General features: G+C 36.9%; 20 protein-coding genes and 1 pseudogene across 27 annotated transcripts in view; 10 read left to right on the forward strand and 11 right to left on the reverse strand.

Annotated features, from left to right (window-relative positions):
* The first annotated feature begins 6,319 nt into the window (after positions 1 to 6,319).
* On the forward strand, positions 6,320 to 7,864 carry LOC135693196 (uncharacterized). The gene has a single exon (XM_065211591.2). The coding sequence runs from the start codon at positions 6,439 to 6,441 to the stop codon at positions 7,744 to 7,746; it is 1,308 nt and encodes a 435-aa protein (XP_065067663.2). The 5' UTR covers positions 6,320 to 6,438; the 3' UTR covers positions 7,747 to 7,864.
* A 6,626-nt stretch (positions 7,865 to 14,490) lies between these two features.
* Positions 14,491 to 17,043, forward strand: LOC148957152 (H/ACA ribonucleoprotein complex subunit 3-like). Its single transcript, XM_089115895.1, has 3 exons — positions 14,491 to 14,652; positions 15,438 to 15,480; positions 16,729 to 17,043. The coding sequence occupies exons 1-3, from the start codon at positions 14,602 to 14,604 to the stop codon at positions 16,824 to 16,826; spliced, it is 192 nt and encodes a 63-aa protein (XP_088972021.1). The 5' UTR covers positions 14,491 to 14,601; the 3' UTR covers positions 16,827 to 17,043.
* Positions 17,044 to 18,630: 1,587 nt separating this feature from the next.
* LOC135684895 (uncharacterized) lies at positions 18,631 to 20,127 on the reverse strand. Its single transcript, XM_065200589.2, has one exon. The coding sequence runs from the start codon at positions 19,948 to 19,950 to the stop codon at positions 19,096 to 19,098; it is 855 nt and encodes a 284-aa protein (XP_065056661.1). The 5' UTR covers positions 19,951 to 20,127; the 3' UTR covers positions 18,631 to 19,095.
* An 878-nt stretch (positions 20,128 to 21,005) lies between these two features.
* On the reverse strand, positions 21,006 to 23,204 carry LOC148957153 (uncharacterized). Its single transcript, XM_089115890.1, has 3 exons — positions 22,327 to 23,204; positions 21,716 to 21,883; positions 21,006 to 21,403 (listed from the first exon to the last, which is right to left on the reverse strand). The coding sequence occupies exons 1-3, from the start codon at positions 22,358 to 22,360 to the stop codon at positions 21,141 to 21,143; spliced, it is 465 nt and encodes a 154-aa protein (XP_088972016.1). The 5' UTR covers positions 22,361 to 23,204; the 3' UTR covers positions 21,006 to 21,140.
* Positions 23,205 to 26,318: 3,114 nt separating this feature from the next.
* LOC135684670 (uncharacterized) lies at positions 26,319 to 43,798 on the forward strand. Its single transcript, XM_089115933.1, has 15 exons — positions 26,319 to 26,477; positions 26,948 to 27,109; positions 27,518 to 27,789; positions 28,598 to 28,661; positions 29,636 to 29,737; positions 32,067 to 32,234; positions 33,098 to 33,466; positions 36,116 to 36,217; positions 36,976 to 37,137; positions 38,042 to 38,321; positions 40,918 to 41,055; positions 41,646 to 41,683; positions 42,178 to 42,279; positions 42,996 to 43,157; positions 43,377 to 43,798. Exons 1-15 carry the CDS (start codon positions 26,444 to 26,446, stop codon positions 43,655 to 43,657), a joined length of 2,436 nt encoding a protein of 811 aa, XP_088972059.1. The 5' UTR covers positions 26,319 to 26,443; the 3' UTR covers positions 43,658 to 43,798.
* Positions 43,799 to 45,237: 1,439 nt separating this feature from the next.
* Positions 45,238 to 56,038, reverse strand: LOC135684896 (general transcription factor IIF subunit 2). Its single transcript, XM_065200590.2, has 9 exons — positions 55,878 to 56,038; positions 53,660 to 53,733; positions 53,139 to 53,154; positions 49,601 to 49,730; positions 49,164 to 49,187; positions 48,593 to 48,680; positions 47,504 to 47,606; positions 46,719 to 46,862; positions 45,238 to 45,870 (listed from the first exon to the last, which is right to left on the reverse strand). The coding sequence occupies exons 1-9, from the start codon at positions 55,938 to 55,940 to the stop codon at positions 45,748 to 45,750; spliced, it is 765 nt and encodes a 254-aa protein (XP_065056662.1). The 5' UTR covers positions 55,941 to 56,038; the 3' UTR covers positions 45,238 to 45,747.
* Positions 56,039 to 59,403: 3,365 nt separating this feature from the next.
* LOC148957154 (profilin-3-like) lies at positions 59,404 to 61,790 on the reverse strand. The gene is made up of 2 exons (XM_089115893.1): positions 61,573 to 61,790; positions 59,404 to 60,409 (listed from the first exon to the last, which is right to left on the reverse strand). The coding sequence occupies exons 1-2, from the start codon at positions 61,681 to 61,683 to the stop codon at positions 60,137 to 60,139; spliced, it is 384 nt and encodes a 127-aa protein (XP_088972019.1). The 5' UTR covers positions 61,684 to 61,790; the 3' UTR covers positions 59,404 to 60,136.
* Positions 61,791 to 61,843: 53 nt separating this feature from the next.
* Positions 61,844 to 68,683, forward strand: LOC148957155 (trafficking protein particle complex subunit 1-like). The gene is made up of 4 exons (XM_089115891.1): positions 61,844 to 61,979; positions 66,571 to 66,641; positions 67,598 to 67,733; positions 68,405 to 68,683. Exons 1-4 carry the CDS (start codon positions 61,881 to 61,883, stop codon positions 68,519 to 68,521), a joined length of 423 nt encoding a protein of 140 aa, XP_088972017.1. The 5' UTR covers positions 61,844 to 61,880; the 3' UTR covers positions 68,522 to 68,683.
* A 346-nt stretch (positions 68,684 to 69,029) lies between these two features.
* LOC135689377 (uncharacterized) lies at positions 69,030 to 73,676 on the forward strand. The gene is made up of 8 exons (XM_065206574.2): positions 69,030 to 69,449; positions 70,351 to 70,612; positions 70,933 to 71,588; positions 71,753 to 71,939; positions 72,263 to 72,505; positions 72,674 to 72,845; positions 73,143 to 73,288; positions 73,381 to 73,676. The coding sequence occupies exons 1-8, from the start codon at positions 69,030 to 69,032 to the stop codon at positions 73,674 to 73,676; spliced, it is 2,382 nt and encodes a 793-aa protein (XP_065062646.2).
* A 210-nt stretch (positions 73,677 to 73,886) lies between these two features.
* Positions 73,887 to 74,990, reverse strand: LOC135689385 (P2X purinoceptor 7). The gene is made up of 3 exons (XM_065206585.1): positions 74,800 to 74,990; positions 74,389 to 74,604; positions 73,887 to 74,049 (listed from the first exon to the last, which is right to left on the reverse strand). The coding sequence occupies exons 1-3, from the start codon at positions 74,988 to 74,990 to the stop codon at positions 73,887 to 73,889; spliced, it is 570 nt and encodes a 189-aa protein (XP_065062657.1).
* Positions 74,991 to 75,634: 644 nt separating this feature from the next.
* Positions 75,635 to 82,707, reverse strand: LOC135684899 (uncharacterized). The gene is made up of 5 exons (XM_065200594.2): positions 82,685 to 82,707; positions 81,188 to 81,506; positions 76,983 to 77,112; positions 76,515 to 76,661; positions 75,635 to 76,058 (listed from the first exon to the last, which is right to left on the reverse strand). Exons 1-5 carry the CDS (start codon positions 82,705 to 82,707, stop codon positions 75,781 to 75,783), a joined length of 897 nt encoding a protein of 298 aa, XP_065056666.2. The 3' UTR covers positions 75,635 to 75,780.
* On the reverse strand, positions 81,993 to 94,303 carry LOC135684894 (uncharacterized). Of its 3 annotated transcripts, none has more exons than XM_089115883.1 (2): positions 94,179 to 94,303; positions 81,993 to 93,531 (listed from the first exon to the last, which is right to left on the reverse strand). In XM_089115883.1, the coding sequence occupies exon 2, from the start codon at positions 87,174 to 87,176 to the stop codon at positions 85,341 to 85,343; it is 1,836 nt and encodes a 611-aa protein (XP_088972009.1). In that variant the 5' UTR covers positions 87,177 to 93,531; positions 94,179 to 94,303; the 3' UTR covers positions 81,993 to 85,340. The 3 variants fall into 3 exon arrangements, with proteins under 3 accessions (XP_088972009.1, XP_065056660.2, XP_088972010.1); XM_065200588.2 differs by lacking the exon at positions 94,179 to 94,303 and adding an exon at positions 93,804 to 93,891; XM_089115884.1 differs by lacking the exon at positions 94,179 to 94,303 and having other exon boundaries at positions 81,993 to 86,566; positions 86,618 to 89,498.
* A 3,073-nt stretch (positions 94,304 to 97,376) lies between these two features.
* On the forward strand, positions 97,377 to 99,059 carry LOC148957156 (uncharacterized). The gene has a single exon (XM_089115886.1). The coding sequence runs from the start codon at positions 97,377 to 97,379 to the stop codon at positions 99,057 to 99,059; it is 1,683 nt and encodes a 560-aa protein (XP_088972012.1).
* A 7,571-nt stretch (positions 99,060 to 106,630) lies between these two features.
* LOC148957157 (uncharacterized) lies at positions 106,631 to 112,570 on the forward strand. The gene is made up of 2 exons (XM_089115885.1): positions 106,631 to 109,508; positions 111,828 to 112,570. Exon 1 carries the CDS (start codon positions 106,631 to 106,633, stop codon positions 108,416 to 108,418), a length of 1,788 nt encoding a protein of 595 aa, XP_088972011.1. The 3' UTR covers positions 108,419 to 109,508; positions 111,828 to 112,570.
* Positions 110,095 to 111,828, reverse strand: LOC148957158 (ADP-ribosylation factor 1 pseudogene; annotated as a pseudogene).
* Positions 112,571 to 113,326: 756 nt separating the features above from the next.
* LOC148957159 (peptidyl-prolyl cis-trans isomerase NIMA-interacting 4-like) lies at positions 113,327 to 117,311 on the reverse strand. The gene is made up of 5 exons (XM_089115892.1): positions 117,181 to 117,311; positions 116,865 to 116,923; positions 115,076 to 115,195; positions 113,940 to 113,972; positions 113,327 to 113,474 (listed from the first exon to the last, which is right to left on the reverse strand). The coding sequence occupies exons 1-5, from the start codon at positions 117,239 to 117,241 to the stop codon at positions 113,349 to 113,351; spliced, it is 399 nt and encodes a 132-aa protein (XP_088972018.1). The 5' UTR covers positions 117,242 to 117,311; the 3' UTR covers positions 113,327 to 113,348.
* Positions 117,312 to 119,041, forward strand: LOC148957160 (uncharacterized). The gene has a single exon (XM_089115889.1). It carries the CDS (start codon positions 117,356 to 117,358, stop codon positions 118,145 to 118,147), a length of 792 nt encoding a protein of 263 aa, XP_088972015.1. The 5' UTR covers positions 117,312 to 117,355; the 3' UTR covers positions 118,148 to 119,041.
* On the reverse strand, positions 118,126 to 120,445 carry LOC148957161 (mediator of RNA polymerase II transcription subunit 11-like). The gene is made up of 2 exons (XM_089115894.1): positions 120,288 to 120,445; positions 118,126 to 119,422 (listed from the first exon to the last, which is right to left on the reverse strand). The coding sequence occupies exons 1-2, from the start codon at positions 120,336 to 120,338 to the stop codon at positions 119,111 to 119,113; spliced, it is 363 nt and encodes a 120-aa protein (XP_088972020.1). The 5' UTR covers positions 120,339 to 120,445; the 3' UTR covers positions 118,126 to 119,110.
* Positions 120,446 to 120,462: 17 nt separating this feature from the next.
* On the forward strand, positions 120,463 to 134,981 carry LOC135684178 (GPALPP motifs-containing protein 1). 5 transcript variants are annotated; one of them, XM_065199619.2, is made up of 9 exons: positions 120,463 to 120,770; positions 122,937 to 122,986; positions 123,266 to 123,337; positions 123,475 to 123,544; positions 123,773 to 123,873; positions 124,512 to 124,607; positions 124,982 to 125,041; positions 125,376 to 125,536; positions 133,941 to 134,082. In XM_065199619.2, the coding sequence occupies exons 1-8, from the start codon at positions 120,497 to 120,499 to the stop codon at positions 125,526 to 125,528; spliced, it is 876 nt and encodes a 291-aa protein (XP_065055691.1). In that variant the 5' UTR covers positions 120,463 to 120,496; the 3' UTR covers positions 125,529 to 125,536; positions 133,941 to 134,082. The 5 variants fall into 5 exon arrangements, with proteins under 5 accessions (XP_065055691.1, XP_065055692.1, XP_065055688.2 ...); XM_065199620.2 differs by lacking the exon at positions 133,941 to 134,082 and having other exon boundaries at positions 125,376 to 125,813; XM_065199616.2 differs by lacking the exons at positions 120,463 to 120,770; positions 122,937 to 122,986; positions 123,266 to 123,337; positions 123,475 to 123,544; positions 123,773 to 123,873 and having other exon boundaries at positions 124,508 to 124,607; positions 133,941 to 134,981.
* On the reverse strand, positions 125,957 to 128,621 carry LOC135684181 (DNA damage-regulated autophagy modulator protein 1-like). The gene is made up of 2 exons (XM_065199622.2): positions 127,708 to 128,621; positions 125,957 to 127,220 (listed from the first exon to the last, which is right to left on the reverse strand). Exons 1-2 carry the CDS (start codon positions 128,065 to 128,067, stop codon positions 126,753 to 126,755), a joined length of 828 nt encoding a protein of 275 aa, XP_065055694.1. The 5' UTR covers positions 128,068 to 128,621; the 3' UTR covers positions 125,957 to 126,752.
* A 1,317-nt stretch (positions 134,982 to 136,298) lies between the features above and the next one.
* The window catches only part of LOC135684176 (uncharacterized), a 5,504-nt gene continuing 3,205 nt past the window's right edge, over positions 136,299 to 138,597 (forward strand). For both annotated transcript variants that reach the window (XM_065199612.2, XM_065199613.2), the window contains exons 1-2: positions 136,299 to 137,166; positions 137,697 to 138,597. The exon at positions 137,697 to 138,597 is cut by the window's right edge and continues 406 nt beyond it. In XM_065199612.2, coding sequence (XP_065055684.1) covers positions 136,299 to 137,166; positions 137,697 to 138,597 — 1,769 coding nt within the window. The remainder of the gene's footprint in view (positions 137,167 to 137,696) is intronic.

Consider the following 138,597-nt stretch of genomic DNA (forward strand, 5'->3'; position numbering starts at 1 on the left):
TTCGTTGCCCCCATTCCGGCACTACGTTTAATAAGCATTTTCCTGTGTGTTTTTTCGTGCTGATTACGAATCTTCTTGTTGTCAACTGTTAAAACCTGCAATTCTCTTGAAATTCAGCTTCAAACTTCACCATTCCCGCGCTTAAGGTGTATAACATGGAATGCCGAAAGCCGATGCTGCTTAATTATTCTCGGCCCTATATCACAGTCCGGGTAATACCTAAGTACCAATTGCTTTAAAATAAACATGGCGGTCGGCTAAACAAATTTCTCCTATTACGTTGTTTGATACATTCTTGACATTCTTGCTTTCCAGTAGCGGCACCAAGGGGTAGTATGGACTGTTACCCCCCCCCTCTTGCAAAACATTGTCCAGATATTCTCCTAAAATTGATAAAAAATGCACTGGGTAGGGGCAGGTCATATTTTTCAAGATTTGTCTATGAAAATGCACCTGGCATAAAAAACAATTAAAATGAAACAGTAAAGGCGTAGTCTCCTGGGTCACGCCCATAACCCTCCCACTCTGCTACAGCTGGCGCCACCACTGTTTTATTTTTAACCCTTTTACAAAGCTTAAATAGCTGAAATGTTTTTCATAAAATTATTGATTTCAACCTGATGTAAGAGAGTAAAGTACAAAAAACCATAAAGGGATGACGTCATCAACTATTCAAAACCTGTATACGAGAACAGGGCCGCGGAGAGAATTTATGGGCCCCGGGTCAGGACAAAAATTAAATTATAAAGCATGCCTAAGGCAGACGCTTCTAGGAGGTATGGGGAATGCTCCCCAGAAAATTTTTGAAAATTATAGTTGCTTAAACTGCTAGGGTGGCTATTTTGGTTGCTAAAATTGTCATTGTGGCTAAACTGCGCCGATGGCAATGGTGTAGATAGAGGGGATCAGAAGGAGCAAAAACACCTCTGTAGAGCTAAACTGCTATTTTTTTCGGAAAACCTCTGCTCTTTTCAAAAATTTCACGTGGTTGTCTATGTTTATCTAAATGTTATGTTTTGATGGGAGAAAATTTGTATCTAAATAAACATAAGAATATTCATCAAATTATCTTTTTTCAGTTCTGATGTCGTTATGTTATGTTGAAATTTATGAGAAAGATATAGAAGCTTGTTCGATTTTTGTCGGAAAATCCATGGTTCTCACCCCTCCTGTGAATTAGAAAGAAATAGAAAATAACAGGTACAAGATGATACGTTTAAATAACTGAGAATTAAAAACAAATGGGTTAGGCGCAAGACTTAGGGATATTTAATGGAAGAGATATGATTTATCACAAGTACATTTATTACTTTAGGCAACTCTTTATTCTGTTCCCTTCCATATCGCACTGCTTTATTAAACCTTGCACTTCTTAAATACAATCGATATACAATGTACGCATCAAGTAGCATACTTACCATACCTGATAACTGATATCTGATACCTGCCAATTTGAGCTTAACTGATGTCTTAGCACCATAATGCATGAAAATGAAATTTTCTTAGAAATTCTTAAAGGCTAGAAAATGAAAAACGTTCCATTCATTAACTAAATTGGACTACAACAGACACACTGTTGCAAATAGATGCGAACGCCATAGTGTAAATCTGTATGACATACATATTGCCCTGTATGTTACCCTGCAATCACATTTCGTAACATTCAGAAGCTTTTGAACTTCTTTAGCCCTAGCCAACAAAGATGAGAAATTCTTAACAAAAATTTCTTCACGACTTCATGGACCTTTATCATTATTGTCTCTAATATTATGTTTTGTTAATGTTGATGGGGAGGCTGGATTATTACTTAGAAATTTTGTTCAATTGAGTTATTATTTATGGGCCCCCCGGTCAGTGACCCCCCTGACCCCCCTCTCCTCAGCACTGTACGAGAATAACCTGTACAGTATGAACAAGCTTACTCGCATTTGCCAACTGTAAGCTCGTTCATGCTGCTAACTACGGTGTTAACTACAAAAACAGATGGTTTTGACCATAATACATGATGATGTTGTGATGACGTCATCAACCGTTAAAAGGCATCTTCTCAGACACGAAGCGTTTTACAACGCTCTAAGTTGCACGTTTATATACTAACTTAAAGTGATCTAGCTAGCGAGGGCAGTTTCTGTGTCAAAAAATGTTTTTTAAATAATTTGACTGTATCGATGACGTCATAAAACCTAGAAATTATTGACCCCCGTATCTCACGAGTTGCATGTTTGTCAGAATGACAACAACTGATTTTATATCAAGTAACACATTATGAACAAGAAAAAACAGTCGTGAAGTTGTGCCCGGATGCGGGCAACGAAAATTGATTTTGGAGCACCTTTTTTGGACACAGCTTGTTATACAACTAGTTTTGTCTGTCGTGCATCGTGTTTGTGCTTCGTTATTGTTAATGAGAATGTCTTCCGATGTTTGCGTCAGTCATTTTGTTTGTCATCGTGCCATCTCTATTTTAGTTGTTATTAGTCCATTTGCCGTTAATTTGTGTCATTAGGGTTTTGTGTGCGTCACTCATGTTGTTAAAAGCGTATGTTCTTTGAGTGCAAGTCCAGTCGAGTCGAAGTTGTCGTTGAAAGAAGTCGTTATGTTGTAATCGTTGGTTGCTACTAATTTATACATTCATTATTGAAGAATCTTGATTTAAAAAACGTTATTGCGAACTGGAGTCTGGTTTTCGATCTTTATCTGCCCTGTAAAACTTATTAGTTTTACATTGGTGACCACGACGTGACGAATTCGCAGAAAAAAATTGAAATGATTTCAACAGAACAATTCAGAGAAATTCTGTTGGATATTATAAAGACCGTTGTATCTCACATGGCCGAAAGGATGAGGTTGGCAGAGGAGAATGGGAGAAATTTCTTCGTGAATCGAACTAATGTCTATCGTGCTGAAGATGGCCAGCCCATTTGCTATTGTTGTTTGCGCGTTGGTCACGTTGCCAAATATTGTAGGGACAGGAAATTTTCTTTAGCATCCCAGGAGAAGTGTGATCAAAATGAACCTGTGATTGTTGCCTCGGTAGCTGAAGAACGACCTCGGGTTACCTTTATTGGCAACATCAAAAGAAATGAGCCACATTTTCAAGATCTTCAAATTCGAATCAAGAAATTGGAGGAGATTGTCAATGAATTGGAGTCACATAAACTATCACGACCAATGGTGACGCGACTGCCTTCTTCAAAACCAATGGAAGTTGACGAGGGTTTATTAGCCACAACATATGAAAAAAATTTGATGGACACTAAAAGAAGAGAAGGACCTCTCCGTGTACACAATGTTATTATAGCCTCGGGTAGAGAACCGTATGGACGGAATAAACTTGGACAGGGACATTATTTCTTAGATGGTACTTGATTTACTCATTTCAGTAAAATTATTTGATTTGATTCTTCGTGCTGCCTTATAATACTTTTATGTTTCTTCCCCTTCGAGAGATCAAGCCAGGAGGCTTGCCTTTCAAAGGGGGGAGTAATGTTATACAACTAGTTTTGTCTGTCGTGCATCGTGTTTGTGCTTCGTTATTGTTAATGAGAATGTCTTCCGATGTTTGCGTCAGTCATTTTGTTTGTCATCGTGCCATCTCTATTTTAGTTGTTATTAGTCCATTTGCCGTTAATTTGTGTCATTAGGGTTTTGTGTGCGTCACTCATGTTGTTAAAAGCGTATGTTCTTTGAGTGCAAGTCCAGTCGAGTCGAAGTTGTCGTTGAAAGAAGTCGTTATGTTGTAATCGTTGGTTGCTACTAATTTATACATTCATTATTGAAGAATCTTGATTTAAAAAACGTTATTGCGAACTGGAGTCTGGTTTTCGATCTTTATCTGCCCTGTAAAACTTAGTAGTTTTACAAGCTTACGGCCTAGATCGCAATACTGACATTTTTCACTTTTTCAAAATGTGTGTTTTCTGTTCGAGAGCAAGCGACTTTTTCCTGAATCCATATCGGATTCGAAAAAAACAGGGATGTATCCAAGAACATATTCGGGCTCAAAGCGAAAATTTTCTTAAAAAAATCGAGGCTGGGCAAAATTAATTGCAATCTTATAATATAGAATGTAGTAATTGCCTCTCTCCCCATCTAATGCAAAGGTACTTCTTTATTGACGTAGTAATTTACGCAAATTAATTTTGAACAGTTTTTTGGCGGTACAGAACTTGAAAATGGCTTTGAAAAAAGTAAACATTTTACAACATATTGGCTAAAACTTTGTTGTAAAATGTTGTTGTAATATGTTGTAAAATGTTTGCTTTTTTCAAAGCCATTTTCAAATTGATTATATTTATTGCCCTCTTCGTCTTTTGGCCTTGTTCCTAGCTACAGTTAACTTTTTTGTGTCTATGCTATTTTTATGTCACTATTGTCACTAAATGTGCAGTTAAGGAGCTATTAGGGCCTAGGTTTTGAGTAAGGAATTTTATAAAAAGGCGTGAAATGAATATATGTGTAATGTGGATTTGTTGAGATTTATGACGACTTAAACGATTCTTTTCTTACATGTTTTTGAGATTCATTCAAGAGGTGACTGTTGGATAAAATATTTGGGGCTGATCCCCCATGGGCACCTTCACCGAGCACCGACTTGACACCACTCTGCAAATATAAATAACAGCCATCAACAATAGTCAACTTGCACTTGACACCATGACATACATCATAGTCATAGTGGCTGAAGTTTGTTGCAATAACACAGAAAAACTTAGTTTGGATCTGACCCAGCTAACAGGGATTCCCTTCTTTAAAAGAAAATAATGATAATTTGCAAACAAAATCGTTTTGCCCTTGGTTTGGGGGGAGGGGGTCCAGTCCCTCCCGTCCCCTCGGAATTTACGGCCCTGGAAGGAAGCTTTGTGAACAAGACTCCTTTCGAAATCACTTCTATGCCCAAAATTAACAAGGCCTTTATTAACATACTAACTAGGGGGCACTCTGCCCCTCCAGCCCCAGTTACTTTCCATTTTTTTAAACAATAAGCTATTGTCCTCCTATTGTCGCACGAAGCTCAAGTTCACCGAGTACTTTTCTTTTTGATCCTGTTGTGAAACCATATGGCCTCAAAATGCAGTGGACATACTAACAGGAATTTATTTGTACTAGCATGCACTCTTGTTGTTTTTATCATTAGACACACTTGTTTCAGAATTGGTTTTTCTATAACTATATGCTATAAACGTGTTCTAAGTCTGCTAAAAATCAGTTTGGCATGCCATTTGTAGTTGTGTGATTGACTAGCTGATAAAGTCTGCTCTACAAGAACGGATTTGCGTCACTCTCTAATCTAATAATTTTGTGTCCTTCAGTGAATTTTGCGTCGATTAGGTAGCCAGCAGTTAAAGAAAGAATGCAAAAAAATTACATTATTCATCTTCCAATCTTCTTTATCTTTTCCAATCTTCCAAGCTTACTTTTAAAAATCAGCGTTTTACATCATTTTAATGTAATCTGAAGGGATGTGGCACCAACATCCAATCCTTGCCGCTTAAATCCGTCCCTGCTGCTCTGTTTTGCTAAGATGAGAGTACATTATAAAGACACATTGCTTTCTTGCCTCTAATTTTCATCCTGAGAATGGTCATGCTGGCACGTTGCTCTTAATTCATTGGCAAATTGAATTGGTGTGCTCTAATAAAGTGTGTTCTTATAAAAAACATAGCAGAAATTGATTTGAAAATGGTTTTCTAAAAAGCAAACATTTTAAGTCACACTTAAGCTTTTCGTCTGACACTCTTCAAGTCTTCAGAGTATAAAACGTCAGAACATAGATCAAAACACTAAGCTAGGAAATATATTATATATTTATAATCAGTTGTGGATCGAAATAGGCCAATCAGAAACGCGAGCACATGACTGTTGACGAGCACGGCCAAGCTAAATGTGACGACAAGTCCGTAATTTCGTTTATAAACCTACTATACATAATAGACAGGGAATTTTGCATAACCATCTACACAAACTGCCTAACCGAAATTTTAAAGTTTAAGTCATGAAAGTAAAGGCCACTGATCATTTTAAGTCTTAGGTACATTCCGGCAAATGATTGGAGGTAACTTTTCAGAAAGCGTGAAAAATGCACGGTCAGCAAAATTTTCAAATCTGATTATTTGATCAGAAAGGTCTTGCAAAACTGGACGAAAAATGATAAAACGTCATTGTTTCCTGCCGTAATTTTGTAGTGACCATTGTCGAACGTAATCATGTTTTCCATTGTATCAACGTCATTAACACCTTCCATTGTCTCTGTATCCACAGTAACGTAATCAACAACACTTTCGTAGCGTCCCCTTGTTTTATGTATATATATATTTTATCATAGTCAATAGAAAAAACTCTGGTCTGGAAGCCTATTGTTCCGTTCTTTTGTTCTCCAAGCGAACTTGAAATCAAATTTATTTTTATCACGTGATCTAAGTAAGGGGACAAGATGAAATGTTCTGTTGCCTCACAATGGCGGATGCACAAGACAGAGAAGAAACTCCGGAAATTTTCGTTGACATGTTGGATGAAGAACTGTTGGATCAAATGTTCCAGGAAGATATTAGCGCTGTGGAAGAGGACTTGAACATTAAAGAGGTTTCAGTATATTTTACTTGCGGTAAATGCGATAAAGGTTACAAGACAAAAGGCGGCCTAAATCGACACACCAGAGCAAAACATGGTGAGAGAAGCACCAAAGAAGCTGACGGAAGCGCAACATGCGAACTTACGTCAACTGGTATATTTGATCTTGTCAAGAAAACCAAAGATGAGTTGTGTCAAAATGAATGCTACCCAAAAACCATGCGGGATACGATTGCTGATTGCCAGTTTCAACCAAGCGAACACCTGCTCGGTGAACTAAAAATCGCTTTTGCCATTCTAAAAAAATATGCTGATGGTGAGAAGTTTTATTCATTTTTCTACGGAAAAATTGTGATAAACGCTGGTACACTAATCCCAGATCTGCCTCCACCAATGTGCACACTAATGGCCAAAAAACTTGGAGACAATGTTTTGCATTATTTCAAGAAACAGAAGCAACTGCCTTGCCAAAAACCGCATTCCCCAATCAGTGCCAAAGAAATGGATGGACTACAGTATCTTGCTGGATATGTAGTGAGCAGATTTTTGAAAAGAATTAAAAACAGCCCTAATTACATGTCAGAGTCCAGCCAGTCACTCTTATCAGTATTGAACAATTTTGTTGAAGAAAATAATACATCACAGAGGTTGATTGCCAGTCAGACAAGAGGAGGGTTAATTGCTGTGAAAAATGAGGTACAGAAAATCTTCTTGTGTGCAGAAAAAACTTTCAGAGCCCACACTTCAACACCAAATATTGTTAGGAGAATAGCTTTACAGCCCATGGTAGACCATCTACTGTTTGATACTGAAGTCATTAGCATGTATAACTGCCTTATAGAAAATGCCACTTTACCAATAGACTTCGAGGTAAAAAACAATTTGTTGGAAAACATGCTGAAGTTGTACCTTCGTGTCAGGTCATTTTCTTTTGCAAGAGATGTTGCAGGAAACCATTTATATGCTTCAAGAAAGGTGAAAACAAAAGCTTTGCGGAAAGACATTAAAAAAGCAACAGATAAACCAGGCATTAATATTCTATTGACTATGATTTTATGTATTGTTTATTTGAGATTTGTCTTCCTATGTTCCCGTTGTTTTTTTGGCCGTTTCTGCAACAGGGTGGAATATATCAGCGATCATAACCACGAAACATTTAGTGTTCGAGCTGCATGAAAAGTCGAGGCACGCTATTCAAATCAACAAGCACGTATTTTGGTCGACGAGGCACATCCATGCCGGTAGGCAGATAAATTAATACCTGACAAGAACTAACGAGAGGTTCAAATGATTAGCTATGAATGTTTTCATGTCATAGACAAGGACTCTGACAAAGACAGTGACATTGACATCCTTTGACATTTTAATAACCTGAAATTATCATTTATGAACTTTGAAACATTTCACACAATCTTCATTGCATGTTTTTAGGAATGGAAAACGTTGTTTAAAGCAGGGATGAAAACAAATGGCTAATTTTGGAGGGGCGTGGAAGGATGAAAATCCCAACTTTAACTTAGAAATTTTTCATTCGACCTGTGAATCTACTTTACCTACCAAATCGATCATTGGAAAAAGCCCTAACTCCGTATATCTAGTTTCTTATAATTACCAAAATTTTACACATAATAATTAGCCTAAGGCATAAAAGCCTAAATCTCTAAATTTAGATTAACATGACCCATACTGTAAGAAGTAAAGCAACATCTAAGCAAAACCAGTACTAGATGTATTTAATGATAAAAAGTAATATTCTTTCAAGTCAATTCTTCTCTTTTTCTGATTGCCCATCTTAAAGCTATTTGCTGCAGATAAATTTTATCTAAAATATATTTTTCACGATATGGAAGCATCAAGGAATTGAGCCTTTTATCTTTGTTCTTGATCGAACGAAACTATTAACAATTTTCAGAGAGCCAGATGCTTTTTCGTTCTTTACAATTGAAATGATAATTTGAGAGCAAGTGCATATGCCCGATTCGTAAGATGAAACACTCTTCTTTGATCAAATACTTCTGCTACAGCTTTTGCAATTTTTTCTTTCTTCTCAGCAGCTTTATCATAGCAACTTATATTGAGGAGTTAAGGACATTTACAAAGAACAGGCGAAGCTCAGCATACACTAGCGTTGAGAATTTTTAGTACCGAAAGATTCTTAATTTTTTATTGAATTAACTACTCGTAGTTCTCTCAAAAAGCTGTAAAGTTTCAAACTGTAACTGTAATTATTCGAAACTGTAAAGTTTCAAGTTTTTATCCGGAAATCTACTTTGCCTGTTCGTAGTTTGATTCAACTTAACCCCCGAAAGAAAGAAAGCAAACGGCGCAATTGTGCAATTTGGATCCAAACTATTAATGGATGGGTCCGCTTAAGCCTGTGAATTTCAATAAGGTTTAAACTTTTTACATCTAAAATCCCAAAATTTATAAAATATAAAATTCAGAAGTTTGGTCTTATAAAAAAAATCCAAGTCAACCGTTAAGTTTTCCAATTGTAACCGGTATTCCCAAACTTTTGGGTGGGGGGGGGGGCGTTAGGCCACCACGCTCCCTATTATTAACGTGCCTGGTTTAACGTCTGTTCTTATCTTTTTATCGCACTTTTTTATCATTTCCCATTTGAAACACTTTTCATTTTGCATTTAAGAGGGGACCATGGAATCAAAATAAGAATTGCCAAAAACCTTCAAAAAATCAATTACTGTCTTGAAAAATCTAGAGCATGAACGAATCCTTTGTATTACAGACGAATTCCCAAGACTTATCAAATAGGACAAATTTACACAGATATCATAAAAGCCTGCGTTAATGACTAATATTAACAAATAACTAAACCAAATCAGTGTGTAAACACGTGTTTTACTCCGAGGAAACCCCTTCGCATGACTCAGATTCTGGATCCCCTGCTCCTGCACGGTGTTCAGTTGTCAAATATATCTGAAGAATAATTCCCGAGCAAATGCAACTAAAATACAAATGGGACATTTGCTAATAAGGCCTAAACTCAGAGAAAGTTAATGTTTAAGGAAAAAACCTCTTCCGAGAAGGATTACTAATACAATTTCAAAAATTGACTGTCGCATGTGCGAACGGTGCGAACATATAGAATTTTTATCCTTTGATGTCTATATCAGATAGTTTGGAAATTTGGAAAAGGGCAGTTTGGAAAAAAATTTTTTGTTCAGCTTTCAAATTTCCGTTTTTAAATCAAGAATGAAACCAACTATTGAGCCTCGAAAGGGAGCCAGTCTCATATTCGCATAATCAAAATAGACTTCCCTTCCTCCTTAATCTCAGACACGCTTCACAGACCAACAATACGGAAGCCGTCAAGTTACGTTATATGAGCCATGGGATAATTTGTATAAATTTAAATACAATATTTGAACAGAAACTGCGGTAAACCAAGGCCAATGGATTATTCCTGAAGAATCTTACACCGGAGATATTTATTCTTCTGACATTAGTATATCCTTAGATTACGCCCAACGGAAGACAATTGTTTAGAGTGACCGGCAAAATTGTCGAAACGGCTGGGAAGCTTGGAATAAACGCTCAACCGTTCAGGACAGGTAGGGCAATTTAAATGTTAAGTCAAAGTCAGATCGCCATATCATGTTTACTAGAAAGGGTAAAGGATCTACCTTTTTCAGTTTTGGTTCAAACGAGAAAATAACAAATTTGAGATACGAGACACAACAATTTTGTGTCAAATGCCTTGGAAGTGCAGTTTTACCAGACACAGCTATGGACTCGTGCGATAAAGCTATAAAGAAGCTAAAAGAAGGTGGTAACATATTCAATTCTATGTACGTGAACATCCGAATGTCAGTAGCGAATGGGATAGAAATTATAAAGAACAGGGAAGAACTTTTCTCCCAATGTGACCTTGACAAGATTCCGTTCTGTTTCGTCAGCGATGAGTATCCGAGCGTATTTGCGTTCCTTTGCAGCGCAGATGATCGGATATTGTGTAACGTTTTTCAATGCACGGACGAAATCGAGGCATCTAGCCTTTATGATGAAATGTCGAAGGTTTTCAAAAGTGCCCATCAAGTGGAGAAGTACGAGGATCAACAAAGAGAAGCAAGATTATCTGAGTATAACGATAGCGACGGAGGAGGATATGGCACCGCAGCCATAAAAAGATGCTTCAAAAGAAAAAAGGAGGGAGATTGTGATAACAGTACAGAGGCTGATGGGTTGATGGGCAAGGTGTAGACTATTTTAATATAAAAGCTTTAGTGGGCTCTGGTGGCAGTGTACAAAAACAGCTTAGAGATGAGCAACGACAGACTGTGGCCAGTAGCGTGGCCAGGGTGATAAGATTAGGGGGGCAAGGGCAAGCCTTTTTGAACGCCAGAAAACGCCCTTTTTCAAAGAGATTTTTTGCCTTTGGGGGGCATCCTCTCTTGCCTCCCCTTCGCTACGCCACTGCATGTGTCCAATCCCATCTGCATGTGTCTTGGTGGCAACGGTTTTTGACAAGGGCAAGGGAACGAAGATACTTCGCTAACATTTTGTCTATCGTGTAAACATCGATAAAGTTGATTTTCTAATTCTGAGGAGTAGTCAGTTGAAAAACTAAAATTGTCCGAGGAAGGCATCTTTATTGGAAACCATTGAAAGCGTTCAATACATAACTCCCAGTCGGACATTGGTAGCTTCTAATACTCACTAACCAGATAATTTCTTAGAAAGATATTTGCATGGTTCTGCCCCTAAAAGATCTGATAGGCTTTATTTTTATACGAAGGAGCATATTGGTTGCATCGAAAATACTTCTATACAGAGCATAGACTTGTTCTACTGATTTGAGAGCAAAAACTAGGGGGTGATAGAAAATTACAATAACGCATTGCAAGTTGGACGGAACAAAAGGGAAATAAGCAAGGATCAAAAGTTAAAGAATATTTAAAAGTTTCATCTATAGCAGACCATTAAAACATTTTGCATAGAGTACCATCATGAAATTTCTAAATTTCAATAAACGTTTACACAAAAGGGGCATATTTGGGGGCAGGGTCTGTTTTTGCATTGCCATATTACCATTTTTTTGTAGAATACATCTTCAAACATAACATTACCTATACAAACAACGTATGGAATTGTTATCAAAATTCGTCAATCTTATTTTGTTTACCTCTGTATTTAATGTGAAAAATTATAATCTTTAAGAATAAGTAATAATAGTTTCAATTATAACGTAATATAGATTTAGCTATAGTGTGCCCGTCTTATGTCGAGACATAAGTTAAGTTGGTAATAGTATAGATGTGTATTGGATCAGTTGTATGATGCATGTCTTATATATATCGATGTATAGGTTAACATACACGCCTACATATATGCATTAATAGTGTCCAGGACATTATTTAAAAATAGATAGTAGTATTTACGGTATAAAATTGCATTGTCTTTCTGAGTTACTTGCCTTTGGAAATCCCAGGTTTAGTCAGATACATAGTCTTTCACAGTGTCATGCGACTTTAAATCGTTTTCGTGATACATTGAAAATCTTTAACACAGGAAAAATGCACTAAAATTATATCTATGTGTTTAACATATCAGAAGACCAAAATGATGGGCCGTATTATAAGCTTAGGCCCGGGGTACTGCAACTGCACTGAGTCTACGTACGCAATATAGTACCCTGGGTGCCAGAGCCTCAGAGAGTCAAAGGATGAAGAACGGGGGAAGGAATTGCGAAGGAGAATGGACGCATTTTCTTTCCCCCGTTCTTCATCCTTTGACTCTCTGAGGCTCTGGCACCCAGTGTAGCAATATAGTGACTCGAATATCTGAGATGCAAATTGGCAACTTGGAATTGCACGGATGGGTCCACCTCTATCTCTGAGTCCTTTGGTCAGGCGCATTTTCAAAATCCCATGCGTAAACTTGGTCCAACGATTTGAAATTGACCTTCCTTGTCCCTTGTCTACAAGCATGCCTTTCGTGCCAATATGGGTACAATACAGTGAGATTGTTGGACTGTTCTCTACTGTAGAGTCAGCAAATTGGCATTAGTTATTCACAAAAAATGCCGTAGTTATTAGTCTTCTCGGCCCCCTCCCTACAAATCAATCGCCAAAACGCCCTTGATATAATTTTCTAATCAGAACCCTTTCTTAATCTATCAAGATATTTCTAATTTCATCAACAAAACAACCTGTGCATATGGGAAATTCGGTTGTTTGGGGATTTTTGTTTGGAAAATCATTATATTTACATGGTGACGAACTACCAACTGACCCAAAACATGTCAATCCACGCCAAACCGATCACAAGCTTACATATGATTTACTCACGAATGTAAAATCATTTGCAATATCTTGCTTCGTTCTTAGCTGCAAAATTTTTCAATAACCATTGAAAAAAACTACATCAATTTTTTATAAAAAATGCATGCAAAGTTCCTCCTCATTTCGTTCATAACCACAGTCAACGGACGGTTTGTAAATTCGACAAAAAGGCCTGCGATGCCTGGTAGACCTATTATCATTTCCTTACTCGTCTAAAATTTTCTTGCTTCATTTCCTTTGAAACAACTGTTTAGAATGCATTACCTGAAAACAAGTAGATATATTAAGCTAAAATCATTGACGCCCCCAGAAAATCAATCAAAGATATTCGATCACATTTGAAAACTGCACGCTAAATATTCCAAAAGACCGTGAGAGAATTCTTAGCTGATGACCCTAGGTGCTCTTTAACACAAATATACAACAATATACAACATATATACAACATAAATATAACAATATGATAAACATTGACGTAGGAAGCACTTCAAAAGTGGGGGACACGTGTGCAAAAAGAAGCATATCTGTAAGCTGCAAATAGGCACTTTGCCTCTGTTTCTGAAGAGTTGGGGGAGGGGGGCATGCTCCCTATCCCTCTATGTCCTCTGGTTCCTACGTCTATGATGCCAAAATGATATAACATAATAATAAAACTCGTACAGCTGCTCTGGATAATGGTAAAAATGATCTAAGATGATATATTTGATCCTTTATAAAGGCCACGGTCGGAGGCTTAGAGAGTTCCAGGCATCACACAATAAAAGCTGGAGGCGATTAAGCTATGTGCGTCCACAAATAGGACGTATTATCCAGCTCACGAAATTGAGTAGGAAGTCCAAGGATTAATGATGACTTTAGGCCAATCTTTTGATTTACAAAAGATCAGTAGATTTTAGTTAACACCAATCTCTGTGCGATAGAGTCGTTTAATGTGAAATTGTGAAATCTACTGACCAAAATGCTGCTGCAGGGAATATTGTCCCTGTTTCTTACCCTGATTTTATCGATGCACCAACAATATTATTGTCAGTTGTAAACTACGTATAAAAACGGAGACAGCGGGGGAGTTATGGTAATTGGTAATGAGCATGTTAAAAAACTTGACTAAAAAGACGATTTTTTGCATTCATATTCATTAGGCTTATTCATATACGTATATGTACCGCAGTTTTAGGTACTTGGTTCACTCAAGTTTAAAAATAGCGTGAATATGTCCTAAGTTAGACTTCAAAAATGGAGACTACGGTATGCACAGATCGGTAGAGGCTTATTCCATTAAGTTATAATCTCCAGGCCATTATAATGAGGGGGAAAGAGATACTACAGCGACGTGCTTTCGAAGTTTTTAAAGCAATTGTATACCTTTAAAGCTTGTACGATTATTGCTGAATGAAAAAGTTTGATTTGATTTGATTATTAATGGCTTTTTAAAATGGCTTTTTTGACTGTTATTTTACATACTCTATCACATATTTTTTGCTAGGGTTTCTAAGAACTGTTGTTTAAAGAAGTATATTTTCAATACGTTAATTTTTTATAAATATCAAAATGTAATTCAAACTTTCCGTAGCTTTTCGTCTGACCTCCTTTTGATGTCGAAGTCAAAATAACATTGCAGCTGAAAGCACGTCTTTTCATTTTCACCTCGGCCTATACCACGCGAAAGAAAGCAGCGTGGAAGAAAGGACACCAACTTATTTATAGGAGTGCGTAAAAATTCATTCGTAAAATGCATCTCATGTACTACATGGAAGATGGGAAGAGAGTCTACACGTTGAAGGTAATAATTTTTTTTATTTCGACGCATGCGATCTCGCTCTCTCATCAGTTCACTTACACATCAACAGCCAACAGGCTTACCAACAATCACTGTGTAACTGTAGATTATATAACAAATAAATAAACACATACCTAAACGTTATAGCTTCATATTATGCCAAATGTACAGTTTTATTCCTCGCGAAGGTCATTGAAATTTTGTCTCTTTGACATATGACAGCGACTTTGCTCCCACGGCACTATAAACCACAGCTTGACGTGGCATAGTCGCTAAAACATTTGCACATTTACACATTAATTTAATATTTATTATAATTAGTAAGAAATAGAAACAATTGAAGAATACATCAAAAGCTAGGTGCAACTTAAACAAAAAATTTGGTAATGCAAATGTTAAAGACATTACTAAGTCAAAAAACAAAATAATATTATTCTATTTCCTTGAGTCAAATGTGCCATTTTTATCTAATGATCAGCTATTTCTCTTTCTTTCACAATTTAAGCTTGCCACTCTTAGCTTTACTATACAGGGCTGCCATGGTTGCTAGACATTGTAGCCAGGGTGGAATCCATGTGAAGCTCACGCCAGACATATGCCAAGAAACAATAGAAAGACAATGGGAAATCATTAGTCTACGCTGGATATCTCTGGCGTAAGCTGCATGGATTCCACACTGGCATTAGAGGGGAAAAAGACCAATGACAAAGGGGCCATGGCAAAGAGGCCTGTGGTCCATTAAATTTTTGCATAAAAGAAGCAAATAAAGGAATTCAATTGTTTTTCAGAAAACAGATCCTAAAGGAAATCAGACAGTTTCAGCCCACCCAGGTATGATAACGGAATTTATTTATAACTTGATATGATTTTATTTGAAACATTGTTTAGATGAAAGCTTCTGGCCCCGTTTAACTGACATGAACTTAGGGCATGTAGTCTAAGTTTAGTGTCTTTATTATTGTCAATTTCTAGATGGTTTCTTTCATGGAAAGCTGAATACTGAAAATATATATTTGCATTGAAAATAACTGTTTACCAGTCAGTCATAAAGTGCACATCGCTGTATAGGCCAGCTGCACAACACATTTGGTGTAAAGAACAGGATGGCTCATGCCATGTTAAAGCTGTCCTGTTCTTTACACCAAATAGTGCATTGAAATATACAAAATAGTGAACCCATAAAATTGTCCTTTTGTGCAAGATAATTTCAAATTACAGTCTTCACATTATTCATTAAGAAATCCAAGTGAAGTTTCAAAGATCCGATAAATTATGGGATGTAATGGGATGGACCAATTGCGAGTGCATTGCCTGTCAGTGCTATTATGTTCTGTATTATAGGCAATACACAAAATAACACACATCAAAAGAACCACCAGGGTAGTAAGGTTTTTAAATTGGTAGGGGGGGGGGTGGTTTGAAATTGGTTGGGGGTGGTGCTAATCCTACATTACAAGTACCTGCCTTTCAGTAATCTAGTACTTTAAAGGTACCTTGTCTCATCAGTCAACCTTTCAAAGTTAACAAAGGCTTTGCAACGCATTTATGGTCAAGAAAGCATTGAGAATCAGCTTTACGTTGCCAATTAGTTACGTACAATAATTCTGTTATTAAGTCCAACCAATGGGAAATTTGAATTGCCAGCAAAATGTGATGGAACATACTGCCTTTAATTTAGTGTCTGTCTGCTATTTATCATTACAATTTATCAAAATATTTAACATATCTCCTGTCAGGGTTCTCAGTTTTTATATGGTAACCTTGATGTTTTTGTATACCTTGTTAGTTGAAGTGTTTAAATGAATTATATAAATTTAAAACAATGGCCAGAAATTGCAATTGATTGACAATAAGCTTTTGCTGTTCCAGGGTCATTCATGTGTGAACTGAAGATTTTATTTTGTTACACATTTACTTAAGAAATTTTTGTACCTTACTGGCCATTTTCTGAAAATGTGTTGGTTCCATGTACCATGCTGTGACTTAAATCAAAATAACAATAATTAAGGCCCTTTTAGTTCTGTGTGTATCTACATGTAGTTGTATTCTTTACAAATTGGAACTTGTTTATCTCTACAGCACGATTTTCTCCTGATGACAAGTACTCAAGTCATAGATACACCCTTAAGAAGCGTTTTGGAATTTTACTGACCCAACAGCCAAAACCAATCTACTGAACCTAGTCATATGGCACCTTGATGAATCAAAAGAAGTCACCTTGTTGTATATACTGTCATGTCACTCAATATGAAGATTGAAGATCGTGAAAACAATTATTTGATGCTTTGGAGCAAAAAAATACAAAGCCTGAAGCACTAGCATCTTCTGGTTTATTAATCTACTCTGTATTGTTTAATCATTTTTCTAATCATATACTCACAGTTGTTCCTAAAAGGCTCAGAATTTATCTGTCATATTCTGTGTGTATTCAGTAATATGAAATTAATATAAATGTGAAAGGTTCTATTATCAAGGCATCATGGGGCAGGGGGCACAGGCTGGAGGGGATGGTGGTTTTAGCTCCCCTTTTTTTTAGAAATTGACCACCAGTCAAGGTTTTTTATTTATCATGGCTATATGAACCTCTAAAAATGTAACTAATATAAGTTGACTTTTTCTTGCTTGTGCTCAACTCTTTGTGGCAGAGCTGTACATGCTTTGTTAGTATAGAACAGGGTTCTGAGTTGCAAGTAAATTGTGTAAAAAGGAAATGATGTAACTAGATATGAAATTTATTTAATTTCAAGTGTCACAGTGTCTTTCTCTCTAACAATGCAGGTCGAGGCATGTCAGCAACATCATTTGTTTTCCTATGCTGCAAAATATGCATAGTTGACCGAAGCGAAACTCAAAACCGGGTATCTTGTCACTGTTTGTACAAAAACACATTAATATAACACTTTAAAACCACAATTGTGGTAGACAGCTACATAACGATAGACATTTGGTCTGGTACAAACGTTCTTCTGGATGCATAAATGCTGTCAAAAGTCGATTCGCAACTTGTTCTAGTAACGGTTTCTTAAATCTTTCAAGAAACATTAAACCACGGTATAGTTTTGTTTTTGTTTCAAGAATACGGGACTTTCCCTCGCTGTTTGCCCTCGCGAACAAAGCATGTCACCATATAAGAGCAACATTTGCAGGATCAAGTTTCCTGACAACGTGTACTTGTTTTTTGAATTCGATATTCGTCCGAGTATAAACCTCATCTCGTCTGCGGTCAAAGCACCCGCTGGTTATTGTCTAAAAATTTGGCAACTTTTCGGAATTTTTGATAAGATGCTCCTATGCAATAGCGTTTGTGGCGGTCGCCTTCATAGGAAAACGCAAAACAGATGGCTTTCAGTGCTTTTTGAGATTCGCTGAAGTACCTCTTCACCCCCCCCCCCGTTTTCGCTGCCCCTGGAATCTATAAGTAGCGAGCACGAAACGAATTAAATTTTTAATTAGCATGTTGGACGGCAAGGCATCGGATTTAGCACTTTCTTCCCTTTTCATAATCATAATAAAACAAGTTGGAGTATTTAAAAAAAGCAACTAATAGAGCTGAAATCACGATTTCTCACTTTCTCACTTAATACCGGCCATTTTCCGCATGAGTCGTAAACAAATTCCATTGCCAAAATTCTTATTCTTATTGTCTTTTTTAATGAGAAGTGATCTTAGGGGGCTGGTTAGCGGTTTGCGTTTTATAGACTCAAACCCTAACGAGGAGATAGTCCGCCTAGACTTCAGTAGGGATTGGTGTGGTTTATTTCAGCAGTAGCTCAGACTACCCCCAAACGCAGGGGATGTGTCACAACTCACAGTTTGTTTAAAATTTGCACTAGTTAAAACTGTTGAACATCTTCTAGTATGGATTGGGGACATGGAGAAAGAGGTCTCGTAAATAGGTTCATAATAACTAGATCAGTGCTATAGCATAAAGTCAAAGATATTGTTGTCAAAACAGTAAGCAATAATAAAAATTGACTAATACTAGGTGTAAAATGATAAAATACTGAATTCTCAGAGTCAGGGTTGCAAGATGGGATTTACAAAAGACCAGACGGGTAACCAATTCAGGCCAAAAGTCGCATAAAGGGCCAAATCTAAAAAATTTCCAAAAGTACACTGTGCAAGCCAAATAAATAGCTCCACACATGCGCTTTTTAATTAATTTCAAAAACCCAAACAAGAAACTGAGAAACTTTCCTTCAAAAAAGTTCCTTTGCTAATCGTTAGATTAGCTGATTATATTTGAAAATTGGTTTTGCTCTGTAGTACTGATCTTTCAATTTTAGAATATATCTGTTACATAGCGTGTAGGCGGTTATATAAAACAGGAATTTGCTCAAAATTTCTGCTGAAAAAGGCGAAAAGTGGCCCAATTTAAGTAGCAGGTCAAAACAAATTTCTAAACAAGTCGCATTTTAAAAAACGGTTCTTCATATAATAAATTTCTTAGCATTGAGAATCATCTTCCCATTCGACGTCCTCGCCATTCAGCAGGGATAAAACCTTCTGCTTTTCCTCGAAATTAGCCCAGTTATACTCTGTTCTTATAACCGGTACTTGTGGTGTCTCATCTCCCTCCTCGACCGCAAGAAGTGTTGCGAAGGCCTCATCTGCTTGGCTGTTGAAGCTGAAAGCTGAAGCCTCACTAAGAGTACTTGGTCGTCGCCCATTTTCGAAATTTCTTTTCGGTTGCGAAGTAGAAGAAAAAGAGAAAATTTCTTCCTTCTCTGAATGCTGTTCCTTTACATCCACGTCCACAGTTTGTTTAGGACTGGAAGGTTCCTCCTTTTGTGGTTCCGTCTTTTGATTGGGGTCTAAAGGGTTTGGCGGGATCCCATTTAGACGTACCCATGCCTCGAAAGCTTTATGGAAAGCACTGGACAAACACAAGCAAATTGCTTCTGCCTGCACTTCGTCACTGCAGTAAAATGCATGACAATTGATTTCTGTATCTCTCTGCCTTGCCATAAACAAGAAAACATCTGGGCTTTCCTTGTGAACTGTGCAATTAGCGATATTGTAGATTTTGTAGCAGAGTAACTCTTTGCCCCTCTTGTCTTTAATTCGCAATCCTTTACTTGCAGATATGGTAAGAATAACATTCAAAGAGTCTCCCTTGTCCCAGATTCTAACCAACTCAGCTACTGCCGCCTTGGCATGGCTTGCTTGAACACCATCCACAGGCATCCCAGCCAATCCCATCGCCTTTATTTTGAAACACACCTCGCGCTTCTTATAATAGACTCTCTTTAAGCCTAGCTTTCGACAAGCACCTTCGAAGGCAGAATGAAGACGATCCATGTTTAAGTGCGTCCACGCCAGCAATCTTGAGCAAACTCGGCTAAGCAAGACTGGGTTGCCTTGTTTATGTCAGCCCTTGTTCACATGTCCACTGTAAACAGTCTTGAGGTTTCAAGAGTTTCAGAGACGTGTTAGATTACAAAGCTTCTGGCGAGAGTCGACAAGTGACCAAATTTCCCCTCTGAAATTCCTAGAGATTAAATTGGCAGGAACACAAAACTGGGAGGCTCATTTTTGGAAATTGTTATTGATAATAAGAAATGTTTGAGTAAATAGGCTGTTCTGCGCCAAGCGCAATTCATTTAGCTTTAAATAAAGAACGTTTAGAAATAAACCAGTGTCTGACTTGGCAAATTTTACTGCACTTGAATTTATGATCCAAAATTATCAAAAGTATGTATGCGTAAGCATCGCGTTAAACTAGTCTTTTTAAAATTAGAGAAGCAGAATACTGAAATATGAGATTTAGGCGGACGATTCACCTCAAGGTGTTTATATTCGAACCATCGATCATCAACGATAGTAACTAACAAGGCCGCCGAGAGTGGAGTAAAACTTTTCTGACGATGGCAAGAAAAAGAAAAGTACTTAAGCTAATCAAAAGGGCGTTATCAAATGAAATTTTATGCTCGCTTTGCTCGTAGGGGGCCTCCTAATTCTTGCCCCTGGGCCCCCAAACCTCTCAACGACCTTACAACTAATGCTTAAAAACAGAAAATACTGCTGATTGACGAACGCACTGGCAGACCCAGGGATCGGTGGAAAAGCTGTTTTTATTTAGAAAGAACGAGTAGGTTGTTAAGCGTATACTTGTTGTTTCACTTAATTTATGCTATGCAGATGGTACTGGAAGCCGAAGAATCATTTAATCATAAAAACGTTGATCCACCATAAATAACATTAGATTGCCACACTTGTATAGTGGCAGGGCCGATTAAACAAAAAGGTACAGTGCAAGAGCTCGAAAGATGTCCCTGTAGATATATTAATTTCAAACACGGATCTGTGGCGTTTTATAATAGACAGGATCACAAGAGAAATTAAGCAAACAAAAGTTGAAACTTGAGAAAAGTTAGAAATCATTCAAGTAATTGCTACGAAACCGTAGTTTTACTTTTGTCATAAAATTAGTGTCCTCATTTCAGGTATTAGTGTCAAAATTGTGCTTTTTTGCAAACTCTAAATAGATTCTAGTACCATGGCTTCCCATATTTCTTGCCTGGTCTGCCAGGTGGGCCAGGGTATCCCCTTGGTCCTTTAGGTCCTGGTTTGCCGTCTCTTCCTGGCTGTCCCTTTCTCCCGGGTTTTCCAGGCCTTCCTGGATAACCTCGTCTACCTGGGGGTCCTGGTCTTCCACGTTTTCCTGGGCGGCCTGGTCGTCCGTTCTTTCCTGGTCTTCCAGGTCTTCCTGGGCGTCCATTCTTGCCTGGTCTCCCTGGCGGTCCTTTTGGACCTAAAAAAGATTGGTATCAACAAGAATTGCCGTTGCCGGTGAATTATTTCAACATCTGATAAAATGTACGCTTTCATTTCAAAACACACGATTACCGACGAAGAGTTTGTGGAACGGACATGATTGCTTCGATAAGTGAACCGCAAGCAAGCAATGCAAGTAAAATTTTGTTGTGGTCAAAAAACATTTTCGGTGCGTAAGGCAGTCTTCCTTGTATATAAGAGTGAATTCCAAGAAAAGCGTTTGCTTATTTTTTGAAATCGTTTAATAAAACGAACAAGATTTAAATTAAGAAGTTTTGATGTTTCATACCTTTTCTTCCAGGTGGACCAGGTGGTCCGACTGGCCCGGGTGGTCCCGGTGGTCCGGGTGGGCCGGGAGGTCCCTTGATGACCTTCACCCTGTACCCATGTCCGTATCGGTATCCTGGATCTTTTTCTGCATCGTTTTCATTGTCAATATACATTGCAGTGGCGATGCCTAGAAGAAGAAGATTGTGGGTGAAACAAAAGTGCATTGGAAAAAACATGAAAGATATACTCTGATTGTTGGGAAAAGCTACGGTAGCAAATGATTGCAAGAAGCTTGGTTTTTCATTAAACGTGAAGGATCGAGCTGGGCACGGGAGCCTAGCCAATCACAGAAAATACGACGGTAAAATGCCTATTTTATGGAAAGAAAGACAAGTACCTGATCTTTTTAAGAAGCTTAATAAATTATGGAGACCAATTCTAAAAAAACCAACAAAAGTTAAAAATTGAGAAACCATCAATTGTTGCGTGTCGAGCATCTGCCTTCACCTCAAATTAGATTGCTTCACCCAAGATTTGTAAACGTCGAGTAAAGGATTTGATCGAATCAATGACTTTCACTCCAAATGAAGCATTAAACATGGTAAAACCTTAAAGAAAGGCGCAACATACCAAACAACAAACAGCATAGCACCAAGGCCCTCATGATTGGTTTCACTTGAATTGTCTTCTTTGCCACTACTGAAAACAACGCTGTGGTGACTGCTGAACACGGAGTTGTACCCGCTTTTTATGTAAAATCCGAACCGCAATTACCGACCTCAGTTAATTGTATAAAAGCCGATCACATTTGATATAGAGTCTTGTGGCTCATTCTCGATTATTAAGGTATATTTTATCTACATCATGATTAAGAGAAACTTCCAAATTATTAGCTAAACGAGCAAATGTTACAAAAAACAGGCAGTAAAAATAAATTTTATGTGATATACATGCTTTGGTTGAAATTTTTGTGGTTGTGAGGAATAATAAATTAAAGAAATTTTGATTCAAGATAGTCAACAATATACTTGAAACAAAAATCAATTAGTGTGTGATAAAAATTACTTTAGATTGGGTGGGGAACATTTTTAACAGCAAGGTGCAGCTAATACATTGGATACAAATGAATACGCATGTGTTATAATGGGTAATTCGAAACATAATCGCCATGCTTACATGAAAATAAAAGAAGCGGTTAAGTAGACGGACCTTTGGCAGTGACTTGACTAAATAAGGATTGATTGGGGAAATCGCCCTCTTTGCTACTCTGTCCAATTTTCTCATAACATTTTCATTTGATTAGAATAACAACCAAAAATTTACCAAATTTTCATACTGGTTTTGCATCCTTTATGGGGGATACCCCATATTAAAACCCCCTTAAAATGTTTTGCCGGACAGAGATTTTGGTTTACAGTGACGGCAAAAAGAGAACGTTAGTGCTAAAATACATATTAAAATTGGCTGCGAAATATTTTCACATACCTTAATCGTAGGCTAGCAATAGGATAAGCTAGAAGAGTTTCCTTTTTCTTTTACCTGCCTAAAGTGATTCTTTACACGACTTGAATATCAAAGAGAAATCTGGCCTTCAATCCTAGGAGTTTTTAAACTACTTTCAAATTGGTTGCTTTCGAAAAAACTGCTTCAATCGTCATTTTGTGATCTATGAAAGGTCAGAGTGTTAAAATTCTCCACTAGTCTTTTCATTCCATGTTGTGCAAAGTGTTATCCTGATTGCCTTGTACAAGGGTGGCAGTGGGTGCAAAGGCAATTCAACGAGCAAGGGTGGCATAAAACTATATGTTCAAATCTACATACAGATCTGATACCAATTTTCTGAAGCCATCATTACCATAACCTTTCCAAGGGAAATTAGCTACGAGGGAAAACCTTTGTTCATATAAAGAAAGAGACAATAGCCTACTGTTTAAAACAATGAAAAGCCACTTGGTGTGCGGGGGCAATTGCCCCCCCCCCTAGTTAATATGCTGAAAAGGCTCTGATCATTAGTGTATATCAGATGTACGAGTGCTACAAAAGGTTGTTTTCCTGAACTAGAAAGAGTGTTTATTTCCAACAAGACAGATTGTGTTACTTGTCACAAAAGGCTCCTGTTCCTTATAATTTTGTAATTCTGCTTGTGATTTTTTTCTTTAGTCCATGTAATAGCTTACTCGGGATTTGCACATATAGCTTATGCCACCCTTGCTCGTGGAATTGCCCTTGCACCCACTGCCACCCTTGTACTAAGCAAGAAGAATAACTCTTTACACAACATCGCATGACAAGACTAGTGGAGAATTTTAACACCCTAACTTTTCATAAATCACAAAATGCATGTATGTTTTTTGCGTGTATGTTTCTTTGCTTGTTAAGCCACACGTTCACAGAACAGCCTCCCAGCAATTGAAATACGGTTGAACGGCGGCGCGGCAATGTTGAATTGTTGACTGGCGGTTGGCGTGGCGGCATGGCCTGGAGGGGCACCACTCAATGTATTTGAATGCAAAAATGGTTAGTTAATTAGAACAAAAGTTCAAACCTGGATTTTAAATAATCGGATTGCTTAGGTCAACACCCGGTACTGGATACAACCCATGTTCTAAAATTTAGAAGTGAGGGTAGTATCAGTATCCATTTAGAATGTGCGGAGCTGGTGCAAAATGACGATTTAAGTAGGTTTTTTCGATGGCAATCAGTTTGAAAGTAGTTTAAAAACTCCTAGGATTGAAGGCCAGATTCCTTGTTGATATTCAAGTCGTGTAAAGAATCTCTTTCGGCAGGTAAAAGAAAAAGGAAACTCTTGCTAGCTTATCCTACTGCTAGCCTACGATTGAGGTATGGGAAAATATTTCGCAGACAGCTTTAATATACTGGCCTAGTTTTCAAAGAGAAGCAAATTGACCACGCTACTTTTATCACTTTTGAGGCTCCTAAAAGGCAATTTTCAATAAATTATTGAATATCACGTTGAACTTCACGCAAATGTAAACCTATTCTACAGAATAGCGTAGCACAAAAGGCCACATGAAAATAAAAATGAATTTTTCAGAAATTTGTATTGAATGTGGTGTGGAATGTGAATGTGGAATACCCCTGGATCTGTCCCTATATCATAATACTTGGTAACGATGTTGTAGGGTTAGGGGATTCAGGGGGCTGAGCCCACTTGTTAATGCTGAAAAGTAAAAATTTTTCACTTATGGACATTGAGGTTTTCAATATAATAGCTGTTTACAATCAATAATTCTGCTATGCCATGAGGTGAACCAACATAATTTGCTGCCCTTAAGAGTTCAAAAGTGTAATAGGGGCTTACTTTAGAGGCTTTATGTGAAGACTTTCAATGAGCTGAAGACTCTCCTTAATATAAGTGGAAGTTTGATCACGGCGGGGACGTGGGACAAAACACGTTAGCCGACGTCCAAAGCAGTTTCTAAGGCCTAGGTTTACCCTGGGTACCAGACTCACTATATAAAATAATAGATATATAGTGATTCTGGTACCCAGGGTAGCCTAGGTTAAACGTCGAACTTCTCATGCACCAAACCAATTATTGAATTAAGCGCACGAAAAGAGCGACCTTTAACTTGATAGAATTCGACTGATTTGATTCAGTGCAGCAGAATCTAGTTGGTGCGATAAGTGGGCACGACTGACCCTGTCGTATTATGCCCCTTTTGAATGATCTGATATTAAACGTTGCTCTTTTTATGCGCCGGGGGTCCGCCGAACTCAAATTCGGTTCAACGCACGAAAAGAGCGACGTTTAGCCTATCTGTTCTTAAATTTTCGATTTAATTGATATTCGAAATATGAAGCCACCTTATAGATCTTTTGCTCGAGGCCCCAAACATTTAAGGACATCAGGGGGCCCGGGGGGCATGGTTATATGCGTCACCGCTCCTGCTTTCTTAGGTCGTATCAAACGAGAGAATAATTTTACCCCCTTTTAACAAACTCTAATTGCTTTTATTTTTTTAGTTGATAAGTGATATTTCAGTAATTTTTGGTCTCAAGCAATGTCTATTTACAATATATAAGACGAAAAAGCAAAATAAGGGTATGCTAAAACAATCCCTTTCACTTCAATGGAATCCTGAGTCAGCCCCAGTTTTGAAGTTATACTTCACATTTATACTTCAAAATGATTTACTTGAGATTTGGCCGTAGATATTTTCTACAAATTTGGCAACACTAAGCTTTTTGCTTTGAAATTCTCGCAATCACTAATTCTCATTGAATTGCTCTGCATATACATAAGGATAATGAACACGATATGGAATTGTCTTTGACTAAAAATTTGTAATTGCATTACGAAACTGCAAAACCGAAGCATTTAGATGTAATTTTTTATTCATTATTTCAAGAACCGATGCTAATTATAAGCGCATAGGTGAAATATTCTTTACGTTAAGTGATAGAGGAAGGCTGTGGGTTCAATGATGATGTAGTTTCTTAAGTATCAAATACAAATATTGTAGCAAGCAAGGGCGTTGTTAGGTAGTTCATTTATAATTTTCCATGTAGTTAGCAAATTTGAATTAATGTTCCTGTCCATCAAGAAATAATTATGCAACAACCACAAAATCTACCGTAATTTTCAGCACAGGAAATCGATAATGGGATGCACAGTACAAATTGCATCACTAATGAAAGTAAAACTGTATAAAAAGGACAGAAAGGACAGGCTCTTCAATTGGTGCCAGGTTCATTTTCAAGTGGCAAGTTGACGACGATCAAAATGAAGACTCTGATTTTGTGCTGTTTGGTTTTTGGTGAGTACACTCATTTTTATATTCTTATGTACACAGAATTATTTCTGCAGCGCATATAGGAAAACTGATTGAAAAAGGGAGGATCCTAATTTCGGCGGTTTTGTTCTTAAAAGATGCACACATCTACATATATAGTAGCGTAGCTCTATGAGGATGTAGGATCTATCATAATGGACAACGTGTCAACTAACGAGAGCTACAACACAAGAAGGCTGAAGGATGAAACAAACTTTTGCACTAATGAGGGTACTTTTATTTAATTAATAAAACCTTAATCAATCAGCTTAAGTCGATAGGGAGAAGTTGTCTAGTTGTTATTTGCATGTTTGAAATAATATTGAAACACACTTTTAAAGTAAAAGGCTAAAATCAAACCAATACGGTATCAAACAGAGAATAACGTAACTGAATGTATTCAAAAAGTAGAATTTAGCTTGGAATTAACTATTCGTTGATTTGCTTCATTTAAGGCATTGCAAATGCCCTGTACCTTGAAAGTGAAGACAACAGCCAAGAGGATGCAAGTTATGGCTACGGATACAAAGTGAAAGTCATAAAAGGACCCCCTGGACCTCCAGGACCTCCAGGCCCAAGCGGACCAGAAGGACCAGCCGGTCCTCCTGGCCCAAAGGGTAAGCTGCTTCAATCCATATTTCCCATAGATCTAAATGGAAAATAACAATAATGATAATAATGATGATAATCTCTTTATTTACAGATGGTTTGGACGATAGTTAATGTACATGGACAGCTATATAAAACTCATTAGTAGCTATATCCGGGTTCTTAACGCCTGTGTATCTTATCATCTTATTTCGCTGGTCTGCTAAATCATATTATCGTGCATTTTGGCCTTCGTGTCTACGTATAACTTGGATTTTAATAAAATCTACTATGAGTTTGTTACCCTTCTCAGTTCTAAAAAAAGTGAATATATGGAATATTTCTCAAACCTCGTTTGTTACCGGTAGATGTACTGGTTTTTTGTATATAAAATTCTGTCAATCAGTAATGAACACAGTAATGTTTTCTTTATCTAGGACCAAAAGGACGACCAGGACGACCAGGCAGACCAGGGAAAACAGGACGACCAGGACGACCAGGATTAAACGGACTACCCGGTCGCCCAGGGAAGCGTGGAAGACCAGGACGCCCAGGCAGGCGAGGTTTTCCAGGAAGGCCCGGAAGACCTGGAAGAAAAGGAGAGCCAGGAAGAAATGGCAGGCCAGGACCTAGAGGACCAAGAGGACCCCGTGGACCACGCGGCAGACCAGGAAGGCCAGGCAAGAAATACTGGTACCCAAAGAAACATGTTTATTGACAACATTTGGACACATTTTCGATAACAAAACTTTGAGAATTGGTTAAGAACTTTCTAATATAATTTAGCCTCAAATAATTGAACGATTTGAATTATCTACAAATGATTCTTTTCAAAAAAGAACAAACATAAGAGTGGTATTTTTCTAGTCTGTCTTTTACCAAAACATTATTTTTTGCATAATGTGACGGGTAAAGGGAAGAGTGCAACTGTATCATCTTAAGCTAAGTAAAATCTTGTGCCAATGGTAGGGATCTTGACTAAAACATCTTTTTTCAGTTCAAAACCCGTTCCCTAGCTCCCTTTACAAATATCGGTTGTCTTACAATAAATAGAATTTTTATAGACAATTCTTTGAAACCTGATTTGCTACACATAGCACCAGCGTTCACACAGGAAAACATTTTCCTGGCTAGCTGAAGTCTCGCTAGCCGTGAAAATAAACCATGATTAAGTAAAATAAAGTAAAATAATGTGCACTGGGGTGCACGGGGCATTCGGTTTGACAACGAAACATACACTTTCGAATATCATCCTTGGTGATGACAACGAAAGTACTGACTACACTTCTTTGTACAGTATTTATGATAAAGGTCTGGAAAATTTCGAAGTTCCATATAGATAGAAACTTAGTTTAGTCAGAGCTTAACTTTAACAGATTTAGGTAGTCAAAAGGTGTCTAAATGAATCGAAATCGTCTTTTGTGTCTCGTGAAAATTTGGTTTCTCGGTTATATTCACTTTTGAAGATAAGCGGCTTACAAAAATACTTTCCGAAAATAAAAAAATTCTTCTACTAGATATTTGAAACAAGACTTGATGGAAATTCCAGTTCTCTAAATCCAGCATATAATCTACACGAAGGTTTGAAAGCTTTGAAAAAAGAAACTAAAAATATTGGCAAAAAACTCATTTCATAACAATTGTGCCCTAAAAATTACAAAAAACAAGCAAAATTTTTGATGGAGATAATTCTTTAAGGAAATCAAATTCGGAAAAAGACATGTTTTGTGGGTTTTTAAGCAGGGTACCCATCAAAGTTCTTATTACAGGCATGTTTGGTATCAATTTGCAGTTTTTACATTGCATTTTCATCAGCTTTAATTTGAGAGCCATCGTTATTTTGTCCGCTACCGCACCTTCCTTAATGTACATTAATAGGTACTGTCGATGGGTATTATGCAACATTTTTCTAGACCTCACGGTATCAATAATTGGTACTTCTTATAAACTTTGTGCTCCAGAGAAAAAACCAAAGAAGAAGCAACTTTAACTATTCGCATAGCATTTATAAACATTTCAGCTAGTTTCGCAGTTGCACGCACACCAACCATATCTTGACGTTTGGACATGAACTTTTGTCAAATTAACAACCAATGACTATTCTGCATTCAATTTACGTCAATTGGCACAAGCTTCAATGTAGACATTTTAATAGAAGCAATCAAGAATAAGGTAGACATAAAACTGTGTCAGAAAGTCACAAGATACTGTTTATGCCTAATTGCTACTCAGATGAAAATCTACCTGAAAACCTGAAAACAATTATGGCTGTACTACTTCACAAAATTAATTACAACTAAGCCAATGACGGAGGGAGGGGAGCTAATTCTCTTATCAAATGGCTCTTGTCAAAATTGCTACCATTACAAGAGTTGCCAACTATTCGACATACCACTTTGCATGTCACTGGTAAATTATATTCAGAGGCAATCTCAACCATGAAATTATCATACCAAAAATATGATTTCACTGTTAATTTCATGAGTGGAAAGGTGAGCCAGGATGTGAAGAATTCGTTTAATTATACCCCTAATGAAGGTAGAATTCTTTAAAAGGACAGAAAGAATCAGTTCATCACTTGGGGTCAGGTTCTTTTGCAAGGGGCAAGTTGACGAAGATCAAGATGAAGACCTTGATTTTGTGCTGTTTGCTTTTTGGTGAGTATCCAAGTTTTCACAAATTGAACACACAACGTTGTTCTTATAAAGCGTACATGAAAGCTTGCTTTATAAATAACTGATGTCGTAACTGAATCAGGAATATAAGGGTAAACTTTTTTAGATTCTGGTTTAGCCCAAGAGACAAATCATTTCCAAAAAAAGGTACGAAATTTTTAGATGTTCAGAGTATTGGAAGGTTTTTTTTAGTTTGAAGGTCTTTGAGATTCTCGAACATTTTTGAAATCTTTCATCTTGAATTTTTGGGTAGGATTTTGATTTACATAGGACCTGTAGATAGAATTTGGCTGGTCTGTGGATCGAAACCTCGGCCAAGATAGGCAGTGTTACTTGGGTTGCTATGTTTTTTCTTGTACTGTCTTGATCGTTAAAAAGCTTTCTCGAATCTTAGACGAAATAAATAGATATACGTTTAGCACAAAAGACAAGACGAGACGTTTTCAGTTTTGATTACTTTGTATGTTTTGATATCTTCGCGCCAGTTGTTTTCGATCTTTTACACATGAAAGCACAAAAAATATAACTTTTCTTAGAGATTTTGGGATTTTCCAAGATTTTTCAGAAATTTTTGAGCATTTTTTATATTTGTTGGTTTTTGAAGATGTTTTGAAAATTTTATAGCTTTTTGAGGATTTCTTGAAATTTTCAGATTTAAAGAAGATTTTTACAGATTTTTCAGCAAAGTGTACTAGATTTTTTCAGCGATTTGCCCTTTGGCTCAGCCAAGGTCTAGCCAAGTGTATCACCTTTGACAATATTGATCCACAGAATGACCGTTGGAATTTCATTCGACAACCCATTTTTGTTGAAAATAAACTAGTAGATGAGACAAATCGACTTTTGACATTTCCGAGTTCAAACAAAGATATTGGTTAACTCGAATGGCTCAGAAATGAATGTAGACAAAGGCCCTCCCCCCTTCATTGAAAAACCGTTGCACGAACCACCTATTTTTAGCCTATAAATATGAATTTTAGCAATGGTTTCATTAATACTGTACATATCTTTCTATATAAAAATCTTTTAATAGCGCATGCACGTTCTCGGAATCTCCTGAGAAATAGGTAGTTAAAATGGCTCGAAAGATATCTCGCCTTACAAACTATCCAAACGATGTATAAGTATCTTGTAGAGCCGTATTTCTTGGGGGTAACTTTATTAGAACGTTCTTTAAATATCACAAAAGCTGCAAAAAAGCAGCCAGAATAGTAACATAGAGCCCCTATCATGCCTCCTCACACCCACGTATTAAAAAACTTGGCTGGATTACAGCAAATGATGGACTTTGAAACAACGAGCATTGTGCACAAGTCACTGCACGGTCAGGGGCGGATCCAGAGCAAATTTGAAGGAGGGTCAGTTGGTAGTGGGGGCGCTGAAAAATTTTCACAAATTGGTGACGGAATACGCTGTATACAACAATTTCAGATCCATTTTCGAAATAAACAACATAACTTGGAGGTAGTTCTTAAAAGGAAATTAACCTATTGGTCGCAGAAACTTTTTCACCTGATTCTCAGTTTTCAAAAGGGGCGCAAAATTTTCAAATAAGGGCGCCAAACTTGCTTCAACTCGTTGAGGGAGGGGCAACTGCCCCTAGTTGCCCCCCCTTAAATCCGCCACTGTGCACGGTCGCTGATTATGTGCACGTTCTTTTTTCAAGGGTCTTTGAGAAATGCTAAAGGGAATGAGAGTATTCCTAACAGGAACCGAACCTTCCCCTGTTGAAAATATCCTTAGGACAAAAGAGCTTTTGGTTTAGGGGTGTCAAACTTTAGCCGCCAACTGAAGCCAAGACAAATAGCTTCTCTGCTTCAAGAGAACATTCACGTGAGCCACAATAAAATACTGATTTAAACCTCTTTCGTTTTCTTTTATATCACTCCAGATTTGAAATATCATTGTAAATAGGACTTTAATTCCATTTTGTTAGTTTCCAGGGCAAGCTGTAAAGCAGTATTTAATACCGACGCTTCTACCCGGTATAAATAATTAAAAACGAAATAAAAGTAATTTCAAGTTACATCCAAACAAAACGGTATTGACCCAAGGGTGGTGCTGGTGAGGAAGGTGATGGTGAGAACCCCAAAACAGACTTGAACTGGCTTTTTACTCGAAAAATTTGGAATTATTTGCTCATTTTGCAAATTTAGTAGTGGTTGGCCTTCAATTAAAAAAATTAACTTGGAACTTGAAAACACCACTAAGATATTTTTCAAGCGCCGCCTTTGTATTGAACTACGAACAAACATATTTTAATGTTTCTTTAAAAGTTAACAATTTAATTCACGTGATTTGTTTCATTTAGGTATTGCAAATGCCCTGTACCTTGAGGGTGAAGACGACAGCCTAGAGGATCGTCCATCGAGAAGTGTCCAAGTGAAATTTATTAAAGGACCCCCTGGACCTCCAGGACCTCCAGGACCTCCAGGCCCAAGCGGACCAGTGGGACACACCGGCTATCCTGGCCCAAAGGGTAAGCGGTTTTACATTAAGTACAAAAATTTTCAGGGGATAACGATTCGGACAATAAACATCGGCGAAAATATTTTCGGACGAATTTTTGAAACTTCGGACAAATAAATTTTCGGACAATATTGACCGGTCTTTTGGATGTTCAAAGCAGAACCACATTAGGTTATTAGGTTATTAGGTTATCAATTCGCACAAAATTTCTGGTTTGTTATTGAACTTTCAAGAAACTTAGAAGAATCTCCGACTACTGAAAATGTGACAATGTTAAGCTTCAAAACATTTTCATTACGGAAGTGGCTCAAATTCTTAGTTTCTTTGTTTAGTGACTTTTTGATATGCGATGAAAACGAGGAATTTGAAAGACTGTTTTCAAAAATGTGCAAACACTCATGTTCAAAGATTGTAGCTTTTGATTCAGTCAATAAAAAATGCGCATGCGTAAATCATACAAAAATATTCCGCGCGACAAACTTTTGGATAACTTTGAATTTCATACAAATAAATTTTCAAGACGCCGAAAATTTTTGTACTCATGGCCATAGCGGATGGTGGGTTGGGGGGGGGGGGGGTGTGCTAGTATTGATCTTGCCTGAATATTTTCGCTTCATTGAGATAAAACTACCCGAATGAAGCCAAAATGCTGAAAGGAGCATAGAGATAAAACCAGCCCCATATCCCCTACACATATGGTTTTATTTGGTCAAAAACTTGGCCAAGTTGATTAACTTTACCTCATTTACTTAAATGGTCAATCTGCATTTGCTGCGTTATTCAACTTCAACTTACTTTCCATTATTGTTATCCTTAGTTTCTTCCCTTTCAAGATACTAAATAAACATCCTCTCAATATACTTCTGCATTTAGGACCAAAAGGACACCCAGGCAGACCAGGCAAACCAGGAAAAAAAGGACAACCGGGACACCCAGGACACCCAGGATATGACGGACTACCCGGTCACCCAGGGAAGCCGGGAAAACCAGGTAGACCAGGTAGGCCAGGTGATAAAGGGAAACCCGGAAGACCCGGAATACCCGGAAAACCAGGAAGACCCGGAAAACCCGGTAAGAAGGGACACCCTGGAAAAGATGGAGCACCTGGACCAAAGGGACCTAAGGGACCCCCTGGACCATACGGCAGACCTGGAAGGCCAGGAAGACCAGGCAAGCCAGGAAGACCAGGCAAGCCAGGAAGACCAGGCAAGCCAGGAAGACCAGGCAAGCCAGGAAGCCCAGGCAAGCCATAACAAAACCTGAACCTGAAGCTTCAATACTGAATTTTTTGGTAACAATTCAACCAATACTGAATATTTATTTGATATTTGAACTATTGATTAATGTGAAAAAGATTTTTGTTTGAAAAATACTCTTTCAATGAAACAACATCTTTCTGGAATTGTATTTTACCGGTATACAGTATATCGCTACAGACAATCTATCGCTTCTAACAACTCGTACAATGCCTGCCAAAAACACTTTGAACCCCGGCTGGAGCCAAGTTGTCACGGTTTTCATTTTTGTCCCAAACAATAATGTATCCGCCCCTCCAACCCTATAACAACATCATTAATTCAGGAAAATGTCACACAAGTAACAGGAAATTGGACACTACCTTGTCTAATACGTCGTTTTATAGTCAACCAAATTTTATTCAAGGGGAAAGGAAGTTAGCTGAGTTTGCCCTTGAAAACAGATGCCGGTGTTCGAAAACTTGTGGCAAGGATCGAAGTAAACTACTAGCAGAAAAAAGGACCGTGAAAAGATAGCACAATCTCTCCTTGTTTCTCCATCTACCACTTAGTGCTAAGAACTAAATTTTCTCAACGATGCTCGTCAATTCAGTTACACGAGTAGTGTGGATCATGAATTTATTGTTTTCAAATGTATTGAATTGTTTTTTCAAACAATGACTGAGTTGAATTACCAAAAAGGTATCTTTTGGTTGGGGAAACCGCTACGTGACCTTGACATCACACCCCGGGGGTACAGGCACTTGTACAGTTACCTTTTCCCGGTACAAAATAAATTTTGGTGTATCGATTTTGGTAAAATCAAACATTTTCATAAATTTTTGAAGTTACGCGAAAGCATTTGTTGCAAAAAACATAAACTTCTGTTCTAAAAACCTGTCGGCTTAGGCCCTTGGCTTCAGCGAGCCGCCAATTTTAGCACCGTTTCCATACTTTTGTGACCCCAGTGTACAAGCCTTATATGCGAAGACGCAAATTATTACGTCGGGTGATGCTAGTTGCAAGCGGTAAAAGTTATAGTGCTGTTATATTCGAGAGTTTTTTTAGCTTTTGAAAATGTTAACACGAGGCTCCCAGTTGTTTTTCGCAACAAGCCAACAAAATTCATCGGTACTAGCCAAAATACGCGAGGAAAAGGCCAAAGTCATTTTACAGCCTACTGCTGAACAAATTACAATAATACAAATACAATTCAAATTAAGATCTCGTTTGGTAAAATGCCTAAAATATCTTTGAAGTGAAATTTTGACTTCAGATTTGGATTTAGGATAATAAGAACCTGTTTACAATACAGAAAAAGAAAACGGAACTCCTTGGTTCCGTGCCTGAAAAAGCGACGGTAGACCTTGCGTTTACACTAGCCAGGCATCTTGGTTCCGTGCTAGTTTGGGAACGGTTCCGTTCTTCTTTGGTTTCGCTAAAATCGGAAACTCTCTGGTTCCGTTTCCAAATCATGCTTGTTTTCGCAACGGTCAGGAACGGAACCTTTTTGTTACGATTGAAAACGGGGCTTAATCTACGGTTGGGAAGAGGCTTTCTTATAATGTCCGACGTCATTGCTGCGTCACTGCGCATGCGTCGCGTAAAAGTTACGTTATTTTTTACTACAGTGTAAACGCGAAGAAAAGAGTTATCGTGCCCAAACAAGAACGGAACCAAAGAGTTTTGTTCTTCTTTCTGTAGTGTAAACGGGGTCTAAGTTTACATCTTCGTGCTCGTGATAAAGTTAAAATTTCAGAAAGGTTTTGACAGTGATTAGCAACTGAGAAAGACAAGTTTCATCCAAAACGATTCTGAGAGTCAAATTCTACTTTCATCAATCGTTGTATCCTCACAAAATTTAAATTTCAGGTACCATCGAAAATCATAAAATGAGCTCACAGTTGTAGAATGAAGTTTTGAACTGAATAAACTGCTTCTCTTCTCTAAAAATAACAAATACTCAAAAGAGCTATCATACTCAAAGGTCATTTCGAAAGGTTTAACATTCACCTGATAAAAACATCTAACTCTTAAAGACTTCAAGGGTTGATTTAGAAAACTTTAGAAAAAACTCACTCAAAAAAAACTGTCCCCAAAACAAAACTTAAGGCATACTTCATTCAACATTTAAAGCACATTTTCCTGAAAACAGACTGAATGTGGGAACAGTTAGTCTTGTTGGCTTTTACGTAAGAAACCTATCGAAGATGCCGAAGATGGTAGGCACGTTTGATATTATTTGGCATTTCTTACACCGGATCAAATTCAATAAGAGAGTCATTTTTATCGTGGTAGTTCGCCACAATTTCCAATTTGCTCATTAATACGTACAGTACGTGGATATTAGGCAACAATCATTTATCTATTACTCTAAAATACAAAATAATTACAACTGAGAAAATCATGGCGGTAGGGTAATTAAATCTATTACCATATGGTTCTCACAAAATATAGTATCAATTACGAGGGTTGCTAACTATTTTAAATAAAACTTTGCATCATATTGGCAAATTATATTTGGAGCGCGTCAAAACGACGAAATTATCATACCGAAGCTACGATTTCTGTGGCAATTTCAAGCGTGGTAACGAGAGCCAGGATGTAAGAAACCCACTAAATTGTACCACTAATGAAAGCAGAATTGTATAAAAAGGACAGAAAGAATCAGCTCTGTACTTGGTGTCAGGTTCATTTTCAAGTGACAATTTGACGAAGATCAAGATGAAGACTCTGATTTTGTGCTGTTTGGTTTTTGGTGAGTACACAAGTTTTCTCAAATCAATATTCTGATTGAACAGGCAAGCAAGCAATGTTATGGAAAATATAAGAAAAGGGTTTATAATACATCATTGATCAGAAATGTAATGGCCCCCAACAGAAACGCATATTTGAAAATGCCCTTGCCACTATCAGGCACAATATTAGGTGTCGTGATGTTACAGTACTGAATAATCATAACAAATGGGATATCCATAAGCACATCTTCAAAAGTACTAAATTCCTCATCTTCCTCCTCCTTCAGTACAGGCTAGTATGCTTTATAGCAGAGCAAGATACTTCTGCAAGGAAAAAACCACTTCTATCCTAGGAATTTTTAGCATTTTTTTTATTAATTCTGTACATTGCTTTAAAAGAAACTTATTGTCTTACAATTTACACAACACTTGCCTCTCACCCGTTCGTGTGTACATACCTCAATGCCGACTCCAAACTTGGTTTGCAATCTCAGGGAAACACTTCCAACGAATTTTATTGGTATAGCAACACGGTGTCTGTAGGAAATTCCGAATCAGCTTCTTTCTCGGCAGTTATAGAGTGTTTTTTTTGCTTACTTGGCAAAAAGGTGGTTGGCATAAATAAAGAAATCAACCTTCGAACTACAACACGTCACAAACAAATTTTCTAGAGCCACTCCCGAATCCGACTAAGAACAAGCATAGTTCAATGTTTCTAACTGAATAAAGGTCAAAGTTAACAATTTAACTCACAAATGTACGATTTGTTTAATTTTAGGCATTGCAAATGCCCTGTACCTTGAAAGTGAAGACGACAGCCAAGAGGATGCAAGTTATGGCTATGGATACAAAGTGAAAGTCATAAAAGGACCCCCTGGACCTCCTGGACCTCCAGGCCCAAGCGGACCAGAAGGACCAGCCGGACCTCCTGGCCCAGAGGGTAAGCTGTTTCAATATAAATAGTATTTCTTTTTTAAGAATTGCATGAATAACGATTGCCGGTTTCTTTTTTCATTCTTATTTTCACTTTTAAATATTCATATAAATTGGGGCAAGACGTGCTATTTTCCAATCTGTAGCAAATTTTCCAGAGAACAAAGACATATTAAAAAGATCGCATAATGATTCAGAGATTAGAGGCAAAGCAATCTTTATAGAAAAGCTTGCGATACCATCACAACCAGAGCCATGCGATGTCTTCATTTTCGTGATAACTTTAGTTCCATCTTTCTCTGAAACAGCTTTGAAAGGAAAATTTTCCATAGCGCTACCGAGTTCATATTCTTTGGACAAAAGATGTTTGGTTTTTCTGGAATTTTGTCACTCAGTATATTTCCAATTGTACAGAAAAACTCTGATTGATGAAGCAATCATTTTATTGTCTTTAGTCGACTCACCTTAAACATTAAGGGATGGGATAAAAGTGGTCTTGCTGCTTTTGTTTATGACTTGGTTAATAATCTTCCAGGATGTTTTAAGGTCCCCATGACGTGCAGAAATTTTCTTAGAAAAATATTCTCTTTTTAGCTGGAGATTTAACTTGTTTAGGCGATTGCGAATTTGCTTGCAACAATCCATTATAACAATTCTTATCGGCTCTGTATCCATTTCCTCGTATTTCGCTTGTCTGTAAAATGGTAACCGTGTATATCGCATTCATCTTTCTGTGTAATTTGGTTTTTGATAAAATCAACTAAGAGTTCGATACTGTTCTCAGTGAATATAAAATAGTGAGTATATCGAATGTTTCTCAAACCTCGTTTGGTTCCGGTTGATGAACTGGTTGTTTGTATATAAAAAATCTGTCAAGCAGTTATGAATACAGTTATGTTTTCTTTATCTAGGACCAAAAGGACGACCAGGACGACCAGGCAGACCAGGGAAAACAGGACGACCCGGACGACCAGGATTGGACGGATTACCTGGTCGCCCAGGGAAGCGTGGAAGACCAGGACGCCCAGGCACACGAGGTTTTCCAGGAAGACCAGGAAGACCTGGGAAGAAGGGAGAGCCCGGACTAGATGGAGCACCCGGGCCAAGCGGACCAAGGGGACCCCCTGGACCACGTGGCATGCCCGGAAGGCCAGGCAAAAAGTATGGGTACTCAAAGAAACCATGGCATTAGTGAGATGTCAAAAATGAACGTTAATAAACTTTGGTAGACTCTACAAACCAAGGGTGTAGTTTATATAGGAATAACCTTAACAATTTAGAGCGGTTGCTTTCAATAGAGCAATCAGTATTAAGCAAACTTTTCGCATTGAAATATGTCTTTTCTTTATCTATTAAAGACTTCGAACTGGTTCTGTGTTAAATCATCGCATAAAATGACATTGATAAGTGAACGTTTTTTTAAACCAAAAGCCCCATAGATTTTCAAAATTCAAAATGGACCGGGTCCACCTGGATAAGGTCGCACGAAATGGGGTAGAACAAAAAAGGGCGCCTTGCAGTAAACTAGTTTTTCAATTTTTATGCTTTTAAATATCTATAAAAAGGAAAAATTATCAGGTGGGGACTTGTTTAATTGAAAAACTTCGCAAAAAAATCTAATATTTAAGCAAAAGCATGAGGAAGATGATAAAATGAGTTCAAAGTTGTAGACTGAAGTTTTGAGTTCTGTCCAAAACGATTCCATAAGTTGTATTGCAATCAAAAGGATCAAATCAAACAGACTGACTTCGAATCGTGTCATTTATTTGAATTATTCTCGACTTAACAAAGCCTATTTTATAGGATAAGGTACAGCAGTAGTAGTTGAAAGTTGCATTAAGTTGCCTTAAGTTGCCTTAAAGTGCGTATAATATTCAACCAAGCAAACAATTCACGGCGACTGAGAGCCGAATATTGTGACATAGCGGTGTCACCAAATCGATTCGTCATTGTTCCATTTTTTTTCTCGGAAATAGGCATCTAATTAGCATTACAACTTTCATAATAATTTGAAATTCGCAATGAAAACAGTTTAATCTAAATTCACCCAACAGAAATCTTATAAACCAATAAGAAAACAATTTCTCGGCTGGAGAGTACATCCAAGAAATTTCGCAAGAAAAATTGTAGAAATGACCGACGAGAATCCTCTATCTGAAACAAGGCACCATGATTTGTCATGCGATTCATGTCTTCTGAGCCGTATACAGAGTGAATTGCTTGTACATTTGTGCAGTTAAAAAGGTAGAAAAAGTAGGAAGTGTCTCCCCAAAATGCGAAGCCAAGAAGATTAGTAGTATTTTGATTTCATTTAAAGTTAGAAAGACTGATTTGTGGCGGTGAGCGGTTTTCTGTACCCAAAAAATGTTTTCATCGGGGAAGGAAAAATAAAGGGACAGCGAGGAAAGTTACACATACAAAATGATGTAACCCCAGTTTTACAACCACAGAAGGATACCCTATCACAAAAGCTGTTTTAAAGGAGCTGAGAAACTAATAGAACCAGACAGCCGTTTTATAACAACATTTTCAACACACGAAGGCCTTTTTAAATACAAAATATTGTCCTATGGTACATCTAGCAGTGCTGAATTATTTCAAAACATTCTGCAACGTAACCTTAGTGACATGAACAATTTGAAAAATATTGCTGAAGATATAATCATTTTCGGAAAGAATCGCAAAGAACATGACATAGCACTTGGAAATTGCTTGCAAAGACTATCAGATCTAACATAAAAGCAAAAGCACCAAAATACAGTTTTCTACAAGCAGAAGTGAACTTCTATGGTCTGATATTCACTGAAAAAGGTACAAGATCCGATCCTGAAATGCGCGGGCGACCTGGTGCATGTTAGTGTTCCGTTGTTAAGAAGTGTCCGTTGTAAAGAGGTTTCTTTAACAGCGCTTTGAGCAGATGGGACAAAAATATCAGTCCCTTTAATGAGATGTGTCAGTTGTATAGAGGGGTCGGTAAATGGTGTTTCAACTGTACAACTTTTCAGAATGATCAAATTAAATTTCTTTACACTTGATTTCGTGAAACATGTTGTAGAATTTGATTCTACTATGGGTTTTAATTCTAGCAGAACTCTATCATTCACGTCATGAAGATGATGAATGATGAGTGATGGTTATTATTTGTTGTTCAGGGTGCGGAGCGACTTGTGCTGATGCACCCAAGACCAAAAGAGTATCAAAGTGTTACGTCATCAAAAATTTCTTTTTGGAATTTCTTATTTTTGACCATATAATGTGAAAAAACAGGATAAAATTATTTTCAATATACAAAATAAGTTATATAATTGGGTGTAATGAAAGATTTCAGGTTTGCTAATTATTTTGTTATTCTGAGATGGTTTTAAAGTTATGAACCAAGACAAGATTACAGAAATTTGATGGGAAAGAGCCCATGCTAGTATGGCCATATCTCAGCCAATAAGTAACATATTCAACTGATTTTGCATAATAGAAGTATTAATAATGCTTTGAAGTATTTCATAATGCTTTTTTGGGTTATTTGGTCAAAACTGAAAAATCTTAAATATATCTTTGTGACATCATCACTTCGGCACTCAAGCATCGCTTCCCATGCAAGGGCATGTATCTTCAAGGCAAGATTTCACAAGGCATGTAGAAATGTCTTCTGATGAAGCTCTTTTATTTAAATTTCAAGACCTCCTTTGTCAACATTTCTTCCCTGAATTAGAAATTGATGTTTCATAATGGCCACATGACTTGCTTAAAATTGACATTATGTGTGGTTGGTCATATCATAATTCTGTAGTTATATTGCACGCAAAAAGGGCACAAAGATTGCAGCATGGGCAGTGTCTACAAAGGTGGAGCAATCCTCTTTTTTAAAAGAGAACCAAATAAGGGTCAGAGTTGTCTGCGACAACAGAGGCTTGAAAATTCTGTCAAAGTATATTTAGTCATCTACTCCGTGGGTGATTCGTTTCAAGATAGAACCATTGGATAGTACAATTCTTGTTTTCTATTTCTTTTCTTTTATTCTTTTTATTATCTTAAAAACATTTGAAAACACTTTTGAATCCCCCCAGCCCCATCCCTTGGTGCTGCCCATGTTGTTCGTGGGTAATTCGTTTCAAGATAGAATCACTGGATGGTACAGGAAAATTCAGCTGTTCCCTATCAAAGAAGAAAAGTCTAAAATCATATCTAAGATGATGGCGACGAAGTTATCGATTATATAAATTCCTTTGTATTCACAAAGCTGTTGAAAGACTTTCCAGCACTATCAGCAGAATTTTAAAAGAAATAATCTCAGAAACAGCTTCCCTTCTCGAAATTCAACAAATATTCAAAAGAGCTATCAAACTCAAGGGTCAATTCGAATGATTTTAAAATTTCATCTCCTGAAGACACCTTACTGAATGAAGGTCTGAAAAATTGAACGAGCTGATTTAAAAAAACAATGGAAAAAGCTCCCTCCATAATAATTGTCCCCAACACCTAAGACACTACTTTTAAAACACATTTTTCTGACAACAGGTTAAATGTAGAAAAAGATAGCATTTATGGGCTTTTACGTAAGATGCAAAGTTTTATGTCAAATAGTTAGCAAAGCATAGCAATCGAAGATGAGATGATATACACGTTTGATATCAATGTGCAGTTCTTAACATTGCATTAATTTCAATAAGAGAGTCATCTTTATCTTGGTAGTTCACCACGAAATCCAATTTGCTCATTAATGCGTACAGTACGTGGATATTAGGCAACAATCATTTATCTATTACTCTGAACTTCAAAATAATTACAACTGAGAAAATCATGGCGGTAGGGTAATTAAATCTATTACCATATGGTTCTCACAATAATTAGTATCAATTACGAGGGTTGCTAACTATTTTAAATAAAACTTTGCATCTTACTGGCAAATTATATTTAGAACGCGTCACAACGACGAAATTATCATACCAAAGCTACGATTTCTGTGGTTATTCCAAGCGAGGTAACGAGAGCCAGGATGTAAAAAGCCCACTTAATTGTACCACTAATGAAAGCAGAATTGTATAAAAAGGACAGAAAGAATCAGCTCTGCACTTGGTGTCAGGTTCATTTTCAAGTGGCAAGTTGACGACGATCAAGATGAAGACTCTGATTTTGTGCTGTTTGATTTTTGGTGAGTACACAAGTTTTCTCAAATTGAACACGCAACGTTGTTTTTATATAAATGCGCATATGAAAGTTTATGAATGGCCGGTGTGCACACTGAAGCTAGCAAGATGATCGAAATAAGAAGCAAAGAGTTTATAATACATCATTGAGCAGCTGAAAGTTCATCAGGAATGTAAGATCATTAGGAATGTAAGATACTCTACACCTTTCATGAAGTTCCTTTTGTCACTGATGTTACATATCTGTAAGCTCGTCTTCAAAAGTTCTAAATTCCTCATCTCCTTCATCCCTCAGTACAGACTAGTATGCTTTATAGCAGAGCAAGATACTTTTGCAAGAAAAAGCTACTTCTCTCCTAGGAATTGTTAGCATTTTCTTATTAATTCTGTACATTGCTATAAAAGAAACGTCTTAGAGCATTTGCATGTATGATCTCGGATAAACATTGTCTTTAAATTCTCACATCACTTGCTTCTCGCCCGTTCGTGTGTACATATTTTAATGCCAACTCCAAACTTGGTTTGCAATTTCAGGAAAACACTTTAAAAAAGGTGGTTGGCTAAATTAAAGAAACACACCTTCGAACTACAACACGCCCCAAAAAACTTTTCTAGAGCCACTCCCGTATCCGACTAAGAACAAGCATAGTTCAATGTTTCTAACTGAATAAAGGCCAAGTTTGCAATTTAATTCACAAATGTACGATTTGTTTAATTTTAGGCATTGCAAATGCCCTGTACCTTGAAAGTGAAGACGACCGCCAAGAGGATGCAAGTTATGGCTATGGATACAAAGTGAAAGTCATAAAAGGACCCCCTGGACCTCCTGGACCTCCAGGCCCAAGCGGACCAGAAGGACCAGCCGGCCCTCCTGGCCCAGAGGGTAAGCGCTTTTACTTGTTCAAAAAGATGGCTTAATGGATCCACTTCACCATAATTTGGTTCTCAATCTGTGAAAGATTATCAACATATTATGCGTTATTCTCCCTTAACTTTTTTCTTTTCTTGAAACTCTCAGTACAATACCTTTTCAAAATCGTGGTAATTTCTAAAACGTCCGTCTTATCAAATGTCCGTATTATCACTATCTTTCTGCACTCAGGACCAAAAGGACGACCAGGACGACCAGGCAGACCAGGAAAAATAGGACGACCAGGAAGACCAGGAGTAGACGGATTACCCGGTCGCCCAGGGAAGCGTGGAAGACCAGGACGCCCAGGCAGACGAGGTTTTCCAGGAAGACCAGGAAGACCCGGTAAGAAGGGAGAGCCCGGATTAGACGGAGCACCCGGACCAAGAGGACCAGGGGGACCCCGTGGACCACGTGGCAGGCCCGGAAGGCCAGGCAAGAAGTACGGGTACTCAAAGAAACCATGGCATTAATTAGATGTCAAAAATGAACGTTAATAAACTTTGTTAGACTCTACACACCAAGGGTGTAGTTTATATAGGAATAACCTTAACGATTTAGAGCGGTTGCTTTCAATAGAGCAATCAGTATTAAGCAAATTTTTCGCATTGAAATATGTCTTTTCTTTGCGTGTTGAGATCTGTGAACTGGTTCTGTATTGAACTGGATAAAATCGCATTGACAAGTCGAGGTATTTTTTGAAACAACTCAAAATCCCTACAGACAGAATCCAAAAAGCACAGGGTCCATCTGCAAAAGGTTATAAACGACATCTAGAGTATAATTTTTTATTTTTCATTGAATAACTCAAAAAGAAGTGGGGCCTGTAGGTTTCTATATTGATTTAGAATTTTACAAAAAATCCATAATTCAAGCACTAATAATGAGACATACAGCTGTTTAAAGAGCTGAGAAAAAATTTCGTTTCAATTTATGAATGGTGCGAGCATTCTAAGCTTAAATATGATTCAGGTCTCATATAATTCTATTTCTTGGACATATTGCTTAGGACATTGCCTCTTAGATGAAATTTTGAAGAAATTTATACATGACTTGGATTATGTTACGTGTGATTTTGATTTTAAATAAAATCAATGATTTATTATTAAATGGCACGAGCGATTGCAATTCCATTCCATTCCCGCTGTCAAACATGGCGACCCCAAAAGAAAATAAGGTAGCAACAGCTATAAAAATGAAGCAAGGGCATGGATTCACTTCAGATAACTACAAACAGACACGGAGTAGCTTTGAAATATTTCAAAACCCGAATATTGTGGTTTTCAGCCAATATTTGCCTCGGTATTTTAACCCTGTTCGACTGAATGCCTTTCAGGGAAGGATGTGCTCTCGGGGAGGGGTCTATAAAACGCAAGTTCAGATTTTCATATGCTCAACCCCAGGCATCATTTGCCCCGTGGATTAGAAAACCAAAAATTCCCTGGCTCTTCCCTAGCCAACTGGATGAGAACGGCTTGTGCGCGATTCTGAATTTGCAAAAATGAGTGGAATGAGCGTGGAACTTCATTTGCTGTTTCTTGTGCTATCGAACTCTCCGCTTTCTTCGTGTGCATCGTTTGCTCTCATTTCAGACACTTAAAAAGGATATGGGGTTACTTGTTATTTCTTATGAAGCAATCGAAATTTCCCCATCTGCGCGGTTTTCCCATGAACCGTCATGGGCTCGATTTGTGTGGTACTTGTCTTGAGAATTAGAAACATTTCAACACGACAATAGTGGAGCATATACCTACAAACACAGGGTAGACCTTAAAATAGTATTTCGCGCTTTCAAGCACCAACAAAAACAAGCGTTGAGTTAGTTTATGACTTGCCTAGCACTGAAGTGAAAGGCTTGCGTTCTCTTAAGTCAGCGTTGCCTGGACTTTAAGATAGCCTGTTTTTGTTGTTATTGCTGCTGCTGCTGTTGTTGTTGTTGTGTTGTTATTATTGTTGTTGTTGCTGTTTCTATCCTCTGATTTAAGCGCGTACTATCATGTACTCAAAAGCGTAAGTAGTGCATTATATCTCAAGCACAGAATAACATCTACGTAGCACAAACAGAGCTTGTAACTTTTGCTGACAATCAAATAATACATCACTAACGAAAAGGCATTCACTAAAAAGCTTGCTAAGACCGCACCACGAGATTCAGCATTTTTAGCGCTTGACACAGGCTGTTGGGTATAAATAACATGAATACAACGCTCTTAAGGTAACATGTTAGGTTAGCTAGCATGAAAGCCCATTTTAATAGTCTCTGAGTCACTTTGCAAATTTTTGCCGGTAATGGTCATTATCCCAAGCTGGAGAATTGTCTGTTATTAAAACAATGTATCATATCGTTAAAGAGAAGATACTGATTCCATTATACATGAATAAATAGGCTTTTGCAACTTGCGCCCGCGAATCCCTACACCCACCAGCGAATGTTTGGAATATTCTTGATTCCATTTACTTCAAATTGTTTTTTTGTGACATAAAAAAATCTTTTACCTGCCACTTCCCTGTGTTTTAGACTGAAGTCATCGTACTCCTTGCGCATGACAGAACTCTCACAGTTTCAATCCTCATTGCCAGGCTCCTCTTTGTAATGCCTATACTCTTGCTTCAGTTCCCAGGTATTTTTATGTGGATTTTTCAAATTATAATTACATATTTCCTTCAGAATACTCTTAAGGTAGCCCTGAAAAGAGATAAAATCATATGTCATCCAAATTTCTAGCTTTATAAGAAATAAATAGCACGTTCATAAATATCACAAAATATATCCAGGTCTCTACACGCTTTGAATAAGCTGGTGATAAAAACTATTTCCTCTCTCCCTTTCCTCGAAATAGGTTCCTAACATTTTTCGGTCATCTTATATCTACTAATTGTAAAATACATAAAATATAAATAACACGATTTTCTTATAGACTTTTCCCCGCAAATTGCGAATTTTTCTTATTAATTTCTCAAGGCCCAGAAACAAGACCAGAATATGGTCGAAGACAGAAGAGATCAAAGGGCCATGTCTATTGCTCTTAAATTTTTTGTAGTGGGCTTTCAAGCCTGGAAGGAATTGTCCCAAATAAGTATGAATACTTTCCTGGCCCCTAGTTTCAAACTCAGAGATCTTTCTTTGACGAAAAAGATGCTAAGTAATAATGTAACTCCTATGCCGGTTTATATAACTATCAACATTAATCACTCAACGTGAAAGTTTAGTCAAAGCGACCATTCGCAAATATTCAATAGAAAGGTGCACATTGTTAGTCTTTGGTATCCTTAAGCATTTTCAACGTTCCTTGGCAGCGTTATCCATTTCCAGGGATTCACTTACGTAATAAACGTTTGCGATCACGTGCAAAGCAGCCAGTATATTGAATAGTAAAGAAGGTATGTGATTGGCTGATCCAATATTTACAAACACATCGACTTTGAACATAGTTAGCGGCAAAAGCCTAGCCATCGAGTACTCACAAAAGCAGGCTCGATAAAATATAAAATGTCATAAACAGAAATAAAAGAAATATAAAAACTACTTCTTACAACAGGCTGTTGTGTGAGATGTACCAAATCCTTTAAAGTGTAATATTGATGTCTTTCAAATGCAGAAAACAATTTGTCCATGACTTCCTTTTTCTCTGAGCGAGCTCTTTTTCCTTCTTCTTTTCGTTTTCTATCTCTTTCAATCTACAAAATTGCATACAAATATTTATGCTCATATCTACCAATGCTAAGGAAACCAAAAAACCATTTATGCCAATTTAGCCCTGACAGGCAGCTAGCTATTGAAGTACTTTTGTTTTCAAAAAAATAAGAGAAAGGTCAGGCATGGAAGAAGTATTATGTAGGAAATGTTACATGGAGTAGTTGAAACATAGAATTCTAAATATGATGGAAATTAGTTTGATGCATCATCATCATCATCAGTCATTCAACAATTTGGCTGGTTGCTTGTGCTTTGTTTAAGGACCGCATCCCAGAGGCATCTGTCTTCGGCTTGATGGACGCACTCCACCAAAGGAGCGCCCACCAAGTTTTTGATGTTATCTGTCCACCTAAATTTCGGCCTTCCTCTATTCCTTTTCCCTTCTACGTAGCCAAGCATAACCGATTTTTCCAATGATGGAGAGTCGCACCGAACTATGTGTCCAAAGTATCCTAACTGACCCTTCTGTATCTGTGCTAGTAGGCTATCTGATGCACACTACTTATCAAAACAATTCATGGGTTTGGTGCATTTTCGCGAAACTATCTCATGGTCAGGTCAAATTATTAATCATTTGAAGCCTAGTGGAAAACATGAGTGAGAAATTTTTAAGTTGGCTTACATTCACTTTGTGATCTGCAATTGGCTTGAAACTCGTTCCATGAACTTTTTCTGTTATCTGCTGCACCTTTCTAGCAGGCTGCCCAGCTTTTTTGATGGCATTTCTACAAAAAACAATATTGGCATGCAAATAAGCTAGAAACAAGACAGAATTCAAACATTCAAGAAAATGCCAATGACAAAATCCTTTTCTCTCAGAAAACGCTCGGAACGGTCCATCAGTTGATATCACCCAGTCATCTCTCTTAAACACTATAAGCGACTATTATGATTTTAACTCTGTCTTTCAAATATTCTAATGTGGTTGAATGTATAAAAAAAATTAAACTGAAGCTAGATAAGACAGAGAAATGAATGCTGGAGGTGCTGGTTGTCTTAGAAATATAAAAAATTGGCCGTTCCATCTTTACAGTTTTTTTACCAAAACTAACGTTTACATAAGCTAATGTTTTATTAAAAAATCAAAACTTGTTCCTATTGGACACAGTTCATCTTCAGCTACAATTTCGAAAGTTCGATTTTACTTGCCAACTTTGTCTATGACATTCTTCAAACAACTTAGGACAAAGCAAACATGCATCCATAGATACAAAAAATCTTAGATGGAACATAAAGAATAACCTGTTGTAAGAGAACATTTGTTAAAACGTAATCTTCCAATATTGGATTTCGATGGCATGCTTGTCCAAGTTTATCTTTAATTAACTCCAATGGGCTTTACCTGTAGATTGGGCAGTAATCTCACCGGTAGGTTGGGTCTAAAGACTTGAGATTTACTAAAAGAAGTTTTGGTGCCACAAAATTTGAAGATGGCACGAAAAAGCTGAAAAAAGTTCAAAGGGAAGTTCAGTGAGAAAGTATCTGTTTTTATATCTGGTTTGATAGAGGGTCTGCTAAGTTTTCAACAATTGTTATTTATAAAATATGTGACTTACGAAAAAATGTACTCTATGGTACGAATTGTATCTTCACAAAAGTTTGATAATTGGTTTATAAGACTTAATTTTGGTAAATTTTGGATAAACTCTAACGAATAAGGCCTTTTGAAAATACTGCATACCAAAGAAGGACCTAAATCCTGCATACTTACTTTTTTAATAAAAGGTAATTTGGATTTTCAACAGGTCGACAGTCAGCTCTTTTCACAACCTTTCCCTCAAATGCAAACATTGGGTCACCTGCAAGGTAAAAAGCACATCAAATTCACTATGAATATCTTAGATTGTTCCAGTTGAAACTTTGATACGGGGAACGTGATTAATCGCCCATACAGCTTAAAGTAATAAAATTCCCCTTAAAAACTTTACTTCGGCGTAAATGAAAGAAAGAGCGTAAATGAACGGAAAAGTCTGCATCTTGTGAAAATTCTAATCCTTTCCAAGAAGAAGACCACAGGTCAAAGATAATTTTCTCTTCAATTCATCCTTAAACGACATTGTTTGGTTTAGGCCAAAATATCAATTCACCGTCGAAGCGTCAACAACATTCACATATCGAAATTTTAGAAAAAATTTCAGCAAGCTGTTCAGTTATTTGGCAACCCCCCATACACAATAAAAGAAAACAAGGCTAAACATTTCTCAACATTTTTCAATAGAACTTTTACTGAAAGGTTAAGTCGTTTGTCCTAGGCTTTGGTACAAAAACATTGTGAATCCTACCTTGTAAATTTTGATCTGTTGAATCTACAACAGAAATAGAGTGAGGTAAATAAAATTTAAAATGCTCTTAGCATTACGACAGTGCCATAAAAGACGTTTGGTAGGGTTGATACAATTGTGATGTTGATGTTGAAGATTGCAAAACAATGTAGAAAATCACGATAATCACGAATTATACTGTTAGATTGGATTAATTGAATAAAATCGATAATTGGCTAAAAAGGAGTTGTTCATTAAAATCAAATCTTTGATGGTAAAGCGATTAACGATGATTAACGACGATTGATTATGATTAACGACGATTGACGATGATTAACAACGATTAACGATGATTGACAACGATTGACTATGATCGATTATGTTCGATGATAGCTGTAATGATGATGATTATGATGACGAGGCATAATATGGATATTTCCTTTGTTAACGATGCTTACCACCAGCTGTCTCTGAAAACACGGCTAAGGACTGCGAAACATCTGACATTAACATTTTGTGCTCACGTGGCAGGGGAACCCCATCAACACAGCCGACTTGCGACAGCTGCTCCGAGAGCTCAAACTTCACCTAAAAATTAAGCAAGGAAAAGCATGAAAACAAAATGCTTCATCTTGCATTGAAAAGCAGGCTGTAAAAAAGTAGAAAACTAGAGATGTTGCTTTAAGGCCCTATTTACATTATGAAGCATTCATTTTGTATCGAAATATGTTCATACCATACCCGGAAGGCGTTCTGTTCACATGGGAACGATGGAGTCAGAAACGCTCCCCATCATATTGGCAAACACAAACATAAATCACTCCGCCTGGTCACATGCCGCGGGCAATCAAACTTTTTCAGGATGAGTCTTTTTCAAGATATTAACAACCCCGTTTATGAACGATCTATGCATAAAAAAATCCGATGTATGTGTGAAATCATTACTGTGAAAAAGTTCATTTTTCGTATACATTTTGTAGCTCAGTTATCTTTTAAATGAAATCGATGGCAGAAAAATGAACTTGTCAAGTCTTGCTGATCGAAACTTTTGGTTTGATAAACATTTAGATGTGAACACGTGAAGCTGGGGATGTTTTGTACGTTACTGTTCTTTTTTACCAAAGGTCCAAATCAAATATGTACCAGCCATTGTTAGTCTCTCTAGTTTTCGCTATGATCCATTTTGTAGTTGGCCTAAATTCAATCAGAATTGCATTATATGTTTCTATTGTTTTGGAGATGTCACTACGTAAGCAAACTTAGTCATAGACGTTGTTTGCAGTTAATTAGCATCTAAAGCTTCAAAAATTTGGGAAAACTTGCCCCTTAAAAATAAATAAACACATATAGCAGAACAAACAAAAACAAAAACATTATTTACTTTGAAAATGAAACTTCATTCAGCTATATTTTAACATTCATACTAATTGACCCGATTACCTATCATTTCTTAATTTTATATGAACCACGACATCTATCATGATTGTTTTTAACCGCAAGTAACCAACTTTGGCACGCTTCGTAATAAAAAACATTCGACATTTTAACAGAGATTCACCGATTATTGAAAGGCTTTCACATTTGCATAACTTCAGTGGTTGATTACATTATAACAAAAGATCTGTTTTAATTCAACAAGCCTTTCAAAGACAGGACTCACTGGTATCCAGTAGCGGTTTACCACATTAAAGGGCAGGTACTTTTGCTTAAGTGAGAATTGTGACTGGAATAACAAACACTTGGATAGCTTACAAACATTTTCATATATTTGGAAGCTCAAATACTTAAATACGCTTTGAAGGACCGAAATACCTTTGAGAGACTATCTAAATGTACATCAAAGTTACTGAAGATGAAGACTACCAGGGAATGGGAAAAGGCAGTGGGCAGTTATCGATTAAATCGACTGAATTACGCTTTCTTCGAAAAATACTTCGTTTCTTGGGATTCTGGCATAATCCGCAGGCCAATTTTGTGGAAAAAATCCTCTACCCGTCAGCTGTTAATATGCTTTTTTTTGTTATGATCATCATTAATATCTATTACACAACCTTAGACCTCACCACGAAGAATGATCGTTTTAAAAATCTAATATTAGAGACATTCATTGGCCTGTTTCGTTATATATGGTGCTGGCTCGGCCACCTTTTAATCATTAAATACTTCAAAAAACGTCATATGGAAGAAATGCTTGATGGTATCGCATTAGGGTCAGGCAATCGACAAAGTCTTGGGAAAGTCAAAAGAAGGCTGACTCTGATTTTAATATCATCTATCGTGATTGCTGTGACTACTGTGGTTCTGTCAATGGTAGCAGGCTTCCACTTACATTATCCTTCAAAATGGAAAATCGATCACCATAAACGGCTCGCAGCAAATGGAACTGTGCATGGAATCCAAATGAGCGGCTTTGTGAAAACAAACATAGTTTTGATAAGCATAAGTGACTTCTATCTGATGCTCACTGCACTTTGCTTGACATGGCTGATGTACCTGCTTTATCACACTAGTGACATTCGCCTGCTGGCCTTAAAGCATGATTATGCACGTTGGAACCAACATGCAGAGGATGCCATTTTCCGGCATTACGTTTACTATGATTTGAAAGTTAAGTCATCATGTCAAAATTTACGAGTTTTATTTATAAGCCACAATATACTGATGGTGATTATAACGCCACAGCTGTTCTTTCTTTGTGTGGAGATTGGTAAAAATCAATGTGCACTTGACGTAGTCGTGTATGTATTGTTCTTGTTATTTATGTTCATTTGTTGGCTCACACCATTGTATTATGCTGAATGCATGAAAATGAACGAAGAATCATTCTGCAACGAGATCAATAAGTACTGCCCTGGGTATCTTGCAATGTACTTTGAGGCAGAAAACCAACAAAGCCCAGAAATGCTGACATTACGTGCAAGAAGAGAAGTAAACAAACTTGTTTCCTATCTTAAAGCGAGGAACTCAGGCTTCCTAATTGGTGGATACAGCTATCACACACAGTTATCAATGCTGTCATTCTACCTTGGGTTGTTGACATTTATTGTAAAAATTATGGCTTGAGGCAACAAGCTGTTTCATGGTACCCTTGAGCTGCTTCATTATTCATAGAACATCCTGACAGTTAAGAGCAATATAACATAAAATAAACATACCAGAAATTGTCAACTGATTGAGACCATTACAAAATAACATAAACAAGCAAAGCTGGGATATAAAACTAAGAAAGGGAACTGATTATTAGAATGAAAAACAAAAGCACACACAAAATATATCATCAACATAACATAAGCATAGCACCTTATCAGTCACAAGGACCTTGCCTTTCTATAATTTCTCCAAATATGAAATGCTCATTTTAGTTCATTTGCAAAATAGGAGGTTATGCTAATGAGAGCCATAACTGAATTCTGCTGCTTCTTCTTAAATCTTCTTAAAAAAAATTGGTTGCAAAAACGAGGATTTTTTGTCATCTAGAGGTGCTTTTTCTGCAAAGTTCCCTACTTGCCAGCAAATACATGATGGCTCACCAGTTTTGTGGACAAATAGGAGCTGGAAACCCCCCTTGAGCACAATAGCTAGTGACAGCCTGAGTACAGCTAATACATTTAACAGAATTGTTAAAGTGAGCTTTGGGTGTTACAGTATGAGTGATTTAATTGCAATGCTCAATGTACTTAAATTTTTGCTTTTCATACACTCACTTTCACTGACTTTATTTATGAACTCTTTGTTGGCTGCAGAGAAGATGTACCTATATAAACTCTGGGGCAATTTCTTATCAAATTTGCTTGTAGTGGGGCTTTGGCTTGTAATATTGTAGTAATTCAGTATTTGAGATATATGTATGTAATATTGTAGTACTGTTTTGTATCTCAATATTGTATAATGGGCATTGGTTTATTGAAGAAATCCTATTTCTCCAAAAATGTATACAGTGGTTATCGTAAAGTAAATATTACTTGTTGCAGTTAGAAATAGAAAAAGCAAACACACCTGGGCTCCTTGTGTCCTAAAATGTAATGACAATAGAAGAGTTGATATTATGTGACATTAGTGTAACTGAATCAACATAGTTTATGAAAAAAAAATTAAGTTTGAATTTTTTAAGGACTCTTCAACAATTGTAAATCAGATTTCGTCTTTATTGACATTTAACACAAAAGGTAGCAAATCATATTTCATCCACTGTTCCATATAACATAAGACCAAAATAACTTTGGTTAACTCAAACCAACATTTACATTTGTTTACATTTAGAAATTTCATGCAACTTATGCTCCTTCTTCCCTGTTGAACTGTCTTTAATTTTTTAGGTACAAAGAGCAAGCCATTAAAAGTCGGCCCATAGAGCTAACACGTTTCATGAAAAAGTCATCAAAGGAGGGTTTTTGACCTAATTTTTATAGGAAACCTAAATGTCAAAGTATTCTAAAAACATAATGTAATGTGATTCAGGGTCAAATTTTAGTTACCTTTGCATAGTTACAAAAAACATCACAATATATAATACTTACTTAGTAAACTTAAGCTTTCCAACTATGCCACTAGAATCGGCTTTATTCCAAGTTTCTGATAAATATTTTGGAACCTTTAGATGAAAATCATAAAGAATGTTATTAAGGGTAGAGAAAAAGTATTAATTAGCACATTTAGCTTAGTCTATCATAAGCTAATCTAATGGGAATTGATTTATTTGCTTTTGATTTTGATGATTGAATTGAGTAACTCACAGTGGCATAGCATTAGCTGAAACCTTGGGCTTGCAGTTGTGATGAAAGTGGGCAGCACAGCGCATTATTTTTGCATAGTACCTAGATATTGTGTGTACTAAATTCCTTCACAAATAGCTTCAAATCAAGCAAACCTTATGTCGGTCTTCCTGCATAAATAAATCCCTCAAAACCCTTTCTTACATTTAATATAAATCATACTTTCCATAAACTCTAATTAGGAATCTCTGCCTTCCCCCATCCTACTTCAAAATAAGTTCCATTATCCCTGTAAAATATGACAGCTAGAACAATGCACAGTTGCAAAGTTGGTAAAGAGGGAAGAGATGCTAGAGATAAAAACTTTAATATGCAAAAGTTTTGGGAAACTGAATACTGTAATCATTAAATGTTTAGCAAAAGCTTGTGCTCCTATCCACTGTATGGACAGTTCCAAAATTCTGACTAAACTGGGTAGAATTGTCCTCTGAATTTCGGAAAGTGAAACTAAATTGAGACTGGTGAAATACAGTTTCTCTGAATATTTATTTTATTTATCAGTATTTTTTGTAAGTAGAACAAGATAGTGAAATACTTTTATGAAACTCATCATGCACTGAGTATTGAGACATAATAGCTTTTAGGGACAAAATGATTTTTAAAAATTGGCAAATACTGGAAATTCTTTTTATTCTCAGATAAGACTGCCAGTATATAATTGCAGGCTTTTCTTAACTATTTTCAAAACTTTTCTTTAAGACAGCTTTATCATGCTTCATCTGGCAAGTCTTTTACAATTTCAATAGCCCAAAATGTAACATTTTCTCATTAAAAGCTGCTCACATTTCATTGCTAGGGAACTGACAAGACAGGTTTTATCTTTCTTGATCTGTCTAATGGGAGGGGCTTGAATTTTTGCCCGTCATCATTTGAAGGGGAGTCTAATAAAAATTCAAATGGAAAACAGGGTATCAAAACTTAACAAGAATTTGCATTTTTGTCTGTTAGCCATTTCCCTGGCAGGAATTAATGACACATCCTTTAACTAAATCATATTCAAAACTTGCTTTTGAATGTCATTGGGGTAGAATATCGAAAACAATGCAAAGAGTTTTGCACTCTGGTAGGCCAGTCTGGATTTCACAACAGTTTTTGACGATATCTCAGTAGTGTACAAGCTTTGACATATAGTGCAATGTGAACTTGCGATAAGTGTTAACATTTGGGTGTTGAAAGCTTTCCTAGAACTACCACCAGTGGCTGTTATTCAAATTCCGGTTTAGCAAGCAAAGGAACAATTATAGAAAGCATTTTTATAAAGGCCTAAAACATGGTAATATAAATGGAAGATCACAAGCTGAGTCACTAAGAGGGGAAAAGGGGGCACATTAGCCCAGGACCCGGTTGTGTCATCACAGGGTGGGCTGGGGTGGACCCCGTAGAAAAACCTTTGAGGGGGGGGGGGGAGAGGAAGGTTTTGCTGATCAGATCAATTTCAATTTTGGCACTTGCAAAAGGCCTGGCCAATAAAATTTGTTTCTCCACCCCAGTATTTTAGACCTATAAGGCCTAAAAAGAGTTAAAAGTGGTAAATCGTTCAAAACAATGGCAAGAAAATGACTGCAAGAATTATTCTGAAATTTATAGTTATAGGAACTTTTGATTCATTCGCTCAAAGGGCCAGCTTGGCCTTAGAGCTTGAAAACTTCTTGGCAGCATTGATCTCAAGAGGATTACTCAATTTAGAATGACAATTTTTAATTTCTTTTGCAAACAAATTTAGAAAGTCATTTTGTGATCTTTGACAAATTCTGTAAATCTAAGCCACATCCAAAATCACGCCCAAGCCATGCTCATCAATCAGGTGTGCAATAGTGATAATTTTACAAAAAAGATTGTCCAGAGTGCAGCTGCCATTGAATTCATGCTGGCTTGGCTGGTTGTATAGTAGAAGGAAGGCACCTAGAATTGAATATACAATCTATAATATTGTATTTTGAGGTGAAAATATTACATCAATCACCTTAACCAGCCACACATTTCTTGATAAGCCAGAGCAATCGAGGTTGCTTTCTTTATCGTCCATTGCTTTTATTTTACCAGTAACTGTGGCGAAAAATTTCCCTCTCTGTTTTCAAAAACAAGAATTTCTGGACAACTATTGAGGTGCCATTTGAAATTAGCCTCAGTTCAGTGTAACCCGCGGGTTTACTGTTCAAAAACTACGTGCTAACTGTTACCTGGGGGTACTGTGAGGGCCAAATTTGAAATTCTGCGGGGATCCTCACATTTTCCCTAAACAGGGCCCACTTTTTGGTAAGCAAAAGCATTTCCAAAGAGGCCCCGTTTTGAAGCATTAAATTCAAGTTCGACTTATAGAACTCTGCTAGAGAAAGATTTGGTTAGCCCAAGCTTCCATATTAATAAAGCTGTAGATTACGCCAATTAAATCGGACATCCATTTAACCGAAATGTTCGGCAGATAGCTTCAGCAAAAGTATTTTCATTTCATTTTAATTCATTGAAGGAGGTTCGCCTCCAGCCTGAGCAGATATAAGGGGCCCTCCGCTTATAATCTTTATTTACAAGCGTAAATATTAAAAAATGCATACAACAAAATAATTTATAAATTATTATCTTTTTGATGGTACAAAATTGAAAATGGCTTTGAAAAAAGCAAACAATTAGTAAACTAAAGCTTTTCGTCTGACACTCTTTAGAGTTTAAAACGTCAGAACATAGATCGAAAACTCTACGCTAGTAAACCTCAACAGTCATGTGCTCGTGTTTCTGATTGGCCTACATCTGGATATCCACAACTGGGTATATAAATTGCCTAGCGTAGAGTTTTCCTAGGCAATTTATAAATTGTTATAAACCTAATACGAAACAGAATTTATTATCAGTTAGTTGCCAAAAGAGGAAATCTAGAATTTGTGAAGGCATTCAAAACAGAATTAAAAGCTAGGAATTTCAAGACTGCAATGGGAAGATAAGCTATACATTTCACTTTCACTTTGGCAGTTATGTAGTTTTTTTTGAGGCAATGCATCATAGATATTGTTTAAATATTTACTCCCATAGATAGTCTGCCAAAATGGCTAGCTTTTAAAGCCGATGTTAAGTTAAAAAAAGTGATGGTATTGGCAGCTACAATAACGATTACGACGAGGAAGAAGACAGAGACGAAGGCGAATACAAAAAAGAACGGGGTAAAAACGGACAACAAAGAAGAAGACAAGGATTACTGTTGAAACGAGGAGGAGGACGGAGAGGAACCGAAGATGAAGGCGAGGACGAGAACGAAGATGACAAGACAAAAACAAAGACGAAGAGGAAGACAAAGACCAAGATGAGCACGAAAACGAAAACAAACCGAGGACGAAGAGTACGACGAAAATGGGGATAAAAACAAGAATGAAAGCTGAAATTTTCTGCTGCAAGTGCATCTAGTAGATGAATTTGGATAGTTTGTACTGAATGCTTTGCTCTTGCAGTTTTATGAATTTCTTGTGCTTGTTAGGCAATAGATGCTTTGAAAATGCTGATCAAATCAAATTTTATTAGAGTTAGCTTTGCAAGGAATGTTGTACGATTTGATCTCACTAGGGATATTTATTTTAAGCTGATTTATATTATTCTTATTTGGATGTCAAAGAGTGTAGTCAAAGTATGTCACTCTGTATGCAAAGTTTCTTTTTGATAGACATTGTACTTTTACGCAACTTAATTTTCCTTCTGGCTCTTTTTATCTTTTGGCCTTCTTTCTAGCTCCACTTAAAAACAAAACTCAGTAAACTTTTTCTTTCTTGCCGCTATGCTTTTTTCGTGGCACTAAATATGCAGTTAAAATAAGGGAGCTCTTATTGAGGTTTTGGAACCGCATTTTGATTAAAGGTCTGGATTTTAGGAACTTTAGAGACTTGGTCTTGAGCTGTAATCTTTAGAAAAAAGTGTGTAGTGAATATTCGTGTAATGCGTATTTGTTGAGATTTATGACGACTTATACGACTCCTGTCTTGCAAATTTTTTGAGATAGATTCAAAGGGGTGGATAAGATATCTGGGGCGATTCGCCCATTGGACACTATCGCCGAACCGACACCACTCTGCTTAAATATAAATTACGACCATCAACAATAGACAACTTGCACTTGACATCATTACATAGTGGCTGAAGTTTGTTGCAATAACACGGTTCATGACATCATGGTTACGCTGTTTCCGTACTGACTTTTTGTAGGATTGAGACTTTAGGCTTCGAGATTTGTGACTAATTACTATTACAATGTCTCTTTAAAGCGTTCTTATATGTTGTTTATAAGCCATTTTCAAACCTTTTTATGAAATATTTAGGATCAAGAACCATTCTAGCAAAGAGTTTTAATTAAAAATTTTCAGTGAAGAATATGGATGTCCTCCCTACTGTACTGCAGGCATAGCTTGTTTCCTCGTTCTACAGCGCAGTAGTGGAGCCACTTCACTAAAACATCGTGATTATAGAAAATACAATACTCTGTTTCTATTTGCCAGCATGCTTGCATTATTTAAAAAGGCCCCACGGTGGCTTGGCATCTGGGGGTTATAGTAGCATTTTGTTTGTCAGTGGTAGGGGGACTCGTAGAAATTTCCCCTTCCATTTACCATGTTCAAAATGCCCTGCGAAGAGCTCTTGGAATTTTGGATGAAGAGGTCAAACAGTATGGTGGAGCCATTTCATGCAGGGACTAAAATACCGTTGTCCTAGATTAGCCAGCTGCCAGCGACCCCCTAGTTTAGGGTTGGTGGCGTGGGCCCTAATCTGGATATCTTACAAAAAATCCTGAGATGTAGCCTGCTCGGCTATCAAAATTATTTTGTTGCGTTGCATTTTAGGTCGAGGTAAAAACTTGTCTTTGATCACAATAGGATTTTCACATAGGATTGAAGAGCTGAAATTACTGCACTTTCTTTAAAATCCTAGCAAACAAGCTAAATGGGACAAAAATCTTTTGCATAACATGGTGATAGAAATAGGCAATGATGGGAATGAAAAGTATACTTAAATTACATTATTGTATGTATGTTATCAATGCTTTTACTAATATGGTCTCAAGTTTATCTCATTCACAAGTTCATCTCTCATATGTAAAATTATACTTGAAAAGCCCCTTCATGATGCATGAAAAAGTACCTTCAATTGTCCTTTTGGTGTTTCCAAAAATATTTTCTGCAAAGAAAGCTACCAGGTGTGGCTGAGCCTTTTTAAAAAAGTTCCCAGAAGGTTCAAGCCTAAAGCCTTCATGCAGTCAGTGCTGATGCCTAAATCATTGAAGCCATGATAATTTTCTTACAAAACTTAAAAAAACCATTGAGTGGCAGGAAGCAGGCCTGTCAATCCTCCATGCTTTGCCGAAGGACTCCATGTTTTTACTGCTTTTTCTTGGTTCCTCAGATTTTTTTTAAATTTTCCCATTCCTCAATTTTCCAAATTTAAAATTCTTTTAGTAGGAATTATTACAATGACTTTCTCACTATCAGTGCTTACGAAGAAAAAAAACACTAAAGATAATTATGAAGAAGTTTCTCCTGATAATTTTGTCATCAACTGTTTTTCCAGCACAATATTATACAAGAATGTTGTTTACAATTCAACAAATTTCGGTGATCTCTTTGTTTTTCACCAGATCTTCCTGTTCAATTATCGCGCAACTGGATAATTATCAATGACAAGTAAACATATTATCATTGACAAGAAAAAATATTTTTCTATTTTTCCTATGATAGCATCGTTCTTATAATAACCTATCAATGAAGCAGCTACATCTTTCTTAAATTTGCCTTAGTGCAACATTTCTATGAAATTAACCATTGTATAGACAAATGTTATTTCTAGTCTAGGTGACTGGATGCTAAAACCAGTATCCTTTTAATTTTTTCTTGCCAGAATTTTCATTGTATTACTTCTCATATTTTCTTAATTCAATTAATATCAAACAGCATAAAGCAAAGCTTAGGGAAAATCCTATGCCACATCAAACTCATGGCAATAATCAAAGTGCATAAAATGTTGTATTGAGTGGCTGCTGAAAACCAACATGATATCAGATTCATTGCTAACAATGAGCCTTTGCGAGGGTGGCAAATTATCCAGGTGACAATCAAACAATGGCAGTAAACTTTACGGATTAACCATAATTGATTTCAGATTGTCTGAAAATGCATTATGGGATGCTTGCGTAGTGCAATGGCTCATTGTTAGCAATGAGTCTTTAAGAACACAGATTACACTGCTGACATATTTCTAGTAGTTATGAATCTGCAACTGTTCAGCCAGTTGATGAGCAGCAGAGTAACAATATGTGGACTGTGAATCTGTATTGTATTCACAAATAATAATGCATTTACCAGTTCGCACAATTACAAAACCAGACTTTTTCAGACAGCAGACCACTGATGAACCAGGTTCACAAGCAAGATATGTGTACTTTTCACCACCCAATGTTATACCAGTATATAGTGTTGCTGGGTCACTTGAAAGAGATCTTTCAACAGTCCTGATTTCTGCTTGACTTATCTGTCAAAACAAATAGATGAAGGGTATAATACCCATGATAGAAAACCCAATCCAAGAATTAAAAGAAGTTGATTTCAACACAATGCTTGCAAATAGTTGATGAACTGCTTGTTATCTAAATATTTCATGTGTCAATTTAACTTGGTAAATTACACTTGAAGACTAGCACTCCAACAAAGCAGAAGACCCAAAAAGTCAGATGAGGGTAAGCAATTGAATTCCAGAAAACTTGTATAAATTTGGTTTGCGTGTAGCTGCAAGCAATAGCGCCCTATAAGCTGCAACCTGTGAGCAAGGAATTTGAGCTTTGAGCAACAACAATCAAATAATCACATTGTGGGTCAGGTGCAAGTAGAAAATAGCCAGCATAGCTGCAGGTTTTTCAGGTTGGGCTGCAAACAGAATTTTCAGGCTTGGCTGCAAAGATAATTTTCAATCACTTTGCCTACAACCTGCAAACAATTTTGAAGTGCACATGAAGATAACTAAGTGTGATTTTAGAAAATTACTTTGTTGCATATAGCTACATATGACATTTAATTTTCCAATCTGGCTTAAGGCTTACAATGACTGCCTGAACATAGGCAAGCTATGCCCAGCAGTGTTGAAAGGGATATTGTTTTATTAGCCAGTGATTAGTAAAGTCCCTCATCTTACATGATCAGATTTTGTCAAATTAAATTCACTGAATCTCCTTTGCATCAAACTTTGTCAAATCGAAAGCTACACCAGGGAGGGTGAGAGAAAGAAATTACATTCATTCACGATTGGATTAAGTCGAAAGAGATAGAACATGCACTATTCTCAAAAAATCGTATTTGAAAGTCTGGAAAGGCCTTTCGGCTTTTGATTTTTCCTAATACGCTGTCAGATTCAGCTGAATGCAATGAGTCAAATTTTGGACCCCGAAGTTAAGAGTTAAACTAGGTTTTTAAGATTTTGCACTAAAAACTGGCATTTTCAACCACATAAATCAACTAACTGCTGATTAAGTGTTGCTAGTTAATAGTAAGATAATGTGGAAAGTGAGGCATTTCAGCGAGAACATAGTTGTGTAATCAAGGAAGTTCTGAGATCGTTTTAAATCACGAATTTATCGTTCTAAAATCTAAACCGAACACAAGGATGAGTTTTACGACACGACAAAAAAAAGCAAAATTAACTGTAAGGTCTTGGCTTGAAGCATAGCAAACACCATCAACACCATAAATAGCTGCTCTGGATATTCCCTCTTGAGAAAGTAGCTTATTCTCTAAAATTGACTGCCAAGTCATCGCTTCAACAATGTAAAAATGCCCCAGTTGCTATATAAGGTGCAACGGCTTTATTAAAGGTGGTGGAATATTTCCGGCCTCTTTTTGAAGCATACTGTCACACTCTTTAATTTTGTGACATCGGTCTGTGTTTACAATGAAAGGGTGGTAGAACTCGAAGAATATCGTGTGATTTTACCAACACGAAAGGCACCAGGATGACCATTTATAACATGTACATGTTTGATCGAAACGGAACTTGTTTGTTTTACCAGGAATGGCAAAGAAGGAAGGACTCGCAATTATCAAAGGATGAGGTAAGGCGGCGGCATAGATAAACAAAGCAAGATTTTGATATAGGAACTACCTAGCTACACGCAAAAATGGCACCAAATAAATCTATTGAGCCCTCCTCATTAGCATTGGGTTTGAAAAGGCCCCCACCCAATTAGAAGTACAGCTTTTGAAAAAGGAAGCCAATTGTTTGGAGCTTCCACTAATTCATTTTTATAGTAGATACATTAACAATCTGTACAGCACACCAAATATAAAACGGTGTGATTTAGAAACCATTATTATATAAAATCTCTGTATCTCCATAAGATGGGTAACATAGGGGCCCAATAACTATGTACGAAGAAGATGTCTGGTACGTAATATGAGCTCAGTAAAGAGCGGTAGCAAGAAGGATTTGGCTTTTCTATGAAGATGTTCATAAGGAAAAAAATATCAGAATACAGGGTCTTGGGAAGAATTTACTCTCGTTGACATTGTCATTGACGATGGAGTACGATCTCTCAGGCTGATTCTTTTTAATTTATACCGTAAAAGCTCTATTAAGCCCCAGGGGCTTATTTGTTTTTCAGGCTTAGAATGAAAAGCTTATTTGAGAGGGTGGCTTATCTGAGGGGGGGGGGGGGGCTCTTTTGAGAGGGTGGCTTATTAATCATTGAAAACAAAACATTATAAAAATGCCAATGCTCTAGGATTTCTTCGAAAGATCAGCATCAGTATCCTCTTGACTTCTAAGGTGCATAAGGAAATCTTTACATGAACCGTATGCACATGATCTTATCATCATCAACACCCATCAAGAGACCCACTCAATGTGCATGTTTTATTTGTTTGAAAGCAGGGATCTTAATAGAAAGGGAGGGCTTATTTTAAATTTTGGCATGGTAATGGGGCTTGATAGAGAGGGGCTTAATAGAGAGGTGGCTTGATAGAGAGGGGGGCTTAATAGAGCTTTTACGGTATAGCGATTTACAATGATTTACAAAGATTCATGAGCATTTGAGCTGATTCATGATGACCTTCGCAGATTTATCACAACAATAAACTCACAATGATTCATGATTCTTAACACTGCTTCATGGTGATTAATGCTGGTTCACAACCATTTGCATTCATTCACGATGGTTCATGATTATGCAGAGATATCGTAAACTTGAAGAGTTTATTGTTTCATTCGACAAAACAGCTAATTGCAATCCAACCAATGATGAGATAAGAGTTGCATGTAGATTGTCAGGGCTTTCAGGCATCTTTGTTAAAGGCAGTCTGTCCCCTCAATGATTGGCTAATATGAACAATAGCTTATCCTGCCTCAATGGATTGAGCTGCTTGCTTTCGCAAGGCAAGAATACAAATTTGCAAAATTGTCTTATAGACCAGAGGTGAGAGGGGGAGCATTATCACCTGAGCTGGCAATTAACCAGACTAACTTTTTCTGACTCAACTTTTTGCGTAGATTACGAATCCGGATGTTGCTTTGGCGTTTAGGGGGCGTTTTCTAGATATAGGGGGTCAAAGCCCAAAAAACACGCGATGTGACCTATTTTGACTGTATTTAATTATTGCACTTTAGGAAATGTTTAATTTTATTAAAAATTGGTTTCTTGATCAATGCTCTGTCAAACTTGGCTTTTTCTGGCATTGATGGGGGGGGGGGGCAGGCAATTACAGGGAAGGGGAATTTCACTATTACTGTATTCTTAAAGCGTTTAGTTTAAATTCACCTTCTCCTTCTGATTCGCTTTATTTTTCTTCGCTTGCAAACAATAGCTCCGCAATGTCCTCAGGATAGTATAGTAGGGCTCCGTGAACCAATCAATTAACAGATCATCTAACCAGCCGTGATTGGCTGGTTCTTTTTTGTTGATTATGCTTTGTAAAGCTTGTCTCTTTACTCTTGCTACAAAGTTTGCACGCTTGAAGTGTTTTTCGAGGCTGCTTTTACATGAGGGCAGCAGTGACCGACAGTTACTTTGTTTTCCTTTTGAAAAGTCCACCAGAATTCGCAATAAAGATAGCGCAAAAGCATTTAGATCCAGTAGTCTCTTGTATTTTCCTCTTCTGTACTACATAAAGAAATGCAAGTTTTTAGCCTTGTTGGCTAAAAGGATAACAAGAATATCAACATCTCCAGAGCGCACAATGCAAACTGTCTCCTGTCCATTATTCATCCGTAGGGCATGGTGAAGTAGGTAGCAGATTTTGGTATCTGCTTTCCCATGGTTTGTGTTTGACTTTCCCACCTGAGTTACATCTTTGCTCTCAATCTTAACACAAGAATTTTTTCTTGCAAAGTATGTTACTCGATCGTTGAGTTGAGACTACTTATTGTGGCGCTAGAAATTCTCCGACGGAGGGGCTTGACCCTCCGATAGGGGGGCTATGCAATTGGAGAGAAAGCATGGAATCCCAATTGCAAAAAGACGCACAATCATTAAGATTATGACAGGACATGAATATAACGGACAAGAAAGAACAGCTACTTAGAGCGTGATTAGTATTCTTTTGTAGGGAACTCGCCTTTATAACAAAATATCCCTAAAAAGACAAAAGACATATGTTAAGAAAGTTCTTTGTATGTCTTTTTCCATGATTTTTCTATATTCACAACGCTGTAAACTTTTCTGAGTAATAAAAAAAGACTTCATTTAATCATTAAACAGAATAGGAACCATGACACGAACGTTAGTACCTGAGACGGCACCATGGTTGCCGCAAAAGGTGGGGGAATTTTCGAACTTTGATGCTTCCAGTTTGCTGGAAAATTCACTCATTCAAGACATTTTTACTACTTTACAATACAGCCTTATTCCTAAAATAAATATCCGCGGGTGGAACGCTATTTGACTGTTTTAATCGATTTTCTGGTAGTCATTCTCATCATTCGCGCAACCAACGCTGAAAAATTGTAATGTGGAGTTTAGCTCCCAGTGGTTTCAGTTTGCAAATTAACGGTTGAAATATTAACGTGCCGAGGAGCGAAGAGGAACAAAGCGAAATGAAAATGAAAACAATCAAATATACCATCGACTATTATTTATTTTTTTATCTAACGCCACCACCAAGTTTGCTGAGTAAGTACCAAAAATGTCGAATCTGATGCGAACAGATTCAGAACTCTTGGGGGGAGGGGTGTTATCCATGTGTCCCAATGTGTGTGTGGGTTATTAGATCTCTTTATGTCTTTTTAATGCTATCTCTTTATCTTTTGAAGTTATGTCCCAGTGATTTAAAATTTTCCTTACATTGATAGTTAAACTGTCTGATGGTATGCATCAAAGTATTCGATTTTTGCAATTTTTATGATTGTGTTCCAGATAATTCTATGTTGAAGATAAAAATAACTTACAGAAAGTTTTTCGATTCTTTACTCCGAAGATTTTTCAAGTTCTCACCGAAATTTCACCGATTATTTTTCCAGATTAATTTTTGGCACCGGGTTTTTTGGTACTATGATTGATTTTAATGCAGTATGTAGTAGCATACACTTGGCTGTTTGGCATCTGTATCTTCAGTTGTTGCAAGGGCAAGAGGATCAGTAAGAGCTTTGTCTATATCAATGGATCCTTTTTCTTTGAACGATGTTGAACAACAAGTTTTCAAAACTTCTTATATTTCAAAAACATACGTAATTTGAAACTATTATCACTGTCTTTTCGCTTTCGTAAGATTACTACATCACCAGATAATAACAAAAATTACCAATTTTTAAAGTGTGATAGCAGAAAACAGTCAAATTAGGTCAAAACGCGTGTTTTTGGGCTTTGACCCCCTATATCTAGAAAACGCCCCCCTAAATGCCAAAGCAACATCCGGATTCGTAATCTACACAAAAAGTTGAGTCAGAAAAAGTTAGTCTGGTTAATTGCCAGCTCAGGTGATAATGCTCCCCCTCTCACCTCTGGTCTATTACTGATGACGTTGAGTTGAGTCAACATCACTTCTTAGCCGCAAGCAAAAGCAAGCAGGATGCTAATTAGAGGAAAATGGGAATTCTTTGCTTGGCCTTATAAAACTGCAACAGCATAACCCCCAGTATCAGAACAAAAAAATGTGTCATGCGGCTGCAGCCAAAGGGTCCACCTGGCCAATGGGCAACTTCCCTTTTGGCATGGCCAAAATAAAAATTAGCAAAATTGACTTGCTGATGACGATGAGTCAACATCATTTCATAGCCGCAAGTCATAGAAAGTGGGACACTAATAAGAGGAAACGGTTACAGAAATTGCGGAGAATGGTTACTTAACTAAACTTCGCACTAAATCCTTAGACAATAACAGTAGTTACCATTATTAACTAAAACAATAACTAAGAAGTTATGATTTCAGGCACACAGTCTCAAAACTTCAAAGTAAACTTGTCTGCGCAAGAAACAAAATTTCCAGTCTGGGTTGTTGCTAAATTTTCCAGTCTTTAATACAACTGTAAAGATTTAACTTTTTGTATATAACTGTACGCCAGGGCTGAATAATAACAAGGACTGTTGACTGGAGAGGACAAAGTGCCTTTCAAAAGCTACAAAGTGTTCCAAAAATTGAACAAAGCACAAAGTTTTGCATAAGAGCCTTAGATCGTAAAAAATTTTCTTTATAATTTTACTGTTTTATTCTTTAGGAATTCAAGCTTACATATGGAATGCTTTTCTCCTTGAAGTCATTTGTCAGCCGCATATCACCAGTTGATCCGTATCTTTTCTTATATCAGTAACCTAGAACCAACAAAGGAGATGCTCATCAAGGATTATATTTGCAAGGATTATAGTTTGAAATATCTTCTCTTAACATACTTTATAAATGATTAAACCTGGTGAATATAGGGAAATTGGGTGACCAACATGTTTTACTGGATGTTATATTTGTAGGATGCTATTTTCCAGAGAGATTTCCTTGAATCATCAATTAAGTCAATCCACTTCCTAGCCAGATTTTGAACTTTATTTCTTGCACATGCAATTTTGAAAATATGAAGATGCAGATTTGAAATTTGCTGTTTGGAATGGAGGAACAGGATTGCTATAGCATTGTTTTCACTTTATTTTGCTCAAAATTCAATCAAATATAGTGAGGTATTGCCCGATTGATACCAATAGTGTTTAATTTTATTACCTAGGAATTTTGTTTTGCAAATGCACAAAAGCACCAGGAAAAATGCATAATGTTTGTGAAGTGGTTTCACTGTGTCATGGAGCGGTTTCAGCATCTTCAGTTTCAGTTGTGTTTCAGAATGTAGTGAAGTGGTTTAAAGCTCACCTTTGTTCTTTTGTGTGGTCACAAAACCACCCGCACTGCAAAGTTGCAAAATCATTGTTTCTGTAGAATTCCATGTTATCTAGCAGCAACGTTTGTTTGAAACCGTACAAAACAAGATAAGGGCAGCTTGTCAAAAACTAAAACTATAAATTATATTCATATGTGATGGGGCAGATATGTGCAAGTTGAGGATATAAAATTTAAGCATCAAATTTTCCAATCTGGTTCCCAGACACTGAATTCTCCCAGGCTGTTATTAAAAGTAAGCTCTGGTTAAAGGGATGTAAACTAGATGATGTTAATTAAACAAATTTATATGAACTTCAAGTCCACTTTGCAAAGTTGTTCAAATCAAAACTTATCACTTCCACATTTCTTTGACTTGGAAGCAGAAAGGACAATTTTGTAAGCTACAAAACAAACAGATACAAGTTTCATTTGTATGAAACCCCTACTGGTGTTAAAATCTTAATGAACACGGATATAAATGTTACAAACATCAACGAGTATCTTCACTATATTTACATGGTAGGTGTCTATTTATTTACCCACCATTTCAATGCCAATTCACCAAGTGTTTGTAATAAGTGACCAAAACATTTTTTATGCTTGAATTGCTTTTAAGCATTATTTAGTTTTCATGAGGTCATCTTCAATTTTGACATTTGTTGTTTAAGATGAAATGTGGTATTGCAAAATAGCTTTTATGCAGCAGTAGCACATATCAGTGCTTGCCTGAGAAGACTTTATGGTCAATTAAGATAAAAAACTGGTTTTTATCTTATCACTACCTTAAATTTTTTCAAAACTTAATCACTCTAGTAAGATTTATTGGAACTGATTAAATTAAATCTTCAAATTTTGAGGTTTTTGTAATCTGATAGAAATGGATAAATTAAAATATATCACTTATTTTAGAGATTGTAAGAGATTTTTAGAGAAGAGATTATAAAATACATAAAAAAATTTCCATGTTCAATTGCCATATGAAGGCAAATAATTTATTTGAAATTGGCTTTGAAAAAAGCAAACATTTTACGACATACTAAAACCTTTTTCGTCTGACACTCCTCAGAGCATAAAATAAACTGTCGTAAAATGCTTTTTTCAAAGCCATTTTCAAATTCTGTACCGCAAAAAAATTGTTCACAATAATTTATTTATAATTTTAAAAATTTTAAATTCCCTCTTTTCTTTAGCTTTATGTGGATGTTGTTATCAAGAGTCCTGTCAGTGAAATTGGGGAGCCCATAGAATCAGAGCTGTTTTCATCAAGCCTAAATAATTACATCCAATCTCTTCCCATCTATCAATAGATTTTGCAAAATGAAGTGCAGCTAATTATCTTATGCAAATATCATTGTATTGTAGTCTTATGTAGAATATTGGAATTTGTAAATATCAGTATGTAGCTAAATATCAGTTCTCAGAATTGAATATTTGTTGCATTGAATTTGAATTGTATCTTTTTCCATTTTCCCCCCACGTTTTTCTAGTTTTGCTAGCTCTTTACTTCCTTAAAGGTGAACTGACACGCAAAACTATTTTTTGATATAATGTAGAAAATGACGCGTAGAATCTTAATTTCAAGTTTTCGGTTAATTATTGCTTTCCGTTTCGTTGCAATTCTGCCTCAAATGTCACAAAATTATCGTTAACGACTCGGCCATTATCGGCATTTCATGTGACCTAGCGGGTGTGACGTCACAAACACCATGTTTTCATCTCTCGAATACAAATCACGCACGAAGTGACCAGACACCTTGTTAATATTCTGCTACTTTTCGACGAGATAAACGTGGCCTGTGATTGCAGATAAAGAAAATGGTTGGTTGTTCAGCTTATAATTGCACTGGTAAAGGAAAATCGTTGTTCACATTCCCCGAAAACCCTATCATACGTAGACAGTGGATTAGAAATACAAAAAGGGAAAACTTCAATCCCGGTCCAAGAGCAGCGCTTTGTCAAGACCATTTCAAGCAAACTTCCTTCGAGAGGAATCCCGAGTTAATGGAATTAACAGGCATTCGTTTTAAGTTAAAATTGAAAGCGGATGCTGTTCCAACGGAATTCGACTTCTCGTCACCCAAATTTAAGTGTAATGTCAAAGGGAAAAGACCGTATTTGGGGAGCAGGTTTGCGAGCAAATTTCAGAAACAGCTGGAGCCAAGCCTTAGCCCAAGAAAAAGCCCTGTTACTGCTGCTGGCAAAAGCAAAGCGCTAATGAAGAGAGCCCGTCATGAGGTTCGTCAAGCCATATTAATTTTACATAGCCTGTTACTGCATAGTACCTTCTAGATCATTGATTCTCAGAACACAGTATATTCGGCTTCTTTTAATTTTCATATTTAAAGCTGCACGTATTATTAAATTTTTTGGTTATGCTGTGGCAAATACTCCAAATATGCCCCTCCCCCCAGTCCGACCATGCCCACTTTTAATTGCCCGAAAGTAGTCAATTTCTACTTTCGATACTATTTTAACGGGCTCCGCCGCAGGTTAAGTGGAGAGGACAAGATAAAATATAACAATCATAACAAAAGGTTTTATAAAAGCTCCAGTGTTTTGCAAATAAGTGAGGGGGCCATGCCCCCCTTAATAAATACAAAAGGCTGAGAACAAGGGCACTTTAGCCCCCTTGCTCCTCCTATCAAAGGGCAAGAGTGCAGTTTCCCCCTCTTCCCCCCTTTCCAGCTTCCCTGATAATGTGAATATTTCTAAAACAAAATGTGAGTTTTGTGAGATGACTTTTATTATGCTATCAATGTAAAATAAAGCGGGCAGTAGGAGCTTTGGGTTTCAAGCACTAAATAATTTTCAAAACATATGAAATGTATACCAGAATGAAACTGGAGGGGCGTTGCAGTCTCAGGCTCCTTTTCAGGAAAGCAGTGATAGACACCTGGGAGGAGGGGGTGGTTGCCCCCAATATTTTTTGAGGAAAATGGGCTTTGGGTCTAAAACAATGGAACAATTTGACATCATCTTATCAAAGCAAATGGCTTGTCCCCCCAATATATGACTAAGTGTCTGCCCCTACAGGAAACTTTTTCAAGCCTGTTTTCTGCTTACAAACTTAAATAAAGGACTTTTAGGGAATTTATATAATAAATAAATTATGATTAATTTTTACATACTGGTCTAGATTGTGCAAAAGTTATTGGCAGAGCAGTCTCCTCCCTCTGAAGAAGACTCTACAGAACTTGCAATGCCCTTGTTTATAGACATTGGCTGCAATACAGACACCCAACTTCCAGTTAGTGTATCAGTGCAAACAGAAAAAACAGAGACTGTAAACAGGTATACCCAAACTGAACGGAAAAAAAAGTCTGTCCATAAAGCCATACAAACAGACAGCCAAATGCATCCTTTATGTATCCATAGAGTACCAGATCAGGCGAACGAAGGTAAAATTTGATTTGTTTCTCTCATGTCATACATTTTTATTTGTAATTATTTTTGGATTTTGAATTCTGTCAACTGTAGAGTAATTTCTGTCAAAATGTTGTCAACTGATTAGATCATTCAACATACAAGAAAAATATTCCTTGCAGACTTTCCTAATAGCAGGTAAACAGAAAAGAGAGTATACAGGCTACATGTAGATAAAATTTAAGGGTGGGGGGGGGGGGAGGTAGTAGTTCAAGTCTGAGAGCACAATAGACAGTAATTTATGCCTGAGGATAATTAAGAGATGGTGTTCCTCTTTAAAATTTTTTATCTACAGTTTCACCACAATTGAGCAGTGGTCTTGCTGAGTCCCATGAGTTTTCTGAGGTAGAATCTGAAACCAGCAGTGGATCACAAAGTGAAAACTGGGATCCTCAAGCATCATCTTTCTCATCTGCCGAGTCTGAATGTGAAAAGGAGATTCCACCTCACTTTGAAAGAAAGTTCCTGGTATTTGAGTCATGTCTCCTGCAGCTTTTCGCAATTTGCTCAGTTTGTCTTGGTCCCTGTATTGATATCTCAACCTCCTTGGTGGGCTCAATGGTACAAGTTGAAGCATCATGTCTGCAAGGTCATGTAAGAAAATGGAGAAGTCAGCCACTAATTGGTGATATGCCACTTGGAAATTTTGTCATTGCTGCAAGTACATTGTTGTCAGGGTGCTCCCCAGCAAAAATATTGCTACTTTTTCACAATATGCAAACACCAAGCTTCACAGAGAGGACTTATCATAGGATCCAAAAACTGTATTTGATTCCCTCAATTTTGGAACATTGGAAGTCTGTTCAACAGCAACTTTTGAGAAGCAGTCAGGGTATCAGAACACTGGGAGGTGATGCCAGAATGGATTCTCCAGGTCATACTGCCAAATATGGGAGCTATTCATTGATGAATCTGGAATCAAACAAAATAATCAGTGTTAATACACTACAGGTAACTATGAAATGAGACCTAAAATATTCTTACAACTTTAGGTATAACCTATAAGCAAAGTTTCAGTTTAAGTCCAAAAGAGCTTTTCCAATGATTGACTATGACCTCCCTCGACTCTAAGCATGTGATGCTTTGTCTACTGATTTCCCTTTTTATTGGTGTAGAGCAATGAAGTTGGTGGTTCATATCACATGGAGCTGGAAGGTTTAAAACGTTGCTTGGATGAAGTGAAAGCTGCAGGTATTAACTTCTCGACACTTGTCACAGACAGACATGCTGGAGTTAAAAAATACATGAGAGAATGTCATTCAGACAAGAATCACCGCTTTGATGTCTTCCATGTTGCAAAATGTGAGTTGCTTTGTAACTTTGCTGCATAGCAATTGGCATTAAATAAATTCATAGACAGAAAGGTTCAACTGATTTATAAATGAATGTTACAAATCAGATGTAAAAACTCCTCCAACTCTTTAAAATATCAATTGTTGGCCAAATGTTTAAATATCTACACATTCCACTGAAATTTAATTTATAACTTCATTTGTAAATGAATATTGCTTTATTGTATTGATTATTTCTTAAAGAGTTGAAACATTGATTTACTGCTATATTCTAATCCAAATAAAATGACAATCATGCTTGAAATTCAATTACTGATATAAAATTCCTACCAGCGATTGCAAGAAAGGTAGAAGAAATTGGCAAGAAGAGGACAACAGCTGTGGTAAATGAATGGGTGCCATCAATAAAAAATCATGTATATTGGTGTGCATCAACTAGCAAAGATAGTCCACAACTAATCAAGGAAAAGTGGCTTTCTCTTTTCAACCACATCATTAATAAGCACGAAGGACATGATGGACAACTTTTTAAATGCTGTGAACATGGGCCTATGGAGCGTGAATGGTTGATAAAAGGTATCTTATGCAAAAATTTTCAAACATGACAAAAAATGTAGAATAAACAATAAACGACTTTGCGAGCCAAAAACTTGTTGGATGGGATCATGTTTAAAAAGCCTTTATTTGTGTTTGTGTTTCTTATGAGACAACAAACATTGATTAACACAAATACTCTTTTTTCAGGAAAAGCTGCATATAAAGAATTGAAAGACAAATTGACCAAAACACAACTTCTTAATGACATAGCTAAGCTTTCACCTGTGGAACAGACAAGCCATCTTGAATCTTTCCATAACATTGTTCTCCACTTTGCCCCAAAGCATACACATTTTCACTTTCAGGCAATGACAGCAAGGTAACAATCAAGCACATGTTATCCATTTATTGGTTCCTAAATATCAATGAGACATAATAGCCCTGGTTAATGATATCTTAAGGAAGCTTGTTATTTACCTGGTTTAAATAGCTTTTTTTTACCAGAAAGACACTGCTATCGAATAATCCTGCAATTCTATTATGCATAATGTGATATTTGGCATACAGGATTAAAAGGAATATTCTATGTCGCTACGAAACAACGAGCTGGTATGTGTCTTTCAAAGTTTGTGCTTCACTGTAAACAACGGATCAGCATAATCTTTTTATTTTCTAGGGTTCTTCTGGCAGCTATTCATTTCAATGAAAATACTGGCAGACAGCAATTGGAAACAAAGGATGGGGAGAAAAGATGGCAAATATCATATATAAAGTACAAACAAACTGGTGTGGTTAAACCAATTAAGTCAAAAAGCACATATGGTTAGTCTTTCTTGTTGGCAGTGCCTAAAAATAATCATCTTATCCTTTTTACCTGCTCATTTGATTTGATGTGTCATTTTCAAACTTTTTAGAGTATGCAAAGATCATTATGGAGAAGGCAGTTGAAAGAAGAAAAGAGCTAATGACATATGCACAAGCAGGTGATTGTCATGCCTTGATCAAAAGTCCAGATCCTCTTTCTGCTGGCCATAAAAAGGTATCAAAGCCAGAGCTTGTGAGTCAGCATATCTCCCGTTTTTCAAAGACATCTTGTGCAGGGCATACAGAGGAACAAAACAACCAAGTTCAAAACAAAAAACCTCTACATAGAAAAAGAAAAAAGGCAAATAATGCAAATGCTAGAGAAGTAAAGAAATTAAAAATTTAGGGATTTTTCGGTAATGATATAGAAATGTATATCTAGATGATGTAGAAATGTATATTCGGTAACAAGGGAACACAATTATTACTATTTTCATATGAAAAAACCCTACAGGAAGAAAACTATATATATCCAAATGGAAATATAATGTAATGTATGTGGTCCAAGGCTAATACACATATACTCAAAATATGCTGCTTTATTTACCTGATATAATCAGTGATCAATTCCAAATAACTTGAACCCCGTATATGTTTCAGATGGAAACTTGGCTCTAATCTTTGCCACCGAACAAGAAGGAATGACTTTCCTTACATGCTTTCCTAGCCGCCGCCAAATCCACCTGACAAACTGGCGATAAGCTACATGCCTAAAAAGTCTGGAAAGCAACAAAAAAATAAGATACTGGCATAAATCAAGATAACAGTTTAATATGGAAATGCTAGGAGGGGGCTTGGTCTAAAAGTTTTCATAAAAACCCCTAGAAGAAAATATCTGCAAAAATCACAATCCAAAGAAAAAAAATCTGCCAAACATGCATCAAAAATTTTAATGCGACTGGGTTCATTGGAGACGCGAGTCAGCTTTTCAAAAAAGCAGGTCCAAAACTGATCATTCAGATTGTTTTACTCAATATTGTTTCGCAAAGTTATTAAAACACTTTCTCCATAACGAAAAAAATGAGAAAATTTAAGACCCAGAAATCATAAAAACTTACTCAAAAGCGGGAGTATCGTCGACATAGCCTCCCACCTCACCCACATACTGATAAATCGCATCCTCTACGACATGATGATCAAGGCATAGTGACTTGAAGCCATCGTGGTCTGTTATGCATGTAAGTCTTCCGGTTCGTTTTTTTACTTCGACTATCTCCAAGCAGCAGACACTCTCCCTTCCTTTTCGCATTGGCAAACATTTGCCACACTGACACCTGAATCAGTCAGGAAAGCATGGGTTTACTGTTTCGGCAGGTAGACACTATCATTCAAGGCAAGTCTCTATATTTTGTACAAATAGCGATCTTCAATATTGTAGTGTCTCGTGATTATCTTAGTTAACAAAAATTTGCATTTACTGATGGTAATACTAGCTCAGCTTTTAAAAGCAGAAGTAAAAATCTAATTACCATTCTGTGTGTCCTATCCTATCGGTATTTACATCATCCTCATCCTCCATATCCTCGGTGTTGTCACTTTGACTAGGCCCACAAGCTGCATCTCTTTGTGACCGCGGTAGGGGCTCAAACATATAAGGGCGAATCGTTGCCTGTTGTTGTAAATCAGGATAACTGAATTCTGTATCGGAGTCTGAATCCATTTTCAACGTATCGATCGATCCTCTTTCGCAAAATCAAGTCGATCCAACCAAAGTCAGAAAAGGCTTCCAGTTCCAAGTGGCGCAAGTGTATTCTGTGATTCTAATGTGGTGTTTGTGACGTCACGGATTTGACAAAGCTCGGACGAACTCGCAGTTAATCGGAAGGTTGTCGGTGATGAACTTTAGCGCTCAAAAACTCGCAAACGGTGCTTAATTTTCAAAAACTGAAAACGCCCTGATTGTTTTGACCAGATAGACTTTCAATAGAGATCAAGTTAATTTTGCGTGTCAGTTCACCTTTAAACATTAGATAACTGATACTGACACTTATTTGTTCCTGACATGCATCATAATTCATAACAACACTTCAATGGAGAAATGAAGTTGAAAATAAATGGTCAAGTAATGCCTAGTCTAAACGTCCTCCCTCTTTTGTGGTTCATTCCACGTTTCGCGTGTAAACAAAGGTTCCTGTAACTACTAGGTTGCTGAGAGAAGTTGAATGATTCACTATATCTAGGTCACGCCGATTTGTCTCAATTGCAAGAAGGGCCTACACTCCCTTAAACTTTCCGATCTGTCGCTGAATAGAATGTTTACTTCAGTGATCTATGAAATTGCTAAGAAGGTGAAGAAAATACAGCTTAAGTTCAATTGCTTTTAATGGAAAGATATCCTTTCAAATACGTCATTCAAACTATTCAATGAATTAAGGAATTAAACTACATTCTTTGTCACAAGGCAGTCTCGTACATTTAACTTTCAGTGTGTATTTGGAACATCCCAGTTATTAGTGAAGTTTCTTTGAGTACCCGTACTTCTTGCCTGGTCTTCCTGGCCTGCCGCGTGGTCCGCGGGGTCCCCCAGGTCCTCTTGGTCCGGGTGCTCCGTCAAATCCGGGTTGTCCCTTCTTACCGGGTCTTCCTGGTCTTCCTGGAAAACCTGGTCTACCTGGGCGACCTGGTCTTCCACGCTTCCCTGGACGACCGGGTAGTCCGTCTAATCCTGGTCGTCCTGGTCGTCCTCTTTTTCCTGGTCTGCCTGGTCTGCCTGGTCGCCCTTTTCGTCCTAATGTGAGATCAAAAGAAGTGTACGGGACTTCGAAGAAACGTTTTGAGGTATAAACGTTTATACAAGTTAAATACAAGGCACTTTCAATGGGAAAGCAAGTGCTGAAAGGCTCAATTTATCTATCAATGAAACGTATTTTTAAACCGTTTATCACAATTCTTGTATTAAATTATTCTTATAAAACGGATATTTTGTCCAAACTCAAAATTGCTAGAAGGTCCAGTACCTGATTTTAACGTGGATTTGTTGCTAAAAGCTTCAAGAAAATAGTTTTAAAACTACTGCTATCTTCACTTGAATTATATGTTTTGATCAACGACAATTTCATATTCGTTTACTACTGAAACACATGCTACCTTGATGGTATTCGATAAACTTCAAACAACATTAAAAACAGCTTCATATCCATCGTTTGCAGCAAGGGCAGCTAAATGAAGAGAGCCACAGACATACCTTCCTCGCCTGGGGCACCTGGGGGTCCCACTGGTCCTGCTGGCCCTGCTGGTCCTGGAGGTCCTGGTGGTCCTTTTACCACTTTGTAGCCGTAGCCTCCATATCCATCTTCCTCTTCACCGTCAATGTAAAGGGCATTTGCGATTCCTGAAAGGCGAAATCAGCCACAGTAAAATACTAAACTTGATAGCACAGTTTTGCAATTGAAGAGCGTTGAGTATCTTTTCATACTTCGATACTGTAATACGTAGACTGCATTATTGGGCAAAGCAACAAGAACCAAATCTATTGCTAAAGACAAACTTGTCTTTGTAACACAATATACAAAAAATGTATATCGAAAAAGAAACCGTTTTTCATTATGTTTGTTTTGTAAAATTGTGATTTATAGAATTATGTTAGCGTTTATAACATAGCTAACAGAAGCAAAGCTGGTTCAATAGCATGCAGGATTGTAAATTTGCTTACCCAGAATCAAACTGCAAAGTATGATTGCCTTCATCTTGAATTGTCGATAACTGGATAACGTCAATAACCCTTTGATGCAGACGATGCTGGAGCACTGATTGTGGATCTCATGCAAGCCAGCTTTTTTATAGACAAGCAGTCACAATTGTGGTGAAACTGCTTGATTTTTTAACTGCTTAATCTTGTGATTAAGTTGTAATTTGGTTTTGGCCACGTTACATTTTAATCGAAATTTAAATGGCAAAGTGTCTCTGAAAACCCATGTGAATGGAATGCATAGCCCACAAGATGTTGATTGAGGAAACTATGATTTTTTACCTGGCCTACCCGCAAAAATATTAATAAGATGAGTTCATTTAATAGCATGAGATTTCTTCCAAGCGTGCTTGTGGGGCTAGTTAACTGCGAAATAAAAAGCCACTAATAATATTGATATTCGGTTTCTCTCTAATTGCTTTGATAACTGTACCTGGCTCATTTTGAATGCTGGTAATAGTATTTAAGTCTCTGGCTGATGCAATCGTATTTTATAGAAAACAAATAAAAAAGTTCTTGATTTAAGTATTGGATTTTTGTACTACGAGACAGGAAAGTAAAGGGGTATTATCTAATCTAGATCTGAAAGCTCTTTTGTTTATATGATTTTGAAAACATTCAAATGACAAAGACAACGAGAGGGTCAAAGAGAAGCACCATAAGATATCAGATATAAGTATGACATCAATTCTTCTGGTTCAAGCGAAATGAAGGAACTTTCAATAAGCAAACCGGTGAGGAAATCCCTCATCAAGCCCTAAGATTTTTTACAAGTTTGCCAATGACACCCAATTGGTACGTGTATGTTCTTGTTTAAAAAGCTTAAAAATTAATCTAGTTGCATTAGTCCGGTGTGTGTACTCCCAGTTATCCTAAGAAAGGATTTTCAATGATTCTTTTGCATTTCGGAATATTTTGCAAAATTGCTAGGCAAACTTTTACTGTGCCATGATTGAAATATAGAATAGTCTTTCTTGAAAAGTACTTCTTGATAATTTTGGTTTTAAATGACATAAAAACTGTGTATGATAAAGTATATTGTATAATCAAAATGATGCTAGGATTGAATGCAATTGAATGATAAATCAGCGTGCAATAGTTGTAAGATTGAAGAATAACTTTGAAACTATATTTTCGTTTGTTTTCTCAAGATCGTTTTAAGAAATAAAAGAATCCAAAGAAAATTTTACATGCAAAAAATGTAAGCTCATTGTATAGAATAGGATGGCGCCAGGTAGGAACTCCTTTTCGCCCCTGGGTTTTTATATAATAACCCTTTATTCCCCTTCATCATTCAATGTTTCCTTTGCTTTCTTCTCGCCTCCAATTTTCTCTCTAATAATGCAAATGATGTTTTTTTCGCAATAACGAAGCATTACTTCCTTCTTTATTGTTTTATTTCAAGATATCTAGCGAAGACTGGGGAGCTGGTTGTTTATGGAAATTTGTATAAAAAGTATTTATCACAAAACCACTTGTATTGGTCCGTATTATTCACAGGAAAAAAACATTCAACAAGTTGGTAAAAAAGGCCTAATTTTCGTTGTTCTTGGAAAACTTAATATTCGTTGTTCTTGGACAAGAACTTTGAATTACAAATAAAAAGAAATATAAAATATGCATCAATAAATATGCCTTTTACCGTGTCTCTTTGACTTAATTGTTTGGTAAACATCCATCGAATTATTCGAAATATATAACAAATAATCTAGTACAGGTTTATGCCCGTAGTTTTTGCCCAACAAAAGGGCCTTATATTTTATTATGAATCTCTATGATTACCCTTTCAACCACCACCCCGAACCCCCTCATTCCAACATCAATAAACCAGATAGTATGATAAAAAACCATTTATTGCTAGGTACAGCTACTTTTTATAATTAGACCTTGCTACAATTTCATCAACCTTAGTTTATGACTGAAAAAAAACAAATAATATCATTGAATGTCTGACAGAAAATTTTGCTCACTTATTGTGATTCAGTTTTGGATTGTTTAACTGCATTTGATTAGTTAATGACCTTTAGAGAAAATCTCTGAAGAAACTGAATGTACTGGCTATAGAGTATCTTTCTTTCGAAAATTGACTTGCCGGGAGGGCCTTGATCCTTCTCCCCTAAAAAAATGTAAGCAGCATAGGTAAAATGCATTATTTTGTAAAAATGGCTGTTTTTGCACTTATTTACCAGGGCTGGCCCCCAAACAAAAGTTTAGTGAGTAAAGCCCTGGCAAAACGACTAAACATTTCACTAAATATTTCACTCAACTTTAATTTAGTGAAGTTGAGCGTAGCGAGGGTGGCAAAACGTGACTAAACTTTTGACTAAACTTCACTCAACTTTGGTGAACTGCGAGCTGTCTATAACGCTGTTGGGTTGTAGGAGATCTTGCATAGGAGTTTGCTGTTAATTTATTTGTTGCATGCACAAGCAGTGGATAAACATAAGAATTGGATGAAGCGACGGGGAAAGAAAATATTTTTTGGCAGATTAACAACAAAGTTGACCGTTGAAGAAGACACAGTAGCGTGCAACGAGATATGCAGATGTCTCATAAAGGCTTTTTAGGTCACGTAGAGACAGGAAAACCTACGAAAACAGACGAAAACCTTTGGATTTCCACAGCTAGTGCGCTTTCGCGATCATAACAAATGTTTAATTGGTGGCAAAACGACTAAACATTTGCTAAGCAACACTAAACAACGCTAAACATTTTTGACCAGGATCAAACTTTGCTCAACAACACTCAACACGACTAAACAACACTAAACAGGGTAGCAAAACGACTAAACTTTTCACTAAACTTTTGACTAAACAAGGTTTGGTTTAAACAATACCCCTTCGCTATTACTTCTCGCAGTACAAAATCCAATACTATATCAATATCAATAATGGCCTTACATTTCGCTGTTAACTAGCCCCACAAGCACGCTTGGAAGAAATCTCATACTATTAAATGAACTCATCATATTAATATTTTTGCGGGTAGGCCAGGTAAAAAATCGTAGTTTCCTCAATCAACATCTTGCGGGCTATGCATTCCATTCACACGGGTTTTCAGAGACACTTTGCCATTTAAATTTCGATTAAAATGTAACGTGCCCAGAAGGAAACTACAATTTAATCACAAGATGAAACAGTTAACGAATCAAGCAGTTTAACCACAACTGTGACTGGTTATCTATAAAAAAGCTGGCTTGCATGAGGTCCACAGTCAGTGCTCCAGCATCGTCTGCATCGAAGGGTTATTGACGTTATCCAGTTATCGACAATTCAAGATGAAGGCAATCATACTTTGCAGTTTGATTCTGGGTAAGCAAATTTTACAATCCTGCATGCTATTGAATCAGTTTTGCTTCTGTTAGCTATGTGATAAACGCTAACATAATTCTATCAATCACAATTTTATAAACAAACATAATGAAAAACATTTTCTTTTTCGATATACCTTTGGTTTATTGTGTTACAAAGACAAGTTTGTCTTTAGCAATAGATTTGGTTCTTGTTGTTTTGCCCAATAATGCAGTCTACGTATTACAGTATCGAAGTATGAAAAGCATACTCGACTCTCTTCAATTGCAAAACTATGCTATCAAGTTTAGTATTTTACTGTAGCTGATTTCGCCTTTCAGGAATCGCAAATGCCCTTTACATTGACGGTGAAGAGGAAGATGGATATGGAGGCTACGGCTACAAAGTGGTAAAAGGACCACCAGGACCAGCAGGGCCAGCAGGACCAGTGGGACCCCCAGGTGCCCCAGGCGAGGAAGGTATGTCTGTGGCTCTCTTCATTTAGCTGCCCTTGCTGCAAACGATGGATATGAAGTTGTTTTTAATGTTATATAGATTTTATCGAATACAATTAAGAGAGCAGTGTTTAGGTAGTAAAAGAATATGAAATTGTCGTTGATCAAAACATAACTTAAGTGAAGACAGCAGTAGTTTTAAAACTTTTTTCTTGAAGCTATTAGTATCAAATCCACGTCAACCAGATACTAGAATATTTAGAATTTTGTGTTTGAACAAAATTTCTGTTTTGTAAGAACAATTTAATACTGAAATTATGATAGCCAGTTTAAGAATATGTTTCATTGATAGATAAATTGAACCTTTCAGCACTTGATTTCTAATTGAAAGTGCCTTGTATTTAACTTGTATAAACGTTTATACCTCAAAACGTTTCTCCGAAGTCCCGTACACTTCTTTTGATCTCACATTAGGACGAAAAGGGCGACCAGGCAGACCAGGCAGACCAGGAAAAAGAGGACGACCAGGACGACCAGGATTAGACGGACTACCCGGTCGTCCAGGGAAGCGTGGAAGACCAGGTCGCCCAGGTAGACCAGGTTTTCCAGGAAGACCAGGAAGACCCGGTAAGAAGGGACAACCCGGATTTGACGGAGCACCCGGACCAAGAGGACCTGGGGGACCCCGCGGACCACGCGGCAGGCCAGGAAGACCAGGCAAGATGTACGGGTACTCAAAGAAACTTCACTAATAACTGGGATGTTCCAAATACACACTGAAAGTTAAATGTACGAGACTGTCTTGTGGCAAAGAATGTAGTTTAATTCCTTGATTTATAGAATCGTTTGAACTACTTATTATTAAAGGATATCTTTCCATTTAAAGCAATTGAACAAAAGCTGTATTTTCTTCACCTTCTTTACCTTCAATTAATTAACTACAGCCAATTGCTTTTTGCACAACCATTGATTGAATTCAGCAGCAAGTCGAAGATCTTATGGAAAGTAGGCCCTTCTAGCAATTTGAGTCGACCACTGTTAGAATGTCATAACAATGTTGTAACAAGATTGAGATCATTTGCGTACAGGGTTTCTCAGAATAGGAAACGTTATAGGAAAGATGTTTTTGCGGTATAATGAATGAAAATCTCTTTCATTTGTGAGCGTAACTAAACACAATCAAGGAAGCAGCACAATTCCTTCTTATTCGGGTATATGGAGTAATGAGACAAGCGGTTGCTTAAAAAGTTCCTGTTCATGACTAGTTCATGAGAAGTGAATTTGGGTGGAAAGTAAGAATGACTATATACAAAGATTTTATGTAAAATTATTCAAGCTTCCGTAGGTGTATCAAATCATCTGCAAAATGTGTCATTTGGAGTGCCAAAATGTGCCAAATATGCCATCATACAGGTCCTCGTCAGATGAGCTCGTAGCTTTTGCTTGATAAATGGAGACAAATATTTTTTTCAAGCTGAACGCAGAGTTTGACGAATGTTCTGCAGAGAAATAACATCTTCAGCCCATGTCACATTGACACGGCTCGTGCGAAAGGCTTGTTAAAACTAAAATATTTGAATATGACAAAAGCCGTTGACTTAATAAGTTCATGTAGTTCGGCGCAAAAGAAGATCGATGTTTGAAGCACGCCAAAGATAAACTTCACAGTAATACGATTGATGTAGTGCTCAGCCCCCTTTTTGTCAAAAATGATCCAATTATCCTTCTTGCCAATATTTTGAAATTTTCTTGCATTAGTGGTCCTCTTGTTATATCAATAAACCTTTCGATGTCAACCCACTAAACAAGTGAAGGTTCACAACAATCATAAATCAGAAATGTGTTCAGATTAAACTAGACTACCTTTCAGCTATTTAGGTACAGTCCTTATTAGACTGAACAGAATGAAAAGATAATAAACCTATATTCAGTAGATTCGATCATTTAGCAGTCACTGGCAATTAATACGAAATTCCTCCTTCTAGTTATACTTCTAAAGGAGTGCAGCAACGGCACTGTTGTATGTAGCAATGCAGCAGTAACTGTCGATTTTCTGTATTACAGGTGGTTAAGTTGTAGTAGAAAAAGGCAGTGATAATCTCCTTTAACCGATCTAAATTCAACAAAAACGACGAAACCTATTTAGCGAAATCTAAATCGGTGTGGAGCATTTTTAATCAATCTTACCTCAAACCATTGCCAAAAGTACTAAGAACACCAAGCAATTTGCGTTGGGTTTTTATATTTTTCAATTTATTTTCCGGATACTCCTATTTCCGCACTCCCTTCCCCCCAAAACAATGTTGATAATTTAGAAAAATATCATAAAAGAAGCGCAAAGAAAGTGCTTCCTAAAATCCTAACCCATTTCATAAATAAACAAACATTGTTCCGTGGGAGAGAGGGGGGTGATTGATTTTGACCTTGGAAACTGACGTCAGTGCTCCAAGACTTAAAGGACTTGCGCCACCTAAATTTGCGCCAACTTTTTTCTCTCTTGATACTTGTAGGTGAAAGCTATCTAAACGTGTTTGAAAAATATTGCCACGATCTGGGGTGTATTGTCAAGACCCCCAAATAGGCTATTTGAATTTTGGCATGAAACGTATCACGTGATACTGTGAAACGCATCACGTGATACTGTGAAACGTATCACGTAATAGAAATTTACAACCTCGGCCTTGAAAGCATTTCAATTGGACCAGTTGCTGAATGGGGAGCATTGCCCCCCCCCCCCCCCGAAAGGACAAATTATTGGATGATGATAATGGGATGATTGAATCTGGATGTTGATTGGGCGTGCGCAGAGGTGTTTCCAAGATATGGAGGGTCGAAAGAGAAATTTGATATGTCACTGTATAAATCATTTTTGCAAGGAAGACTAAGATAGCAATGTCCGAAGATATGCAATTGCAAGCAAACCCAAGTGTATGCTGAGCCCATAAGACGATAAAAACAAAGCAAACAATAAGAAAATGCTCAAGCAACTTTCCTACCCTAGCCAAATTTCAATCGAAAAAGGATGAAGGACAGAGAGTAGAAAGCTGTTAATAATTCATAAATCAAACAATTTCCTCTATTCTAGGAGTAAGAACCTTCCCACCCAGTATCTTCATTTCCTTTGCTCTAACTTGATCCCGTTTTCCAAACCACTACGTCCATTTCTTTCCTCTGACGAATTTGTTGTTAAATTATTTTATTTGTCGCGTTTTCCCTTTAAACATAGCTCAAACTGTCGCGTTAAACATAGCTCAAACTGTAATACACAACATCCCATAACAATATCCAGTGACAAAATCTATTTCAAAATTATGCATTTTTGCATAATAAATCAACTTTTTGTGAGCGAGTAGCGAAAACCCTATACATTTCAAGTGTAGGCCTGTCTCCGCTTGTCAACTTCTACGTCACGCTGTCACGTGATACTTATGTAAATTAACGTCCACGACCCCCTCCAAATAAAATTTTTGTCGGAAAACTTTGAAATGCTTGATTTTGACCTATTTTCTACCGAATTCGTGAATAAAATGACAGGGTAAAATAGGTGGCATAAATCCAAACGATGGTCACTGATCGGTTTATCTTTATCTGGGATTTTTATTTGCATGGGAATGTCCGCAAAAAGTCAAGCTGAGCAAACAAATCAAATTTACGACTCAGAAGGTTGCAATCAAATTTCACAAGATCGCATACAATTTGCGAATATAAGTCGGTTGTTAAGTTTTACATGTGATTGCCTTGTCATCTTTTGTGTCAACTTCTGTTTCAAAGGACACCGAGACCCCTGACAAATGACACTCATATTATGGAAGATTTTACCGGGAAAACTGTTGATGGTTCCCTTTTTTATTTTTCAAAAATACGCATTGAATCATAATAACTATGAATCATCTTAAAGAAACTATTCTCTCGCAGTTTTTTGAGACATGAGACTTTACCAGTTAATTAATGCAGACCAAACTTCACGAATGCAAACCAAACACTGTGTAATTAGGTTCCAGTTCCACTAGCCATTTCTCTACAAACGTGATTAGAAAATTTACTCTCTTAATCAATAAAAAAACCGAAACGCGCCAGCAACGCCGACATAACGACAACACCGATCCTAATTAAAACATAAGAACAACAGACAGAGCAGATTGCTAGCAGAGAGTAGACAGGGAACCTTAAAGTGCCGATAACCGTTGTTATATCGTTTTTCCCACGTGAACACAGATTTGTTTTTATTGAAGTAACGTCAAAGAAAAACGGGTAGAAATAAAACTTTGTGCAAGATTGATATACTTTGTACAAGCTGGTTACTTTTATTCTCTTTGTATGCAAAAAGCAAAAACTGTCGAATTGTTTTATATTGTAGAGAAAAGACATGATCGCCGTTTTGCCTTCTTATTGTCATATTAGAAATCATCGTCTCTGTTTCTTCTTTGCCCTCTACTCCTTCTTCTGCTTTATCTTCCCCTTTTTGTTCTCCTCTTCTTGTACTTCTTCATCTACTACCTCTTCTCTTACTTCGTGCAATAGATAGGACTTTTTGTGATAACTTTTCAGTGTAATAAGTTCGAGAAACTGTTGATTTTCTAGGAACTGTTGTCCTTTCTCTGCCTAATACATCGATTCCTAAAATCTTTGAAGTTTCCAAATGCAAGAAATGTGGCAACACCTTGAAATGAGACAACAATGTAGAAGAGGTAGGAAAGAACCTCACTACGGACAAACCCTTCCAGAAATCCAAAGAGCCAGCCCAAACCAAATAATACTGATAGTTTTAATGTTATCAGGCCAACGGCAATCTTTTTCTTTGATGGGTTGGAGTTGCTAAATTGCAAAGCTTTTTTATTATCTTGCTTCATTCTGTGAATTCTCATTACACTGAAGACAAGAAAGACAATATTCAGCACCAAAATGAGTGACACTGGGAGAACAAAGCCAAATAAGTTTGCCCAAAACTTTGAAACAAAGCATATACCATTGATGCCGTAGCCAGAGAAATCCTCCTTTGGAATTCCGAGAAAGATGCATGTCAATACCACACATGTCGACAAAAGTGTAGTAAAAATGAGGCTATTTCTGAACCTGTTCTTCTTCTTTCGATCAATGATTAGCATTTTGGAGGAGAAAGTGGAGAAAAAGTCATATGACATCACAACCATCCACATGAAAGAATCGAGCAATGACCAGTGCAGTAAGATGCCAATCGCTTTGCACCATATAGGCTTTTGATTTAGCCAGTTCACAAGAAATTGCAAAACGTGTGACAAGGACAAGCAGACTGACAAACATATTACATTTTTGTCAAATGTTGAAAAGGTTGTCTTGAGAAACATATAAGAGAGAATCAAGGCAACCGAGGAAATTGTGCTTACTGTATTACCAATCACTATTATGTAAAATATGGGCATTCTTGATCTTGGTACATTGTTGAGTCTTCTTACAAGGCTGACATTTTTTATGGTGTATATGCTTGTATTCTTTGTTTCTTTGTTTTCTCTACTCACTGTTTCTCGTGTAACTTGAATTTGGCATGTATTTTCAAAACTGTTGTAAACTCCATTAAGATTCTTACATCTTTTCTCGTACGATATAGCAACAGTTCTAGCAAGAACTTTAACTGCGAAGAAATAATAGTCTATTGGGTTAAAATCAGGACCTTTATTTGGAGTGGTGCTGTTGCTATCATTGCTACTGGCTGTAACCGGGACCGGTATTTTCGTTGTGGGGTTAAGTACATCAGATGAACCACCACCGGTCGAGCCTGGAGGAAATGTACCGGATGAATTATTCCCTGAATCACCACCGGACGGACCTGGAGGAAGTGTACCAGATGAATTATTCCCTGAATCACCACCGGACGGACCTGGAGGAAATGTACCAGATGAATTATTCCCTGAATCACCATCGGACGGACCTGGAGGAAATGTACCAGACGGAAACGACGGTATGGAAGGGATCCATCGTCGAGATATGGAATGCTTTTGATTTGAACTAGACTCACAAACAGAAGTTAAAGTTAAATTTCCATTCGATTCTGAATTTTTGTTTGATGAAGTACATTGATCTCTTAATTCTTGTGACATTTCTGGCTCCTGGCATCTATCGCTTACGCCTTTCAGCAAAGATCCAGCAGAGTTGCACACGTCACTCAAATTCACAAACTGGCCAAGATTGCCGTTTAAAGTTCTGTTGACCAGTGTCTTCACCACAGCTAATAATTTCGGATACCGAAAAAGCAAAGCTTCTGAAAGCTGGGTACTTGTCTCATCGATTGCTGAATCAAATGCAGATCTTATGTCTTCATCTGCTGTGAAATTCTTAGATTTCACAGTCACATTTTTAGATGGTATATCAGTCGAGGCATAAAGCAGAGCTGGTGGCGAAAGAAGGCAAACAAAGACACGAAAAAACAGCATTTCCATTTTGAAATGCTTCTTGGAATTTCAAACAGTCATCAACAAGAGTTTTTAATCTTCAACACCAATCGGCAGCAACATGTATGTCGAACGAACGAGAAATACACCAACTGATATGAAAGTCGCTCAAGACATCTTTAAATAAAAAATTGGCCAATCAGTGAGCGTGATACTACCGACCCGCTGATTTGACAAGCACTTTGCCCTGTCAATCAACCGTTCAGCGTTAACAATAGGCTTTGCAGTGCGTTTACAATGTAGGAAACAATAGAGTATTAGCCTACGTTGCCGATTGGATACGTAACAATACTCTATTGTGTAGTCCAACAAATGGAAAATTTAAGTCGTCAGCAAAGTGCGTCTGTTTTCACAAGGAAGTGGTGATTTAATTGATCTAAATTAGCAGCCAAAAGTAAATTAGCGCAGCAATGAACAGACCAGATGGTTGCGTTTCTTTGGTTTAATAATAAGGATGTTCTGCAAAAACTCTTTTGTTTTGCAAACAAATCGTGTACATTTTGAATTATGTTCAAAAGGAAAAAAAATTAAGAGCTTACAGGGCAAATAATTGCTTTATGACTAATGACACAATCAAAAATACGGTACTTTTTCTTAAATATTCATTTTGTTGATTAATAATATTCTTTAGTGGACAGTTTAGGATAGTAGTGAACTAGGACCGAGTTAGATTAAATTTTGATGGAGAAATTTTAGCGAGCACGAGGTAATATAGAGAATATAAGGTATCAATTCGTACGATGTACTGATTATAAGGTAATGTAGTGTACGGCACTATTCCGTAAAATGGTTCACAGTGGTTCTTTTAAAGTGAATTCACAAAGAAGTGAGTTCACAGTGGTTCTTTTAAAGTGAATTCTACAGCATTTCAGGTTTGACCGCAGAAGCTCCTGCAAAAGCTTTTGTTCTCGCATTCTGATTGCATGATTCATATATCTATTTTTGGCAACCCGGAAAAGTTTTGAGATCTTAATTTTAGGGCCTGTTTACACGGGATCGGACCCAAAGTGGTACGGATAGGCTTTGCGTTTACACTGGACCTAGCGGATTCGGTCCCATTTAAATCTGCTATCCGTACCCTTTTGGGATCGCTTTTGAAGGTGGTCCCGTTTGGATCCGATCCCAAAAAGGTCTCGTGTAAACGGTTGGGATCGGATCCAAACAGGTACGGATCCAAATTAAGGCGGAAGATGTCCATATCGAGGAACTTCGTAGATTGCATTCCTAGACTTGGCGACAAAACGACAAGAAACTTATTGTTTCTGATCTTTCGATTTGGTTTAATCTCAGCTATTAAATCTATTTATCAAAATGTCTGCTTTTTCAAAATGAATAAAGACGTTTTTAAAGGACAGTAGAGCAAAGTTTATGCTGAAAGATGCGCTGGAATATGAAGTAAACAAAATCCAAGGAGCATCTTATAAAAAACAAAAAAACAAAAATATGATGACAGGGACAATAGCCTTCAATCGATGTAAAGGATCAATTATTTTCTCACTTCTGAGGTTGAATAATTGCCGCCAAAATTTCGTAGTAGGATTGCGCATACAAATCCGTGCATCTTGGATCCATACGGAGATTTTTTAATCCAATTGAGCCCTTCACAGAGGCAAAAAATGTAATTTAATTGCCTTATGCAAGAATCAATAAGCGACAAAATAGGAGTTCTGTTCTTCCCTAAAAAAGTAAAACATTTTGTTTTCTGCGAAAAGGGGACCATAACATTTCCTTAAACACAGAAAGAAAAAAATCACGAAAAACATAAATTCGAATGTAACATACTATCTAAGTACCAGATTGAGTGAGCATTTTCCTATAAAGCAAGTAATCGAAATCGTTCCTGGGCAGCAACAGACACTCATGGGTGTCACGATATTGAATAGTCGCTCAAAAAAAACTAACATACTCATTTATACTTACTCTACACGGGCAACTCATACAACCAAACTTAATCTACATCATTATATTATAATTATAAAATAATATGTATTTTATATAACAATCAAGGTCTAAAATAAGCGTGAATCTGATTTGCTTTGTTGAGTTGTAAATTAAAACTGTGGATCTGTTTTTGTGAAAATTTTATTAGTGTGAATAGGGCATTTTGTTAAAATAGCAGCATGAAATACCAATTTAAAACTTTAGAACTGTAGTATTAGAATTAAAATGTCTTTCTACGCAAAAGAAGGCCAAATCCTATCCCAATGTATTATATGCATTTTTTTTAAGAACCTTAAGAAAGAAATGGGTGCTGGACAATGGGAAAGAATTAGAAATTTGTCACAACCTAGAGCCCTGCAGAGCCTTTATCCGGCCCTTGGTTTATATAGTCCAAGGTTAGGTGGAAGAAAGTCCGGGGGAGGGGGGGGGCGCTATGTCAGCAGTTTCCTAAGATGCGAAATGATGACTTACCAAAAAATTACCTAAAAGAGGCATGAGGTAATACAGTTTATAAAGGAATACCATTACCTCAGCAAATCCTATGCAGGGTCAATCCTAATACAAAAGATAGGCATGCTGCGTCACGCAAAATTTCTAGTATGATAATAGAACTTGCATAATATGCATAATAGAACGCTGCGTCTGCAAAAAGGAACTATGCAATGCTCTAAATGTGAAGGGCCTAAATGAACATTAATCATAAACGCAAAAACTGTCTCTATTAGAGTGTGAAGGAGGATTAGGGCTTTATTTTTGAGAAATTTGAAGGCCAGGGCTTTATTTGAATTTTCTGTAGCGATACGATCCTAGACAGGTACTGATTTAGCGGAGGAGGTCGGGCGTGTGGCACCCCCCAATAATTCTGTGTCCTTCGGTAAATTTCGCTTCTATTCGGTAAAATTAATTTTTTGGTAGGCAGTAGTAGCAAAATAACGCCAAAATTTTACATTATTCATCTTCTTTACCGTAAAGTTGAAAGCCGAATATCGAAAATAGGCTTTTCAATCATTTACCAGCGACCTGAAGGGCGTGGCACCAAAATCAAATTAGTATCCAACCCCCCCCCCCATCCCCTCAAAAATGTCCATGTTCCTGGGAAGTGTAACATTAGTAACGTCACATGCGCAACTCATGAAAAAGTATGTAGCACATCGACAACTCTGCCGTATTCAAATCAGCATATGAATCTTGATGTATTTAAAATATACTTTGAAATTCACATTGCTAAAATCCTTTTTCCAACCTTCAATTTTTGTTATCATAATAAAAAGTATCTAAAATACAGTTGGGCTTAGGGAAGTGGAGGCGGCCAATCAATACCAAAACTTCGAATGTGCTACAACCCCGGACAAAATGGTCGAGACTTTTCAAGAAAAGCTCATATTTTCACTTTCCTTTCAAAAATAACTTTCTCCCCTAGAATTTATAGGGAAAAGATAAAGAAAAAATTACAGAAATTGCATTTTTTGTCAACAATTTTGTCCGAGATTGTAGGTGCTGTTGCTCGAAAAGCTTGAGAGCTACGGGGCTACACCACTAACAGTTATTTGCAAGATAGAGAAAACTAAATCAAAGTAATCATAAATAGGTATGGCATCAAATAAAACAAGCAATTAACCCTTACAAGATGATCATATCAAATCGTCTTAATGACCAAGGAGTCTGACGCAAGGCTGCCGATAGGTATTATAACAGACAACTTTGGAAGCACCAGAGTTTTTTAACGTGCAGTTCTACACAAAATGTGCAGTTCTTAAATTTTTTTTGCAGTTCTAAAGAAAAATCTGTGTAGTTCTAAAATTTCAATTCAACGAACAAAAGATAAAGGAAAAATTTTGCAGGAAAAACATACAAAGGGGTGAATGATGAAACACAAAAAAGATAATAAAGATGGCACTAAAATTAAACAAAGACCTATTGGGATATATAGGTTATAGATATAGAAGATATTCGATGTAGAGGAAATATAATTTTCACGAACTTCATAGTCATTATATCGTTTTTAAGTCACACATACAGGAAGCATGGAGTTGATAGTGTCAAAGCAGGAGCCTGTTTAAACTCTTAAATCAGAGAATAGAACATTAAAATTAGAGCAAAAAATCAATCCTGTCATCAGTTTCGAATTTAAATTTTATAATTGTACGGTCAAACCAAACAGACCGACAACTGAATTGTAGACAATTTAACATTTACTTCTCAAGCTGTTATGCAATTACTATTAATACCTTGCTTTATCGTCATCCGTTTCGTTTGTCTAATTGGCATAGCTCGAAAAAAGACGGTATAAAGATTTTTAAAACTTTATATATTACATCGCGATCAAATGTCACTCAACAAATACAATTTTGTTTTTCAAGATTCTATATAGTTGACTGTGGTTTATCGTGATTCTATATAACCAAGATCTCACATTGGTTGTCATGTGCTCGAAATTGTGATTTTCTATTATCACATACTTTGTAATTTTGCTTCCAAGTTGAGTTAAAAATTTACTTGCTTTTTCTGCCGATTGATATTACATTAACAATATCCAAACCTCGAATTTCAATTATGGGGTCTGGAGTAGCCCCCCCCCCCCCAATGCACAGAGGGTTGGTATCGGAGAAAAGTGCAAATCTGCAATAAAATTAGTAGCTCACAGGGGGAGGAAGCTAATCTAAAGGGCGTGGTCGCGAAAATTTTCTGCTCAATTTGATCGCAGGGGACCCTAGTCTGCACCTTTACAGAAAGGTTTACAATTCCCCCTCGTTTTGGGGTTTATATAGAAAAGTCCTTAATGTTTTTTAGAAATTCTCGGTAAAATAGAAATTAAAATTCTAAACTCTTCAATCCTTAAAAGAACTTGATTCTGAAATTCTTGTCGGGGATTATGCAAATTTTGCTCCATTAGTTTGAAACTTATACGTTTGATTAGCCAACCATTGCCATGTAAAAAAGCCAACGCATTTACAAAATGCGTCGTTTCTCCAAATTCTTAAGGGTGTGGTCAGCAATTATTTACCCGGGGGTAAAGCCCCGGACCCTCTCCTGTTGGACTCCACTTTGCCCCTCCACTCTATCAACCCTGGCTACGCCACTGGTCTTGAACACAAGCTACCTGTACCGGAGAATCATGTACATTTAGTTTATATTTGTCAGAACCAATAATGATTCCTTCAACACAGTGCTCCAGATAAAAATGTGCAATTCTAAATTTTCATTTAAAAAACCCTGGGAAGCCTTGGACATGTTCGGATAAATGAGGAGCAGGGGATGTCGAAGCACCACCAAGACGAAAGTTATGCAAAGATTTGATTCCTTAAAGCAATACTCCCCCTGAACATCTTGAACCTAGCAAATAACTTGCTCTAAGATAAAAAGAAAAATTTTCCAGCAAAAAGAAGGGTCCTCCCTTCTACCCTGGAACAAAAGAAATGACATGGCCTCAACTGGAAAATCAACTGAATCTGAACGGGGAAGAGCTAGAGTTCACTCCTTTGCCAACCTTTTTTGGATAGAACATAGTCTATGGATAGAACAAGCGGACAACTTTATAAAACGATTATCATTAACTCTTTCCATTGCAGCAACTACGCCTCATAAATACAGTAGTCTTTCATGTCTTTTGAGTGCCTTCATTCTAACAATAAAACCGCTTAAAATCGCCATGACATAGCTCAAATCTAGGAATGATACTTGATAGAAGGCCAGAGAAACAAAAACAAATATTTATTCATTCAGTTAATTCCTAGCTACAAAAGTTTTTTCTTATATCTTGTCACCCACAATAACAACATAAAAGTTATTACTGTTCACATATATCTTGTCATCTATAAAAATATATTATAACTTACACTTGCTTATATATCGAAGCCTTTTTGTTTTTTAAACAATTGTGATATCTGAACATTACCGTTGTGATAAAAAATCTTTGCTTTCGTTAACACCTAAATAAGAAATAGATGAAAAAAAATCAGCCACTGAAGGCAGGGCCTTCTGCGAAGTGGAGGGGGGCCAGGGGGCCTTCCCCCTACTTTTTTGCAAAACAGTTGAGCTTTTACCAAAATTTTTGAGTGTTATGAGTGTTAAACTTTCTCTTGCCTCCCCCACCCCCTTCCCAACCTGTGTCGAAGCCCATGGAAGGGCACACTCAAGAAACTGTTAACAGACAACTGATTGTGAAAACATAGCCCAAAATAATCGCACCATAATTCCAGCAAAAAAATCTGCAAAAAAGGCACAAGCACAAGGTGACAAATTCATTTAAAAAAAAGTGGAAATACCGAATTTCGCTGCAGGAGACAGGAGACAAAGCTATGAACAAAAAGCATATTGCAAAACAGCCTGGTAAACATACCTGTTAAACGGTACACAAACCTGGCCAATCACCATTTCATCAGCAAGCCTTTGCCATAAACAGCTGCGAGAAAAGAACAGCGTGGAAAAAGCATTCTAAACAGCCACGATAAGCCCTACCAAAAGCACTTAAATACACTCATCTGAGCAAAGGGATAAACACTTTCGTGCAAAAACACAATTCATAGATCTTTTACTTCTTCATTATTCCCAAAGGCATCGAAAGCAGCACATAAATGCTTAATACAAGAATTAAGGTTAGATCGTTAGCATCCAAGTGAGAATATGACAATTCAGCTAGCATTATAATCCCCTAGTGAACATAAATTCTACTACCTTCCCCATGTAATTGATTCTGATAGTGTTTCACTTGATCAGCATTTTCTGAATGGTTTCCATGTAGCGAAGTAATGGCCAAATTTTCTTGGTGGTCCCCGTATACTCTATAGGACAGTATGTCGCTATGCTATTCTAGCAGTTTTGCCAACTGATTGGCTCAGTGGGGGGGGGGGGTGGCCTGGAGGGCTGGCTAACTTCATAGGTTTTGGGGTTTTGGGGTCGTGCCATTATTTAAGGGCACAATTTTCTGAAAAGTGCAGAATTCCGGTATCAGTTTTAGAATAATGTGCGGTGATCAAAACATTGCTGATATAGTACAGTCCACTCTAATTTCGACCTTCCTTCCTTCCTCAAAGCTATTCAAGCCCATACCCACTAACTCCAAATTTTCAGCAGTTCTTCGCAATCAACTTTATCAATGATTGACAATCTGAGCCCTTGTTAGTTGCTTCTACTTTTCAGCTGCCCTGAAAGATTAGATATAAAGGTGATTTGTGAAGCCATAAATGGTATCGAATAGATGGGCAAAATGTCTGTAGAAGAATAGAGTATCATCATTGTCAAGTTGATTCATTCTCCAAATAAACAATATAATTGCTTTTTAGTCATGAAGCTTTTGCTATAACTAGGATAGTTAATAATTTATGAGAACAATTGGAGAGATGCGTCAAGATTGGGGATCTGGGAAACTTTGCTTTGACGCACGAGCACACTGGTGTATCTATTGGAAAAAAACCTATAATGAATATTTCATAAATTCTAAATACTGACCAGACTCAGAAATGTAAACGAAAGATAAGAAATTATGGGTTGTTTGTATTGAAGCTTCAATGAAAAGTGCATTAGGTAAATTCTATCGATTCAGGGTTTCCATTTCATTTAATCAGGATGAATATAAGTGTTTACTGTGTTTTGCTTCTGCATTAGAGAGAGTGCAATAAGGTATGTTATGAATGATACCACATGCTGCATCTTAAGCAAGGCATGCAGTAAGCTTGGAAATTGTATTTCTGCTGCATGAAATCGATAGACCGTACACACATGTACTTCTTTAAATGAAACGTAAGTACGTTGAAATGTTAGTAAGTGGCAACTGAATTGCATTACTTAAATTCAAAATATGCTGGAAAAAGACAGTTCATAGTAACATTCTATGCTATAGAAATTGACAAGTTCAGCTGCTTCTTCCATGAATTAGTAATGCCAAGGGTTTTCTTATGTAGGAAGCCAAATTCTACACCTCCTGTCACAAAAATGTCACTCATGACACTAGAATCAATTCAGATTATTTTTGCCATTGTATATCTCTATCAGCTAGTAATGTAGGTTGCGTTGGTGTGCGGATACTGTATTATCTAATTTTAGGAAAGTTTCATGGTCCGCATGACTGTACACAATTCTGAGTGCCAATTCTGAGTGCCCTTGGTTATACTGGAAAATAAAAAACGAAAAAGCAAAGTGAACAAGCTAGCGTTATATTTAAGTCTCGAGTTTATAACAGGAGAACAAGATCAAAGAAGGACTAGAGGACTGTTTGGAATTAAGTTCCGGTTGATGAGGTCATAATCTTGTCAAGAACTTAAACATGGAATATTATATAATGTACACGGTTTTCATCGCTTGCCTCATCTCTCATCCTTGAATACGAATTCACTTTTGTAGCGAGACAGCGGAATTCAGATCACCTCGTTATGCCTCACAGTAAAAGAACCTTTCACGTTATGTTTAAAGATGCTTATCCCTTCTGTTATACATTCGTGTATACATTGTTGGTTATAAAAACTCTAACAGGGAGAAGGGAATTCAGAAACATTCATAATTTTAAGGTGCAGTGATGATCTTCGAGTAGTGATGAAATGATTTTGTGCAATGATAAGCAGTAAAGGTGTGCAGTGATTAAGCTATTTATAGCCACAGGCGACAAATTTAACGCATTTTGCAAAAACTTTATAATTCATGGACAATGACAAAGAGATTTGATAGCCTGAATATTCCTAATGCATAAAAGTAAAGGGCGTGGTCATAAAACACTCCCAATGTCCTCGCTCCAACCCATAATTTCATCAAAATGGACAGTTTTCTCAGAATTAGGTAAGCCCAGGAAAAGCAGGTGATCAAAGCGATTCAATTGATATCACAGAAATCGCGACGCTATGACACAAGTCCAATGATATAGAAGCGTCGCTTATATATCATTGCACAAGTCGGACAAAACTGCAATGAATACAATGGTGACCTACAATGCCTGCCAAAAGTCTTGGATCACTGACATCAATTTCCAAGGTCAAATCAATCACCACACTGTTGAACAATGTTGGTTTACTATCAAACGGGTTAGGATTTTAGGGAGCATTTTTTTGCGCTTCTTTTATGATTTTTCTCTAAATCATCAACATTGTTTTAGGGGAAAGGGGCGGAAGTAGCAATTTTTTTTCATGAAAGGAAAGAAAGATATCAAATGCAGCGTAAATTGCTGGGTGTTCCAAGTACTTTTGACAGGCATTGTATATCATCGACATTTGTAAATTCATCTGTAGCTCAAACAAGGTCCATTGTTAATCAACGAAAGGTTTTCATTTTCATTCTATACGTATCATTGTCTATTCTAATGAAGTTTCACGGCCAAGAGGATAAAAGAGCGGCCTCTATTGACCATGAATTTTTCGCTGGCTTGCCCCTCATGAGGGATTGGATTTTGCCGTAGAACAATATAATTCAATATGGCATCGCGAACTCCCAGATGGTCTACTTTTAATTTGCAATTTCTAGAGAGTGCTTTTGTCGCTTTTTCTAAAATCTTTTGAGATAAGCACATGGAGGAATGAATATCAAGGGAAAATAGGGTTTGATTTATTCATTTATGGTTCCATCTGCCATGACCTTTTCTAAGAGACTTCAGGTGCAAGGTCAATACACACACCTAATTCAATCTAGATTCATGCCACCAAATGGGTTTGTGCAATGCATATGGAGAGTCCTCGGAAAGTTTGATTCCTTGCATGACCAGATAATATTTGATCTTTATCGGATTTCTGAAGCAACTACACTTCACAAGCCCCAAAATTGGTCAAAAGTTAAGAACAAATTAAGAATAAGCTAAGACTAAGCTACTATAAAATGCAAATTTAAGCAACGTTTCATCTCAATAACGAATATTTCTGCCACGTGTGAGTGCTTTTTCGGTAAATTTTCATACTTGTAGGCAAAGGAAAGTTATCTCAGTCACTTTATTTGCAAATGAGGGCTGAACCATGAACCATGAACCATGGAGCGAAAAAGCAAGCAATTGCACTGCACACCCTATTGAAGCTCACACCTTTGATTGAAATCAAGAAATTTCTAAAGAAAAGTAGAGGGCTTTGAAAGCCGAACAATAAATGCCAATTGACTGTATTGTCTTGGCGATAAATGAACATGATATGTTTCCTTTTCAAGGTAAATGAACACTACTAGATGATTTGGAAAGATAATCCAGCTCACATGGAGCAAGCTTAGAGACAGCGCCGCACTCCGTCGACACATGACCGGAACTGTTTCAGAGCTAGGTGCGAGAGATTCAAAATAAACAAAATGAGAACTGAAAGCTTCGTGTTACTGTTATTCGTAATTGGAATTTCAGGAGTTGTCTGCTCCACGCTTCATTTAAACAAGACAAATTTCGAAAGGGATGAGGTCAGTGGTATTGACAGTATTGATATTGGGGCTTTTCTCAATGATACTGCTGGTGATATGTTAAAACTGTTGCTGGGAAAGTATCCGAAATTCATGGAGATTACAGCAAAAGTCGTCAACGCAACGACTTTCAATAATACTGAAAGTCTTGATGAAGAATACTTGTGCAGGCTGATCATTTCCCAGTTGATTGCGACTGAGGATTCATGCAGGAAGATTGCCGCACCACCTAAGTGGTGTGAAGACACTGCCTTGAACGTAACAGCGAAATCAATCAACGGATCTTCGCTTCAACAGTTGTGTAGCAATGTTAGCACCAATGCAACGACATCGACGACTTCCAGATCATTAACAACAACAGCAACCACAACAACACTATCAACAACAAAAACAGCAATAACAACTAAAATTACACCAACATTGATAAACATTACAGATTTTACCGGCATACCACCAATTCCTCCTATACCACCAATTCCAACAGAACCTGCGCCCCAACCTTTAGTTAAGGACTTAATAGAAACGGGCCCTGATGTCGTAAGCACATACTTTTTTGCTGCAATACAAGTGATTGCCAGGACCACGGTTAATATTTTCGAAAAGCAGAAAGTTAATGCAGTGAAAACAAACGGCACTACAACAAACAACTTGACAACTATTGTCTATACAGTGTCACGCGTTGGGGCTGATAATAGAAAATATTCCATTCTGTCGGATTTCGGAAACAGTTTAAGTCTTGTTGGCATCATCCTTCTCCTGCTAGAATATGGTCTATGTAAGCAGAGGCTGTCTCTTTTTGAAAAAAATATTGTATCTCTGTGTTGCACACTATTTTTGTCTCATGGACTACAGTTACTGCTGACACATCTTAATGACGTCAGATACTTCTGTAAAGCAGGCGGAGTTTTTCTTCATTGGGCTCTGATGGCTAGTTTTATGTGGATGTTAATTATTTCCTATGACATTTTCAAAACTTTCAGAGGAATGCATCATGTTGGCAGCGACAGAAGCAGTAGACGGTTTAAAAAATACGTCATTTTCGTCGCTACGACTGCTACAACTATTGTTTTGCTTTGTGTCTTCCTAGGGATACCAAAAGAAGACTTTTCAGGCTACGGTTACCAGGGGAAGTGCTTTGTTGCAAAATTCTGGGCCAACCTATTCGCTTTTATTGTCCCTGTCGCTCTTGTATTATTGACAAACACCATGCTTATGATTTCAACACTTGTAAAACTTCGTTCACTGCAGAAGAAGAGCAAAAAGATGTTCACGACTGACAACAGCAAGAATGTTTCTTCAAGAAGAAAGGTTGTCATCAGCGTTCTTATGCTCAAGCTATCCATCCTGTTTGGTTTGGGCTGGCTTTTCGGATTTATAGCCAACGCAATCAGTTCAAATGTACTGATGTTCTTGTTCGTCGCAATTGTTTCACTGCAAGGTTTCTTAGTTTTTCTTTGTTTCGGTTGCCATAAAGAACTTTATGGTAAATTTTGTCAACAACGGCCGCCATATGAGGTCCATTTTCAATCAACAACGATATCACAACAAGGAATTGTAACTGAAACATCAATGACAAACTGACTCTTTTGCACTATCAGCAACCAGAATGCATACGGACCTTGCACGTCTTTTTGTTTAAAGTTCACTTGCATTACTATCCAACTTAGCTGCAAATAAAAGGACTTTTCTTACTACACTTATTTTTACTGTTTAAATGAGATTTTGCTTCTCAGTGGACTTTTTGTCTTTTTTTAGGGGATAGAAATCTTTTTTTTCTGTGTTATTGCTATCTTTGCTCGTTTACTTACTTTTGAAGATCTATAATTATTTGAGAATAAAGCTCTAAAACTCTCCCTGGGTACCCTTCGTGGGGCAAATCCCTATTTGCGCCAATACGCCATCCCAAGGCCGCCGAAAGTCAAGCCAATGTTCGGGCTCCTTGTTACCCCTTCAAACTCCAAATTTTCAATTGTTCTGTGCGATCAAGAATTGACAATTTGAGCCCTGGGTGCCAATGCCTCGGTGAAAGAGACTGTCGAACATTGGTCTGGCGTAGGAGGAGAGCGGAAGAAAGAGGCTCTGGACAAAACATGACATAACATCGGTTTGGAGTAAAAATTCACATAACCTTTGATTGATCATCTATACTGAATCACTTCATCAAAATTTCAGATCTACAAACCCAACCGACCTCTTTGTCTTGTCTTACGTCAGACTTTAACCGAGGCTCTGGCAAGAGGGAAACTGGTTTATAGCTTTTGCGAGGTCGTGGAGAGTAAAATCAAGGTCAGCCGGGAAAAATGATACAAAAGGGAATTTTCTACCACTCAGTGCAGAATTTTCTCATATAAATTACTCAAAAGTGCCCAAAATCAACAATGGGGAAGAAGTTTTATTGAGACTTATATGATAGAAGAGGCCACATTCGATAATTCAATACTTGTCGCGCAACTAAGGGTATCTGTTCAGAAAAGAAAAAATCTGCTTTTCTTTCAAAATTGGAAATTTACGCATGCAAAATCTCTCTTATTCTAGAACTGAAAAATAAATAAGAGGGCTAGTAAAAGAAAGTGGTCAGCTTTTTCTAATTTTCCTAAAAAACATAGGCGGGAATTTTATAATCGACAGGAAGTTTTTCAATGCCCAAATACAAAATTCGTTCACCCACCACAAGCGATGGACATTTATCAATATTTGAGGGACATAAAGAGAATAAACAATCCAATTCTGATGATTGGTATAAATGAACGACTCACTTTCTTGAAACTGGTATAAATAAGGATATTGATTTCTCCATAATTGTTAAAAACTTTAAAACTACGGAATGGTTGGTTGGCTTGGTTGAGAACAAACAATTCAACGAATACCTATGGTATGCCCTAAACATAACCATGGTTGATGTTCATAAGATATTTTATAATCATAATAAAAGCAATTTTCAAGATGAGACGTCACAAAAAGGAAGTAGCTATGGCCTTTTCTTGTTTATGCAAATTATTGAGTGCATAATCATGATTTTTGCTCAAAAAAGAAATCTTCCGTCATTTTATGTCTAGAGTACCCAGCAAAAGTTGTAGCAATAAGGTATTTGAGGAATTCATTTTTTTCTCATTGACCCATCTTAATTATCTTATGGCAGAATCGCTAAGCAATTTGGTGGATTAAAATTCTGTGATATGTAAGCTAGATCTTAAAAATGAAAAGGCAGTAAACGTTATGAAGTAAGTGCCCTAAACCTCATAATGCACCGTGAGAGACACGGAAGTCTTGATTTAAACAATTATTTAACAGAGAGTAACGTTTTAATGACGTAAAGAACTTCAATTGGTGACGTTTTAGTACATCGAAACTGTCGTCGAGGCTTTATTAACCCAAGAAAGGAACCTCGAAAAAGTTAAGATGTTAGCACAACACGATATTCTAAAAGACTGCAATGAAGCTTTTTCTGGGCTCAGGTAGAAAGAATATTGTTTCCTTTGTGGTAATGCTGCTACAAATGACTATATGACGATAATGCATCATTCCAGGTAAGGCTTTCTTCCGTAAAGACGCCAAAATGACTGACACTTTAAAGTATTTGAAATTGATTCTGTTTTGTTTATGTTTAAAGCGTCTTTTCCACGGCCTTGAAATCAGGCTAGCAAACTGGGTTACTCAAAACGACAAGGAATGGTGGCCAACAGAATGACTTAGCTGTGCTAAAAATATTAACTTTAATGATGTTTTCGATGATTTAGCCTTAAGAAAAGATGAAAATTTTAACCACGCTACAAGGGATCGTACAGAAGGCAATTTTAGCCTTCAATTTTAGAGCAAGGGCGTTTCCAGAAGCGAAAAAAAGGGCGTGATCAAAAAAGTTTCTGGCCTTCGCTGCAAATTGGGGAGAGGTGATGACTTTGGCCCCAGGGGTCCGTCCCGCCTAGCAGCGGTGCTAGACAAACTGTGTTATAACGATACCAATACAAAATAAGCTTTGAAAGGAAGCGCCATTAGAGCAGATCCATGGACTGCAAATGTATAACCTAGCCTTCAACGATCAGTGGCAGCTACTGCAGAGGTGGAGGGTCATGGGCGTGGCCAGGAAGATCACACCATTTTAACCTCGTTTCAATGCTTTGTACCAGGTTAACTTTCTATAGGAAATGTGAACTGCCCCTATCTAGCGCTTTTGGTCAGTTTTTAGAAAAAAATATGTAGACCATGATTTGAAAAAAGTGGGGGTGGGGGGTAATTGTCCTCCCCCTAAAACCCACCTTGGCGCTGTCACTGTCAACGATGCATTGATCTGGTAGCAGCAGAAGCTATGTTTTATGCTGGGCAAAGAATTGCAAATACCAGAGGTCCTTACAAGAAAGAATTGATCTATCCTTCAAATTGTTCAAAAATTAAACTCTCATTTATAGTCAAGAATTTTCAATAATTTTGGCGGGTTAGCAACGAGACTTATTTTGCTACTGCTCAAACTAACTTCTTTCACGATAGCTTACTCAAATGCCTGTTTAGCTTTCAAATTCAGAATCTATGCCTTGAGTTGTTGCAAGTTATTCATATTTTATAGAACTCTTCGACAGTTGATAATGTCTATCTGCTGGCACATTATTGTGCAGATGGTCAAAAAGCTCACGTTTTTAAAATTTCCATAAAACCTGTTACCTAATTGGATTTTAAGAGACTTTAGGAGTAAAATGATGTACATTTTGCTTTTCTAATAATCTTTTCATGGTTCATCATCTCAACGAGCGCACTATTTACTTTTCAGGTGTCCTGAAAGATAAGATATTAGGGAGACTTGTGAAAGATAAGATATAAACGGGATTTGTGACAGATAAGATATAAAAGAGCTTTGTAAAAGATAAGATATAAAGGAGATTTGTGAAGCAATAATGATATCGAATAGATGGGCAAAATGTCTGTAGAAGTATAGAGAATCATCTTTGTCAAGTTGGTTCACTCTTCCAATAAAGAATTCTCAAAAATTTTAATAACTTTTTTGGTATTATTTTTCTGATGCCTTTATTGCAACTGGGTTACACTATTTTTTACAAGAATGCCAACATTTTTGCTGGGCCTCGATATTCTTAATTTTTCTTATTTTCAGACTATGGTTATTCTTAAACTGTTCTAAAGCAAAACAAGGTGTAACTGAGTCGCATTATAGTTGTAATGACTCCAAGGCCGTTTAACTTGCATTTGCTTTGCTTTCTAAAAACTCAAATAAACAAAAAGTTTAATTCTCGATGAAGCTTGCATTATTATTAAATTATACCTAAATTTCAGCCTTAATATTCTAATAGACTATATTCTTATATTAAAAAGTGCGTAATACATAATTCATGAGAACAATTGTAGACATGCGTCATCTTCGAACATGATTGGGGATCTGGGAAAGCTTGTTTTGACGCACGGGCATGCTTGGGTATCTATTGGAATCAAATATTAAAATACCTATAATATGTATTTCATTAATTCTCAAACCTGATCAGAATTCTAAAAAATGATTCTGAAAATCCATTAGGAAAATTTCTATCGATTCAGGGTTTCCATTTCATTCATTCAGAATCAATAAGTGTTTATTGAGTTTTGCTTTTGCATTAGAGAAGGAGCAATAAGGTATGTTATGAATGATACCACATGCTGCATTCTAAGTAAGACATGCAATGAGCTTGGAAATTTTATTTCTGCTGTATGAAGTTGATAGATTGTACACACATGTACTTCTCTAACTGAAAACCAAGATTGAAATGTGAGTAGCAGGCAACTGAGTTTCTATTTTCTTTTTACTTTACTTAAAGTTGTAACATATTGAAAAAAGACTGTTCACTGTAGCCTGGGTACCAACTCTGTTTCTAGTTTATACACTCTACTCAAGACAAGACAGTTCGGGCATTTGCAAACCTGCCAAATACTTCTTTAGTTAATGGAAGTTTTACTGAAAACATTGTTTAACCATGATATGGATGATGAGACAAGCAGATGCAATTATTTTAAGGCTCTTAGTGCTATGTTAGAAAAATCTAACATCTCATGTTAGAGAAATTAACAAGTCCAGGTGACGTAAAGACGTGTAGATGTTTTATTTAATGTTTTGAACCAACTTAATAAGAACATAATAAAAATGATGAATTATTTGATTAAAATTGGCGCATAAATCTAGTAGCTAGGTAGAAGTTAGGAAATGAAAACTATCGGAAATATCGAACATATTGAGAACGGAAGAAAAGCATTACATGGGCTCCGACGCAGGTTGGAAAGTGGAGGGGCCAAGAGAAAATATAACAATCATATCAAAAGTTTTTAAAAAAAGCTCTATTGTATTGCAAAAAAGTGAGAGGGCCATGGCCCCTCCCGCCCCCCCCCCCCTTCGTTGGAGGCCCTGCATTACAAGACATTATGAAATATTGCGAGTCATATAAAGCCTAATCTAGAAAGAAATGCAATACACAATCTAAAGTCACATTCAAGTTTCGTGATTCTGAATTCTTTTTCAAAATCTGCCAATGATTGAAACATTCTAATACTGCGAGTTAATGTTCGCCACTGCATTCGGGCCCGATATTTCTCAATTGGCAAAAATATATCATGTTTTAATGGCATTAGGAATGCCAACGGTATTCTTATTTTGGAAGCCATATTGTACACCCTTGTCACAAAAGTGTCATTCATGACAATAGGATTCAGGCGATTTTTGGTTCTGTATATCTCTGTCAATAAATTCATAGATTGCGTTTGGCGGATTCATTAACATGTCTGTTTTATACACAGTTTTGTGTGACCTTGGTTCATCATAAAAGAATCTGCGTAATATCAAATAGTTAGTTATTTATACAAGAAAATAAAGCAAATAAAAAAGGTTCCTGTTGGCCCGAACAAGGATGAGCTACTTTCTATGCACAGGGGGCCCAACCTAAGTTTCAAGTGGATTAATGGAGAACAAGATCAAAGAACCAGAGGACTGTTGGGAATTAAGTTCAGATCAATGAGGTAATAGGTTTGTCAATTACTTAAACATGGAATATTAAATAATATTAGCAAATGATTGTACATGACTGTCATCTCTAGCCTGATCTCTCATCCTGCGTTAGAAGTGGACAGTTCTTATTCTCACTGAGAGGTATAATGTTAATGGGCAAGCTTGTTGCTGCTGCTGCAATGATTCTTCTTATTAGTGACGCAAGGCTAACATATTGGCGACAAGCAAAAAGCTTAAAAGCGTAACCACTGAAACTGCGCGCACTAAATCGAGCATAGAGCGGAGAAAGATATGGGTTGTATTAAATAGCCTTTGAAGCATATTGAATAGCCTTTCGTTTCGCTAACCAAGAAAATTTCAAAAATGATACCATATTGTTTCTTTAATTTACTAGGATAAAAAACTGTCGCAAGAAAATGGATACAATTTATACTCATAGAGGGCTAAAAGCTTCGTCAATGAAACGATCTACGTCAGTAATATCACCCAAAAGATATCACCTTAAATCGGGTGCGAGACGAAAACGCCACTGCTAAAACAATATGCCGTCAAAATAACTGGTAATACATAATTGGACCATTAAAACTGCATAAGGCTAGCTCTATTGACAAAATTAGCAGGTAAACGTATTTTATCGAAATGAAGCTTGTCTGTCAGCAGTCTCGTACGTTTTTTTTTTCATTTCGCGCAAATTTGTATCCACAACCGGCAGAACTCTCAGTTTTTAGCCTGTACTTCCTATTCGCAAAGAAAAGAAAAATTTAGGTAATACACTTCAAAGTATTTTTTCATTTCTTTCATTTTCAAACATATGCCTAACTACAATCTGTTAATTCGTGACATAAAATTCAAATCGCCTCGATATGCCTAGAAGTAAAATTACATTTGAAATTATGTTTACAGATGTGTATCCAACGTTAGTTAAAAAGATGAATTTATGGTGTATGGAAAATTTTGGAATATGTTGGAAGTTTCCCTTAGCTCTAGTTCTCCTAAACCCATACTCTTGGGAGCTAGCGCTAAATGCTATAGGGCAGCACCTTGTGCTGCAATCTAGCAATATTTTTTATGATCCAACTTATCGGAGCATTGTGCTTTTTATCGAGAGAAGGGAAATGCGGGTGATGAACTCAAAGCAAAGACGATTCTATTTGCAATTTGTATTTTCTAGAGAAGATCCTCTTGCTGCTTTTATACCATTTTTGTGACATTCTACTTATAATTCATGACGTCATACATAAAATAGTTCCCCTGATAATACGTGATAATTCTGTACAAATGGAGGAATATCAAGTGAAAATAGGGTTTGAATTATTCATTTATGGTTCCACCCATCATGAACTTTTCTAAGAGACGTTACGTGCAAGGTCAATACACGCCTATTTCAATCTAGATTCATGCTACCAAATGGGTTTGTGCAATGCATATGGAGAGTCCTCGGAAAGTTTGATTTCCTGCTCGACAAGATAATATTTAATCTTATACACGGATTTCGGAAGCAACTTACAGGCCTTGATACACTATAGGATATCTTGAGAGGTGCTTTTGTAATGCATGCATGCATGGCGCCATAAAGTCTTAGGGGCAAATCTACCCTGGGAACAAGAGCCTAAACTTAGTTTCATGTAACTAAACTCGTTTGTTGGAAAACTAGCAAATCACAAAACGTTACAGAGCCAATACAACATAATCACAAAATACAAATGTAGGTATCATTATAACAAATAAAACAGGAATATTTTTTTTATTATGCGTGGATTAAAGTCATGTCTTTGATGAAAAGCTAGAAATCCAATAAAGAAAATTAGAGCACCTTGAAAGCCGAACAATAATACCAATTGACTCTATTGTATTGGCGATAAATAAACACAATACGTTTCCTTTGCAGGTAAATCTTTGATGAGCCATTGCGCTACGTAATCATCCCGTAATGCATTTTTAGACTGACTAAAATCAATTTTGGTTAATCCGTAGAAAATTACTGCCATTGTTTGGACCATCGCCACGCTCGCAAAGGCCCATTGTTAGCAATGAGTCTTAAATGCTGTTGACCAGATAATCCAGCCCACACGAGGCAACCTGACGGATAGCACTGCAAGGCGTCAACAGCTGACCGGAACTGCTCTAGAACTTGGAGCGAGAGGTTCAGGAATCAATTTAGGACTGCAAGAACATAAACAAAATGAGAACTGAAAGCTTCGTGTTACTGTTATTCGTAATTGGAATTTCAGAAGTTTTCTGCTCCACGCTTCATTTAAACAAGACAAATTTCGAAAGGGATGAGGTCAGTGGTATTGACAGTATTGACATTGGGGCTTTTCTCAATGATACTGCTGGTGATATGTTAAAACTGTTGCTGGGAAAGTATCCGAAATTCATGGAGATTACAGCAAAAGTCGTCAACGCAACGACTTTCAATAATACTGAAAGTCTTGATGAAGAATACTTGTGCAGGCTGATCATTTCCCAGTTGATTGCGACTGAGGATTCATGCAGGAAGATTGCCGCACCACCTAAGTGGTGTGAAGACACTGCCTTGAACGTAACAGCAAAATCAATTAACGGATCTTCTCTTCAACAGCTGTGTAGCAATGTTAGCACCAATGCAACGACATCGACGACTTCCAGACCATTAACAACAACAGCAACCACAACAACACTACCAACAACAAAAATAGCAACAACAACTAAAATTACACCAACATTGATAAACATTACAGATTTTACCGGCATACCACCAATTCCTGTAATAGAACTAGAACTAGAAAGGCCAGGTGGGGGACAAGGCCTAGGTGGGGGACAAGGCCTAGGTGGGGGACAAGGCCTAGGTGGGGTAGGAGGGCAAGGTGGCGGAGGAGGGTTAGGATCATCAGGACCAATGCCCCCACCTTTACCTGAGGTAGTGCTAGAAAAGGGCACTGATGTCGCAAGCACATACTTTTTTGCTGCAATACAAGTGATTGCCAGGACCACGATCAATGTTTTCGAAAAGCAGAAAGTTAATGCAGTGAAAACAAACGGCACTACAACAAACAACTTGACAACTATTGTCTATACAGTGTCACGCGTTGGGTCTGATAATAGAAAATATTCAATTCTCTCGGATTGCGGAAACAGTTTAAGTCTTGTTGGCATCATCCTTCTCCTGCTAGAATATGGTCTATGTAAGCAGAGGCTCTCTCTTTTTGAAAGAAATATTGTATCTCTGTGTTGCACACTATTTGTATCTCATGGACTACAGTTACTGCTGACACATCTTAATGACGTCAGATACTTTTGCAAAGCAGGCGGAGTTTTGCTTCATTGGGCTCTGATGGCTAGTTTTATGTGGATGTTAACTATTTCCTATGACATTTTCAAAACTTTCAGAGGAATGCATCATGTTGGCAGCGACAGAAGCAGTAGACGGTTTAAGAAATACGTCATTTTCGTCGCTATGTCTGCTACAACTATTGTTTTGCTTTGTGTCTTCCTAGGGATACCAAAAGAAGACTTTTCAGGCTACGGTTACCAGGGGAAGTGCTTTGTTGCAAAATTTTGGGCCAACCTATTTGCTTTTATTGTCCCTGTCGCTCTTGTATTATTGACAAACACCATGCTTATGATTTCAACACTTGTAAAACTTCGTTCACTGCAGAAGAAGAGCAAAAAGATGTTTACGACTGACCACAGCAAGAATGTTTCTTCAAGGAGAAAGGTTGTCATCAGCGTTCTTATGCTCAAGCTATCCATCCTGTTTGGTTTGGGCTGGCTTTTCGGATTTATAGCCAACGCAATCAGTTCAAATGTACTGATGTTCTTGTTCGTAGCAATGGCCTCACTGCAAGGTTTCTTAGTCTTTCTTTGTTTTGGTTGCCATAAAGATTTTTATTCCAAATTTTGCCAACGACAGCAGGCACATGAGGTCCATGTCCCTTTAACAACGAAATCACAACAAGGAACTGTAACTGAGACATCAGAGGTCCCCTGATTTTGCTTGCATTATCAACCTCCAGAGATGCTTTGTATAAGGACAGTGCAGGAATGCATGTACAGTAGACGGAACATGGACATAATTCGTCTTTATCTTTGCTGTATACTTGTATCCCTTACTATCCAACTAAGCTGCTTGTATAACGTATTTTCACTATACCCTAAGGATATCTTTAATGCTTTAAATATGATTTTGTTTTGTATCGCGACTTTTTATCTTTTGTCAAAGATGGAAGACCCTACTCCTGCACCTTTACTTCTCTTGCTTGATCGCTTAGTTCAATACTGTCGATACACTTTCAACTATGCATAAAAACGAAACGTTTTAATGGGGTATATAAAGTACAGTTTAATTTTTTAAAAATGAAATACGGTATACCTGAAGTATTTTGTTACCGGGGAAAGTAAAATTTGACTAGAAATTCTAGTTTTGAAAAATTTGACTCTCGATTGAAACAAATAACTTTAAAAACAATAAGTCTTCTAAAAAATTTGCAAAACATCCACATAGATCTCGAGCTATGAAAAGACAACGAGGGTGTTCCATTGCCAGATTTTTCCCTTAGGCGCTGCGCTCTAGCCAAGCCTTTTAAAAAAGATGGACAGGAGGAAACCTTTTTGCATTGAATTGATTATAAGAGATTGAACATTTCATCTCCATCTTTGGTAAGGCCAACAAAAACTTAAACTTCTTGGATGTATAATCTAAAACTACAATAAACTACATACACTGCACATCCCTGGAACAGCAATAAGAATAATTAATTTCTGTATAGAAGGCCCCAGGTGCTTCATCAAAAATTAAAGTTAACAGTAAAGGCGACTTGTTGCGTTCGACAATAAGAGGAGGAAACCCACGTGGAAGGTTGGATTCCACGCCATTCCATGCAGATCAGCAGGGTTGCTTAGCAGCGGATATCACATGTTCAAAAAATAAAACCCAGTACTTCTCCCAATGCCAAGTATCTAATTGCCAAAAGTTAGGCCTGAAGTCGTTGTTATGAAAAGTAAATTCATTCTCGCTTTTCTGCTGTCTGCGCTTGCATTGAATAAAGAAATCAGTGGAAAGCCGGTGGGGCTTTGTCCAGGTAAGATCTTTACGTGCATAAATGTTGTCGTGCTTTAAAGGTAATCAAAAACTGTTCCATGCAATTAGCCAGCCAAACCATATATTACTGCGTAAACTTTGAAGGTACACTTCTTGTTGGTCAAACGTTTTCGGTCAGAGCTTTATGTACTATCGTCTTCATAATATAGTAATTAGATTGTCAGCAGTCTAATACGTATAAGAATATACAAAAGTAAAAATTTGGGTCTCTTCTTGGCAGAAGAAGGTCATCCTTTGACTAATATGAAGATTTTCTTCTAGTATGGTTTTCCTGCAACATACTAGATCAAATTGTAGCTACATATAGTTATAAAAAGGCGTAAAATTCGTTTGATTGTCAGATGCTGATGTTGTCAAAGCTAAATTTGCTGTTCCCGTGTCACTTTGATCGAATTGTAGCTTGATATAAGTATAAAAAGGTGCAACAGTCATTTTTGAAATAGATTGTTGCCAGAGCTTAATTTGCTGTTACCACGCGGAACTAAGGCATGCGAAGTTAGGCATTTTTTTAAAAATGAGTATTTTGTTTATTTTTATCATTTATTCATGTTTTTATCATCTTCGAAAATATTTTAACAAAACGATGCAGCACATAAGCTACCTGAATAAACAAAGTTAAAAAAATCAAAATATCTACGAAGTTAAGTCTTCAACAACATGGGAACAAAAGCAGATTTGATGTTGTTCATCAATAAAAATCGAATATTATCCACATTTTATTTACCACAAAACGTCAACATGCGGAATTTGATTTGTGAACAGATACATAAAGAGAATTATCAGGTCAGGCAAAATTAAAATTTATCTGGTTAACAATATGATTTGAATAATCATCAAGCTTACTAATATTTCAAAAATCAAAGGAAAAACTTTCAAATAGCTATAAAGTATTAACTTTTATTCATTGTCGCAATGAATGTCACGGTCCAGCTCATTGTTGATGTAAAGAATTATTTAATTAAGGATAAAATGGTTTCAATCAGGGAAACCTAAACAATCTTGACAATGTCAAACGTAAGAAACACGAAGAATACTGCCTTCCCATCATTCAATTGCCCGCGATCGATTTCCCAAATTAAGACTTTGCATTAACTTTTCTGATTTTTATCTGATTTCCAAGCCACTCAAGGCCATCTAACAAACCAATGCCGTTAACAGCACTAGATGACTGAATAAACCAGTTTCTATTCCTTAAAGTCAACAGGCCAAGTTTTTCGGTTAGTTCTGTCGTTGACATAACGTCTGGCAAATCTTGTTTATTAGCGTAGACTAAAATAATACAGTTTCTGAGCTCGTCCTCCTTTAGAAGTCGAAATAATTCAATTTTTGCCTCTTGCACTCTTTCTCTGTCACTGCTATCAACGACGAAAATGATCCCATCCGTTTCTTGATAATAAAGTCTCCATAAAGCTCGAATTTTATCTTGGCCTCCAATATCCCATACAGTGAAAGTCACGTTTTTATGTTCCAAGGTTTCAACATTGAACCCTACCGTTGGTATGGTAGTGACGAGTTCGTCTAACTTAAAATGGTAAAGTATTGTAGTTTTACCAGCAGCATCCAGGCCAACCATTAAAACACGACATTCTTGTTTTCCGAAGTACCGTTTAAACACACGGACAATTGAATTGCCCATTGCTCAAGAAAAGAGAACTCTACAATAAAAAGTTGTAAAGATAATCCGTTTCAGTACGGGAGGTTCAAGGGGTCACCGAGGATCATGCTCTTTAGTTTAGATCATTCACAAAAACATTTCGCAGCAGGTAGTAGGACCGTGCTTTGAGAATAAGACATCAGGTGGAAACTTGTAGATTTTGCTGTCATGTGGCAAGTGTTGTTGTTGTTGTTGCTGTTTTTGCTTGTTGTTGTTGTTGCTGTGATTCTTTTAATGCTGTTTATGATGCATATGATTTATACTAATTCAAAAAATTCATTATATTTGCTATCCAATACAAGGTTCTGAAGAACAAGCAACTTTGGTGCGGAAGTTTTGCTCTGTTTTCAAACAAAGGGTTTACATCCGTAAATTAGGGTTTAAATCAATACTTATAGGCAATATTACAGCATATTAAGTAATTCATTATCCACCTCTGGCCAAATAAGCAATTATTAAGGATTGCTGATCTCAGCTAATCAAATTCATGATCCTGCACACTGCAATCAAGGCATATTTAAGCCAGTTCCAATATGATATTTCTCTTGCAAAAACTTGCTCTTAGAATTTTCTAAGGAATATTCTATAAAAATTTCAAAATTTTTTATCGTTAGTAACCAAGAATTACTGCCTTTCTCCCATCAGGTAAACGGTATGGCGACTTAATGACTGGGCAGCATGATCATGGCGATCATGAACATGAAGAGGGAAGCGAGGAACAAAATGAGGACACAAGCGTGTCGATGAATGACGATGAATTGAACCTGGCCATAGAAAAGACAATTAAAGAAAAAGAACAACAAAGAATATTCTGGGATGCAGAGTTGCGCGAGATGAATCGTTGGCTACGTCTTTAATAAGAATACTAGAAAGTTACAAAGATATGTCTACCAATAAATGACTGAAAATTTAGTTTCGTGCTACATTTGTAATGCAATCAACGCCTTATGAAAAGCACGCATGCACGCTTGCTATAACGCTTTGAAAAGCTAAAGATACCTCATAACTATCCCTACACATTATGACAATCTATAAAGTGTTTCAGAAAGTTCATGTTAATCTAAGTAAAGCAAATTGTATCCTCATAATCCGCAAATATTGGGATATAACAAATATTTCAAATATCCTGCCTTTATTGCAGGTGCACAGATAAACCCTTTCGGACATTTTATTCTAGCGAACGTAGACTTGAAGTGGACTTGTCGTTCACGCTACATATAACTTGGTCATATTGGTTCTGTCTGTTATTTGGATGATATTTATGTTCACTGTTAAAAGATAGCAGTACCCTCTGTTAGATGTCTATGGTTGTACAGCGTCAGTCTTGATATAACGTAAGTCAAGTAAACAAGTGTAAGAACGTTTCGATAAAAACAGTGAATGCCTTCCATTTGCCTCTTTGTTTCTTATCTATAAGTTATTTCAAGACCAACAAATACCGGACCTTAATGTTTACATATGCAACAGAGACAATATGGTTTCTCAATGACATTTCTCTGAGATGACCTTTCAAGGCCAAAATCACATTTCACAGAAAAACAGCGTCCTTTAAGAACTCTGCCTGCTGATCACCTTAAGCCCCGCCCACTGAAAACGGTACAAACGACTTTTCAGTAAAACATATGATTTTCTTTTCAGTGGCGGACACTTGGGGGGGCGAGGGGGGGCGACCGCCCCCCCAATACTTTAGAGAACAATGGTCTTTTGTTCTAAAACAATAGGAAATATGACGTCATCTTATTAAAACAATAGGCCTGCCCCCCCAATATTTGACCAAGTGTCCGCCACTGTTTCTTTTCCATTTCGGCTTCAAAGCTTGCATTTAAAGAAAATTTTCTCACCATAGATAACGTGCAACTTCGGTAATAATTGGACCTTCAAAAATGACGCTTCAAAACAATAAAAATCAAGACCGTTCAAATTTTTTCTTAACCATATGATAAGCATTGGTAATATTTTTATAGGGAGACAAAGATTTTTTAATGAGCTATATATCTGTGTTTTGACTGCAAATTTTCTCCCAGAATGTCAATTTGAAAGCAATGCTTTCTGGCTTACAATCCAGTAAACATATGCCAGGTTTCATCTTACCTTAAAGGCTAGAGAATGCGAATAAGATGGAACGGAAAAAAGAGCAAAGGAGATGTCTTCCTACATCACTTACTCTCATTTTTTGCCTTCAATCATTATTATATGATAACCAAACTTGGTCTTAACAGGAGGGTCTGTATATATTGGTTTATCAACAGTACTTGGTTGCAATGCAAAAGCAGCATCTTGAAATGGGCCAACCTAGACAGGAGAAGAAACATTTATTCTAAAAGAGCAACAGATAAGAAAATGTAGAAAATGTAAAAGAATATATATTTATGAAGAAGAGGCAGAAGTTCATGTCACATTATTGCACTCCACCTTTGCAACCCCATCCAGTCATTGCAACATCAGTGCTGCTATTTGATAGTTAAAGACCAAGAACTTTCCATGGAAGGATCAAAAGGAGCAACCAAATTTTTTAGCTCAGTAGTAGCGGTAACTGGTAGCAAATCAGATATTTTTCTATTCAGAGCTTCACATTGACACATAATGTTATGATTTTAAATAATGATTCAAAAAAATGCTTACAAGTTATCAAAGTGGTCTTAAAAATCTAGGTAGAGCAATACGAAACATACCATCAATACTCATTTGGCTGCATTATACAATCAAGAAAAAAGTAAAGAAATAAAATAATACAAAAAGAAAATTGTTAAAAATTACCATCGAGCCTCTGGTCATCCACCCAAGGTCACCCTGTAAAATGTATCATGAAAAACTTTATTACAAAAAAAGATTTGATTAATCCCTTCAGATTGACAAGTGATTAGTACAGAAGCACCTTAATAAAAACAAACAATGTTTTTTGAAATGGCACACCATGTATTAAGTTCAGATCAAGTTGAAATTAGGAAGCCCACACAATTATTAATCATTAACAATTCAATTTTAAAATTTCTCTCACATGCTTCTTTCAATCACACAGGTGACTAAAACTTGGATGATACAATCAAAATCTAGGGATCAACCTGCTACAGCATGCTACAGCATGCTAAATACAAACACAAGATTGAAAGACAGGCAATATTGACTTCATATCTTGTCATTAATAGACTTAACATAATAGAAAAGTTGTTCCAATATCAATCAGTACATTAAAGGCATGGTAAATAGGCCTTCTTTATAATCCTTCTGTCAGTTGCTTTAGGTGTGGTCTCTCCAGTTTCATGGGATATCGGCTTCTGTTGTTGAAAACTTGCTTGATAGAAGCTGTTTTCTAAATTAATATGAGGTGAGCTCATGTGATAAGCTTCAGGCTACCATAGCAACACAGCACAAAAAGCATGACTCAGCGCATTTGGGTATACCCTCACCCTTTATTATGACTCAGTGCATTTAAACATGTTGATCTAATTCTGCCAATTGACTAGCCAATAAAAGGGGATGCAAGGGGCAAATTGTCTCAGCCAATGAGCTTAGAGGGCCCCAAACAGTTGTAATGTAGACTGTAGATTCTAAGTTAAATTTGAACAGTGTACAGTGTATCATACTTTTTACAATGAATTAATAGATTCAGAAAAGAATCATGAAAGGAAAGTTTAAATTACCTTGGCCATGGCATTAAACTTCTCTGTTGATATAAAATGTTTAGGTGACATCTCAATGGACTCAAACAAGATATCACTCCAGGAAAGCCACCAGCAAGCTGGTAGTTTCATTATCCTTTGTTAATTCTCACCTTTGTTAGGACAAAATAGCTAGAGGTGTTAGGTAATCTATATTGAACATTCTTTATGGAATCATTAAAATTTTTAACAATTACTTTCAGGAAAATTGTCATACCCTATAAAAATACTCACTCCATGCCTTGCTTTGTCTTCACTGTACTGTGTTGCAACTTCATTGAACTTCTGACCAGCTTTTATTTTCTCCATTGCTTCCATAACTTTTGAGTGCTTTTCACACAAAATATGACGGACCTGAAAGTTAAGGCCACTGCAACTTAGAAACTGGACGGACAAATCCAAACTTTCCTGTTATGTTAAAAACTTTGTGAACTAAGCATATCTTGGGATGATAATTGTTCTTTAAACATAAATGAATAGTACTGATTAACCTGTATGACAAAAGTGGTTTCTGTTCCTATTTGCTTGGTGACCACATATTAGGGATCTGGTCAAGGGGCATTCAGATTCTAGGCTAAAGGGCCACAGTAGACCAGACATGGTCTCCTTGCCTCAAAGCAGCCGCTATGGTACTGCGCACCGGGGTAAAGGGTCATTAAAACACATATGTTCGCAAACATGGAGAGAAGGAATAGGCAGAAGTATTTAATTAAAGAATTTTTCTAAATGCGTTTTTCCAAAAAAATTATATTGATAATCAATTTAATGACACAGCAGTGAAATGGAGACATGTTTCATTTCCCAAAGCTTCATTGTTCAAAACTTGGTGTCTGTTTTGTGTGTTGTGATCGAATTATTGCCTTGCTATGCATTAGCTTTGCTTGCCAGTTAATAAATAATTGATCAAATATAAAAAGCCAATTCAGCACAACACTATCTTTCTTTACAAGAAAATATGTAATTAAAGTCCAGGAGAACAGCACACAAGAAAAATTTGGATTAGTTTGATCATTTTAGTATCTGTCAAAAATGTTTCATTGCTTTTATTAACATACCAGCTACTTACAGAGAATGCTTGAATATAGCAACTTCTGGAAAAAGCATCTAAAAAGGATCAGTGTGGGTTCACAGTGGCAGATCAAGGATCTTTCAGATGGGTACAAAACTTGACAAGGCTCTTAACACACTCTTTGTGTGCCATGCTCTTGTAACAGCTACCTATAGAACACACACTTAGGACTGATAAGTATACTGAGCTGATTAAAGAAACAGAAAATTTCAATAAGTCACTTTCAAAATGGCACTAAGGGCTGAAAAACAAAGGTGAAAGATAAACGCACAGATCAAAAATTCCATAGTAACTATTTTCTTCAAAAAATTCAACCACAACCTTTCAATTGTGAATACTCAATTAATTCTTCATTGGGGGTAATCAGTTACTTCACAAATGTGTCTAAAAATGTAAACATTATTTGTTCAAGAAGTAAAATAACATAAAACCTTTATAACTTTAGGTCTAATAGAATCTCGAAATTTCTTGGAAAACCTGATTTAGTCTTATACTTTGGAGAGTTGAAGCTTGAAAATTTATGAAGGCTATTCAATTGCTGTTAAGCCTTCTGTTTGATCAAAAATAGGAAAATGATTCCAATGTTAATGACTGATAGGAACATAATGAACAATTTCAGGTACAGGCCGACCGAGTCACATATAGTCTTAGCTTCTGTTTAGGCCTGTAGAAGGTTCCGGATCTCACAAATGATGACAATGTTCAAACTTTGATTTTTAAATCCAGATCTTTCATGAAAGGCCTCTTGATCCTTCCTTTCAAAAGCCTTCCTTTCAAAAGTGATGTTTAGTTCATCCAGTCATGATCAGTAGCTGTGCCAAAAGGCAACGCATCAAAATTTCACGCATCAAAACTTGCTGTACCTGTACAAAATATGAAATGAATAAAGAAAAGGAAAAAAAGAAAAGGAGAAATATAAAGGTGGTCTCAAATAAGTACAAAAGCTAGCCTCACCTTTACAGAAGTTCCTGCACCGGATTTTCCTTTGCCGTCCTCCTTGCCTTTACTTCCATCTAAAGGTGGAACTAGATAATCAGTTCTACCAAAAAGACAGTATCAATAGCGTTCAAGCTTCTCCAAAAATTTACCTAGATAAGTAAAATTTGGGAAGTTTTAAAGTGCAACTTTTAGTATGATTGGTGATGATTTTTTCATTCTCTACCACGTCCCCCCAATGGGCGTTCGATTGATTCGAGGATTTACAAGAAATTATGTTGATATAAGGGGAATTAGTTCATTGTAAACGAGCAGCTTTGGTATAAAAACAAACCTTTTCCTGCGGCTCCTTTCTTTGAATCCCCACCTCCTTTTGACTTTCCTTTTGGGGGCATTTCCCCTACGCTCTTAGTGTAACCACTTTAGGCCAAAACTGCACTTCATTACGAGACAAATATTGTCAGTCTGTAAAAGAGGCTATATGTATACAAAGACACTGAGATACAAAGATGGAAGAAAACAATCTAATGAAGATTTTGATCTACGACGACGATGGGACGTCCCACGTCGATACTTTTGTCAGTGCTCTTGAATTTTCATTCAGTGAATTTAGAGCTTCTCGGATAATTCACAATTATCGAATCAAAAGAGTTTCTGGAAAAGATGTCGTTGAAGGAATATGTTTCAGAGATGCAAAAGTTTTTATCATGCCAGGTGGGAGAGACATCCCTTACCTTCGAAAATTGAAAGGACAGGGTATAGCGAATCTAAAGGCTTTTGTATCGGAAGGGGGAAACTATTTTGGGGTTTGCGCTGGTGCCTATTTTGCTTCAACTTTTTGTGAATTTGAGAAAGGTACAGATATTGAGGTTTGTGGTGAGCGTGATCTGAAATTTTATCCTGGAGTGGCAAAAGGCTCAGTTTATCCTGACTTCCACTATGATTCTGAAGTTGCAGCAAGAATAGTGCAAGTTCAGTTAGAAGAGCCATTCCATCGACCAGGGATTGATAGTATACTCACAGCTTATCACAATGGAGGTTGTGAATTCATAATGGATGAGGACAGTGCTAAAACTAACATTGAAACTGTTGGACGTTATTTGGATTTCCCAGAAAAAATTGCTGTGGTTCTTTGTAAGTTTGATAAGGGGAAAGTATTGCTATCAGGAGTTCACCCAGAGATAAACTACAAGTATCTTAAAGGCAGGTCAAAGTATTCCCCAGAGCAACTAACTTCTTTGTCCAACGCTTCAGAAAAGCAACAAGAATTTTTGCACACTCTGCTGCTACTTCTTTTGTAATACATGTAATACTTTTGTAATACACTCTGCTGCTACTTCCAGAGTTATATATTTTTTCAATAGCAAAATACATATTATCTTCCAACATGCATTAATAGTATTACATCTGAGGAATTTAAAAAAAATAGTAACAATAATTTGCTGATAACAAAATATTACTCAAGAGGCTGGAAGACCAAGACCTGCAAAAACTTGATACTTTATGGCTGATAAGTCTAGTTCAAATTGAATACTAATTCTGAACATTTGTGAGTAAGAGTATAACAAAACTATTAAATATTTCATTAGTTTACCAGATAAAACTGACATGGCAAAATTTGTCTGAAAATGTCTGTCTGTCTGAAAATTTTATGTTATTTATGGAACAGTGCCAAACTATGCCAAACCAGTGAACAATTTCACATGTGTGGTAATGTTGCAAAAATTGTTTGATGATCCTCAAAAATCTGCATGACCAATTCTCTATTGATCTTGCTGTTTGGCATGGGACCAAACTAGAACACATTTTATGCAACATTTGTGAAACACAAAATTTATATGATAAATGTTTCCTATTTATTTCTTAATGCTTATAGAAGCTATATTTGAAATTAAGACAAATAAAGTATTATCCTTAATTTAGACCTAATTCATTGAATCATGAAGGCACATATATTAAGATACATATAGTTCAATACTAAAAGTGGGTAGAAAATAATAGATATCAGGATCAACTTTGGTTTTCGTGAAAATTAATAACTCACAAGGGCCAATATTTAAGCCAAGTTTGTACACAAGTTAGTCAAAGGCTGCAATTGCCATGAGAAAATCTTTTAAGATGAAACCTGGACTAAATTTGTGACTGTCCCTCAAAATTTTGCATGACAGAAAAAATGCCTTCAATATCCTAAATAACCTTTGATTGTCTGATTGGTTTGCAAATACTATCCAAAGTATCATTATTTGCAGAGTTTTGACTTAAGGTTAGATTGTAGAGTTGTGTACCATATCATTTCTCTGGGAAAGCTTGTTTATTTCAGCCAGCTTTGCTTTAACCAACTGTGTTTTCCAAACTGCAAGATCAAAACTTTTTTCTGCGGAGTAAATGGAGCTTTCATGTTGCTGACTTGTGGTGACTTGACTTAGGTAATTTATTTGTTCCATTAGTTTTCCTTCAGTCTCATCTAACAACTTAAGAAACTGCGTCGTTTGGCTGTTGATGACATCCTCTGATGGTGAGTCCTTTGACAATTCATTGATTGCTGTTGAAGCACATTGTATGACCTTAACTATATCCTGTAAAGTCGAATTGGAGAAAGTCAAGATTGGAGAAACCACAACAACCCAGGTTGGAAAACATATTTGTAAGATTTTGGCCACCAACAGCTCACCATCAGCTACAACCTGAATACAAAGTCATTAACATGACTAGATTACTGCAAACAAGCCTATGGAAAAATCCTTCAGAGACTGCACAGATAAAAAGAAAGGCTGTAGGTCAATGGGCCTGTTGTCAATGGTTAATGAGAAAAAAAAGTTGTCATTAGCCAGTCAATTTACACAAACACACAGTTAACTGTCTATGATCTGTTTTATAAATGACAGTTTATATATACATGCTGAGGTCTGTGTAGAATACTGTCTTTATAGTGCTTGTCTAACCTATTCTTGGAGCTGTCTATACAAGGAGCCAGACTGCAAGGTTATGGAGGAAGACTGCAATGATTTTTTCCTCAAATCCTGTCTATGCATTTTTGCAAATTTAGATTAATCTGCAAAGTTGCAGCACAGAATTTTGTGCCAATCCCCTACATAGCCTCGCCATAAAGCTTACAAATACCATTTAAAAATAAAATCCCTTTTAGCTTTTAAGCTGCTATTTTACAACATAATTTGTTTTGCCGTAAACCTAAGCAGCACAAAATTATTAGCTGTGCAAAAAAAATACTTTGCACTCTGGAGTAAGAGTATTTACAATCTTCCCAGACAAATCGTTCCCAAAAAAAAGTTTCCTAGCATCCAGATTAAATCTCTGTTTGATAACACTGTGTCCCCTTGGTATGCCTGACATTCTTGGCAGGAGATTGTGTTTGCTTGCAATGCATTTATATGTTTCAATAAGATGGACAGTTAGCATCATTACAAAACGTATAATAGCTACCTGTTCTGAATCTTCTAACTGCCGTAGTCTTTCTAAGACCGAGGATGACATCTGTATGGAAATGAATTCTCTGATCACTACACTGATCAGTGACCACTATCACTGGTAGCTTTCGAGAGTTTGAAGATTTAGGTAGGGTCATCTTGAACTAACCTCTTTTAAGTGCTGGGCGGGAATGAGATTGTTGTTTTCATTTGTGAGTATGCAAGATGGCAGACGATATCGGGCCTAAGTTACCCCCTCATCTATTAAATGTTAAAAGCCAATCTCAAAATTCAGAAAGAGACAAAAACTCATCAACATTAAATTCTGAATCAGATGAGGGTAAAGAAGAACAGCTATTTGGACCTGCTCTTCCACCACATATGCTGTCAGGAAAAAAGGAAAGCGATAGCGATGTGGATAATATCAAGGACAAATTGTCCGTTGGCCCAGCTCTACCACCGGGTTGGAACCGAACAGCAGAAAAAAGTGACGACGATGGTAAGTATAAGTATAATTGTATACGTTTATTACACTGCCATATGGCGTGTTTTTAAGCGTTTTAAATAACGAAGCGGAACATTCTGTTATGTGTTTCAGAAATTTTATAATTTCGCAGAATGCAAGTTAATTTTTTCTTAAATATAGCCAGTCTCGCAAAGTCCCTTTATCTACAGCTTCTTTTGTGGTCTTTTGGCAGCTTGCATCATGTTTCAACTCTCTTAAGTGTCCAGGAAAAGTAGCCGCCTAGCCTTAGCTGGAATGATTTCATCAATTTCTCCTCTCTGCAGTCAAAAAAGGGTTTGTGATTGTGCTGAATACTGTGGCTCGACTGCTTTGATTTATGCGCTTACAGACGAAGTTCTGCGCTTACAGATGTTCACCAGACTGTAAAGTTAGGTCTGTTTCTAATACAATAATTTTCATCATACGTTCCTCGCATGCATTGAATCTATTGTTGAGCTTAAGTACCCTCAGAATATTCCACCATCTAATCTTCAGATTTCTGATTATTAGAGAAAGCAAGTTATACAAGAACCCTTCAAAAGCCTTTGCTGCAAAATCAGCCCACAATTTCTCAAGAAGCATGCATAATTGGCAAATTTGAACTTTATTCTCTGGCATTCTCTGTGCAGAAAAAGTACTTTTATGGATTGTCCATACTTGATCTGTTACTTGATAAACCACAAAACTTGTTACTAATCCAGTTATGTTTAATGTTTTCAAAGTTGATCAACTATGTTTAGAGTTTCCATATTACAAGTACACTGGCTTTAAGAAATACTTTTTATGTAAGTTAAGGGAACACAAATATCCAACAATTTATTGCATCCATATATTTAGAGATGCTTCTTCTGTAACTTATAGGCTATGCAAGGTATGCTCCTTTTCCTTAGGGGCCATTTTCTACTGCTTGCAGCCACGAAATAGTGTTAACTTAACATTATCAGCAAGCCAGCAATCCTTAAAGCAAATTTCTCAGTGCCAGGAGTGAAATTTGTATGGTTTTTAGCAAAAAAAATAAATCCTTTGTGTCATCATGCAAAAAGAGTTTGTAAATAAATATTGGAAAGACCATGGTAAAAGGCTGCTTGACAGACTCCAATGGACTGCTGGCAACAGAAATTTAATAAACGAGAACAAACAACAATCCACGCAAGCAAGTTAATATAGTAAAAAAGTTTTGTTGATAAACATTTAAATTGTTCTGTTTTGCTATTGTCAATTGTAACATTGTTTTTCTTGAAATATGTAGACCCTCTGCCTCTACCTTGTTATAAAATTACCTTTGCACCCATTCATTTTACTGAATTTCCAAGGAACATCCTAAATACATCCAGGAAAATTTTGACTCCGAATGCAAAGACCCTGCAAATGAATTTCACATCCAAGGTATCTAATTATAGCCAGAGCCTTGCTTACTTCATATACTTTTGATCAGGTATCTGGAACCCAGCTAATAGCTCAAGAAAAAAGAGATCTCAATAAAACAAACTGAAAAATAACCAGCTTCCTGCACATTAACAGTAATGCTAAGGGATGCTGTAATCAAGAAAGCATGTCCTTTTTGGCAAAGTGAACATTGTTTTAGTGGTGTCCATTTTAGAACTTGTGGAGTACCTTTTCTTCAAGGAACCAGTTTCCCTCCCTATTTTTGTCTTGCCTAGCTTTGCAAGACCTAAACTTCAGGTTTTGCTCCTATGCCCTGGGACAAATAAAAAGCAGTTTATGACTACTGGAACAAGCATGCATTTTCCAGAGAAAGTGTATTCATATATCTAGGGCGATTCATACACATAAATGGCTGGATGCTATTTTTTCTGACACTACTTTTTTAACAAGGGGAGGAGTACAGCTGCAGTAGAGCAAAACTTTTCATTTCCTCGAAAACTTAAAGTTCAAAAGCAATACAAACTGTGAGGCAGACCAAGCTCTATAGTAAGAAAATGTATTACCATTTGTGTTTACAAAGGAAACATCATATTGACAACTTTTAGTATCTCCCTGGAGGTTTTAATTCAGATTAAGCATTTTCCTTGGAGTATATGCTACTAATATTTTGTATGGTATTCTGCTAACATGTGCACACTTTTGCATATTCATACCCCTCCATATGAGTATCTTATTTCTAATAAAGTATTAACTTACTTTTTGTTCTTTTTGTAGAAGAAGATGATGATTTTATTGGACCAGTCCCTGGTGAAGATGATGCCTATGTAAGTTAATATAGGTACCTTTAATTCTGATGACTTCTCCAAAGTCTCCTTGCTCTGTCCTCATTTGAAATGGTTTGAATGGTACCCACTACTCTTTGGATAATGAATTTGTATAATATATTTTCCCATTGTACCCTGCTACTTGTAAGATACAGATCACCACAAAATTAGCCACTTTCCATCCCAGTTACAGAAAATGATGATATTATTTTTCTAGTTTTGCCCAGAGATTATCTTTAGAAGTTTGTTTTCTTTATTATTTCAATTTATTCTCCTTAGGATGAAAGTGCTCTGAAAAGACATGAAATTGAAGCAAGAGCCACAGCTATGAAAGATAAGTTGAGCGGCAAGGTAAGAATGAGACATCATAATTTGATTTGATTCAAATCATTTGTTTATATTTCTATGCCTCAATTCATTTTATTTGAAAAATAGTTTTATACCTAAGAAATATCAGATAAAGAATATCCTATGTTCACAATTTTTAGGGAAAAGAAGCTGCACTAAAACGAGAGCAATGGATGACAGAGCTTCCACCTGAGCTTGGAGCAAATATTGGTACTATTAAAGCCAATGATTCCTTTGAACCAGCAATCCTTTTGCAAAAGATTGCAATAAATCTTGTGCTGTGTCAAACCTTTTGGATTCATATATCATTTACAATAAATACTCAATGCAAGAATCGTTAATGCAAGAATTTTGCTCTGGATAAAACAGACTTGTATTACCTTTTTACACAATTAATTTTAATTGTTTTTGCCTTAAGAAGATGTAAACATTTGCTAGGTATTGTTGCACGGACTTTCAAGAAAAAGACATTAAATTCGACAGAAGGTGATCGCTCAGTGTGGACAGACACTCCTGCTGACAGACAAAGAAAATTGAAGGTAGTTCACTTTGGTTGGCATTTTTAGACATACCAGGGTTTGTTAATTTCTAATAAAATGATAAAAACTATGGCAGTAAGGCTTATTATAAAATAGCTTGTGTCTTTCAAAATATAGAACCAAAACTCTCAAATACAGCTAAGTTTTTTGATGACATAAAGACACCACAATAACTTTCCTGGTCCTTTCCACTTTCCTGTTCTGTGAGTATTCTCATTTAAATGAATTGCACTATTTTTCTTTTCGTAGCACTCCTTTCTATTCTATTGATCACTCTCAAAATTTCAGAAAGCACTCATAAACTTGAGAATACTCTGGAGGTTTTAATGCTTCCTCCCAATAAACAGGTGGGCTAAAGCATGACACTTAATTTCTTATGACTTTAATAGCCTTTCTTGATTTTGACCATACGGCAGCTGTGTTACTTGGCTGTCACTAAACCCTTCAAATTCATTGTCCCTATAAAGTTTGTATTCTATATTACCCTTTTTAAAAATTATTAAAAATGTTTACAACTTGTGTTTGTGCTTAGTTTTATATGGTATTTTTCAAAACTATCCATTGTGTATCACATGGTTTTTGCATTTTTATTTCTAGTCTCTTTTTTGTGAGAGATATACATTTTATTTATCTACTAGGAAAAGCTGGATAAAAAAGAAAAAGTAACAAAAGAAGAGGCACCTGCTCCTATAAAAAAGGATTTGGAGACAATTGCGAGAATCCAGGAACACAATGTATGTATTATAGCAATATAAAGCAGTCTCTGTTCAATGCTTTTTGGGGACAGGAATCATTCATTTGTGGGATCTATAGTATGCTATGACAAAATCAGAGTTGGTTAGTTACCTAGCATTTTGATATCAAACTATCATCATATCAAAATATATCAGTTTCCATGCAAATGTAGAGTATTTCACTTTACTTCGAACAAGGATTTCAGGAAATGCAGAAAAAGAAATAAAGTTTAAGGTCATGTTCTGGAAAAAACTTGATTGATTCTGAGATTTTTCTTCTTTTCAATTCCAAATTAATAATTCTGGAATTTCCCCTTTCAATTCTAATTTTGGCATCAATTCTAATTTATACAATTTATTAAATTTCTCTTTAGAAGCAGCATCGATCAGCTTCATTGATGGAGCTGCATCATGAAGAGAGGAAAAAGAAAAAGGTAAAAATATGTTTAAAATGCCTTTATTTTGCTTTTGCCAGTGAACACGGTTACAAATAAAAATAGAGTGATGATAGCAAGGAAAGCGGAAACATAGCTTACTTTGGTATTTTTTGCTGACAATTTATATTCAAAATGGGATCAGAAGTAGCGTGGGAGAGAAAATTGAATGTTTGATTGTTGCTTTATTTATGACCAAATCGATTGGTCTCTTGGGTTGAGAACAAACAAAAAGATAAGACTCGAGACTGAATTTCGATCAAAACGTAATGCCATATCAAGACTCTATTCATATAATTTTAAGCTCGGTATTGTCTTTTTTGCATTTTTTTAGGGCGACGGTCCTTCAGAAAGAAGAGCATTTGACAGGAATCAAGATTTGGACCTCAAAAGAGTCGATAAGAAGGCTACTAGTTCCTTCATCAAGAGCTCAAAGAATCTCAATTCGAAATTCGAAAATTCTAGATTCGACAGCAAGTTCCTATAAAAGCCCAAGTAAGATTTCATTCGAAGTTTAATTGGTTTCTTTAAAGCTTTGAGAGAATGGGAATAACGGAGGTAAAAATTGTTTGAGTGGAATCGGATCAAAATCTAATGCCGAGATCATTTTGATCTTTATCTGTAAAAATTGATGACACAAGCTTTCCGCTTTTTGACAGTACATTCAAAACTTTGTAATTCGAACTTAGGAGTGTCAATGGCATAAGTGTACTATATATTAAGCATATGCAAAAGCATATGTCAAGATAGATATATTCTGGTGTTTTTGGAAGACCGTAATCTCTCTTGTTTTCGCGTTCGTCTTTACTCCTGATATGTAGAACATTCTACTAAAGCTTCTCTGATTGGGCCAGAATGCACGTAGGAGGATGCTCTGGTACCGACGGTACTGGCCTCTTTCATTGGATGTTCAAGGAACCCCCACCAAGATCATTGAATCATTATATCACATGACCTCCAATTCACAATTTTGATAGGCACGACAACATGACATCGAAAGGATCTTTGCGTTAAGAGATTGTATCGGAATGAAAATGTGTTGGGCGCCATTGACCAGCTGATATTTCAATTTTCCTAAAAATATTGCAAGCTTCAATCATTCAGGTCAAGACAACAAAAACTTTAGGCTGAAAAAAGGTTGCAAACATAGTAAAAAAGGAACAAATTAAAAAGGTTTAATGTTTTTTATTTTTCTGAATAGTTGTTGATTTATCCTTTATCCTAAGGTGGCTAAAGCTTCCTTACCCTAGGGTGTTTTGTAGCAAGGAAATCTCCATAAGTCGGACACAAACGGGACAAGAATCGTTGTCCTTTGCAGGGAAGTTTTCGTTGTATTAACGTTGAACACAGAAAGCCAGATTTGAAATCGGTCGTTTGTTTGCTGTCTGGAGACTTATTGAAAGATGTGCTTAAAAGGATATTCCAATGTAAAATCTTCCAACGTGTATATGCAGTTATGTCACATCAGCAGTATTAGATAAATATTCCCTCGCGCTCCTTTTCCTTTTTTGACAATGTCGTTTGCTTTTTAATTTAACATTTTCTTTGAATTTGTAATAAGATTTTAAAGGTATTGTGGCTGGACATTGTCAAAACTTACTGTAAGTATCACGTCAGGTTGATCTTATAGTTAAGTATCATGCCGGTATCGTACCGATATTATGCCTATGGCGTCTAAGTTAAAAGAGAAATGGTTCCACTAAAGTTCTCCCTAATCACCAGGTATGTGATTTTCGCTGTCGATCATATCTTCGATAGTATATTCCTCTGAGAAGTCTGTCGTTATTCTGACGAAATTCAATTCTTTGACGAACGTCAAGCTATAAAATACCAGGCTGAGGCACATCAACCACTCTGTGATACTGCTTACTAGATGCTGAGTGTAGCCATTTTGTCCTGGCCTCCATCCCAGTTTCCTAACGTGACTATGTCCTGTATGTAGTACATCGTATTTATAGTTGGCCCATCTACTAAATATGACAAACAAAGTAAAGTTTATCATAACTGAGAAAGTAATTGCTGTTCTGAGCAGACACATTTGAATAGAGTTGACTCTCCATCTCCTCATCTTGAAGGATATCGCTGATTGTGTTGCACAATACAATAGACCGCTGCTAAACACAATCACGGCAGCCACGTTGTGAATGGAATATTCAGATACAGGCGCAAAAGCGTGTTCCTGGAAATCAATGATTGAAAATTCTATCCATCTTTATTACTTATATCAATGTATATTTATTAATCAATGACGAAATAAAAACTGCTGTGAAAGAAATGTTAATGAAGAAAATTAAAAGAAAGGAGTGCAGCAACACTCCCGAAGTTGCTGCAAGAATATTAACCATCGTTGAACTTGATGGATTATTTTCGCTTCATCAACTCAAATGTGTTTCTCATTTCTTTGCAGTAAATTTCCTTGCTCGTCTGATGTCATAATCAGTAATTATTAAGGCTAGAAGCTTTTTTGTAATTAACCTTTTGAGCCAGACATAGTATCAAAACATTTTATGGAATACTGGCAACCACTATATTCACTTTTGAAGGGTCAAATGTAATAGTGAACGTAGAAAGACATGCTAGGCCCTGATATAGTGGCTTAAAAATTTTTCTTTTTTGTCAAAGATTACCGTTTCATTTTTTAACCAGAAAAAGGGAAAAGAACAAACCTTTTTCGCCGAAAAATTGCCTACGAAGGTTACGGCAAACCCGCCAACTATCCCAGTTATCATTGAAAATAGGTTCAGTTTTTCTGTCTGCTTTGGGATCCTTGAATGAATCGAGGAAATCACTAACTGGAGCTGTAAAAATCGCACAAACGTCGTTGCAATAGCGAGAAATCCAGAAATGTTCATCATCTCTCGAAAAACAAGACTCTCCGGTTCCAATATTCCCGAGTCGCTTATAGCTGGAAAGATCGGATAAACATGACCGGTATAAATGGCCACGAAGTATGGGACAAAATACGCAAGAACTGTTGCCAATACAAATATGATTGGTATCCATCCAAGATTAAGCATAAAACCCATCCAATACTAGTGTAGCTTCTTGTTTCCTTCTTACACCTTTATCATGATAGTTTGACTCATCGCCTCCACACCTTTGGAAAAGTGCACAAGTCTACCGTATCCATATTTTCGTTGGGAAAATTTGTTTGTCTTGGTAGGATTTCGCTGTACATTCCAAAACCATACCCTTCAGAGCCTTATGAATTTGTGACCTTTTTGTAGCGAGAGATCGCCAATAGGGTAAGATAAAAGCTGTCTGTAATTTTAAGGTATCGGCCTACAGCCTTTTCGATAAACTACAAGCTGGTAGGTTGCCTTGTGTAAACTTACTCTGTTTAAAATCATTAGCTTTTGATATCACTGATCGACTACAGTAGAGCGATATGTATCCTTGCTGTTCTTGCTTGCTGTTGCTCGTCCATATCACATGCTTGTGTAAAAGCAGGTGCTACTTTTCCTGCTTGTATCAAATTTTTAGGCCAGTTTTACGACGTTTGTTTTCAGTTGAAAGTTGAACTGTTGCAGTTTGCTCTGAAATAATGCCGTTCGTGGCTCAAACTAGCCATAGCAGGTCAATGGTTTTGATGCGCCATTACCTGACCAATTGAAGCGTGACATGTTTTAGCAAATCTCACCAGCAACCAGTTATTTTGACTTTCAAACTCTGCGGTCGATTTTATACTATACTACTTGAAACGTCCAAAGTATGGGTAGGATTTGGTCAGAATGCCCAAATCCGCTACTAGATCACACCAAGAGGATATTTATCCATCTTCAGCTTTTGTGATGATTATCTCTTGAACTGAAGAAAAATGATTTGAACATGATTCTGTGATGTGAGAAGGGCTTGGAGCCCCAGAAGAACTTTAGGAAGCCTAAAGGTAGCAATGAAAGGAACTAGGTACCCGGTCGCATTGTTATATTTTCCTAAAGCTACCCTTTCTCGTTGTTTCATTTTCCTACTGAGGTCGTTTACTTTTACTTTACCAATCCTTAAACTGAAAATCTTCTTGGGAAATTTTGGCAAAGCATTGTCGCTATGGATAGGTAACAAAACCAAGCAATTCATGATCTATAAGATTTATCTGTTGCATTTATACTGTAAACCTCTTTTAAAGTTTAAGCTACAGTTTTAGAACCCGGCTAAAAAACACCATCATGCTGTACTCGGCCCGTAGTTGCTGCTTGTTTTCAAAGGCTTTTTCCTATGACATCATGATTCCGGGGTAGTTCTTTCTAAAATGGACTGAAAGGTAGCCAGTTGGCAATTTGCGTTATTTTTAGCAAAGAAACTAAAACAGATTCTCTATCAATTTCAAGCAATATCTCAAACCAGCCAAGGACTTGCCAAGCGCCTAGGTTCGTATAACTTCAATTGTTTCCTGTTGAGCAGTTTTTTCCGTTTGGACAGCTTGGCATTGGAGAAAATGCTTGCAAAAAATTTCCAGTAAGTGCCAGTTAGTGTTAGCGTCATCCTCAGATAGCAGAGCGATCTGATGCCTCGCGTATCGCATTTGTGAAGTGCTTTCACCCTGGTCTCTAATTAATATTGCAGTTTCGTGTAAAAAACCAGCAGCACGCTCGATATACTGTCACTCCAGAACCTCGTCTTGAATATCAGATTTCGCGCAGTGGCTGTGTGAACAGTATTTCATGCTACGCAGTGCGAAGCGTATAACTGAGAAAACTATAAAGAGGTTTATGAACTAATCCAATATTGTGTGAAGTAAACATTTGTTGGTAACTAATTAGATCAGAGAATCTGGTACATAATGGATACGGTATTGCTTGTACTGGGGCTGGGGGAATAGCTTTTTCATTTCACCACTTATAGTCGGTGCTTCTACTTTATTATAAAAGATGGTCAGACGCCTATGCAATTTGCTGTAACATTCAAGCATACGACGGAAAATCCTCATTTTCATTTGGTAAACACATGCTTCACTGTCGTAGCTTCGGAAATTTTCAAACTTTTGCCTCGGGTTTTTCTAGAGAGTCTATTCAAATTAATACCGAAAATACAAGAAGTGTCATTTCTTTTCAATTCTTTCACGAATTCAATTTTTTACCCCAGATCAGAAATTTTAAAATCCCTTTAGCAGCGCTTTTCTGCTGCATTTCTTTATGTGGAATTCTAACCAAGTCGAAACACTGTTATGCTAGAGCATAAAGGTGTTAATCCATATTATTTCCCTTGTTAAAAACCTGTATCGTCAGTACTTTTTACTTCTACATAGTTAGTGTTTGGAAGTAAAAAATCAGCTTTCAGCTTAAACATTAAAAAACCAACGAAATGTTATCTTTTAGTTAAAAATACGTTAATAAACCACAAACACGTTTCGATAACTCAATGACCATCATCAGTTACCAAAACCTAAAATTACTAATAATATCCCCACTTTGAAGCAAAAATCATCACGAACAGTGCATGATTACAGTCTAAAAGACGTGAAAAACGGTGTCGGAGACTGTATTCAAACCATCAGTTCGATTGGCCTAAGTTTTTACGCGGAGAACCCGTACCTGTACGATCAGATCAGTTCAATCAAGAACTACAGGTGAGTCACCGGTTTGTTGAGACATACCTTTGATCTCTGTAAGGTGCTGCCTTTTTGTTTACCGTAATAAAGATTTTTAACGAACGAAACATGAGGATAAATTGATGCCAATGAAAGAATCGCTGTAAATTATGGAGAAATGAATTGTCACAGAAATCGATTGTTTAATACAATTGCCAGGCTGTCGGATGTCATAGTAAAATGCGATGCGAATCGGTTACTTTAACTTGCGTGGAGGCATAATCCTCTTTTACATTATCACCAGCGTGTCCTTTGTCGTAACTCTGGCAATGCTTTTTAAAGGTTTGTTGAACACGTACAATTCAGTTTTAGGCGAACTTAGATTTTCTGAGTCCAACCTCCTTGCCTTGCATCTTATCTACCTTTTCAGAGTCTTTATAGGCTGTTGAACTCAGAAATATCTCCTTCTCCTATTCACCCTTCTAGGCCTGCTACACGTTCCGATTTCTTCATCAGATTTTCGTTAGATATTGACACTGCTAGAAGGAGAAAGATTTTCTTGTGCAAGAAAGTAAAGGACGTATTTCGGCAATACAATATTCTTCAATAATAATATTTGGTGAAGTCTGATAAAAAATATCGCCTTGATACTTGATTTTAGTATCTTTTGTCAAAATTTCCATCGTGCATATTCAAAGTAAAATCTTTAACAGCTCTAATATATTTTCATAATTGTGATACCCACCTTGGATAGAACTGTTTTAATAATTGCAGAAAGATTACGTGGAATATGGGCCGTTTCTTGTAGATTGAAGTCAGAAATATTTTTAAGATTGTATCTAGACAAATTGGTGGATTCCACACAAGATGAAATTTCTAAAAAGTAGATTCTGTACTCTATCCGTCTTAATTTTAAAATGCACAGTTCACATAGCTATAGCCCTTTTTTTCATTGCGTGCGCAAACAAAATATTAACAGAGAAGAGGTTATAAATATTTTCGTGCATCCGAGGCTAGGACACTGCCAAAATGTGAAGGCAAAAATCCAGTCATTGCCAAAGTCTCTGAACAATTGCGTCACTTTTGAAAGTCAAATTCAGCCATTTCTTCTCTCCTCTTTGAAGAAGTCTTGGTTTGTTGTGATGTTTGCCTAAGCTACCAACATTGTTCAGGGAAGGAAGATTCAAAAACAGCAGTTATCGGAAAAAGAAATCGAAAAATATAAGACTCAAGATGTTATAGGTCTCAATCCACCATGGCAGGGATTGTAGGTATTTGCAATACCAGACAAAACCAAAATAATGATTTATCTCTTGAATATCTTGTACCAAAACAACAACAGTCAATGAAAAATTTTTCCATTCTTTTCACAAGAAAATTAGAAGCAAAACAATTCATTTTCTACGTCAAGAGTTTAAATGAACGTAAGTCCTCTAGTTGGTGCTAAACCGCACCGCTATTGAATTGCATTTCTATTGCATGCTATTGAATTGAATTGCATGTTGTTGTTGAATTTTGCATCCTTCGTATAACATAGAATCGTTTATATCATTGATTGAGCGAACTGCATGTGCTAAAATCTAGATACACAAGTGCTTAGATCTATTTCCGATGTTAAGGATCGAAAGGCTCGGGTTTTGTAAAGCCGCGGATTTGCCTCCTCCCTGATTGCTCGATTCTTGTTAGCTTAATTCAAAGCTATTTGATTCAAGTAAGCAAGTTGTTTTTTCTTTGGAATTCTCGTCATAAGTATCTTATCAATAGTTTAATAGAGAGTGAGCAACAATTAAGAATGGGATTGAACTGAGAATCGAGGCAAATCGAGATGCTTTACTTGATTTCTGGCAAGAACGAAATGAGAAAAACGCCTCTCTTGTGTTTTCCTTTTAGTAACAGAGTGATATGAATCAGCATTCTAAATACTTAGAAAAACCTATCATATTTTTCAAAACATGCCCTTGATGCCGTCGCTATGACCAACTGTGAAGTTGATTCAAGCAATGCGGTGCGAGCAAATAATTCAACCATTCTTGTGTACTCTTACCACCTGAAGCTACCTTAGGCATTTTCAAAATGCAGTTTTCTGTGCAAGTTAATTGCTAGTCCTCCGTTTTAGGTATAACCTTTGCGTGCAAGCAGTGCAGAATGCAATTTACCTGCACTAAATTGCCGATTGATAAATAGAATTATGTCAGTTGCACGATTATAGATGCCTTAAAGCAATACTTATTGCAAACTGGCTGCATTTACACAGCAGTGCTGGGGAAAGCCGAATAACAGCAAGATATTTTCAGTATTCTTTGGATCATTATACCTGTGTATTGTTAATACCTTTTACCATCCTACCAAGCTTTGATGTATATTTATGCATACTGCTAAACTGCAGAATCAAAAAGTCTTTATCACTGACATGTGAATTTTGTTGCTTAGAAATCCATTGACGTTAGAATGTCATTTTCTAATAAAAAAACCATTAGTTTTCTTAACACTACCTATACAGCTTGGCAGTTTACTTGTCTTTTTCTCTTCTCATTTCCTTCAACTGACCCACTTTGGATAGAGATAATAAATTCGCCGCTCCATCCAGCAAAAGATTCGTTTGGGAAGATTTCCTTGCAAAGCACATTTCGCTAAAGAGCAGTTGTATTTAAATAGTAAAAACGAAAGGATGTTTTTTCCGCGTTCAGTATTACCATGCTGGGTAGTAGAACGAGACACTATGAGTTTCAAAAGTGTAAAATGATGTTTTTGTATATCGCATTTTGATCCACAAACCTTGTGTATCTTGTAACATATCTTTGGTGGGTCTGCTTGAACTAAAGGTCCTGTTTCCATTACTCCGCTTTCGTATTTCTCCGTTTTCAGATCAATCAATTTTTTTATTTTCTTGGACAGTTCCCATAGCCGACTTTCTTTCATCAGAATTAAAACAAAGAGATCCCGTCACTCCGTTTTCGTCCGTTTCTTACCCTTTGTTCGGGCTCGTTTTTAAATTGAAAATGAATGACTCCGTTTACGAATGACTTCGTTTCCGCTGTTCCAAATAAAACGATTCGTTTTCAAATGAATCCTTTTTCGAGTAACATCGTTTTCAATTGACTCCGGTTTGGAATCTAATAACGCAAAGTTGCAAACGCAAAATCAAAAACAGATTCATTCACCTCCTTTTTAATATGAAAACGGAGTAATGGGACCAGTGCCAAAAACCAAAAAAACCGAGTAAAGAACGAAGTCCGTCTCCATTGCCATTGTGAACGTTTTTGAAAAATCATTTTGACCTTTCATTGGTTAACTTAAGTTACGATAGCTAATTTTATAATTTCGTAATTGAAGCATGTCCTGATTATTTATATATCCTATCCATTTATTTTACAGAGTATCTGAAGTACGAAAAAGAGAATTACCGACCGAAACGAGCCAACATGAGCGAAACAGACCACCACAAGCTTCAGCCAATGCCACGGATATTTAATACGGTTTTCAAAAATCAAGAAAATCTAAGGAGCTTACGATGTCCGAAAGACCATTTAAAGGATATTTTGCTCGTAGTTGCGCTGTCAACAACTTATGCTTATGAAAGTATTCCCCTTTTTGAACTTTTATATAAAGGTGGCTTTAGAAATCGAGTGTTTTGCGGCCCGTCGTTATTAGCGAATAGCAGTAACATCAGTATTCATGTCGTAAACACTCGTAACGGCGCATTTTTGTATGACTGTTTATCGAGTATAGTTGAAAAATACACAGACTATAATGGATACCTTTTCATCGCTGAAGAAGTATTGCTCAATTACTGGAATCTTTTATTGTATGATAAGAATAAAATCTGGCAAGATATTGATGTAATTAATGGACCAGCACTTTACTCTGGTACACCAGATAGTTGGGAGTGGTGGGCCAGTCCGTGGGGGATGCGAGCACTTGAAAAGGCTTTCGAGTATTTAGTGGAAAGGAGCTACAGCGATTTGAGAAAAAGTAAACTGACTGAAGGTGACTGGAAGCCAGAATGGGATGTTAGTAATGCATTGAATGCGTGGCTGTGGAATGGAGAAGGCGTTTACAAATCTTACTGGGTGAACAAGTCCGCCTTATATCTACCAAGGCGTCACTTGCATGATTATAAAAAGCTGGCAAGAATATTTCGCCAGAGTGGGGTTCGACATGCCCTTGCGATGCCAACCATTGCTAGACTGCTCGAACTTGAAGATGACACAGTGAAACTGAAAGGCACCTCCATCTCTGATGTAAAGGCTTCGAATATATCGAATGATAGAGAAGCACTGATCGCTGCATCGAAAAATAAAGACTTTCTCTTTATCAAAGGTGGGACGAAAGAGCGCCGAGAGACATTGAACGATTTGAAGATCAAGGAGTTCGCTGTAGGAAAATTTTTGTATTATGATGAGTGTCCTGACTGATAAAAATCTTATGACTAAAATTGTCAGTAATTAATACGCTTATTTTTGCATATTTTTGCATTGATTGTTCCATTTCCTTAGTTTTTAACGGGTGGTTATTCTTGATTTTAATATTCTTCCGAAAGTAAAGCAGCACAACATGCTACCGCATAATACCAATTTTTTTGGTAGGTTGATTGAACTCTGCCCCTCTATCCACGGTCCCTTTTCCTAAGTAAAGTCGTTGCTAAGTCAATAGGGAAAATTTACTTGATTGGAGTTTAGCAAAACGAGAATTACAAAGCGCGTCAGCATTTAAGACTTTGATGTTATCAACACTCAGAAAGTAAAAGAAGTTAAAACATGAAAACAGTTTTGAGCGTATCGCCATGGAGACAAAACTTTCTTTAGCAATTTTGTGCTGTTTCTATTAGAATTGGGTCCCTTGTTCCTTATCTTTCACTTGCAGAGGATTTGATGCTAAATCGCTTGCAAAAATGCTTGTAAAGAATAGAAGCGGCCATTATTCAGAGGAGGAGAGGGGATGGCTCTGTTCGCCCTTGAAAACTGAAGTTAGCGTAAGGAGACTTTTGACAGGGATTATGAATACCATCCCCAGTTTGCTAATCTATGCTTTATCAATTATAGATGCAAAGTTTAATTTTCTACACTACAAAACGACTCAGATCCACACTTATTTTATGGATTTTTCGTCAAACTAAGATCCGTGTGTGTGTTAAAAGATTTTTTTATAAGGTATATGGCAGAGCAATTTGTTGGAAAGTTGGACGAAAGCCATTAGCTTTTAATTGGAAACAAAACATTCCCAATAAGATTTGCGATAACAAAACTTTGTTTCTAGAAAAAAACACAATTTTTTAAGGAATTTTCGGAAAAGTAGTAATGATCAAAGTCAACCTGGATATAGTTTCACCCCAGGTTTTGATTCTTTTTTCCATACTGGGCCTACTTTTACTAAGGTTTCAAAGCAGACTTGACAATTTTCTCTGCAAAATTCCAACCAAAAACAAAGGATTTTCTTTCTTTTAAGATAAAACTCAATCAGCGTTATCTTGTATCATGTAAAGGGCCACTATGTCTCTGTATTACTGAGAATATTTCAAACAATCACCCTATTATATAGCACAATCTCAGCACCTGCAAGAGCTGTCCCTCCTCAGTTTCTTCTTAATAATCTTCCAGATACCAAATGAATACAAGTACCAAATGAAGCTTTGATAATATCACCTGTCGGGTCGACTTTGTCTTTGTTATTTCCTAAAGCAGGCATTGTATCTGATGACAGGATGTAAGGCAATTAATATTTAAAACTTGTTGAATGCTGTTATTTGTTTCGAGAAACTTGCATTTATTCCAACTGAGCATGGCAATGCGGGTAGCAATCATGTTTGCACAGGCATTATTGCTGATGCTACAATGTCACATCGTTGCAAGCAGAGAATTTCATGTAACAAATGCTTATTACATTCGACACTACAATGGAAGGTGCCTGGAATATGATGGAATACGTCAGGTTCTGTTTTACGGTCGGGTTTGTCGTGAGAAGTTCGAGTGGCAAGAAGGAGCTCGACTCATCCACATACCAACAAAGAAATGCGTTTCTGTCAATTCAACGAGTGATGGGACCTTTTTATCCTTGACCAGTCAATGCAGTGGCACAAGCAGTTTATTTCAGTATGATCATAACAATCGTGTAATTAGCCATCGTAGTTCCAACAAGTGTCTACATCCTGCAGATGAAGGCGCTGATCCTATTGCAAACACTGGGGTTGTTTTGAAAACAGGCTGTGATAAAAACACCAATAAATACTATTTTAGAGAGACAGTCTATTTTATCATTCGGCATATTGGCGGACTATGTTGGGTTTACGACTTGAATCACAGTATTGTCAGGCTGAGTAACAAAGTTGCTTGCGATCGCTTTGAATACGTAAATGATAAGCTTTTGCGACATGTGGAAACCGGAAAATGTGTTATTTTCTCGAGCTCTTACATTCGCTTGACTGATGATTGTAGATCAGCACAGCCAATGTACGGCGATGAGCATTCACTTTTACATTACGGAGTAAGCCAATGTGTGCAGCCAGCAAGCGTCGCTCTTTCTCCTCCCGTCAACAACGAACTTGTTCTGCTCAATAGCTGCATTAATGAGGACAGACTGAGGTTCTACTTTTACGACGACAAAGGTATTTCAAAATGTCATTATGTATCACGCAGTCTTTTCCTAAACTTATATGTTTATCGTTTATATCTCTTATGAATTTAAATTAACTTAACTTCGGAAAAGCTAGCCCAGCGCCTATGCCTAACTTTTTACCTCTCGAATGAAATTATGCGCATAAATGCAGTTTTTGGTCAACATGGCCTGGTCGAGTGATATTCTCAGGTACGTGGCCATGTTGATTTGGTCGACCTTGTGACAGCAAAGATGTTAGCTGCATTTTATGTGAAGAAGAGCTTGCCAACCTAGGAGGGCTAGTCACCTAAGAGGGTTGGAATTTACTTTAGGTTAACGTAAAACTTCATCTGTCGGCATTTGCTTTATTTCTAACAAATGTAAATCGTTTAAGATGATATTAACTTGAAATTAATCACAAACAGAACTTTGTTGTGCACCAACGTTGGCTATTCTTGCAGTCCTCTGGTAGGCTCCTTTCTAGAATTCTTGACAGTGTCTGCAAGCTACCCAATTAGAAGAACAGTTTTTCCATTCTAGATGTTCTGAAAGTAAAAGTCATATCGGAGTCCTGTGATGACATGCCTGCTTCATCTACTTGTCAAGCTTCCAAAGGGCATGTTATTGTAAATGGCCGTCAGTACAGCCCTAGCACACGGGGTATCAATGTTGTTATCTTTGACTACAGAAGTGGCCTGTTTGAGCACAGCAAAGCTTATGACGTTCTTGGCTTCTCAGGCCCCAGAGATGACTTAGCAAACTTTCTGAATAGCCTAACGGCTGGTAAGATTCTTTTCTTGACAGTAAAGGATGCAGCTAATTTAAACGCCAACCTTGCTCTAGCATTGCAAAAAGTCGGTGTTTCTGCAACATTTGCTACCACACCTGTTCCAAAAACGCGTTCATCGTTGGCCTATATTGGATATACAGGGCAGCAGAGAAAAAGTTGGGAAAAGTCTCTGAACAGGCTTGGTGGTGGAGGAGGCTCAACGATTGAAGTTGTCATTAACAGCTTTGTTGACCGTAATGGGATAAATGATTGTTCAAATGAACTTGGGGTACGAACAAGAAAAATACCAGACTCTAGGTTTTATGCAAGGACGACTTGGATAAACGACTTGTACCATAGGCCATTTCAAGCTAGGTTACACCTTAACACAAACGGGTGGTGTTCACAAGGAAATGTGCCAGTATCGGATTATTTGCAGGTAGACATTGGAATAACCAAGCTCATATCTGGCATTGCAATTCAAGGACATGGCATTGTTTTTGATCATGGCATTACCAAATTCAAAATTGAATACAGCGAAAATGGCGAGAACTGGCAATTTTATAAAACTGACCAAAACTTGGTTGAAGAATTTCTTGGAGTACGAAAAGTGGATATGTTGGAGACGAGAGTGAACTGGTTCCGTAACATGAAAACAAGATTTATCAGGGT

The sequence above is a fragment of the Rhopilema esculentum genome, unplaced genomic scaffold (assembly GCF_057945365.1).
Source record: "Rhopilema esculentum isolate cy_ngs unplaced genomic scaffold, ASM5794536v1 HiC_scaffold_37, whole genome shotgun sequence".
NCBI classification, from domain to species: domain Eukaryota; kingdom Metazoa; phylum Cnidaria; class Scyphozoa; order Rhizostomeae; family Rhizostomatidae; genus Rhopilema; species Rhopilema esculentum.

Excerpts from the sequence above, each read along its gene's own strand:
- LOC135693196 (XM_065211591.2), top strand. The coding sequence starts at position 6,439 with ATGTTCTGTTGCCTCACAATGGCGGATGCACAAGACAGAGAAGAAACT.
- LOC135689385 (XM_065206585.1), bottom strand. The coding sequence starts at position 74,990 with ATGGATTCAGACTCCGATACAGAATTCAGTTATCCTGATTTACAACAA. Across the intron at positions 74,605-74,799 it reads AGGATAGGACACACAGAATG|GTGTCAGTGTGGCAAATGTT; the intron begins GTAATTAGATTT and ends TGACTGATTCAG. Across the intron at positions 74,050-74,388 it reads GACGATACTCCCGCTTTTGA|ACTTTTTAGGCATGTAGCTT; the intron begins GTAAGTTTTTAT and ends GTTGCTTTCCAG.
- LOC148957156 (XM_089115886.1), top strand. The coding sequence starts at position 97,377 with ATGAGAACTGAAAGCTTCGTGTTACTGTTATTCGTAATTGGAATTTCA.
- LOC148957157 (XM_089115885.1), top strand. The coding sequence starts at position 106,631 with ATGAGAACTGAAAGCTTCGTGTTACTGTTATTCGTAATTGGAATTTCA.
- LOC148957152 (XM_089115895.1), top strand. The coding sequence starts at position 14,602 with ATGCATCTCATGTACTACATGGAAGATGGGAAGAGAGTCTACACGTTG. Across the intron at positions 14,653-15,437 it reads AGAGAGTCTACACGTTGAAG|AAAACAGATCCTAAAGGAAA; the intron begins GTAATAATTTTT and ends ATTGTTTTTCAG. Across the intron at positions 15,481-16,728 it reads GACAGTTTCAGCCCACCCAG|CACGATTTTCTCCTGATGAC; the intron begins GTATGATAACGG and ends TTATCTCTACAG.
- LOC135684899 (XM_065200594.2), bottom strand. The coding sequence starts at position 82,707 with ATGATCGAATCTACTGAATATAG. Across the intron at positions 81,507-82,684 it reads ATCGAATCTACTGAATATAG|TTTCTTTGAGTACCCGTACA; the intron begins GTTTATTATCTT and ends TTATTAGTGAAG. Across the intron at positions 76,059-76,514 it reads AGGTGCCCCAGGCGAGGAAG|GACGAAAAGGGCGACCAGGC; the intron begins GTATGTCTGTGG and ends ATCTCACATTAG.
- LOC135684178 (XM_065199616.2), top strand. The coding sequence starts at position 125,019 with ATGAAGAGAGGAAAAAGAAAAAG. Across the intron at positions 125,042-125,375 it reads AAGAGAGGAAAAAGAAAAAG|GGCGACGGTCCTTCAGAAAG; the intron begins GTAAAAATATGT and ends GCATTTTTTTAG. Across the intron at positions 125,537-133,940 it reads AAGTTCCTATAAAAGCCCAA|AGTATCTGAAGTACGAAAAA; the intron begins GTAAGATTTCAT and ends TTTATTTTACAG.
- LOC135684670 (XM_089115933.1), top strand. The coding sequence starts at position 26,444 with ATGAAGACTCTGATTTTGTGCTGTTTGGTTTTTG. Across the intron at positions 27,110-27,517 it reads CGGTCCTCCTGGCCCAAAGG|GACCAAAAGGACGACCAGGA; the intron begins GTAAGCTGCTTC and ends TTCTTTATCTAG. Across the intron at positions 42,280-42,995 it reads TTTGTGCTGTTTGATTTTTG|GCATTGCAAATGCCCTGTAC; the intron begins GTGAGTACACAA and ends GTTTAATTTTAG.
- LOC148957154 (XM_089115893.1), bottom strand. The coding sequence starts at position 61,683 with ATGACTTGGCAGTCAATTTTAGAGAATAAGCTACTTTCTCAAGAGGGA. Across the intron at positions 60,410-61,572 it reads CTTCAAGCCAAGACCTTACA|ATAAGTCAAGCAGAAATCAG; the intron begins GTTAATTTTGCT and ends TTGTTTTGACAG.
- LOC148957160 (XM_089115889.1), top strand. The coding sequence starts at position 117,356 with ATGGAAGAAAACAATCTAATGAAGATTTTGATCTACGACGACGATGGG.
- LOC148957161 (XM_089115894.1), bottom strand. The coding sequence starts at position 120,338 with ATGTCATCCTCGGTCTTAGAAAGACTACGGCAGTTAGAAGATTCAGAA. Across the intron at positions 119,423-120,287 it reads AGTTAGAAGATTCAGAACAG|GATATAGTTAAGGTCATACA; the intron begins GTAGCTATTATA and ends TCGACTTTACAG.
- LOC135684181 (XM_065199622.2), bottom strand. The coding sequence starts at position 128,067 with ATGGGTTTTATGCTTAATCTTGGATGGATACCAATCATATTTGTATTG. Across the intron at positions 127,221-127,707 it reads GCAATTTTTCGGCGAAAAAG|GAACACGCTTTTGCGCCTGT; the intron begins GTTTGTTCTTTT and ends ATTGATTTCCAG.
- LOC148957155 (XM_089115891.1), top strand. The coding sequence starts at position 61,881 with ATGACCATTTATAACATGTACATGTTTGATCGAAACGGAACTTGTTTG. Across the intron at positions 61,980-66,570 it reads CGCAATTATCAAAGGATGAG|GAATTCAAGCTTACATATGG; the intron begins GTAAGGCGGCGG and ends TTTATTCTTTAG. Across the intron at positions 66,642-67,597 it reads CGCATATCACCAGTTGATCC|AAAGGACAATTTTGTAAGCT; the intron begins GTATCTTTTCTT and ends ACTTGGAAGCAG.
- LOC135684895 (XM_065200589.2), bottom strand. The coding sequence starts at position 19,950 with ATGGATCGTCTTCATTCTGCCTTCGAAGGTGCTTGTCGAAAGCTAGGC.
- LOC148957159 (XM_089115892.1), bottom strand. The coding sequence starts at position 117,241 with ATGCCCCCAAAAGGAAAGTCAAAAGGAGGTGGGGATTCAAAGAAAGGA. Across the intron at positions 116,924-117,180 it reads GAAAGGAGCCGCAGGAAAAG|ATGGAAGTAAAGGCAAGGAG; the intron begins GTTTGTTTTTAT and ends TTCCACCTTTAG. Across the intron at positions 115,196-116,864 it reads GTGCAGGAACTTCTGTAAAG|GTCCGTCATATTTTGTGTGA; the intron begins GTGAGGCTAGCT and ends CTTAACTTTCAG.
- LOC135684894 (XM_089115883.1), bottom strand. The coding sequence starts at position 87,176 with ATGGAAATGCTGTTTTTTCGTGTCTTTGTTTGCCTTCTTTCGCCACCA.
- LOC148957153 (XM_089115890.1), bottom strand. The coding sequence starts at position 22,360 with ATGAGGGCCTTGGTGCTATGCTGTTTGTTGTTTG. Across the intron at positions 21,884-22,326 it reads GCTATGCTGTTTGTTGTTTG|GCATCGCCACTGCAATGTAT; the intron begins GTATGTTGCGCC and ends TTCTTCTTCTAG. Across the intron at positions 21,404-21,715 it reads TGGTCCACCTGGAAGAAAAG|GTCCAAAAGGACCGCCAGGG; the intron begins GTATGAAACATC and ends AATCTTTTTTAG.
- LOC135684896 (XM_065200590.2), bottom strand. The coding sequence starts at position 55,940 with ATGGACGATAAAGAAAGCAACCTCGATTGCTCTGGCTTATCAAGAAAT. Across the intron at positions 53,734-55,877 it reads GAAATGTGTGGCTGGTTAAG|GTTCCAAAATATTTATCAGA; the intron begins GTGATTGATGTA and ends TTTCATCTAAAG. Across the intron at positions 45,871-46,718 it reads ATCTCACACAACAGCCTGTT|GGCTACCTTAAGAGTATTCT; the intron begins GTAAGAAGTAGT and ends ATCTCTTTTCAG.
- LOC135689377 (XM_065206574.2), top strand. The coding sequence starts at position 69,030 with ATGGTTGGTTGTTCAGCTTATAATTGCACTGGTAAAGGAAAATCGTTG. Across the intron at positions 69,450-70,350 it reads TGAAGAGAGCCCGTCATGAG|ATTGTGCAAAAGTTATTGGC; the intron begins GTTCGTCAAGCC and ends ATACTGGTCTAG. Across the intron at positions 73,289-73,380 it reads TAAGTCAAAAAGCACATATG|AGTATGCAAAGATCATTATG; the intron begins GTTAGTCTTTCT and ends CAAACTTTTTAG.